The following is a 137,954-nucleotide window of genomic DNA, read 5'->3' as shown; positions in this document are numbered from 1 at the left end:
TCTCCTTCTCCAGCCGGGTCTTGATGTCCAGCAGTAGCTTGTACTCCATGGCCTGGCGTTCTGTGTCCAGTCTGACCTGGTTCAGCTCAGCCTCCAACATGTTGATGGTGTTCTGGTAACCTTGCAGTGTGCAGCTGTAGCGAGCCTCTGTCTCTGCCAGCGTGTTCTCCAGGGCTTGTCTCTACAAAGAAAAGTTACAAGATAACTCAGTAACTCTGCAGGGACTGTAAGGTTGCCATGAGTCTGTTCAGGCTTTTCAACTCACACAACGCAATGTATTCTGGTATTGTTTTTGCTGTCTCAGGCAGCTTATCTTAAGAGAATCAGGACTACAGTTACCAGAATGCATTGGGGTATGAGTTAAAAAACAGAGCGCTTCCAGGTTTGCAGGTCCCGTTTCCACCCTTCTGTCTAAGCCCCTTGCCTGGCCGTCAGACTTACCATACTGAGCACCGACTGCAGTTCGATTTCCAGCCCCTGGACTGTGCGTCTGAGGTCGTTGATTTGAGTCCTGCTGGTCTCTATGGCTTGAGTGCTGGTGGTCACCTGATGGCTCAGCATGTCGAACTGGAAAACAAATGAATGCAATCAGTGCTAAAAAAGATGCCTTTGATTCAAATGTCTGTGGTGTTCCATAGGACTATGATGCTGCTCTGTAATTGAATCCAGGCTTAAAGACGTACAAACACACACACACACACACACAACTCTCTATTTTAATAATTAGCTACAGCATTTATGCTTCCTCCATCTGGCCATGTAACCTGGCTATAGCAGCGCTGTCATTTTGAGTGAATGCATTGGGATTTGCTGCTTGCTTCTTGTTACCTTGTCTTTGTACCAGGCCTCCACTTCCCGGCGGTTCTTGTCGGCGATGCCCTCGTACTGCATGCGCATCTCCTCCAGGACTCTGGACGTGTCCTGCTGTGGGGCAGCGTCCACCTCCACATTGACCGTCCCGCCCACCTGAGAACGCAGAGCCCTCATCTCCTGAAGAGAAACACCAAGAGAAACCGTCACCAGAGTCAAGGAGTGTTCCGTAGCTGTCTCAATCAATCAATCAATCAATCAATCAATCAATCATGTATCCAGGTGAGTCAATTGAGTGCACATTCTCATTTACAATGACGACCTGGATGACATCATGTAGTCCAGTGGGGGTAGAGGACTTGTGCTCTTCCATTGCCTTCTGTTGCAATGCTTGGTTGAGACTCTTAATTATTTCATTGATCTTTAGCAGGGTCCATCAAATTATTAAGGAACTTAGCACTGAACCAAATCGTTTTTTGAAAGCCGTAGAAATGTGATTTGTTTTCCGTAGTACAGCATGTGTTAATACGTGCTTGTCTTGTCTTGTTTCATTTTCGTCTTTTGATTTGATATTATTAAACATCACGAGCTAAGCCTTACCTCCTCGTGGTTCTTCTTGAGGTAAGCCAGCTCATCACGCAGGTTCCCAATCTGCATCTCCAGGTCAGCCTTGGTGAGATTGGTATGTTCCAGGAGACGGCGCAGGTTGGCAATATCGTTCTCCACGGACTGCCTCATCATCAGCTCCTGCTCGTACCTGTGCATTGCAAAGAGGGCAGGGAGAAAGAGTCAGGTCCTTGCAGCCACTGTTGTAGACCCCTATGCAGCACCTGCCGAGATCCTACAGTAGTTTATTTAAAAATACTGGGTTCCTGCAAGTCGTGATAGTGATATGGGGGTGCGGTATATAAAATATTATACACTGTAAGTGTATATTGAGAGAAATTAAGATAAAGGCTGATAAAGTGTCATTTTAAAGAGGGTCGACTGTGCAGTATGTTTTTGATCACACTTCACATTGTGTCTCTAATTACTGTGTATTTACATAGCAGTTACTTAGTAAATACATGTGTACTTACACATAATTACAATGTTATTATGTATAGTTACAATGTACTTAACATGTAAATCATTTGGCACAAGATATGTAAGTACACAATTGTATCAGAAAAGGGTTAGGGTTAGGTTTAGGGTTAAGGTTATATCAAGCAAAAATATGTACATATTAAGTACGTTGTAACTGCATAATAACATTGTAAACATATATTTACTGAGCAACTACTATGTAAATACACAGTAATTACAGACTCTTGATGCAAAGTGTTGCCAGGTTTTTTTTAACAGCACAAAATCTTACTTGGTTACGAAGTCATCAGCGGCCAGTTTAGCGTTATCGATCTGCAGCAGAATCCTGGAGTTGTCAACGGTGGCGCGGTTGATCTGTGAAGTTAAAAAAAGAAAGAAAGGTTTATTAACTATTGCGTGAGAATGGATTCGTTCAGCTCTGAGGGAGAGAAAGACACGGGTTAGTGGTTAAGGTCTCAGCGTTTGTGATTCAGCATTATTGTGTAACATATAGAAACGACAGACGGCAAGAAAACTTTTGTCTGGGAATCTAATCTGCTTTTGAGTTCCTCAATCCAAACAGGGTTTTAATCTAATAGGAAACCTTTCTAAATCTGTACCAAAAAAAAAAGACATTTAACATTTTGTCTGGTGGCTTTTGAGTCTGTTTACCTGTGATTTTAACACTGCTGTTACAAAAGGCTTTCTAGATCTGTTTATACTAATGATAGATTTAGGAACAGTGAAACCCAGGCCTGTTACTGTCTGTACTGTTCCTAGATTGGTTGTATTAAGTATGTTTAAAGCTGAGGGAACATGAAGACACTTTGCGGATTGGAACTTGGTTTCTGGAGACTAGGTTTCAGTCCACTGCAGGGCACACTGCAGGGGAGACTTGGGGTTTGATACAGCAAAGTTGCCTCCCAGTCTCCTGTTGCTGTTAGAAAATAGCACTGTTAAATGAACCCTGATGTATTGTATCAATATGTAAGCATACAATTGTATCAGAAAAAGGGTTAGGGTTAGGCTTTCCACACGAGAGATGCATACGCTACCTTATCCTTCAGCTCCTCGATGGTCTTCCAGTATGCACTGTAGTCCCGCTGGACGACGGGATGGCTGTGCTCATAATACTGCCGGATCTGGAGCTCCAGCTTGGAGTTGGCTGCCTCCAGGGAGCGCACTTTCTCCAAGTAGGAAGCCAGACGGTCGTTGAGGTTCTGCATGGTGGCCTTCTCGTTGAGGTTGGTCATGCTGTCTTGGCTGTAGCAACCTCCGGGTAAGATGCCCCATCCAGATCCGTAGCCACCTCCGGAACCGAAGCCGCCTCCGGAACCGAAGCCGCCTCCAGAACCGAAGCCGCCTCCAGAACCGAAGCCGCCTCCGGAACTGAAGCCGCCTCCGGAACCATGGCCCCATGTAGAACCATATCCGGACAAGATGCCAGTGGAGGGCCCGTAGACAGAAGTAGAGATGCGGCTCCCCCTTCCACCTGCACCCCCATAGACGCTGAGCGCCCTGGGTGCACAGGCCACTGAGCCGACCTTGCGTTGGATGATCACAGAGCCCTTGGAGGACCCCCCAGGAGGACACCTGCTGATGTGTACAGACATAGTGATGCAGAAGAAGTGACGGAGCAGATAGAGTGCGATAACAGTGTCTGGAGCTTCAGCAGGCTGCAAGGCTATCCTCTCGTCTCCTCGTCTCCTCTTAATATAGCGAAAAGACTGGGTGTTGGCCAGATGTTGCCGGGCAACGCCTCCACTCCCATTGGTGGGTTTGAGCACTCTGGGTACTGGAGCATTCCAAAAGAATGTTTGCTTGTAGTTAATATGAACTGAATTGGAACACTGGAAAAGCATGCATGTATATGCCTGTCAGTAATGAGGGGTTATTTTATTTCTTTTTGTTTCATTGCTATCCAGCTGAGATTAAACTGGAGTCCCAGGTACAGTACCTGTGCAGGTCTGTGCCTTCACTGAATGTATTGAATTTCGAAATGTCACATTTTACAATTGTTGTCAGTTTTTTTTTTCATTCAGTATATGGAACACTACAAAGCAAGGGAAGATGTGTCAGTCTCCGGTTAAACCGATCAGAATTTCCTATAGCATAAAGTGATGTAAATAACAGCCTGCAGTACCAGAGAGATGGGCACTATTTTTGTAATTGCTATAAGAGCAATTACAAAAAAACGTGAATACGGTTACCTTTAAGAGTAAAATAAAGTAGAAGATACAGAAAGTATAATTATGACTGAGAGCAGTAGTAGAATACAGCAAAATGTTGAGCAGTTCAGTGCAAGTACAAGGTGATTATTATCTAAAAGGTGTGGGTATAAAATCGCCAGTTTAGAGAGAATGGGGGTTGGGGGAAGTCGTGGAGTGTAAAGTCTATTGGTCTGAACAGTTGTTTGGATAATTAAAACATGGTACACAGAAATGACATAGCTGCCCTGTTTATTTAGGGAACGACAAAGAAAAAAATGTAATTAGATCTCTGTGGGGAGATTGGGTTTTTTTGGAATTCTGCGGATTTTATTGAATTTCTTGAAGGAAAATTAGTTCATTATAATTTATTGCTTAGCAGACGCCCTTATCCAGGGCAACTTACAATTGTTACAAGATATCACATTATTTTTACATACAATTACCCATTTATACAGTTGGGTTTTTACTGGAGCAATCTAGGTAAAGTACCTTGCTTAAGGGTACAGCAGCAGTGTCCCCCCACCTGGGATTGAACCCACAACCCGCCGGTCAGGAGTTCAGAGCCCTAACCAGTACTCCACACTTATGCAGGGTGATGCGAAAGCTATGGCCATATATACTTGTGGTCACTCACTTGCCGATACAGTAGCTAGGTTGTAGAACGCAAAGTAAGGATGTGTAGATTTTATCATTAAAACTGGTAGAACATTTTAATTAAAAACAAGACACTTTGTTGTTTAAAAAATGGGGAGAAATCTCATGAGTAACTTTGCCTGCTCCACACTGTTGATATTTACATGTTAAAAACACATTAGTCTTCATGTATTTGTAAGTATATTACATTTGCAAATAAAATAGTTAGTAGTTTGGCAATAAAAAGAACAACGAGGCACTTCATAAATTACCTTTGTACTGTTTAAACAATACTTTTCAAACTGCAGTCATATGGATTGGTCATAATTGAGCCCCACCTAGCTATTCATTGCTTGGCTTGCTATCATGAGAGTAATACTTTGCTTGAAGACAAGGCAAGGCTGTATAATGATACGTTAGCCATGGTGGGAGAATTAGCAAGGGGGTTTGCATACAGGGCTGCAGGCAGTCCACAATACTTCTAATAATATACTGAGCTCCATTTCAAGACCACTGTGCAATATTTTATTTGGTACCACTTTCTGTTGAGTGTCTCTGATTACTATATATTTACATAGTAGTTACTTAGTAAATCCATGTGTGGTTACACATATTTTCAATGTTTTTGCATGATATATGTAAGTACACAATTGTATCAGAAAAGGGTTAGGGTTAAGGTTAGGATTAGGGTTATACAGTATCATGCAAAAAGATGTCCACATTAAGTACACTATAACTCTATACAATAACATTGCAGTTATGTGTAAGTACACATGTACAGTATTTACTAAGTAACTGCTATGTAAAGACACAGTAATTAGAAACACAATGTAAACTGTTACCATTTTTTTTCCCCCAAATCCACTGGGTTGCCATTGCTGAGACATCATTCTGTTCCAGGTGGGTAACCACACCTGTCTAATATGCTGGCACTGCAGACATCTGTTAAAGTGATGCTAGGTGTGATAGAGACATTCAGCAGTTCTGTGCTCATGCACGTTAGTGAGCAATGCAGTGCCGGTGTAACAGGGAGGAGGCTGGGCGTGAACCGGCAACCCTGTGCATCACAAAGCAATTTTCTTAAGAACATAAGAAAGGTTACAAATGGGCCATTTTGCTTGTTTGGTTGTTAGTAGCTTATTGATCCCAGAATCTCATCAAGCAGCTTCTTGAAGGATCTCAGGATGTCAGCTTCAACAACATTACTGAGGAGTTGGTTCCAGGCTCCCACAATTCTCTGTGTAAAAAAGTGCCTCCTATTTGCTGTTCTGAATGCCCCTTTATCTAATCTCCATTTGTGATCCCTGGTCCTTGTTTCTTTTTTCAGGTCGAAAAAGTCCCCTGTGTCGACATTGTCAATAACTTTTAGAATTTTGAATGCTTGAATCAGATCGCCGTGTAGTCTTCTTTGTTCAAGACTTAATAGATTCAATTATTTTAGCCTGTGTGCATACGACATGCCTTTTAAACCCGGAATAATATCTTGTCCCACTGGTTTTGTTCTTACACCATAGATAGCTCATATCTGTCTCTATTCAACATGATAATTGCTTCAAACAAAACTCAATATTACTAAGAGCGATAACAAAACAAGATCAACACATTTTGCTCACTGTATGAAAAAAATATGAAGAAAAGGTGGTAACTCTCATACAGAACAGCATAGAGATGAAACTCCAGGATGGTGGACTTCTGGAAAACTAAACACACATCTTAAGCCCCTTTCAAACTGGCATGCTCTACCCAGGTCAGGACCTGTTGTCATGCAGGTCAGCTACATGATTTCACACTGCTTTTGATAAAGTACACAATACACGTATCAATGCCCTGGAAGCAGCTTGCAAATGTTTCTTCATCCCTGCTGCGATCTGGCTCATGCTGTGTCTCAAGCAACAGAAATATGGCTAAACTGAATAAACAAAAACATTCCTTGAGGAAGTGAAACCTTCACGCAGGCGTGGCTGTTTGTTATTTTGCGTCGGCTCACGAATGGCCGTCAAGCATTTTGGGTGCGTTCACGGAGATCAATCTGCACAGATTCTGGGCAGAATCTGACCAATTTAACCAATGGGTGCGTTCACGGAGAGCATTCTTAGAAGTTCATTTGGCTAAATTGGTCAGATTCTGCACAGAATCTGTGCAGAGTGATCTCCGTGACGCACCCTTTGTCTCACTCAACCCGAGGCAAAGCGTGTCAACCCACATCTTGAGGTGGGTCGCTGGGACCCGGGTACAACTCAGGTACATGGTTTCACACTACGCGGGATTGTGACCTGGGTAGCCAGAACCCAGGTCCGGACCCGGGTGGGAGTGCCAGTGTGAAAGGGGCTTTAGTGTTAGCATCATGCGCTAGTGTCATATAGTGTGAAAATGATAAGCACAGTGACAACCAACCTCGGTCTCCCCTGTGCCACAGTCAATTCTTACCACTTTACTGGCAATGGCAGCTGCAAAGAATATTAATGTTATTACAGATCAGACTTGTGTTTTAGCATGTAAAGGCATGTTTGAAATGTGAGTTTATTTGATGTCATTCTTTAGTACATCAAATCAAAACGAACTTTTAAAAAACATTGCGATCAGAGTCCTAAAATATGTTGTAGTTTTTTGTAAAAAAATAAAATAAAATAAAGATTCTTTATTCTTTTGTGGTGTACATTATTTCATTTTATTTCTTCTAAAACTACAAATTGCAGGTCATTCATGTTCTGTTCATTTGTTGTATTGAACTATTGGTTCATTTACATGTTTATTTCTCGTGTTTGATAGGTGATTCTGTGTTATTTTATTTAATGCTGTACCTGCCTACATTTTTATTTTACAATTTTGTGAAAATATACCCTAAACAAGGTTGCTAGTTTTTCATGACGGGTTTCTTAAGACTGAACATGTATTTTCTCTATTTGAGATTGCACTTTTATCTTTACAGATATATTTGCAAACTTTACACGCGTTCTTACAGGTTTCAATGTCCTTTAATGTATCGATGATCCGTTACCAAAAATGTCAGCTAAAACATTTTTGATTCCATTTATCTGAATTCTGAAGTATGTCAATGCTTCTATTTTTGAAATGTTGGGTAATCATTTAGAATGTCTAGTATAAGCGAGGTACTCTAAAACAATAATGCAGGTTCTCATACTGTCTACCCATGTGTGTTTCAGAGCAGTGTCTAGTCTGTGTTATTAATACACTTGTCAGCACCTGTTACTTTAAGTATTTGTTCTGCGTTGCCATCAAAACTGCATCTGGCTGAAAACCAGAGAACTGTTCCCATTACAAAGATGCCAAATAATACTGAGCAATATGTATTACTCATAATTATGGGTTATTTTGTCAGGTACAGAATGGTCCAGATTGTTTCTGTCTCAAATTTTGAGTCACCCCTTTCAGAAAGGCATCAAGCTGTGCCTTTCCGTGCAAGATCCTGCTGTCAACTTACTGAGCACACTGCTACAGTTTTGTGAATACAAAATAGCAAAATATCACTCTTTCTGACCAGGCCAAAAGATGAAGGCTGAAAACGGGGACAATCCCAGTATTCTTGGGACGTCTGGTAACCGTGACAATAATTGCTATAGTATTCTACAGTATTCTATAGGTTATTTTGTATGTGGGTAACCAGCCAACCCACCTTTAAGTACGAATAGAAACATCTTGGTATATTCTGGGCAGCAGTGTGGAGTAGTGGTTAGGGCTTTGGACTCTTGACCAGAGGGTTGTGGGTTCGATCCCAGGTGGGGGACATTGCTGCTGTACCCTTGAGCAAGGTACTTTACCTAGATTGCTCCAATAAAAACCCAACTGTATAAATGGGTAATTGTATGTAAAAATAAAGTGAGCTCTTGTAACAATTGTAAGTCGCCCTGGATAAGGGCATCTGATAAGTAGTACTGTATAAATATTGTATATTTAGATAGATATGTGTGTGTCAGCTTACTTCAGTGACTTCTAAAAATGTTCTAACCTGTTATGTAATAATGATGCGTTTTGGGTTTTAGATTTATACATGCATGAAAGTTAAAGTTATATATTTGAGAATATGTTTCTATTATAAGATTGCATGCATGTTATTTAAAAATGTAATCCACATATTTATAAAAAAGAATAAATAAAGAACAATACATGCACAGTGAAGCGTGGTGAATCACTGGGAGGAGGAAGCAGAGGAGTCATCTAGGGCTGTGAATGTAAATATATAATCCTTTAAACACGTAATCCATTTCCTACTTTTACTGGGCAGTTTCACACAGTTTAAAAAGCCTTGTTTCAAAGGTTGTCTTTGTTTTAACTTTATCTCAGGTTTGAACTGGGCCACACCCTTTTGTTATAGCCTGTGGAGAGTGTTTTTGTATTTAATTTTATTTATTTTCTGGGAGTGGAGCTAAACAATTGCTGAAGTATTCTTCTAGTTAGTGATAACTACAATAACTGTAAATGCCACCATTTGCATCGTATTATGTTTCTAGACAGGGACTCGGGTGGGCATGAAGCCACCCCAAAGTTTACAGATATTCAACATGAACTCACGGACTGGGCGCTTGCTGTGTGAGCTTCGACACATACTACTCGATTTTGTGCTGCTGAGGGGGGAACTGCGTTACCACTAAACATTCCCTCCAGGAAATGCTCTCTCACAAACTCTTGTGTTGATTCCATTTCAGTACCTTGCTTCCATTTCAGTAAAAAGTTCCTGCTAGTTATAAAGAACACATTTAGCAGCTCTTACTGAAGCCATCCCAAAGTTTACTTTAGCCCATGTTTGGGCAATTCCGGTCCTGGAGGGCCGGTGTCCCTCCTGGCTTTTGTTCCAACTGTGCACTAATGACTTAATTAGACCAATAATTGGTAATAATTGGTCCAATTAAGTCATTTAGGGACCGGAATTGCCCACCCCTGCTTTAGCCCCCACCGTAGCCCCGCCACTAAAAAATTTAAAAGGGATATCTCAAATTTCTGAATTATCGATGTGACTTAAAGTTGTGTAATACTTCTCGGAGACTTCATGTGGGTTTCAACAATCGAAAACCAATCCAGGTCTTAATGCTTTACTTTTAAATGTTATATTTAGTTTAACTTTCAGTTGTTAACGATCAATGTTATTTAAAGTTTCTAATTCTAATAATAATAATATTAACAGGCACTTAATCGCATCAGATTCAACAAGTTTTGCCAGATATATCGAAACATTGACACTATACGTGCCCACACACGGTCGAGTGTAGCCCTCTCAAATTTTTGCCTGTAGCCCTCCCCAGTTCAGGGGAGAGCCTAGCGCCACCACAGTTTCTACTGTATTTTATTCTTAATAGAGGCTTGGTTCACCTGACCACCTGATGGAAAAATCCTACCTAGAGCATACCGTATACAGAGATGATCCTGCTACGCCATCAAGTTGTAGTTCACTGAACTGCAATCCAATTTTACGCATGCTTTTTTTTATGAATTACTGTATTGTAAAATAAAAAAAAATCTGATCTCTTAGCCTTTGAATTTTAGGTACTCAGCTTGTGAAATTTCTTAAACCAGCATTGCCATATTTTTAACCAGTATGACCACCAGTATGCTGTTTGCATGATGACTGATGAGACCCACAGCATTTGCTGTGGTGCATTTTGTAAATTAGATTTTTTGTTCTTAAGGAAGCTACACTTACTTGTATATTTTGTGACCTACAGTATGGAAAGTGATCTAGTTTTGTATCGGCTGTAGTAAAATAATCAGAATATGTGGTAAAGTTTCATTTTGAGCAGCATAAATAAATGTGTTTAAAGAAAGGGGCTTGTTACCAGGAGGTTCAGGTGTAAAAACATCATTTGTATAATTAACATATAGGTTTCTCATTTAAATACTGAAAAGTTATTCCGCCACTTTTATGTAAATTGAACCCATTCTACCTGTCGGAAAACAGCAGAAAAATGTTTAATTTAATAATGGAAACAGCGTCCTGGATAAGGGTTGGGTTAAAACAGATGGAGACAGCGAGTTTCGGACTGTCTTAAGGCACTTTTGATATTCAGGGTCACTGTGCGTGGCCCTGAACAAGTCACTGTACCTCTTTGTGCTCCGTCCTTCTGATGAGACGTAAAACCAAGGTCCTATTGTAAGTGACTCTGCAGCAGCAGTTGTGATGTATAGTTCACCTACAAGTCTCTGGAAGTCGCTTTGGAGAAAGAATTATGCTAAAGGTCTAATGAATAATAATAAGTATTTTAATTAATATGCAAACCATTTGATGAAGTTTTTAGTTGTGTGTGTAAATGGCTGCAAAGTCATATGCATAGCTGCTATTCCTCTAGTGTTTACAAAAAATATTTGTTATTCAGATACAATCCAATTGCACCTTTTGAAATTCAAATGAATTTGTGTCTCTTGGTGTTATCAAAAGTTTAAAAGAAACTGATAAATGTGGGAGCTTTTACTTTCATTTACACCTAAGGTGTGTCCTCGCCCTGCTTATATAATCATTTGAAAAATGTTTGGAAGGTTTTTATACATTGGCTATGAATACATCTTATTGATAGATCCACAAGAGGGAGCCATGTTACTTAAAATAGTTAAACAGGGTTTCATTTGATTTTCACAATCTCATATTAACGCCTGCAACATTATCACAAGCACACATTTCTTTGTGTTAAAGGTCTTTTGATTTTTTTGGAGGCAAACCCAGAAGGGACTGTTTCTCCTCATCACGCTACAGCGGACCCTACCGGCCATGCGACCAGCGAGCTCAGAGCGGATACCTGCAGGGCTGGCCTTGGTCCTCACTGACGTCCACTCTCAAGCTCCTGAGTGTAGAAGAGGAAGCTGGCTTGGCTTGGTTATGGGATCGGAGGACACCCACTGAACCTTGAGTTCAGTTCGGTTCAGCGGGGAATTTCTGCGGGTGGGAGGGGTGGGGGGGGGATGAGGTTGGACATTCTAAATTGGGGAGAAAATCAGGGGTGAAATAATTGAGAAAAAGACTAAAGATACTCAACATAGGAAAAGTGGTGGTCAAAATTGCTTCTGAAAAGACTAATTGTGTGGAGATAAAGTGCACAATTTTGCAGTGAAGCCTGTCCAATGGTAAGGTGTTTGATTCTTTTATAATCTGCGTTGCTGTCACTCTGAGAAGTTCCTACTGCAATTATTCAAACTTTTTTTTAAGTCTTTCTTGAAGGCTGTGCTGAGTTGCTATGACTATGTCTTCTAGTTCCCTTTCATAGACACCAGTCATGTAGGCTAGTCTCAATATTAATATAAGCGCCTGCAAAACTAAAGGATTCTTGCTTCCAGTGTGGCAAGAGAACCAGATGGCACTAACTTACTTCTAAAAAAAAACAAAAAGCCAACTTTATAATTTGCCCTTGAGCAACCATTGCTTTCGTGTAGAACTGTAATCTGGGTGAGTGCATACCTATCCTCAGATGCAATGCAACTGTAGGAGGCTGTGTGGTCCAGAGGTTAAGAAAAAGGGCTTGTAACCAGGAGGTCTTTATCGTCCTGTTGTGAATTAATTTACATTCTGTCGAAACTGTACCTGAAGCATACTTCACACTCCTAATTGAAGCACTTTCTTCAAATGCTTCCAGGACTAAACCAGTGCATAAAGAACTTATTTTATCATCATTTACGAGGTACTGGATATGTAGTAAGGTGATACTTAAGAAGGTTTTGAATTCTTCTGAAAGGAATTTGAAAAACCTCTGCATATTTTTTGGACAATCTGTCAGTGAGGGATTAACAAAGCATTTATTGAAAGTGTACAGAAGGTGGTACATTCCCATGACCTTTCTCATTCCAGTTTGGTGAGAACAGGCAGTAAAAAAACATGGAACCAGTTCAAGAAACCTCAATCTCACTTCATTACATTGTGAGAATCTGGGTGCAGTCGGTGCTATCTGCAGCTTACAATCTTGCCTGTACCCAGCGGTAAAATGTCATGTGAGTGTGTAGAAAATGAATTTACCAACCATACAATATATTCCCAGCCTGTTTATTCTGCCTACATTTTAAATTCTGCATTTGGGGATTCAAAACCCACCCTCTGCATCCTTCACATTGGACACTCATTGGTAGGACTGCATTTTTCTGACTGCAAAAAAAAAAAAAAAAAGCTTATTTCACTGCATTTCAAGATATTTCACCATTAAAACATTTTATTAAAGCAGAAAATAATAGCATTGTCACATTCAAAATTGCTTTTTATCTAGAAATGTTCCTACATATTGAAATTCTTATCTGCAAAACAGTAAATGCTAAATTGTAGAATTTTTTTTTTATACCCATCTTTTTAAAGACATTCTGTTTTTACCATCAGTGAATTTTCAAACAAAATAAGAAAAACATAAATAAGTGTAAATAATAAAAACAAGCACCAGAAATGATAAAATATAACACTATTCTTTCAACAGATGGAAATGTAGTCACACACAGCGATACTTTCACATAGGATTACAGTGCATCCTGCTTTAGATTGTATCCCATTTGAGGTCAAGTTTTGTTTAATGAAGAAGAGAGCCCCTTTTTTAGAAGGTAGCCCAGTTTTTGGAAATTAGCTCAGTTTTTGGAATCGGCAGCCCTTTTTTTTTGGAAAGTAGCACCGAGATGACACATGTGTACACAGGAAAAGGGGTGCTGGGATTTTTGACAAATACTTCGCTGTGATTGGTTGATTTCTGATACGTGATTTATAATGTGGATTGCAATCGTGAACCAACAATTTTCACTTCTGGCCTGAGCTGGATTTCAGTACAGAGGTGCATTTCTAAACCACCTGAACCATCGACCAGTTTTACGAGATGTCAATCTGGGGAGAGGTCGCCCTGCAACCAGAGTTAAAGCCACTGACATGAACTGTTGCTACAGTGCATTAAAAACAACTATTTTACCATGGACTGTAGAACCAGGTAATGAATCTAAGCCGGTCTAACAAGAAACATGCTTCAGTAGATGTTACAAAGAGCCTTCTCCATGGTCATATAGCTGCTGGCTTTGCCCACAGCAGATTTTCTTTAGAGGTGGCAGTTGTCCACTGAAAGGTAAGGTTCAAGCAGCTACACCCACTAGGTTCAATAAATGTGGGGTAGAGGGGCATCAGTGTGCATTCCTGAGCTCCAGTGTAAAGTCCCTGCTTATTATCCTGCTTAGCTGAAACCATGACCTGCTTCTCCAGCCACAGCAGCAGCTACTCCAGCAGAGCACCCTACAGAATTACCACCCACGGCAGGATGGGTGCAGTGCGAGAGCTCAGAGCATGAATAGAGGAGCCGGAAAGAGGGGCAACCACGTCATCATCATCATCATCATCCTCGTCACCTATGAAACATAAGAAATAAAAAAGTAAATGAACCAATAGAACACAAAGAAATTAACAGAACATGAATGACCTACAATCTGTAGTTCTAGAGATCATGTACAATACAGAAGAAAAATGGCTAAATAGACCCAATACCACGATGTTGGGAGGTTTCAATAGAATGGAATAGTAGATCGTTATCTCATAAACTATGAAGTAAATGACATCACAAGCACGTTAATAGATTTAAATAGAAATAAGTGAGTTTAGTGCTTGTTTTCAAACACACTTTGCCTTGACAAAGGCATGTTACCGAAGCACTTCAGAGTTTCAACTTATTTGTATCTGTGTTATACAGATCTTAGCTGCAGCCAAAGTCAATGAAGAGACTGGACTTCAGATTGGCAATGCAAATCTGGTAGCTGAGGACTTCCGAATCAAGTATGTTTTTTTTAATTTTTTTTTTTTTTTCTAAAACTAGATATAACTAACCAATAATAATTAAAAAAAACATAAGACCGCACCTAGAATATTGTGTTCAGTTCTGGTCACCTCGTTACAAAAAGGATATTGCTGCTCTAGAAAGAGTGCAAAGAAGAGCAACCAGAATTATCCCGGGTTTAAAAGGCATGTTGTATGCAGACAGGCTAAAAGAATTGAATCTATTCAGTCTTGAACAAAGAAGATTACGCGGCAATCTGATTCAAACATTCAAAATCCTAAAAGGTATAGACAATGTCGACCCAGGGGACTTTTTTGACCTGAAAAAAGAAACAAGGACCAGGGATCACAAATGGAGATTAGATAAAGGGGCATTCAGAACAGCAAATAGGAGGCACTTTTTTACACAGGTAATTGTGAGGGTCTGGAACCAACTCCCCAGTAATGTTGTTGAAGCTGACACCCTGGGATCCTTCAAGAAGCTGCTTGATGAGATTCTGGGATCAATAAGCTACTAACAACCAAACGAGCAAGATGGGCTGAATGCCCTCCTCTCGTTTGTAAACTTTCTTATGTTCTTATGTTCTTACATTGCTTAAGAAAAGTTCTCAGGATCACTCCCTCCAGAATTCCAAACATCCCTTTGAAATCCTTAAGACTTTAGGAGTGGCCGTTCAAGAAAGTGACAGATCATGCGTTATGATGTGAGGATTTACAATGTATTAGCTGATTGGTAGTCAGTTCACAGCCCCTGCTGGTTTTAAATTATTTCTTCAATTGGACAAGTTTTAATATTTTTTAAGGTCTTTTACAGTTGATTTTTTTTTTTTACTTGATTCTAGCTACAACACTTATGACACATTTTTGAGGCCTGGAGAGAAGTTTTCAATTTGTAAAATCAATTCAATAATTAGACCAATTAAGCAATTGAGAGCTCAGGTTGAACGAAAGCCAGAAGACACTGCAGCCCTCCAGGAACAGAGTTTGACACATCTGCCTGTATAACAGTTGCTAATAACATTATAAAAAACTAGCAATAAAGGCTAAGCAAAAAAATACATGTTACACACTCTTGTTATACTGCTATCTGACTTACACATCCAAACAACAGTGAGGTCTATGAAGGGTCCTTATAAAGTAAAGTACAGGACATGTACAAATCAGCATCAACTATCAAACCATAAAGCTGAAGGAACATGAAGCCACTTTTTCAGGAACAGTGGCTTGAAACCTGGTTCCAGGAGACCACTGGGAGACATGGTGCAAACAGAATGTCTTTAAAAGGTTCAGTCCTGTTAATTCATGTGGATTTAATTACCCATATTTATTCCATGTTCTTTTGTAACAAATGGTGCTGATCACACATATAAGGCATGAATTCCTGCATAAACAGGGGATTGTGAGAAGTGTTAATTTATGCATGAATGCATGCCTTATACATGTGATCAACCTTATTTCTTACAAAGGAACATGGAATAAATATGGGTAATTAAATCCACATTGGGCTAGATGCTAAATTAATTACTTCAGAACTTACCCTGATAGCATTAGCACTCCTACCCCTACCAAAGAGGAGGACAAATATGTTTTTCTTTCTATTTTGCAAAGACTAAATGAAATACCATTTATAAATAACGAGAAAATGAACAGCATTTGTGTTAGTAAACTGGTTGATAACTAAGGGCAATGCAGTACAAAGACAGTCTCCTGTTAAATGACTTGGCTTTACAGTATATATTTAAGCTTTCAAATGTATGAAAGTTATTGCATGCGGCTATACCAGTTTTACTAAAACCAACCTTTTTGCATAGAGTGCTATTGCTCAAGTACCTCCATGACAGTGACAGTGATTGACTGATAACCGAAACTTTTGAAATGGCCGGGAGCAGTCTGACTCATCCTGGCAGCAACTTATTATTAAAGGGTGTTTTGCTGCAAATGTCACTTGATTTATTTTTCACCTTTCTTTTACGACTGCCATTCAGTACTTCTGAATTATGTGATATAGAAACAATAGGCACTTGTGTGTGAAAATGTCACACCGCTTTGCGCTTTAATTAGGTCTCTTAAAGTTTCTAAAAAGGCTCCTGTATTTTACCATGTGTGGCTATTTGTTCCTCTTCTCTTACTGTTTTTAATTACTTGCATGCGTGGCCTATTAAAGTCATCAATTACATTAGACAGTCACTAATTTGCCAATTTTGACAGCTTTCCAAGATTTTCAATTACAGTGGTTTGATTTCATATGCACAACCAAACTACAGAAGCATTGGGGTGTTCTAATCCGTTTGCACACTAACCTATTGACAAAAAGAAGGACAGGGGATACCTTGGTATGGCTTTATATTGTGTGGCATAAATTAATATTAAATAGATATGCAATTGCATATTAAATTAATGTTAAATGAATATTTAATACATATGCAATAGCTGGTTTCTTGCTAAATGTTAACCAAATGTCAATTGAAAATATAATTGCATATCATGTCCATTTATATTACGTATGTAATAATTTCCCATTGTTTACATGTTTTTATTTGAATATACAGTTAATCTGACTTAAATGTTAATGGAAAGTAACAAGGAATAATTGAATGTAAATTTAATATAAATTGCATATTTAATTGTTAGGGTGACCAGATGTCCCGGTTTCCCATCAAAGGTCCCAGTGTCCCGACATTTTGCTCAAAATCTTTAAAAAGTCCTGGTTTGCAGCCACTACATGTAGCCGACACACTCTAAATAAATGTTGTCAAAATAACTTAAACAACCACTTTTAGTTTATGGCATCTGCAGTGAAAACAAAATATAATATAAAAACAAGGTCTAGGGTATTCAAGACCATTATTTTTATAAAGCGATTAACACAGGCATACATGCGTATTCCTCAGTGCACCATGTGTTTTCATTCACTTTATATTCAATACGAATCTACAATTGTGTGTCATTTTGTAGCTGTTCAGTTCTGACAGGATTTAGCCCAGACAGAGCAGCGAGAGGTTGCAATCATCCGAATCCACCAGGCTAAACCACATCAACAACCTCAATATATAGAACCTGAAGCAGTGACAAAACAAAGAAAGAAATGCCAATACTTACATGTATTTATTATTATTATTATTATTATTATTATTATTATTATTATTATTATTATTAATCAACTAAATATAAAAGACTGCAATACTTATAACACAATATGGCTACTTATTACTAATTAGCCACACATTATACACATTATATGTACTGAAATTAGCTAGCTGCTTAAAAGATAATACTAAGAGTGAGAGGATGGCTATTTAAATAACCATTAGACAGCCTATATTTAACAGGTTTGATTAGTCTTATCAATTATTTAACAATGTGTCCCGGTTTTGAGCTTTGAAAATCTGGTCACCCTAGCTATTGGACTAACTCATCACTAATTAATAATTAATACTTTATTGGGATTAATTATTGTTTAGTTAGTCCAATGAAAAGCATCACTTCTCCTTCTCTTTGTGTATCATCTCTGGACTGACATGGCTCCCATTTAACCTGCCACACTTCTGTATATCATTTTTATAATTTCTGTATATTTCAATAAAAAAAAAAAAACATCTTGCAACATGGAACTTCTCTTTCTAAAGCGCCCTTCCCTTTCACTATCATGCAATATCAACTGCAATGTGTTTTTTTAAACAACAAAACATCCCACTCATTCAGAATCAAGTTTAACAAGAAAACTCATACACAACTCATATTCTTCTCAACCTGCATATAGCTGCAAGCAAATTCTTTTATAAACAAACAGTATTTAAGGAGTGCATCTCAATCTCAGCCAATGAGAACTGACTGCCTGAGACTACACCCCCACAAGACTCAGTATATCTGTAGGGTAGTTTGGGGTCGATGTGCATCCTGACTTGAGACTCCAGAAACTCCAGAACAGCAGTTCCTGAATCTCCTTCATTGTCTCCATCGCCTCTTCCTTGCTCAGCTGAAACCATGACCTCCTTCTCCAGCCAGAACAGCAGCTACTCCAGCAGGGGTCCTTCCAGGATCTCCTCAGGCTCTGGGGCTTACGGCTCATCTTCATTCTCCCTAAGTGGTGGGGGTATGAGCGGTGGTCAGAAAGCCATGAGCATGTACGGAGGTTCCAGTAACGTGCATTCCCGAATCTCCAGCTCTTCTAGCTCCAGGTCCTACTCCAGCGCTGGGGGCTTCCAACTTGGAGATGCCATGGGCGGTGGCTTTCAGGCCGATGGCAAGCAGACCATGATAAACCTCAATGACCGCTTGGCCATCTACCTGGAGAAGGTGCGCACCCTGGAGGCCTCCAATGCCACCCTGGAGAAGCAGATCCGCGAGTGGAGCCAGAACCGCTCCGTTGTCTCCAGTGACTATAGTGCCTACAATGCCACCATTGACGATCTCCGCGCTAAGGTAGGAACTGTTTAGTTTTCAAATGATGATCAGTATGATAAAAAAAGACCTGAAGATTATGTTAAAACATGGCAAGGTAAAGGTGGGCATGCAGCTACTGACTGGCACAAAACCCAGAAGCAGATGAGAACTTGAGCATTCATGGGAGCTACGCTAATTCAAGATCAGTATATTAGGTCTAGAAACATAAATGCTTATTCCTTAATTATAAGATCTTGTACTTTTTATGTTTACAAATTTAGCCCTGTCTATATCTGATATCTGGTAAAAACTGATGAATAATAATGTAAACTAAACTTAATGCTATGTCTCAATTGCTTTTTTCTATATAGATTGCGGCTGCACTTAATGTCAATTCTGGGATCATTCTTCACATTGATAATGCCAAGCTGGCAGCTGATGACTTCAGAGTCAAGTGAGTTTGACAATAGAAAACTATTCAAATGTACATGAGCCTGTGCCTCTTCACAACAAATTCATGTTAGGGTGTAACATAATGTCTATTTCATATGTATCAAACTGTTATCCCATTGTGATCCAACAGATCCCTGGTTGTAGAAAATGGAGGGAGAGCAATCGTGGCGATATAAAAAATGCTATCATTTTAATTCCCGAATGACACCCGGTTATTCAATAGATATACTTCTTTGCAGGTATGAGAATGAGCTGACGATGAGGATGTCAGTCGAGGCTGACATCGCCGGACTGAAGAAGCTCCTAGACGAGCTGACTCTGTCTAGGTCTGATCTGGAGATGCAGCTTGAGGGTCTGAAGGAGGAGCTGATCTACCTCAAGAAGAACCACGAGGAGGTGAGAGACACAGGTTCCTACTCGTGTACAGAGCCCTCATTTAATGGGCCACACATTCAGTGAACCAATTTATGGAGGTAGTTGAGTATGTAGTCTAGGCTCTAGGGTAAGGTGCATAGTCTCTTCCTTATGGAAACCAGATGTTTGCACCTTTGGGGTGTTTTAGTCTGCTGTCCTTATTTGCACGACATAGTTAGAGAAGACTAATTCATCCCATCATCTGGAACCTTGTGAAATTGATTCCAGAATTACTTTGAAGCAGGATTAGAATTCAGCCAAGACAACATGGTTCTTTTTGACCCCATCAGGTCGAAGAAACAGGTCAAAACAGACTCTCACAATTGCAGGCTTTCTCTGTCTGCACCGTCTCATCCAGCTAACTTTCTCCCGTCTTGTTCCAGGAACTGGCCTCCTGCCGCTCCCAGCTGAGTGGGCAGGTTCAAGTGGAGGTAGACGCAGCTCCAGGAGTGGATCTGGCCAAGATTATTGCGGAGATCAGAGAACAGTACGAAAACATGGCCGCCAAGAGCCGCAGAGATGTCGAGGCCTGGTACCAGGGCAAGGTAACAGAAATATTCTACAAACCTTCCTGATTTACTTCTGCATACTTGGTCTGCGCTTTGGTGCTTAACCACACTTTACGATATCACTGTTATGGGGGTAGACATGGGCTGTGGTCTTTAAACAGATCCAGCATATCAGTATTTCTGTATTGTTTGGCCTTAAAGTACAGGAGGGCGTTTATATATTTATCAAACAAGTCCACCGGTCGAAATCTGACCATCCTGTTCTCCCCCCGCAGGTTGAGGTCGTGCAGCAACAGGTGACCGAACACACCGAATCCCTGCAAAGCAGTAAGACGGAGATCAAAGACCTGAATCGTACCTTGCAAGGCTTGCAGATCGAGCTTCAGTCGCTCCACACCATGGTAAGTACTAGGCGCATAAGAACATTAAAAAAAACATGAGAAAAATCCATTCGGCCCACCTATGCTCGCTTACTTTGGTGCCAGAAGTTTCTAAAAGCCATCTCTTGTCCCGGTGGCCCCCTTGCAGAAGCAGAGCCTGGAAGCCAACCTCGCAGACACCAACGCTCGCTACTCCGCCCAGCTCAGCCACCTGCAGAGTGTTGTTACCAGTCTGGAGGCCCAACTGACACAGCTGAGAGCTGACACAGAGCACAGCGCTGAGGAATACCGGATCCTTCTGGACATCAAGACCCGCCTGGAGTTGGAGATCGCTGAGTACAGGCGTCTGCTGGACGGAGAGGATGGCAGGTGAGAACAGTTTCCTGTTACGCTCCCTCTCCCTTGCTGTGTCAACAACATCTAATAGCTAGTGTTTTCCCTGATATCTACGAAAATGTATTTAAGATTTCAAAGATGTTCTAGAAAGGATTTCCCGGGTGGCTCACGCGGTAAAAGCACAGCCACATGGTGTGCAAGGTTAAGTCGTACAGTCAGGGGAGCACAGGTTTGCTTCCTGGCTGTGCAAAGTTGCCAGTCTTCGCTGGGGAATCGGGAGGGAGCGTCGCATTGACTCTGGCACTCCTGTGGGTTAGGGAGGCAAAAACAGCAGGGACTGTTTCTCCTCATCGCTCTGCAGCGGAGCCTACCGACCAGCAAGCTCAGGCGGACACCTGCAGGGCTGTCCTTTGTCCTCCAGAAGCCGGTAGCTCACTGACATCCGCTCTAGAGTTTCTGGGTGTAGAAGAGGAAGCTGGCATGGTCATGGGATCGGGGGACTGTGTAGGGCTCGGATGCGATGAGGGGAACAAATAATAATTGCTTAGGTGGCCCAAGCCACACAAACACCAGCTATACCATGTTATGCTAAAATCTCCTCTGTCCCCAATTACCCAATTACACAACATTAAGCTGTATTATTTCCAGGTTTTCATAGACACTAATAACGTCCTTTCTTGTGTTTTCAGATCCTCTGGCCAGATGCAATCCTCTACTTCGGTTAAAAGTAAGTTTTCTTGTCCAATACGAACAACACAACATTTTACATCCTATTGAATCCTCAAAGAAACCATATGCATTGCACAAGCCAAAAGAAGACAAATGATGAACGACACAGCAATTTACAATAGCTGTTTGTTTATAACCTGGAAGCCATGCTGTTTGTGTGTAAAATGATCATTAAAAAAAATCTATGATGCAATTAGTGTTGCCTTAACAGTAGTTTCAAGATACTATGTAGCTAATGTTTATGATTTATTTCCTTGAAGTTCCAGTTTTGTCAGTTTTGCAAAATTGCAATCATTGCTCACCCAGGGGCCGCTCAATATAATACAAAAGAAACAAAAGACTTTATGGAGTGTTAGTAAAATATCCTACATCCTCTGTTAAAAATATTCCAATCTGGACCTGCAAAAAATTAAGCATATATTGAGAAAATATATTCAAACATATATCCACCATTTTAGGTGTTTCTTTAACTGAATAGGTCTTACAGAACAACCACAACTTAAATAGAATTCAAACCTAACGAGTCTTAAGCATGTACTTGCTGCTAAAAAGGCTATAATAATGCTTTGGAAAGAAAAGGAACCACCGCCACTTACAATGTGGAAAAAGATCACACTGCGTGTCATTGCATTAGACAAACCACACTATAGTTAGCAGTGAATTTAAAGAAAACATACAATACACTGGCCAGGTGCAATTAAATACTAATGCACAAGAGACTTTAAGAGGCTGTAGGCTATTGTTTTCATTTTAAATTGGATTGTAAAGATGTTGCAGTTTCTTCAGAGTTTTAAGATATTTTTTATTCCAAAAAAAAAGAATAAAAAATCTTGTCTTTTCAGCTTCCACCGGTACTACTTCTTCAAGCACTACGAAAGTGGTGACCATCGTGGAAGAGGTGGTTGGCGGGAAAGTCGTATCCTCTTCTTCTACTTCGAAATCCTTGAGCAAGCCATACTGAGACCCAAAGAAAGAAAGAAAGAAAGAAAGAAAAATGTGTAATCCTGATCGGATTCACTCCGATTCAGAGATATTTGGGGATTTCTTTCAATAAAATAAAATTTGGGTGATGCAAACAATATCAACTGTGTGATTGTTTTTTTTTTTTTGCTTTTTTTTTACTCGAAAATGTGCGTGTGTGTTCCCTGTTAAGAAAAATCTCTAGCACTGCTCTTAACTTGGAGTTAGAGGCACCATCTTAGCTTAATCTAAAGCATTTAGCCTGGCTATCGTGGAACAATTCAGGTGCCTTAGCAGTTAAATGAAAATGACCCTCTTCAAACTAGCAATGCATTAACTACATTTATTAATATTTAGAGCACGCCCACATGATTGTGTGGATTCACATATTTTAAGATATTTCACGATTAAACATTTATTAAAGCAGAAAACAACAGCGTTGTCACATTCAAAATGGATCATTTTTTCTAGAGTTATTGTACAAGAAATGTTCTTAAATATTCAAATGCTTACCTGAAAAACAGTGAATGCTAAATTGTAGAATATTTGTTTTTTTTTTTTAATGTCCAACTTTTAAACACATTCTATTTTCATAATCAGTAAACTATGCAAATTTGCAGACGACACAAAACTGGGAGGGGTAGCCAACTCCCAATCAGCAACTTTAATAATACAAAGAGATTTAGACAAGATTCAAGCTTGGGCTGACACATGGCAGATGAAATTTTATCTGAATAAATGCAAAGTCTTGCACATAGGGCACAAAAACATTACGGGCAAGTACAGCACGAATAGTAATGAAATAGAGGAGGGTATGTATGAAAAAGACTTGGGGTTAGTAGTGGATGAATATCTTAAGCCAACTAGACAGTGTGGAGAAGCTATAAAAAGGCAAATAGACTGTTAGGTTATATAGCCAAGACAATTGAATTTAAATCAAGAGAAGTTATATTCAAATTTTACAATGCACTTGTTTATTTAGCAGACGCCTTTATCCATGGCGACTTGTACGACCACACCTAGAATAGTGTGTCCAGTTCTGATCCCCATATCATAAGAAAGACATTGAGGCATTGGAGAGAGTACAGAAGAGAGCAACACGATTAATTCCAGGATTGAAAGGTGTGTCATGTGAAGATAGACTGAAAGAGCTGAATCTGTACAGCCTAGAAAGAAGGAGAGCCAGAGGTGACTTAATAGAGGTATTTAAAATTGTCAAGGGGTTTAACAAAGTAGCTGCTGAGAATTATTTTTCATAGGTCACAGAGAACAGAACCAGGGTCCACAGGTGGAAGCTGAAGAAGGGCATATTCAGAACCAAGGGGAGAAGGAGCTTTTTCAAGGGTGGTGAACCACTGAAACAAGCAGCCAGACAGAGTTGTTGAAGCAAAGACTATTGGATCCTTCAAGAATAGACTGGGTGCTGTCATGAACAATACTGTATAACCCTGTGAACATAATAAGACCTTTAGCTAGCCATCTGGAGGAAGGGCAGTCCGTTTAGCCACAGATTCCCAGTAGTTTTATTTCCCCAACTACCTAAATGGTTAGAGGTGCTATATTAGTGTTAACGGACCACACTTGCATTAAGCGAACGAGCCTAAGTGGGCCCAGTGGCCTTTTCTAGTTCTAGAATCTCTTGTGTTCTTATGTTCTTATTTCACGCAAATCAGAGCCAAGAAAGAAATACGGCCTTAAGCATGTATTTACCAAAGTCATTTTCCCTATCATATAATTTGGTTGCACGTAAATGTATTAAATAATGTAAGAAAGGTTACCTGAGTAAACTCTATTCATTGCTCTGCTTCACCTGAATTGAGTGTATTTATTTAAGCATGGCTTATCACGCTCAATCAATCCATTAGTCATTTCTTTCAGGAATAAATTGTTTGACATTTACAAGACTGGAGTGGAAACACGCCCAGGCATATTCTTCATACTTTCCACTGTCTATTTTTAAATGGCATCTACACAGAAACTGTTTCAACAGCTAAACATAGTTGGAAGGCTTTGCTGACTGAGAAGAAGTTACATTATTTATTTATTTTTTTAAATTCCGCAGCTGACTTACGAAGAACAGACAGTATATCACTGATTTATGACATCTGTACCCTTGCAAAAGTTTACAAAAAAGTTTACTTTTTCCCATGGCTATACTGTATATTTGCAATAGTTTACCATGGTTTGACGTGGGTTTTTTTTTTATATGCTTTATCACACCTCTTTACAATGTTCTTTACAATGTTAACCAGTGCTTCCTCTATGCTAGTATTATTACACTTTGCTATGATTTTTACTGTGGGACACTTTTCTAAGGGTAGGGATAGATGCTTAAAGATATTTACACAAAAAGCTATTTTTACAAATAAAGTTACCTATTAGTTTTAGAATTAGCAAATGGTGTTTTTTTTGTTTTGTTTTGTTTTTTTGCAGAAAAAGAATTATTAAAATACGCTGAGAAAACTGGCCCATACTGTTACTGGTGTGCAAGGGGTCATTTATTTAACTTCTTTTGAATGTCTGTCATGCATTGTGAAGGCAAAGAAGAGTGACTGTGTATTAACTGGGCTCTACAATGCTTATCTATTCTTTACTGTGTGTTCACTATGCTTTATTACGGTAAACTTTTATAAGATTATCGTCTGTCTTTTTTTTTTTTAGGTATGATTCAGAACTTTAATATTGGTTTGCCTTCAATTTTAAAGGACGTTTAATTTTCTTTCTTTTTTTGGGGGGGTGGGGGGGGGTCAGGAATGTGTTAGAATATTAGAACAGCATTGCCATGGTATGTCCATTATCTGAGCATATGCTAGATGTCTCTTTATCTATTTCATATATTGACATTGACATGGTGATGTCTCCGTCGCTCTAGGGACAAATGGGAGGGGAGGTAGTAAGTTCAAGACATAAACAAAAAGGAGAAAGACAAAGGTAGAGGAGACAAATAAATAAATACAAAATCACACACTATAAATTGTTTGCAAAGCCCAAATGTATTTTATTAAACCCCAGTCATCTGTGAATTTTTTTTAAAAACGAGGTCTCTTGTTAGGTTGCACGTCTCTCTTTCTTGGGCGTCTCTCAGAATTTCTGCTTCACCTCCTTGGACGAGGAGCTCACAACCTTCCCATCGACCATCTCTTCCACGATGGTCACCACTTTCCTGGAGGTGCTGGTTGAGGATCCGGAGGAGGTCTGGATGCTGCTGCAAAAACAAGAAAAAAAGGCAATCATTCATTTTGTTAACAATCCACTTCCAGGCCAAAAGAAAAAAAATCATTAGGCTGGTTATGTTTATTCCTACTGTACGACCAATGAACTGCTCAATGTTAAGGATGTGTCTGTGTTTTGGATGTGGCGCTCTTAAAGAGACATAGATAGTGGTATTACAGAGAATTTATGCAATCAAATTGTGTTTCCACATTCATACTTTTTTTTTGCCTTACGCTATTCACAGACCTCCCCCCCAACCAGTCAATAAAAAAAGGGGTATCATTCTTACTGGCTATCCTCTCCGTCCAGCAGGCGCCTGTACTCCGCGATCTCCATCTCCAGACGGGTCTTGATGTCCAGGAGCATCTTGTATTCCTGGGACTGGTGTTCCATGTTTGACCTCAACTGCATTAGCTGCTCCTCCAAGCTGCTGACCGTAGACTGCAAGCTTTGCAGCTGAGCGCCGTAGCGAGCCTCGGTTTCCGCGATGGTCGCCTCCAGGGACTGTTTCTGGAAGACAGTGAGGAGAAGAACCAGGTTTTAGAGGTATATAAATAAAATAGATATTCTATAAGAAGTTGTGCTGGTCATTCGTTCTGCCCAGTTGAAATGTCTCCAGGTTTCCTTTGGAACTTACCATGCTCAGCAGGGACTGCAGCTCAATCTCCAAGCCTTGGACTGAGCGTCTCAGCTCGGTCACCTCGCTCTTGCTGGTCTGAAGGCTCTCTGTATTGATGGTTATCTCCTTGGTCAGGGTCTCGGACTTTATAGGAAAGTGGGGGGAAAAAACATTGTCGTTATAATTGAGAATAAAAGCATTTCATCTTTAAAAGCCTACAACAAAATTACAGTCACCTTTCAAAAATTTAATTTGAATTACCTCTGTATTGAAAATGTTTGCAGTGCTATCACAGTAGCGCTGAAGTTTTTTTTAATACGTTTATTTGAAGACGACTTGACTTCCATGGTGAGCCGAATGATTATCTCTACTAGAAGACTACCAGAACATTATTTGTAAAGACTGATGTGATAAGGAACTTTGGTTCCTTACCTTGGATTGGAACCAGGCCTCAACATCTCTCTGGTTCTTGACAGCCATGGCTTCGTACTGCTCTCTGATTTCAGCCATGACCCTTGCCAAGTCCTGCTGTGGGGCAGCGTCCACCTCAACGTTGACTTGTCCACTCAGCTGGGAACGCATACTGTTGAGCTCCTATAACACACATTAAGCAAGGACATTGGTCACGGATCCTAATAAGGGGAGGAAATTTCCAAAAATAAATTGTTCTTCAGAAGCATGCATGTTGATAACCACCTCCTCCCCCCCCCGCCCACCACACACACACACACACACACACACACACACACACACACACACACGCACACACACACACGCACACACACACTCACACTTTGTCCATCCTCATTTCTTGGTTGTAGGAATTGTAAGAGAGCAGAATTAGCAAACACTTTTGAGTAAGCAGGTAAATCCCTCTCAAACAAGAGTTCGGCGTTGAACTGGGCTCTGTGTCTCTCACCTCCTCGTGGTTCTTCCTGAGGTAGATCAGCTCCTCCTTCAGCCCCTCGATCTCCATCTCCAGGTTGGATCTGGCCAGAGTCAGCTCATCCAGGACCTTCCTCAGACCGTGGATATCAGACTCAACGGAAGTCCTCATAGCCAGCTCGTTCTCATACCTGCAAGGTAAAAGGAGGAAAGAATAAGAGATAGGATCCATCAACGGGAAGGGGGTTCTTATTGTGAAATGACATTGTCATGGCAGAAAATGTGTCTTTAGATCTGCATTTCTCTGCAATTACAAAAGTCACCAACTTTCATTCAGTTGTATGCTATTTACCGCCTGACCAACAATTGACTTGATGAGGCAGTTTGACCCTGTCTGTTTTAATATAATAATAATATCTTTATATAGCACCTTTCACAGTGGACCACCATCACAAAGCGCTTTACAGAGGCAGGCTGTGAACTGTGCATGATATGCAGAGTCACTTACAATAGGACATTGATTTAACATCTCATCCACAGGACAGAGCACAAGTGACTTGCTCAGGGTCAAACAGTGAGTCAGTTAGTGGCAGAGGTTGGATTTGAACCAGTGACCTTCTGGTTGCAAGCCCTGGACTTTAACCACGGGACCACGCTGCCTTCAGTAGTTTACAATTATAACAGGTTGCTCTGCAAAACAAACCTTGCTGAAGTGCGCCATCGTATGGGAAGATTTCTGAATGACATCCTCACTCAGTTAATGAAAAAGATCATCAGCTGTTTTTTTTTATTTCAGTAAAGGTTTTTCAGCATCACCCTGAAAATCCTAAAAATGCTGTTGCCTCAAATAAAAGCAAGCGCTTTTATTTGAGGCAACAGCATTTTCTGTAGATTTGTAACCATCTGTTTCCCTTTAGAACAAATATGTGAACTTTATGCAGGAGCAAAAGGTCTGTATGTTACTTGACTAAGATGTACGACTTTTTACTAAGAACTGATAATTGCGTGTTTTCTGGTCTATGATTTAGAAGAGAAAGGAAAATTTGAACGTACTTGACTCTGAAATCATCAGCAGCCAGCTTAGCGTTGTCAATGCTCAGGTAGATACCGGCGTTCACCCGGGTAGCATCCTGGATCTTAAAGGAAAAAAACAATGATGGTTATTTATTTATTAAAGCACTGGCATATTAAAAAAAGGCACTGCAAAAGATAGCTGGAGACTAGTGGCAAGTGTTGTGTTACTGGATAAATAGGCCTGCTGATGTTTAACTACAGTGACAAATGGCAATGCAAGGATGACAATGTGCATTGTATTACTTCTGATAATATTAATAGCCTTTTGTTTACCCTCTTAGAAAGCAGGCCCGCTATCTTAAATACTTGTAATGCAAAGAGTTGAATGTCTCTTAAATTGAAGAAATTATAATTTAATGTAACAAAAGAATTATGTCAGGCCTTTCTCCTAAAAAAGCTGGCTTGTCAGCAGTATTTTAGCAGTATGTGTCTTTGTGTTTCAGCTGTTGTTATCTTAAGAGTGAATGAGGAATGCAGATGAGATGACAATAGGAGTGTGTGTGTAAAATCACACACATTTTATACACACACAGAGCGTAAAAACAGACGCTACAATTTGTTCCAGTGCTAACTTTTCAGCATCACAAAAAGCTTACTGCAACATTCATTTGGTTAAAGCACAGCGGGGAACAATAAAGCCTCGCTAAAAATGCTAAATCACACACAGATGGGTAATCATATTTTCAATTCGTCATGCGTTTCTAATTCTTAAACTGCTTTCTCATGATTCTTTGACTATCTATTTCATCTCTGACTGTACCACAGCATACAGTTATCTCGTATACCTCAGGGAAGATACAAGCTTAGTGGATTAAAAAAAAAAAAAAAATTAAAACTGGTCGAGCCCAAAGTGGATTAACAGGATTGCCTTAAGCTGTTCTGAAATACCTTGGTGTTCTGTGACCGTACAAGGCACTCCTTTGTGTTACAGGGCTGCCACACCCTCAAATTGTAGGAGAAAGGTTATTTGTGTGTAAATAATAACAGGCTGCCTAGAAGCTGTAGGATTAGCCTTTGTTTCCCCTTGGAAACCGTTTAATATCTGTAGAGAGATTAACAATGCAGACACTTGGCATATCCGTAGGTTTTATTTATTCTTATAAGCAAAACATGCACTTGTTAAAACCCTTGAAATAGTTTTTTTTTCTTTTTACAGTTTTACAGTTTGCAGTTTAACATAATGCTTTCCCATGCTGTGTCTGTGATGTTTTACTGCAAAGGTTTGATCATGGTATGCTGCTGTAAACATTTTTAGAAAGGACAAACAACATTTGTCATTTCTGTCCTTTAATTACCTACCTGCACGAAAACCTCTGGGTGTGAGAATTTCAGACCACAGTCAGCAATCAGTGATATAGAAATAGCCACTCATGTGAAAATGTCAGACCCCTTTGTGCTTTAATTAGGCATCTTAAACAACTTCTAGAAAGTCTCCTGCATTTCACCATGTGTTGCTTTTCTCTTTTAAATTAATTGCACAGGTGGCCTATAAAAGTCATCAATTAAATTAGACAGTCACTAATTTGCCTATTCTTACAATTTTCCACAATTTTCAGTTACAGTAATTTGATTTCATGTGCACAATAAATCACAATGCTAACAGTACCTTGGCTTGCAGATCGGCGATGGTGGCTTCATAGCCGCTCACGTCCCGGTGGACTGGGGACTGCTTCTCCAGGAACTGCCGGATCTTCACTTCCAGGTCTCCGTTGGCTTGCTCCAGGCTGCGCACCTTCTCCAGGTAGATGGCCAGGCGGTCGTTGAGATTTATCATGGTCTGCTTGCCATCGAGATGGACGCCTCCTTCCAAAGCATCTGACAGCTGGAAGCCCCCGCCCGAACCTGAGCCCGAGCCATAGCCGTACCCTGAGCCGTACCCCGAGCCCAAGCCAGCGCTGGCCATGGACATGGAGCCTGAGGAGCTAGAGATGCGGATTCCACTGCCTCCTGCACCGCCATAGACGCTCGGGGACCTGGCAGAGCCTAGTCTGGACATGCTGGACATGGAAACGCGCTGGGAGCCCATGGAGGGGATCATGTTGCTGCCAGAGGTAACGTAGCTGCGGCTGGAATAGTTTGCCATCGTGAGTGATTGAAGCAGGCAGGATCAGTTCAGGAGTCTTGCTGGAAGGCTCTGGAGCATGGAATGGCTTCTAAGGGGTCTCTGCAGCCTTTTTATGCAGCTGTTCCAGGAAGTTTGCTCAGTGGTGTTGGCATCTAGAAATGAGGAAGGGATCATATTTCCACGACCCCCTCCTATCACCCCCCACCCCGCCCACTCCTCCTGCCCCCATAAGCAAAACAGCAGCTGTGGTAGGAATGACCTGTACCTGCCAATGTAGGGCTAGCCCTGACTGGAATCTTATCAGATAATGGTGCATAAGCAAGCAGGACCCTGCCTTGGAATGTCAACCTTTGATTTTGCAACAAAGGTTTGCATTGCTTCAGCTAAGCAAACAAACTGCACAATGCAAAAGAAAAAAAAGGGAACAGTTGAACAATAAGGGGGGGTGGAGGTTATAACTGCATAGCTACCTTCATGAAAAAAAGAGTGAAAACCCTGTATAAAAGTTTGAAGTTGTATGACATGTTAAAGGTGCAGTAAGGGACAGTAAAAGTCGTGGTCTGCACAATACAACACACGAAACTATGGCAATGCAATTTACTCAGAAAGTTTTGCTTTGGGTGACTGGTAAACAGCTTTGCCGACCGGTTGTAGTTAAAACTTGGGGAAAGTTTAGTTAGTGCTCCTGGGTGGGGTTAGGCTTTTGTTTTGCTTGTTTTGTGAAAATAAATATACAGGCACCACCCTGTTTTAAAACCATCTGCTGTTTGAGTTCCTATTTTAGTGAAAAGTAGCATGCAAACAAACCACATTGATTTGGCTGCTAAGTAAATTTTACGTGCAGCAGTGAAATACAGGACAGCAAGAATAAAGTGATCCTGGTGTACAAAATGTTCAATAGTTTGGGATCATAGTGCTGGATCAATAAACAGGCCCTTAGCTATTTCATGGTGTGGTTAAACCTGCAGTCAGTTCCACAGGGGAGCCCAACCCAGGCCACAAAACAGCCAATACTGATTCATTGAGACATGTAACACCAAGAAGTGAGTGTTTTACCTTTTATCTTTTAGTACCCAATTAACAGCAATAGGTAGCAATCTAAGATCATTTGGAGCAACCAGAAAAGTAAGGTTTTTTTTTTTTTGTTTTTTTCTTACATGAAACTCAGGGTTTAATGTCTGATCGCACTTTATCCCAGATCCAATTTTTGTCTCACAGGCAAGAATTACACTGCTTGCAAATGATGAAGAGTATGAAAAAAATATTAAATAAAGTATTTTTGATGCAAAAAAAATACAACTATGTACAGAACATATATATAAAAAAAAGATAAAACGGTTTTGTGTTCCAAGAATAAATGACTAAAGTGTTTTGTAACAAAAACCTGTATTTTAGGGTGTGTCATCTATGAGTAAAAATATTACTAGGCCTAGTTCCTTTTTTTACAACCCCGACGGCGAAACGCCAAAAAACTAGCGCTTCCTGCGGCCGGTGTTCTTAAAACGTAAAAATTATTAAAACGTGTCTAGGCAAGGGTTTTTCAAAATGTTTAATCTGGATAACAGTGATCCGGATTTTGTAATCCTATATTTTGTGATCGAGATTATCTGGATCATTTTGATCCGGGTTTTTTCAGAAAATGTCACTGCTGGATTACAATAATCACGATTAGGAAATCCAGGGTTTTTTTAAGTAGTCAAAATAGTTTATAGGTTTTTATTTTTATTTTTTAAAAGTCAGTTATTTGTGATATAACAAAATAAATAAGATCGTGGTAATAAAGATTAATACACTTTTTTTTATTTTATTTTTTTATAAAAACCACATGAATCACTTTTAATGTTAGTGCACATAATGGGTTAAGAGGCGATTCGCTTGTTTGAATTATCTGCGTGTGGAACCGCCACCACGGGAATGCGATATAATTCTTGCCTGTACTGTTTTGCACAATATCGCTATCAATCGCAATTTACCAGCCATTGAAGGGGAGGATTTGGGTGTCGACCTGTCGGAGCCTCAAGGACACCATGAATGATGCATAGCTGTACCACAAAAGGCTCGTCTTGCTGGATTGATAGTGAGGAATGCCATTGTAAACGATTACTTCTAGAATGATCCTCCGTTAAATACTTGACCATTTATCTTGACGTACACATTAATACATGAAATATGTAATTTCCCACCACATCTTTATATGTACATAGCACACAAACACGCATTTAAAAAGAAATACATTGTTGATACAAATATATATATACAGGATCACAATAATCCTGGTGTTTTGGATCAAAGTAATCCTTCTCAATTTACATTCTGAAAAAAAAAATTGTTGAAAAAAATGACAACATTTAATCGTGATTAAAAATGCGATCGGATTACCATAAACGAAATCCGGATCACAGTAATCCCGATTGAATTTTTGATATTTTGAAAAACCCAATTTCATAATCCAGATCAAACGCGAAAATCCTATTACCAAAATTTTGAAAAACCGGGCTTCAGTACATAAGGTCTATGAAAAAAAAATGCTGTCCCTTCTATAATTATATGATCCGGTACCTTTTTGTTTACAAATTAAACCCTGCATATATTGTATAATGCTTTATTTTAGCCTCAGGACCATTTAATTGTCGTCTTTTGGCTCGCTGACACAGCTTCATTGTACATACTATTTTTCACATTAATAGTTCTGTACTCATTTCCAGTGCTGCACGTTTACCGTCACATAGTGAATGAGCCTTCCACTTTAACTAGACAGTAGACAGTCCATAGCTATGCAACTGGCGTGCTTGTGCTATCCTGCCATTACACTGCCACTGCAGTTTCACACTCCTATCCATGTGTATGTTGAGCATGTCTGTAGTCATATTGGTTAGATTTATAGGAGGCTGTGTGGTCCAGTGGTTAAAGAACATGGTTTGTAACCAGGAGGTCCCTGGTTCAAATCCCACCTCAGCCACTGACTCATTGTGTGACCTTGAGCAAGTCACTTAACCTCCTTGTGCTCGGTCTTTCGGGTGAGATGTAATTGTAAGTGACTCTGCAGCTGATGCATAGTACACACACCCTAGTCTCTGTAAGTCACCTTAGATAAAGGCGTCTGCTAAATACACTAATATATGGTTGCATGTTTTACCTGTGTTCATTGGCTGTTTTTTAACAGGTGACTGGATGTCTGCAGATGGGTAATATGCATATTAAATGCTGTGCTAATACAAGGCTTTACCTTCTTAAGGTTTTCTTTAAACTGCTCAAAATCACCTTTACAGAAACCATCATACTATAATTACCCAGGAAGAACTTAAAAGATGCATTAGTATTGCCAGCAATGACTATTCCATTGCAGGTAAATCATTTGCATATGAGAAATCACCCCAGGTTTTAACCTGCCTAAACAAGACACTGTTTAACCACAACCTATGCTGCATATGTGAGCAAAATAGCTGAGATAACATTAAGTTGAATGTTTTTTTCTAAAACACTCATTCAGCATTAATGTGTTCTTGTTAGATCATGTATAATGTAGTGAAGAAAAATTTATTGTGTATGCAAATTCTGTGTCGTTGCCAATTGCATTATCATCTTATCTGTACCCTGTCAGGTCTTATTGAGAAGGTTTGTTTACAGTTAGCCCTAACAGTTAGATTTTGGGAGAAATTAGAATGAGTTTTTTTTTTCTTTTTTTGCCAACGTGTAGGGTGTACTGTAGAAAAATACTGTATTAACGATGAGAGTCTTTTTTCACACATTTTACAAGGTATGAAAATGTACCCTTAAACTGCAATGAAATACAATACAGCAAATGATTTTGCTCATAGTAATCTGTATCGAATGTTTGCTGTGTTCCAGCTTGCATGCTTTTGAAATGAGTCTCACATATTTTATGCAAGCCGTTACTGGTGCCGTATTCTTTTGTGGCTATTTGATCGACAGTCAATATGAATATAAATGTAATTTGGGAGTAAACTGAAAATATGAACCAAGCGCAGAAGCGGTTATAACATCATTCTTTTTTGCCTTTCTGCATTTTAAAATGTCAAGTTTTATCATGGCAGCACAGTGGAAAACAAGAGCTACTTAAAGAAAAAGTTCTGTGGCCAAAAGTTTTGCAATACCTAGAATTTTAGGTAATGGAAAACGACAAAGCAGTAATTAATTCAATATTATTATTTATTTCTTAGCAGATGCCCTTATCCAGGGCGACTTACAATTGTTACAAGACATCACATTATTTTCACATACAATTACCCATTTATACAGTTGGTTTTTTACTAGAGCAATCTAGGTAAAGTACCTTGCTCAAGGGTACAGTAGCAGTGTCCCCCACCTGGGATTGAACCCACGACTCTCTGTTCAAGTGTCCAGAGCCCTAACCACTACTCCACACTGCTTCCCAACGTTAACATATCATTAATCCGCAGGTTTCATTCAACTTTATGAAGCAAAATCAGTTAATTCTATAAGGCCAAGCTTTTGGGCCATAGCTGTACATTAAATAGATTATTCTTATGTCTGCTTTCATAAAAGACGCAGATATTTAGCTGGCTCTGTGGTACACTGCCTTGTTTAAACAAGTTAAAACACATGTTATCTGAGATTATGCTGCTCCTTTCACCTGGCAGGTATGTCATGTGGAGGGGGGTTGTGTACCTGAAGGAACCTGCAGAGGAATTTTCTTCTCAAGCAGATTTTGTGCCGCTCCCTGTTAGCCAAAGGCATAGCTTTCCACCCAATGAGATCATACCAAACGGAGAGAAATGTAACGACAGAGTGGGTTTGGGAGGGGGCGGGAGAGCAGGTAAGAGAAGTGATGATTACTCAACCTCACTCATAACTAAAAACGCTTTTAGCTTCAAAGGTTACCCTTTGTCAGAAACGAAGGGATTTGTTTGATCAATCTTCACACCCATATTGATCTTTACCAGAGCACTGTTGTAATAAACCCCACAGTTGCAATTTAACAATGGCGTTGATGTCTCGGATCTGTGATGACCGGTTTCCTAAAGCTCTTTCTCCACACCCTTTTTTTCTCACAAGAAACTAAACGAATGATTGAGTCTGGTGCTCAATGCAGTATTGGCTCTTTTAAAAGTTTATAAAAGTTTAACACAGTCAAGCTTTCCCCATTTGTTGTACTATTTGTTGATCCTAGTTGACCATGCTTATTAATATGCTTTACCATACCTCGTTATTCTTTGCAAAGCTTCCCTGTGCTTTTACCCTGCTTTACTACGCCTTTATTACACTTGCTGTGTTTTTTTTAATATGGGATTAATATTTTTTTAATAAGGGACCTGCAGTCCCACAGACACCTGGGTTTTATTAGAGTGTGTTACTTTCCCCTAGGAAATAACGTGTTTAATAATCAAAATGATTTTGTATGCATTTGTTACAAGACATAACGTCTCCCTGAAGTTGTGAGGCCATGGGGGTATCACATTGCTGTTTTATTTTATTGTAATTTAGCAGGAATGTGTGTGTGTGGGGGGGGGGGGGGGGGTCCCTACTGTATTCGTTCATAATTCATTTAATTCACAATTGTTCTCACTGATAGAGAGACAAGAACAGCTCAGTAAACAAGCCAGCTGAACTGCTGCTCTTTGTACAAAGGAGCTGGGTGTGATTGTTTTGGATCGTTTTTACTGCTTTATTTAGTGTTAAATGATAACTTAGAATTCAACAATAACCTTTTTATGTGAGTTTTATTGAATTGCAGAAAAGATATAGCTTAGGAACCACCCTGACAAACAAGGAAACCAGTTCTTGTGAAAGAAGTGCCACACCCAAAAGGAATTTTCCACAGCAAAAGCAGAATAATGCATACAGCTATGGTCAAACGTTTTGCATCCCCCTATAACTCATTTTGCTCCATAAAGTCGAATTAAACCCGTTGAATAATGTTACGTTAACATATTGAATTGCATACCGCTTTGACCAACAAAATGTGGCATTTTGAAATCCAACACTACTGTACTACTATTATGGCTTCCGGTAGACTTTTGCAATATCATTTTGTAGTTTCTTTGATGACATGATGTTAAATAAAAGATCTAAATTGAGTTAATAAAGTTGCTTTTTTTAATAACGATGTCTCAATCCTAAAATTATAGATGATGCAAAACTTTTGGCCAGAGCTGTAGTTAGATAAACAGACATTTACAAAACTATTTGCAAAATGATTATTACAGAGAAGCTCAACACTATAAACTGCACCTAAGTAAACTTCTATAAGACATAATTTAGCAGTTGACAACAGCAAATGGCAAATGTTACCATTGATCATGTTTTCCCTATGCTTACTTTGTATTTCTCCTGAAAGATTAGAGACAATTAAGGGTTCAAGTCTGGTGTACATGCTTTTTATATGCATTGAACAAACAGGATGTCATGCAATAAATAAACAACAATAATCCTTCTTAGAGCTTGCCAAATATGAGATCAAACGAGATCGTTGCCCAGGAAACGTGTGTTTTGCATGCAAACAAAAAAGTACTTCTGCATTATCAAACAGAGTATGGAAGTACATAGATTAACTGTTGGATTGCCTATATTTTTAATTGTGTCAAACTTTGTATGTCTATGCTTGGCCATTGAAATGCATTTTAACTAATTAAGAATGCTACAGTATTTCGCTTTGTGTAAGCGTGAAAGTGTATTTGCAAATTATTAGAACAGCTCATTGCTTCTGTAGTTTTGATTTGTCGTGCGTATGAAATCAAACCACTGGAACTGAAAATCTTGCAAAAATGTCAAATTAGCCAGTAAGTGATTTTAATTTTAATTTTAAAAAAAGCAAGAGAAAAGGAACACAGAGCCACACATGATAAAATGCGTGAGATTTCAGAAGTTGTTTAAGATGCCTCATCAAAGCACAAAGTGATCTAACATTTTCACACGAGAGGCTACGGTTTCTATATCACTGATTACTGACCAAAAATTGAAATTCTCACACCCTGAGGTTTTCATACAGGTAGGTATATAAAGGATATAAACGATAAATCTTGAGGTTTGTTCTAATACATTTGCACACTATCATATGTAAGAAAATAACATTTTAAAAAAGGCAATTCTCCTGTTCCAAACTAATAACATTTTTTAACACCCAAGAGCTAAGTGGCTCCAGGTGTCTGGAGGTAATGATGGTGTCACTCCCACCCAACCCCCACCCCCACCCCCACTCCTGAAAGTACAGGTTCTCTGGAATGTTCCTAACTCAGGGCCTCATTGCAGACTCAAAGGTCAGGGGCTGATAAATCTAAACAGGACACCAGGAATGTGTTCTAAATCTGGATACTTTCAACAACCATGGGGCCCACTTTACGCATATAAAAAAAGGCCTATGTTCATATAATATACTACAGTATGTACGAATAAAAGCTATTTTAAAATATATATAGAGTGGTAAGAGGTGTGCCTGGCTAATTCACTCACTTCTCTGTGGCTTTCACCTCTACAGCTAGCCAAAAGTTTTGCATCCCCCTATAGAATAAACTGATTTTGCTTCATGAAGCCGAATGAAACCTGCTGAGTAATGTCAACATACTCAATTACACACTGCTTTGTAGTTTTTCCATATACTTAACGAAAAAAATGGACAAAACAGCAATGGTGACATTTCAAAATCTAACGTGAAACACTATGTACTATTACCATGGCTTCCGCTAGACTTTCTGCGATATCACGTTGTAGTTTCTTTGATTGCTTTTTTTCGTAAAATTCTAGGTTATGCAAAACTTTTGTCCGTAGCTGTAGGGCCAGGGTTCAAACATCACGCAAATCTCGACAGCCATGAGTCAAGCTTGGCTCTGACTGAACATAAGGGAATTAGACAAGAGACAGGCATGCAGAGGAGAGGAAGACAATAAAGGAATCTGTTCTTTAATACTGCGAGATCAGAGACTGAGGTGTAAAACCGAGGTCCTGTTGTAAGTGACTCTGCAGCAGCAGTTGTGATGCATAGTTGACCCCCTAGGCTCTGCAAACTGCTTTGGATAAAAGCGCCTGCTAAATGACTAATTAATAATAATAATAATAATAATAATAATAATAATAATAATAATAATAATAGTTTACATGCACCACTCAACCCAGGTTGGAAACCCTGCTGCCCCTGATACTGCGTTTCCATGTTCATTTAGCTGACCCGCATTGGTTACTAATGCGAGCAGTCTCTTGACCTTCCCAAAGCAGGTCAAGGTGGGAAGGGCGTAAACATTGAATCCACATCAATAATATTCTTGTATAGTTCTTTTTCTAGTAACAAAAAAAAACTCTCAAGAATTGCTCGGATTATCAGAACCAAAGCAAATAGCGTGCATCCTTTCGGTTTTGTAAACCAATGAATGCGACCTTAGCCGCAAGGCCTTCTGGGAAAGAACCGTCAACATCCGGCGAAAACTCACAATGTACGGAAATTTAGTCTATCACTCAACTCGGATCAATGGGGGTTGAGGAGGAATGAGGGAGTATCTGGATCAGCTAGGCTTGGCTGTCAATCCGCGCTCATGGAAATGAGGCATTTAAGTCCTGCATGTACATGCTTTTCACTCCCACCCCTCTGGAAAAAATGCATCCAAGAACCAGGCAGGCACTTCAAAGCACAGAAAAACAGCCCATGTGTGCACTGAAAGGTGATGCTATTCCCCCAAATCACCTGGATATCCGACACACTTTGTTAAGATCAACTGACAAAAAGTAAAACTCTTCTTTTCTTTGCTCACTTTTGATCCTAGAGTTGTAATTCACTGCTTGACTTGTCAATACACAATCACTCTCCCTTGCTTTCACAATGCATGACACAGACATTCAAAAGAAATCGAACAATAAACCCAATGCACGCAAGTAACCATAAGGGGCAGATCTCAACGGTTTGTTTTACTCAAATCAGCATTTATTTTTCAAAAAGAAAAAGAAAAAAATTCTAACTAAAACCAATAGGACCTATATAGGGTATGCAATTGTTAGTATGTAATGTTAATTATCTTGGAGACTTTGAGACAGATTTACAAAACATTCACTTAACTTTATATAACCTAATAAGCATATATATATATATATATATATATATATATATATATATACAAAAATACATTTCAAGAATCACAGTAAGATAAAATACAATGCATATATATATATATATATATATATATATATATATATATATATATATATATATATATATATCAAGCTGATTAACTGTCCCTTTGTCAGTAGTCCTTTCCACTCTGGGTGTGTCTGTATCAAATTATACACCTTTTGTTAGCACAACAACAGCCCCTTTGACAAGCCTTGTATTTATGATATCTTTCAAATTAAACCTGACAGTTGCAATTGAACGACATTGTCAAGTCATTAATCTATTGAAAACAGTGCTTTCTTGGAGCTCTTTCAAGGACGTTGGGATAGGCTGGGGCAAGTGGCCATTGCTCCTCGCAACACCCTTTTTTCTTACAAGAAAAATTTAAACGTGAAAATGAATGAGTGATTCCGGTGCTCAATGCAGTCTTGGCCCTTTTAAAAATGTATAAAAGTTGACCATGGTACATTTGTAGTTTTCCCATGTTTATACAACGCATTTACAATACTTTATCATGGCTTGCCGTTTTAAATATGCTTCATCTCTTGGCTTTACAGTACTAACTATTATTTACCATCATTAAGTGTCTCTAATTACTGTGTATTTACATAGTAGTTAATTAGTAAACCCATGTACATAATTGCAATGTTATTATGTATAGTTACAATGTACTTAATTTGTAAATCTTTTTGAACAATATAACCCTAACCCTAAACTCTTTTCTGATGCAACTGTGTATTTACATATATTGTGCAAACAGATCTACACATCAAGTAATTCATAATAAAATTGTAAATATGTGTACTTACACATGTATTTACTAAGTAACTTAACACAGTAATTAGAGAGGCCTAATGAAAAGTATTAAGAGCTATTCACAACGGACGTGATGCGTTAAAAAAAGCTAATTTATAAATATGGGTTTTTAATCTATATATTGTGACATGAGACGGTCAAAGGGACAAGCACAGAGAGCACTGGGGGACCCTCATAACTGCAGACCAACATGGGAGACAGGGTTCAGACAACTGAAGCTACATTGGGTAGAAAGAAGCAGCCTTGCTATTTGAAAACCCCATTAATAATGTCTTATCTAGGTGCATAATAATTGCAGATCTGTGTGTGTGGGAGGCGTGGGTGTGTTGGTATTGCAGGTTCTTGTACTGTGTAAGTTTTTTTACAGGTGGATACTGGAATCAATATGTTGCCTTTGGTTTATAGCCCCATCTGGTGGAAATAGAAAGTCAGTGAAAGCTGCGTGTCAAAACCGAGTTTGGTCCACTTGACGATGGATACTAAATACTGAAAGAAAATTAATTGAGTGTTTAATTTTTATGAATGATATATATTCACTTGATGCGGTGCAATAAAGTTTACATTTAAGTTATCCCGGTTATTAAATATATGATCAGGGGAAACATATTGATATTTGGATACGATATTTTGATATGACATTTTGATACGAGAGGTAAATGAATAATAATAATAATAATAATAATAATAATAATAATAATAATAATAATAATAATAATAATAATAATAATAATCACATCATGCCATTCACAAATTTATTTCTGCAATAAACTGCCATAAATGTAATAGTAGGGATTAGGGCAGCAGTGTGGAGTAGTGGTTAGGGCTCTGGACTCTTGACCGGAGGGGTGTGGGTTCAATCCCAGGTGGGGGACACTGCTGCTGTACCCTTGAGCAAGGTACTTTACCTAGATTGCTCCAGTAAAAACCCATCTGTTTAAATGGGTAATTGTATGTAAAAATAATGTGATATCTGTGTAGTGTGAAATAATGTATAATGTGATATCTTGTAACAATTGTAAGTCGCCCTGGATAAGGGCGTCTGCTAAGAAATTAATAATAATAATAATAATAATAATAATAACCTGTAGTACCTTGTATTTAATCACATCCTGATGTAACTATCACTATTTAATCATATCCTGATGTAACTATCACTATTACCTGCTGTATTATTGAATTGTGGTTTGTCAAACTTGTACTTTACTTGAACAAAAGTTATTGTATTTCTTGCTCTTATTGTATTACTTGTATTGTAATGCTTGAAATGTTTTTGCTTACGATTGTAAGTCGCCCTGGATAAGGGCGTCTGCTAAGAAATAAATAATAATACTAATAATAAATAATAAATGGGTAATTATGTGTAAAATAATAATGTAATTCTATGTAAAAATAATGTGATATCTTGTAATAATTGTAAGTCGCCCTGGATAAGGGCATCTGCTAAGAAATAAAATAATAATTGTAGTAATAATCTGCCCCCAAATACCTCTTAATTGAACTCATAATTAGCTTAATGGGGCCTTTTTAATTGTTCCCAGCTGCTAAAAAAGTTGAAGATTTCAAGTTATTTATAACATTTTATAGTTAAGTTGAAATCTCTATGGCAGAGGTGGGCAACCCTGGTCCTGGAGGGCCGGTGTCCCTCCTGGTTTTTTTTCCAGCTGTACCCTAAATTAATTCATTGGACCATGAATCATAATGTGAAGGATAAAATTACTTACAAGATGTGGCCACTAGGGTTTTAGCATGCACCGTATAAAATCACCCATTTGCCAGTTAATAGGCTTGTGGCTCCTCCTTGTGGCTGCATTAGGGATAACGTGGAATTTTAATTTTAATGGTATAGGGCTAGGGATCTTTGATGCTTTGGAAGCAGCTGCTCAAATCATATGGGCATTTTAAACTGGGGAGAAACGTGATATATTAACTATATTGCCTTTTTTTATGCATGCATTGACCAGAAACATCTTTTATGTTTTTTACTTCTGACATAAGCGACCATGAGCCCCCCCAAAAAAACCCAAATATGTGCTAAAAGCGACGAAGGAAATTTGTAAGCGACTGCCTGCAAATACAAGCCCAATTCCGCTAGTTTTTAAGCGGAACTGGCAACTGATTGAGCGTGCGTCAAAATGACGCTATGACGTTGCGTGGGAGGCGATATAAAATGAGGTTTCTGCGTCAACCTCTCACAGACGCCATTTTGTAAGGAGACGGTCAGAGAAAAGGAAGAAGTCACGCAGACCAGCAAATTATATTTAAAAAGTAAACCAGAAAAAAAACCCCCGTTCTTCGAAACCCAATTATCATCCTTGAGGAAAGAGAATCATATCGTATGTCCGCTATTCAGAACCTCCAAAGCTTCGGTAATTTTTGTTTGTTTTTATTTAAGGATTTTCATATATTTACGAACAAGGGAGTGGTGGGGGGGGGGGAGGGGGAGAGTAAGTAATATAAAATGGTTTCGTAATTAAAGGTAACAGGGATATAATAGATTGAAATACATTTATTTATTAGCACGTTGAAGAAATGAAGTCAAATTAGGTGTTTAATTATTTATTTATACCAGGCGACCGATTACCGTACTGGTGTCTGTGTAGACTGCGTAAAAAGGGGCCTTTATTACATAGAGCAACCGGTTCGTGTTGTTTAATGTACCTGAGGTAATGTGGCTTGTTAGATAAATTATATAAATCAATTTCGGTATGTTTCGACTCGATGCTCGGGTTTCAGGCCTAGTTTATATTAAAACTCTCGAGCAAGGTTAAATCGATATAGTAGTATCTCGTTGACTTTAGGTAACATGTTTTATGAAATCGTAAGCCGTTCTGGTAAGTGTGTTTGTATCTATCTTGACGACGGCGTTTTATTGTCGTAATTTATTTGTGTAGTTAAGGGATTGTGTCGAAACCGGATCCGTCTAGAAAATGGCGTCATCGCAATGATTGATATAGGCAGCTTTTGCAGTTGTGGGGGAGAACCAATCGGCATCTGCTTGTGAGCTTTTCGACTTGGGCTGGAGATTTTTCAATTGGTTTTATGTGGCGCTTTGCACGGCTGCGCAATGTAACACGGGGCTTACGCAACCCACTTATCCCTTGTAGTACGGATGTTTCATTTGCTTGAAAGTGCATAATCATGTTCAATGTAATTAAAGCTTTTTAATTCAGAAGTATATACCATGCAGCTCCTCGAACCCAAGTCCGCCCAAGACATGTTACAAACATATCCATATCGCTTTAATCATGAATTCTTTTTATTTATTTTTTTTGTTTTCCTATTGAAGACCCCTTTGCGGATGCAACTAAGGGTGATGATCTGCTCCCGGCAGGGACTGAGGACTATATCCACATAAGAATTCAGCAGAGAAACGGCAGGAAGACTCTGACCACTGTCCAGGGAATTGCAGAAGAGTATGATAAAAAGAAACTAGTCAAAGCTTTCAAGAAGGTAAATAGGCATTTCTACTAATTCAGGTCTGATTTATACAATCCAACTGACAAAGAACACATTATTTCACATTATACAGATATTTTTACCTACATTTACCCATTTATACAGTTTGGGTTTTTACTAGAGCAATCTAGGTAAAGTACCTTGCTCAAGGGTACAGCAGCAGTGTCCCCCACCTGGGATTGAACCCACTACCCTCCAGTTGAGAGTCCAGAGCCCACTACTCCACACTGCAGCCCTATTTTAAAAAATAATTCTTCCTGGTTTTCTCTGAATGTGTCCAGCACCAAAAGGTCTCTTTCACCGTTGTGTAGTTGCCGCTGGCTTCAGATTGACTATAAATTGTCTAATTATGCTTTTTTTTCTTTTTTTTGTATGTAAATATAGAAGTTTGCCTGCAATGGGACTGTGATTGAGCATCCAGAATATGGTGAAGTGGTTCAGCTGCAGGGTGATCAGCGCAAGAATATCTGCCAGTTCCTTACTGAGGTACAGCGATATTTCTAACAGGGTTATACTTTCTAAAGAATAAATTGGATGGTGTATACCCTGCCTCTTTATGATCTCACATGTATAAAGAGCACATTCCTCCAACTGCAATACTGCATTTTTGTCTTTCTAGTCCAAGACCTGTTCTACGTTTTTATTTACTGTCTTAAAGGCTTTTTGTAATGGCAGTTTGAGCCAGATTATCCATGGCATAAGATTCTGGATTTATTCCAGCTTTGTCGTTTTGGGATTTTGTTATTAGTAACCTTTATTTATAATTGCAGTGTGTGTAATCGTTTTGTCTGTTTTACAGATTGGCTTGGCTAAGGAGGAGCAGCTGAAGGTTCATGGATTTTAAGTGATGCCCAGCCAGATCCCAACAATAAAGCTAGACATTTCTGTTACAGCCCTTGCAGGTTCCATTTAGATAATGACAGCTCCTGATTTACGACCACGTTTTCCAGCCATTGGAAAAGGGGACGATCCAATGCAATTAAGGACACCGGCAGATAGCTTACAATGTGATCAGTATACAATGTTAAACGGCTGCAAGAGGAAACCGCTGTGGAAATGAAACACTGGCTTTTTTTTTTTCTATTTTTTTTGTGTTTTAATGCTTTATTTTTTTTTTTACGTGCTTTTAAAAAGCACTTATTCCATGTTTAAGTTTTTGTACAACGTTTCAAAATAAAATCTGCAGACGTCACTATGAATTGGTTGTTTTTTATGGTTTGTGGCAGTTTACACTTTGCTCTGAAGACTCATTCTAATTTTGGTAAAAGATGCTTGCCTGTTCAGTGAATTTAGTTTAAACACAATTGTCCCTTTTGGAAAGGGAGGGGGAGGTAGTAACTATTGCCCCTTCACACCTCCTTAATGCATAAAAGCTTTTTTTTTTTTCAAACTCCTTTTGTCCAGTATTAATTGCGAAAAGCTAGTTAATTGGTACTTCAGATGCCTAACGTTCCTGCTTGGATACTGTTTGCAAATGCATGTTCAAACCTCGAAGTACTGGTTGCCCTTGATTTTAGCCTAGCTGTTGGTACAGAAAGGGTGCATGTAACTACTGAAATCAAGTGCCTTACTTAACCTTGGTGCTTGACCATTTCTTGTTGGGAGTATTTTCATTTCAAGCTGTTGCGCAGTTTGCATTAAAGTGTTCCTCGTTAACATTTACCACGATGTAGGCAAAGATGGCAGTAGAGGAAAATTCATTTACTGTAAAGTTTGCATTCATTTACCTCAAATCATGTGTTTACTCCATCAAAAGCTTAATTGTACAATACTCCTGAATTTATACTATTGCTTGTAAAACAAAGAATGTATTAATTCAGCTGTATAATAGCAAAATTAACAACTTTGAAAATATAAATGGACCACAATACTACACATTTCTCATTCACAGCAGCAGCACTGTGCTGATTTTGTGAAGCTTTATAATTGTTTTTATTTTGTTTGCGTAAGTGCTAAGCAACTTGTTCAATTCAGAACAGAGCCTTAAATCTCATTTAATCCAGAGTTATTGGCAAGAACTTTGAATTTGAAGACAGGTTTATTCAAGAGACACGTGACATTGCTGTATTCCATAAACACTTTACCAAAATGTTTAGATGTAGGGTAACATGAGGCAGTTCAGTGTTACTGATAATAAATTACGCACCACACACGAAACCTTTAGTGTGAAAGGATTAATATACGTTTCCAATACAGGCAAAAGGAACAGATGCGTTGCTTATTTTTCCAATGCACAATTCCATTAAGTGACTCAATCCACAATAAAATTGTGTGTTAAAAGCATTTGTCTGCCTAAAAATTGACAACTGGGAAAAATCCATTATCCACTGATGCAAAGTGTTCCTCCTCTGTTAGTATAGCATTAAGGCAAACTGCAAGCAGTTACTGTAACATTATTTCATTCTTTGCCAAATTACTTTCAGTAGTTTTGTAGGCAAAGACAATGGTAGAGCAGGGGTTACGTTTTCATATTTTGATATACCAGTGGTATTAACTAATACACATTGGTAATTCATTGTTGTACCTTTGCACTACATAAGGACCACAGTGCAAAATTGATGTGTGTGTTTCTTCAGTGCAAAACAAAATCTGGTATTAAGATGGTACTCATATAATACTTTCCTGTGTGTGCAGGCGATAAGGCATTTAAAAAGACAGAAGCCCCATTCTAGCATACATGATTTATAAGTAATTGAAATCTCAACATAAAGGCTTTGAAAGAAACTAAGACCTGACGACTTTCACGTTGTTTGTGATACAAATATTGTTGTTGCACCACTGTTGAATTTAACTTTGCAACCATTTTTGGCCAAGGACCAGATAGACAATTTGAATGCAGGATTTGGTTAGCTTGACCATGCATGCTTGAATGATCCGAGGACAAAGCACTGAGACATCGATTTACTACCATATACAGTAAACTGTAATAATAATAGCAGGGTTGGTGGTCCAGTGGTTAAAGAGCTTGACACCAAGAGGTTACCTGTTTAAATCCTGGCTCAGACACTGACATGCTGTGTGTGACCCTGAGCAGCAGCAGTCTCTGTAAATCGCTTTGGATAAAAGCGTCTGCTAAATGACTAATTAATAATAATAATTAGACATATAGTATGTTCCTTCTGCTGTTGCCCGTAAGTTCTGTTCAAGAATACTGATGTTTTCCAGCGTCCTGTAACTTTCTCAAATCAAATAACATCTCACTGTGCAACACAATACAATGAACTGCACCCACATGAACATGCTAAACGAACACAAAACAAGTCTGTAGTCTTCTTCCAGTGGTTTCATGACAAACACTGATTTATTTTTTTTAAGTTTCAGGGCGGTTTCATGCGTGGGTATCAGTTAAAAACTAAAATCAGAAACCCTCAAATACATACATATTGGTCTAAGGGCTTATGAATTGGACATACGTTTGAGAGGCACATCGCCCTTATCCCTCTCAGTGTGGCCATAAAGTTTAATTAACCTGCCCTTGCAGATTTACAAAGACGCCTTATTGATCTCAGGCAGCTCTATCAGATACCTGGCACATTTACAACCGTCACAGAAAGTCTATTATACTGATAAGTTAATCAGGCATTGGTTTGCTATCAAGAATCTCTTATTGATTTCCATATGATGGCAGATTAAGCTGTGAATCGTTAACTGTAGTTTCCCTTCTGAATGAAATGTATTTGTCAATTTTTTTTTTTTTTTTTTTTTTTTATGTTACCTTTAACACATAATATTAACTTTCGGCCTGTCAACAATCAATCGATAAATAATAATTGAAAATACTTGCAAGTTATTATTGAACTGCTCCTTTAGCTGTAGTCCTCAGGGCTCTAAAGTAGGACCATCCTGATGCTGTTGTCCCCACTTTTATTATCATTATTAATGGGTCATTTAGAAAATGCTTTGATCCAAAGCAACTTACAGGACTAGGGGGTGAACTATGCATCAGCAACTGCTGCTGCTGCTGCTGCAGAGTCACTTACAACAGGACCTTGGTTTTACATCTCATCCGAAGGACAGAGCACAGGAAGGTTAAGTGATTTGCTCAGGATCACACAGAGTCAGTGACTGAGTCTGGATTTGAACTAGGGATTTCCTGGCATCAAGCCCCTTTTCTTTAACCACTGGACCACCAGGCCTCCTTGATTAGCTTTAGTAGCATTTTCACTGATCCCCTTTCTCTCCCTCCCTCTCTGTTCAAAAGCTCTGGAAGGCATAAGACCATGAGCCCATCACAACACACTTCTAGTAGCTTTCTAGAAGCCTTCTTAACACAAAGTGGTCCATATTTTCAAAGCGTTTACGCCAGTCTTTAATTAAGTCTTATTTTTTTTAAAACCCCTGTTCATTTTTACAAAATTTGAACCCAACAACTAAATTATATTTCGAGTTGTCTTCAGCACTCTCCACGTGTTTCGTGTCTCTTTTTATAACATTAACATAATTAACTTTTTTTCTCCTTTAAAAAAATAGGAGTTAATTAAAGAATGGAGGAAACGCTTTTCAAAATAAGGCCTGTTCTGTTTTACTGAAACCGGGAAGAAAAAGGGACAGCCCAGAGAGCTCTAATTGTTCAACATTAACATGTAATGTTTTATTTATTTATTTATTTTTATTTTATTTATTTTTTAAGCCGGAGTTAATTGGTTAATCAGAGCGCGTGTGGGTTCAGCAATGATGACGCTGTACCTTTTTGTGATCAAATTTTTACTGGAAAAAGAAAAATGCAACAGTTCAGTACAGCTCGAACATTCCCCATGTTTCCCATTCCTTCCCCCTCCCCAGGTGGCAACCCCCCTCCTACTCCACCCCCAAAAGGACCCTGAAATCCCATATCGGATAGTGGTAGCTGAGGAACAGGCTTATCAGCAATTTAACGGTGTCTGTACAGCACAGTCCCCAGGGTGCAGAACAGCAAAATGCCCGATCACCCATAGAACGAAGTTTAGTTTTGAGAATTCTTAACAACCACCATTCAGACCAGAGGCTATCGACTCCGAGTCAAATGACAGAACAAAAAATCTGGTCCACTCTGCCTGTGGAGCCATGAAAATTTGCAGATCCGTACGAAAAAACAAAAAACGTATGAATATTGCTGATTGTGTTGTACTTCCTTGGTCATTTAACCTGACATAACATGCTTCGGTCAACTCCTGCGGTGAAATGATCTAGGATGTGTAACGGATTTCGTGAGAGTACGGCATGGAAATTGAGAACGTGCTTTAACTTAATGTAGTACCAAATATCATATTTTAAATTAAAATGGACTTTTTGTTTTCAAAGCTCCGCATTTGAGACATACTTAGCCAATAGAAGCGCAAAACATACCAGAATTGCTGAATTATTATGTTAGCTACATCTGCAGCGTGCATCTGCTCCGTATAAACAGCCGCAGAAGGGGTGAAAATGATATTTCTGTGCACATTGTCCATGTTTAAAAAAAAAAAACCTAAGATTCAAGGTGAAAGACTATTGCATTACTCTGAAATATAAAAACTATTTGAAAAGCCTCATTCCCGTGCATTTGAAAAGGCGATAGCATTCAAACTATTCTGAGCACTGAAATGAATACTGAATTTATCATCAACCTGCCCCGCAGATGTGCAGATGCTTGATTTAAATTCCTATTTGCGAAGCTCATAAGCATCCCTTTGAAGCTGGAAGATTTTTTTTTTTTTCTGGCATCGCGGCAAAGCACTTTGAAAAGACAATGCTAAAAATGCCCCGTACTTATGTTGTTCCAGTGAGACTCAAATTGTTTGACGTATTTCATCTAAAGACAATGCGCATTACCCCCAAATCGGCAAACCATCAAAAACAACAGACCTACACACTTGCGCAAGTGGAGTTGGTCCTTTGTAATTCAATTGCTTTGGATACTATACTAAAAGCCTGCTGAATATAACCCTACCCCCTCATTGAAGTCTGTGCCGTGCCATTGAGTTTATCTCACTCTGCCCGCAACATCTACCGAATTTTCTGCCTAGCGGGGGGGGGGGGGGGGGGGGGGGTCCCCTATCTGTCTCTCAGTGTCCGGACCAAGCAAGTCAAAATGCTGTAATACCTTCTTATGTCAGCTGCCAACATGTTCTAATAACTCACTTATCCTGTATCTGTATAAAAAAAGCATCCTTCATTTAATGTTCTAGTCAGTGTTTATTCATGTACTGGGTGCCCTTTGAATAAATCGGCAGGTGAGGGGTTCATGTATTGTCATTTTTTTTTTTTTTTTTTAATCAGACATTGCAATAAAGATGTCTGCACTAAACATGAAGAATTAAAAACGCATATTTTCAAAGCCTTTACTCAAGTGTTCAATTAACTCCAGTATTGTTTGATAGCTGAAAATGCAACTGAGACACAAACCACTTGAGAATGCTTAAGAGACCCAATAAGTGTATCTCTGTCAATAAAGCTTAAAAGTCCCGTCCCCCCCCCCCCCCCCCCAACCTATATAGTTTTTCACCAGCTGTGCTTGATAACCAGATCTCTTTGCCTGCTGCTTGATCATTGCTGCTTATGCTATTATTTTATACTGAAATGCTTGTCATTGTTTTAGCAAAGTAAGCCATTCGATTGAAACCCTGGGTTTTGGACAGATCAAACCAAGTGGCACTCATCCTAATTGCTGCAGAAATGCATTCTGCATTCATATTCAAACTAGACTTCAGTCTGCAATTAGCTCAGGGGGAGGACCGAAACTATAGGAGTCACAGCTGTCATTCTTCACCATGATGTAACGAACCAAACCTGATTTCATGTGGTGCTGCTGCAGGTTTTGCGATTTTGTTTTTTGTGTTTCATACAAACTGAAATCCTTCAGTGTCATGTTATTTTGATGTAATGGTCCTGAACTAAGAGGCAGTGGTCACTCAAGAGCAGCTGCAAAGATGTTATTATAGGGCAGCAGTGTGGAGTAGTGGTTAGGGCTCTGGACTCCTGACCAGAGGGGCGTGGGTTCAATCCCAGATGGGGGACACTGCTGCTGTACCCTTGAGCAAGGTACTTTACCTAGATTGCTCCAGTAAAAACCCAACTGTATAAATGGGTAATTGTATGTAAAAATAATGTGATATCTTGTAACAATTGTATATCGCCCTGGATAAGGGCGTCTGCTAAGAGCTTAAAAAATAATAATATTATCATGGCATCATGATGTTTACAACTAATCCATTGAAGTAACAAGGCACCATAGCCATCCGTCCACATTAACTAATAGATGCAAGTAAGGGTCTATTTATTGTTTTCCAGCTCCCCCTTTTAAACTAAGCCTCGGTCTCAATAGGCAAATCGCTTGGTTAAATAAATAAATAAATAAATAAATAAATAAACAAACAATCATACAGTCCCAATGGATGGTGCTAGATAAGGTGGTAATTCTGCTCACAAGTCTTGACCAAAAATGAAATATTAACTATGAAAGTTGTGTCACCTTTAATGGAACTATACCAGTGGGTATACATGTGTAGAAATGTGTCTATTTGTCACATTTTTTTCCACGTGAATCAAATTCATTCAGTTTTGATCATTTCAAGGTTTATTTTCCAAATCTGCAAACTAAAAAACACACTGAGACTCTTCTTCAAAGTTAGCACAGAGTGTGGAAAAATATGGCATACATGGAAGCTGATTAAAGTTTAGAACAGAAGGTAAGAAGCACTTTTTTACACCTGGTTAGAAATGCATGGATTAGCCTATCAGGTGAGGTAGTAGGATCTAAAACACTGGGAACATTTTAAAAAGACTGTGCTTTCAAATTCGATCCCTCCAGTAGGGGGGAATGGTGTGCTATCAGGGGGACAAGCCTTGATGGACCGAATGGCCTTTTCTCGTTCCCAAACTTTCCTTATGTCTTAATATCTAATGGTCTCCCCAACCAGACGGTTAATTTGTTAGCTTTCCATTTCTGGAGCGTAAGCTTAAATTCCTTGGTGGACATCAGTCCAAATCACAAAACCACTATCTAATTTGGCTCCATTTTATCTGAGTTACTATGGATGTTTACGTGTCGACTGTATTATTCCCTTAACAAAGTCAAATGCAATCTGTCGTCCGGGAGTACTGACTGATTCATCACGGCAATTAAATATACTATATATACTGTATATATATAAATATATGAGTTGAAAGCGGTAGTCTTCCTCTTGTCATCATCGCTCCATTCCCGTCCCCGTTCATTAGGGACTGATGAAAGAAAAAATGCTCTTTTAATCTCTTAAATAATGAGTCTTCGCTTTTGTCTTTGGAGAGCCCTTTTCATCCGGATAGCAGAACAGCGCAGAACAGCTGCCTCATGCACAAGACAGATCGCAGGGCTGGGACAAATAAACGAATCTTCAAACAAACATTTGTTTATATTTTGAAAGAATATTAAAGCTTGAAAAAATAATAATAATAATAATAATAAAAAAAAACGTTCATCCAAGCACTAGCCACAGCATGCTTTCCATTTATCAAGTGCGCTGTTTGCTGGTCCAACGTGTTTTATAGTCATAGCCTACTATCTTTTTATTTGGGATCTTTAAACAGTTTTTTTTTTTGCTGTTTAAACACTTTTTCTAAAAAAAAAAAAAATTAAATTAGATTGGTAAGGGAGCTGTTCAGTCTCTGTGCTCCAAGCCAGCCCTGGACTAGACAGATGACCCTTTATCTAAATAGCGTTCTCGTCATGTTACATCTTTTTATTGCCGGGGATCACAAAACACCCAAGGTGAGGGCCTCTTGCTGAAAAGGTCAGACCAGACAGAGGATACTGCAGAGCTGGCCGAGGAAGGGTCTCTGGAGATTGCTTTCTTATGACGGCGGTTATTGAATGGAGCAAAGATAAACAGGGCAGAGCGCTCGCTCTGTGCAGACACTGAACCGCAGAGATTAAAGCACAAGCCAAAACGGTTTTATAAATGGCAGCGTAAAGGTCGGTTATGGCAAGGTCACACTTTTTAAACAACAACAAAAAAGTTTTTTTAAAAAATCGTATACATAGATTATTATGTTAACGGGTATATATATATATATATATATATATATATATATATATATATATATATATATATATATATATATATATATATATATATATATATATATATATAGATCTGTCAGTATGTGTATTATATATACACCACCCCACCAATATAAAGTGGTGTTTAGTTCCATACAAATCTTTTTTTTAACCCGACAGATCCCTTAACTGTGGTACACATCATGTGGTGCACATTTTAAACACAGAACATTTACAAACTGCCTGAATTCAGCTGGAATAAAGGCTTAAAAAACCATACTATAGCTAAAACCCTAATATACAATATGTTGCATTCTCCCAAAACAGCAAATGTATGAATACCCCACAATTGCTTATTTGAGAAACGTTTTCTGCTCAAAAACAGCCCGGAGAAGCTGTTTTGAGTCACAGTGATACAATGCAACATTTTAAGAGCGTTTGAATAAGGATGTATAGAAGTTTCAAGCAATGATACAGCGGGCCGTTCCCATTTATTGTGAAAATGATTCATAGAGTCTTTGTCAGAAAGCATCCCTCCCAGATAATGCGAACATCACGCCCTCCCTGATCTTTGCAAATGGTTTTAGTAGTCGTATTATATTAAGAGAACGTGTGCTAACTTTTTTTTTTTGCAGCAAAGCGAATGCAAAATAAGTATTTCAGAATGTGAAGAATCCGACTGGAATGATAAAAAAGCCCTCGAGACCTTGAAAACACACTCGAGAGCTGCTTGATCAAAACATGTTTTCATCCCTTTTGTATTTTTAAAAACGTCACGAGGCGTTTATTCGTTGTATGTCAATGGTGTAGTTTTTGTACCTGAAGGACAAACGGACTTCAAAAGAGACAGCGTTGTTAAGAAACAGTGGAAAACAGGATAGGTCGCTTCTCAGTGGGATATTTTTTTTAACGATTTTAATATATTCTTCTGGCATCCGCTTCTGCCTAACTTTTGTAAAAACAGATATTTAAAAGCTCTCTGTCCCCCCCCCCCCTGCCCCCCCCCCAAAGTAGTCCGAGCGTATTGATCATCATGCCCTTTTTAAAGTTTAAAGTTGCATGTGTAATGTTAAACGATTCTGTAGTTAGTTCACTCAATTCAGTATTCTAAACAGGCTTTATCTGGTGTATTGCAAATAAAACCGTGACTTAAGACTGTTGCTACAGATGCTGTCGCTGACGTAGTTGTGGATCTCTGTATTGAGTTTTTAATTGGCACTGAAATGATTGATTAGTTTTAGGTTATACGATGGACTCGTTTAAAATATCAATATTTTCTCTGAAAGAAAAGTTCAATTTCTGTGTTTTATTGGTCGGGTGTATTATACAGGTTTATGTCTTTAAATACAAGGAAATACCCGAATCATACAATAACGATCCCTTATAATACATCTCTATTAATCAGATGAAATTATATATATATATATATATATATATATATATATATATATATATATATATATATATATATATAAATTATTATTCAAACAGAAAATAACATGCAATATATAAAATATCTTAAAAGCTTCTATAGTTAAGACATTAACATTTCTAACAATCACGTTAAATTGTAAACTCAAATACACATGGTGCCTGCATACAGCATTCATCTGTAGTCTTGCCTTCTTAAACTCCATTTGTTCAGAAAGCAGTCCTATTCAGAAATATTCCTGATTATTAAGCTGAGGGAGCATGAAGACACTTTGAGGCTTGGAACTTGGTTTTGGGAGACTAGGTTTCAGGCCACTGCACAGCACACCAGGGGAGACTTGGGGTTTGATACAGCAACCTCAAACTAGGTCTCCTGGAACCAGATTTCAAGCCACTGCTCCTGAAAAGGGGGGCTTTGTGTTTCTTCATCTTAAGGTACTATCACCCTGTAATCCTAAAAAGCCATGCACCTGTTACACCTGTGTTTTAAAATTACATTTTTCAAATTCTGCTAAGGAACCAAAACAAAAGCTTAAAAAGTGTGAATATAACAATGATAAAATTGAAGATAACAAAGGGGGATATAACTTATATAACGTATCCTATCCACAAATATTAACACAATGCTAAACAATTACGCATGACTTGGAAGAATAAGCGTAACTTGATGAATATGAAGCCTTTCATCATACTGCTAGTCTAGTCAGTGGGTTCAGGTGAAGTGAGCATACATGTAGGCTATACAAGGGTCTAAAGAGATGTTTACAGGACTGAGTAATGTATAAGCTATTATCGGAGATAGGAGACAGCGTGCGTGTAAATTCGATTAATTACGCAAAGGAAAGATTATTATTATGATATTATTATTGGTTGAGTATCGCTGGCGTTGAATATACACCGGAGATGAACACAGATAATATTAGACATGGAGGAGGGGCTTTTGCACAGAATGCATGGTCCTTGACAGTGCAACGCCAGATGTATAAAAAGGATGGCTTCGACAGACTGGGAGCGCAGGGAAGGAGTGAGCAAGCATCCAAGCAACAGAAACCCGAGACTGTGCAGGTAGGACGCCGCGTGCGCGATTAGAACACTTTGGACAGAGTTAGACCAAGGCTGTGCGCAAACGCATTGCTTTTTAAAATCAACGCGTGTTTTAAATTGGATTCACTTTCATTTAGATTTCTACTCTGGTTAATTGATTTATTGTATTTGTATTTTATTGCGGTATAGAATACGCGACTGTTCTTTTAGTTCTGTTAGGTTTTGCTTTGTTGTTTTTGTTTAGTTTTTTTTTTTTTTGCAACCAGGTTAAAGTAATTTTACCTCCTATAATCATGGCTGGAGGAGGATAGCTGCTTGTTATAAAAAAAACTGCTTAGGCTCTAAAAAATCATTTAGGACGCCCTTATGTTATCGTGTAGTACTTTTGTGAATTACTTAGAAAACTTTACATCCTTTCAAAATCCTGTACGAGATTAGCATGACAGTAGGTCTTATACAATGCGTTATAATATTCTGTTATTCATATTTACTGTAGAAGCCAGACACCAAATAACACACAGTCTTATGAGTACCGTTTGCAAATATATCACATTTTAGTGGATATACTGTCAAATAATAATCTATTATGAATGACAGAATGATAAAACGTTCATCCCCAGTAATATAATATGCAACTATCATTTAGATTGATTGGGTGAGATACAAGGTTAAAATGTTTGTTTTTTTCATAAAACTCAAATGTACTGAATCGGGTATTTTTACATGGAGTTTCCAAGGGGAACTTGATACGCCAATATGCCACCATAACTAGGCCTACATTCCCTGTGGTTCATGACATACCTTCACCGGTTTTCCACAGCTTTAACATTTTCCAGATATGAGTTGCGTCAAGGTGTCCGTTCTAGTCACCGTGCTGGCACTGGCGGTGTGCGTGGCCCGGCCGCTGTCGGAGTCCAGGAGCGAGGCGGGCGCTGCGCTGGCACAGAGGAACCCCCAGCGGGAAAAGGCACTGGCTGCGCGCATTGTCCGGAGGGACTGGATGGGATCGCTCACTGCAGACCAGCGGCAGTTCATGTCAAAATACATCCCACATGTACTTGCAGGTAAGAGGCGGACCACCTCGCCCCTTCATTCGTTTCTGTAACTCATGTCATATTGCGATTATCAGTATATGTCCTAATAGTGTGTGTGTGTATATATGTGTATATGTATATGTATGTATATATATATATATATATATATATATATATATATATATATATATATATATATATATTGCCCTTGATAAAGTTATGGATGAAACTCTTCTGTATCTGGCAGAGCTGTCCAACCAGGAAGGCTACGGGCCGGCGGACTCCGTGCACCCGATAATTGACCGAGACTACGCCGGCTGGATGGATTTTGGCAGACGAAACACGGAAGACGTGGAGTTCGACCCCTGAGCGCACAATGCGAACAGAAGCCGCCTGCATTCGACTCGCAAAAAGCACCCATAACTTAGAATACTAAAACGAATCATAGTAATACAAAATCAATCCAACTTTACACTTTGAAATGTACCGTTTTGCAATATACAGTATATATTTATTTATTTTCCATTTCTTTTGATCAGATATATTATGATGATAATAAAGATATGTATATCTTCTATAATACCTATCCTTGCTTTTTTATATAAAACAAAATGTACTTAAAAAACAAACTGCCAAGGGCTGCTGGGAAAACCTGGGTTTCCAAGCAAGAGACTTCACCTGTGCTTCAAAAGTAATAACATGACATGTCATAACCAGGAGTTATGACATGTCATGTTATTACCCCAACCAGACAGCAGGGGTCAGCACAACCTAAAACAAGGTAGTCCAAAATAGGCGCAAAAGACAAAAGTTTCACTTTTAGTGGAACGATCGTCTGTCTATAAGGTGTATTTGCAGAAATTATCTTGTCTGTTGCCACATTCTTAGGAGTATCTTATGTCTACGTGTCTCGAATCCAACGTAAGGTCACGCACTGTTCCTGCTTTGCATCAATTTTTCAAAGCCAGCGACATCTTTTAAACAAGATCGTGTTTTAACCCATTCAGTGCCACTATCCTCATTTGAAAAAAAAAACCAAACAAACAAGTTGAAACATTTTTTTCATATCCCTGTTATTTAAATGGGCTCTTTAACTATATTGTTAAGATAAATTACTCTAATTTTGTTAACCCTCAAAAAAAAAGCTAAATGTAATGGATCACGTTACATAAATGCAGCTTGTGTTCTGATTTTTTTTCAAAGGAAAAAAAAAATTGGTGCTTAAAGGGTTCATATTTATCGCATCCCATAATATTAAACAACATACCGAACACTGACGTTGAAGATTGCACAAGTGGGCCTACACAGGATTAGATAAAACTTGCAGGGTTTGAGGGGGAGGAAGGGAGGATTTGAAAATAGTTCATTTCTGCACATACACCCTACGGTAGTCCCATTTATCCATTAAGTACCAAATACATTTTTCTTTGAAAACATCAGAACACAAGCTGTATTTATGCAATTTGATACATTCTGAATCAGTATTTTCTTCACAGAACAAAACAATGTAAACCCTTTGTTTTGGCTACAAACTGCTGCATCCTATTTTGAGGACAGTGAAGTTAGACACGCCTGTAATCAGACCAGTGAAATTTTACGCCATCTATGAAGCTCAACACATAGAAAATGGAGCTTTATCATCACTGTGGGGAGGAAAACACCAAGAAAAGCAACATTTTTAGCCTTCCATTTCTTATTTCATATTGAGGCATCATGAAAAGCATCTGAAGGGCTGGATTTGCAGAATGAACAGTTACATTTAGATAACTTTTGCGGTTAACAAGATTAGAGTAGGCTATCATACCAATATAGTTAAAGAGAACCTTAAAACAACAGGTAAACAAAAGTACCATCAACCAGCTCCCAGTAAGACAAGTATCTAAGACACACTACAGCAACTTAAAGAACTAAAGCAAAAGACATCTTTCAGCAGCAGTACATGTTTGTATGCGTAACCTTTATTGATTTGTACAAATGTTTACAGTGTACATGACAAACAAAAATATTTCTCCCTTTCTTTACATTAGGTTACTGTTTGTCTGCAACTCTGTTCCAACACACTGTAGATGGTTTGAAATCTTGCTGACCATTTAAAATAATTTGAATACAGATCTTTATAAAAAAAAAAAAATTGTCATGCATTCATGCATGAGTTAACACGTCTGACAATCTCCTGGTGGGGGAGTAAGAGGGTATGAACACATGCCTTATACATGTGAGCAACCTTTGTTACAAAGAAGGATGGAATGAATTCTGGTCATTCAATCCATATGAACTAACAGGGGGCTGAATGCAAAACGAATGACTTCAGAACTCTGAGGAAGTGTAGAAGATATTCAGGTGTTAACCTTGTGGGATTGAGACAGGATTTAATTATAAAAAAGGTACAGATTGCTTGTTTTTTTCGGTAGCGCTAATGAAATATCTAAGGTGCGGTGTTTGAATAAAATCCCAGGTTCATTTTCCACATTAATTAATCTTTCACAGCCCTTCTCTTCAATTTGTTTTTGTTTTAACACATGCAGACTAACAGGGTTGTGGCTTAAACAATATATATATATATATATATATATATATATATATATATATATATATATATATACACACACACACACACACAAGAAAACACTTTATACTGTATGATATACACGTTATTGAAATATCAAAAAAACTTAGGAATGATACAGATTTCATAAAACAGCCTCTGATTTTTAAAAAAAATGTGATTTTGAACAATTGACAGTATTGCACACGTCTGCTACCATCCTCTTCTTTATACAGTTGTTAAAGAAGTGGGTTTAATAAATAAAATGCCAAATAATGCCTTCCTAAATTGAAATGTGCAATTGTCGATTAAGTAGTGAAACACAGCAGGACCCAGTGTGTCAAAGAGCTCCCCTTTATATAAAAAAGACCATCTTTCTAGTTTAATCCTCCTACACCTCCCGTATGTTTTAATATAAAACAATGCTCTGCATGCTTCCGTGTTCCTGTTTTGACACAGGAGCCTCCTACTGGAACCAAAAGGTAATGCAGTCTAAGTGCTTTTTCCACACTCTCCCTGATTCTCCACTGGCTAACAAACTTGAAGCCCCCTGAGCCAAATGAGAGGATTGCAGTGCATTAGTCCGTCCTGATTTTTGGTGAACAGAGGAATCAGTTCGAAAATGAAGTGTGTTTTTCTTGGCAACTGGGTAAAAAAATAAAAACACAAAACACGCTACATATTAAATGCTGATCTGCAGATTTGAAACAGGTATCGCTGCTTTCTTTCTTTTTTTTTTAAGCGTAGGGAGAGTTCAAGGCTCTCGCAAGGTTAATTCCGATCCGATCCTCTTGAAGCATTTGCTCAGGGAAATGTCTCTTTTCTTTTCTTTTGGTGGGGAAAATTCAAGAGCAACATTTAAAGGGTGCACTAGCAATCTGGTACAATCTGCAAGCTGCAAATCAACCAGGATGCTTCCTTTATATACATGCCCATACCACCAACCTGTCCCCTACTTACCCTTGATAGACTGTTCAGCACAATAAGGCACAAACACAAGAAGAGTTTTAGGATTTGGGGGCTGCTGCAGAGCCATTGCTGTTGAGTGGCTTAGCAATATTAAAATTACATTGCTTTAAAAACTAGTTATTATTTCCCATGCTTACTTTTCCATGACCTCTGATAATATCTTTAGAAACAGAGATCTGTAACCCTGAAATATTACCGTTTCTTTTCTATTTTCCTCCATTCGGATAGTTTCTGACTCCAGTACCACTGTGATGCCTCGATTTAGCATTTATAATATTACATTACACGGACATTCAAATGACATGAGGACTGAAATGTGTGGCTTGCAATTCATTTATAGTCTCTGAAACTTCTGTGTTTTTTTCTATTTAACAATACAATAATATACGCTAACGTGTAAAAGATCCATATGTACAATTTAATTGTATTATTAAAAATAAAGTTAATTGGAGAAGACTAACATACATTACAGTATTTTAAAAGTGCCTCTTTAAATATTGCTCAGTCCGTGCGTTTATTACGACGCCATCCCCCGGAGGACAAAATATCAACAGAAATATTCAGCCTGTTGCCTGAGTTTGACACCCTGCGTTCAGCGGCTTGGATGAAATCACTCCTCTCGCCACCACCTTGTCCAATCCCAGGCCCTGCAACTTCTCCACTAAGTTGAAACTGAAAATATTCTCTTTTCTTGCAATTCCCAAGTCCTGGTGCACAGACTCTAGAACAGACCTAGCCAGCCGTGAGCCTGGGAAAATCTTAACGAGCGGACTGTTACACTTCAGTGTGAAGGGGGAGGTAGCTGGTCTCAGTGTCTCATCTGATTGTCTCTTGCCAGGACAGGTTCCTCCGAAGTGGGCACCACTTAGCTCTTCCCCGGCGGCTGGTGTGTAGATGGCAGCTGAGATCCCGCAGTCCTGCAGCAGCCGAACGAGCCCCAGGGAAGTGCTGAGCGTCTTGGTGTGCTCCCGCAGGTTAGTGGAGGACTCCGAGCGGAAAATCCTGGGCTGGGGGCCAGCCTGGGCAGCGTTTAGCTTCCCAAAGCTGCCACAAGAGGGCAGACCTCTATTAAGAAGGCTAGAGGGGAAAAAGAAGACCAACCTCACTACTAAACACTGACCACAATGTGTTTGTTAAATCTTCAGAGCTGCATGCAAACACATTTTAGAGATTACAAAGCTATTAAAATCCTTGCAGTGGTATTTTAAAATTATTGTTTTATTGGGTTTCCCCCTTTTGTTATTCATTTTAGGACTATTTTCAGTCCACGTAACTCAGTGGAAGGATTACATATGTCCAACGTTATCGTTGTTTCATTCACTGTGTTAAAGTCAAAGCCCCATTAAGAGTAAGTCTGGTTGCCTGTTAGAGGTTAAGATTAGCAAGAGGTTGGTTATGTTATTCTGTAATTGTTTTGTTGTGCTGAATTTCAGTGCTAGAAGGGAAAACCACGCTGGAAGGCAGTGCCACGCTGGAGTGGAGAGAAAAGCCAGCCTTGCTCCCCCGCCCTGCTTACCTCGGAGTGACAGAAGTGTGCTCCACTGAGGGATGCATGATCCGACAGGTGGTGATGGTGTTGGTGGGCGGGGTCTGGGGCAGGTTGTTACTGGACTGAGACACTGGAATGGAGGAGAGGGGGAGAAGGTGGGGTTAACACACAATGGTCACCGTGGAAACAAATAGCAGTGGGAGGGGAGTGGAGTGAGTACAGAAGATGATTGGACGATCAGTAGAAATAAAGTTATGAATGGGGATGATGGACATTGAAGACCATGGGTTAGTTCTAGGTTCCCAGTAACACTGTTTTGGTTTAAAAGCTTACGAATACAGTACAGCTTTGACAAAAAGTTTTGCATCACATAGAATTTTAGGATTGAGACATTATAAAAATAAAAAAAAACATATGAACACAATTTAGATTTTTTATTTCATGTTGTCAAAGAAACTAAAAAATGATATCGCTAAAAGTCTACCAGAAACCATAATAATAGTACAGTAGTATTTCATCTTAGATTTCAAAGTGTCACCATTTTTAATTTTTTTGTCAGTTTTTCATTAAGTACACAGGATAAACGACAAAGCGGTAAGCAATTCAATATGTTAACGTAACATTATTCAGCAGGTTTCATTAGACTTTACTGAAGCAAAATGTGTTAATTCTATAGGGTGATGCAAAGGTTTTGTCCGTACCTGTAATTCTTCCAAAATTGACTTCCAACAACGAAAAGCTGTACTGAAGTACTGGGAATGTGAGAGTGGCTTACCTGTGCTGGAGTGGCGGCCGGACAGTGGGGAGGAGCTGGCCAGTGCCCTGAACGAGCCCAGGTCCACCTCGTCCTCTTCCAGGTCATTGAGGCTGTACACCTCCTGCAGATCGACGTCCAGCTGACGGAAGTCCTTGGTCAGCACTCCGGGCCGAGGGTCCAGGATGACGCCCAGGTTGGGCTGGGCCAGCTGCTGCCAGTGGTGTAGGGTCATCGAACCTGCGAGGGGGCAATCGAGTCATTAAGGGGAATTTAGATAATCCGTGCATTGGGGGAATGGATGCACCCTGGTTGTTTGGGTTTTTTTTATATAGAGAAAAGGTGGTCATTTAATCCTGTTCATTCATCTTAGGGATTTTTTGAAATCGAAGGTTCTGGGCAGTCAGGTTCTTGCTCTGACTGTGTACCATGAATAGTGCTACTAGGAGAGGTCTGACAAGCTAACTACTATTTAAGCCACTTACAAGAGAACATACTGTAAATGTACTGATGGGGTCACTTGCTAGGGCTTAAGCTTCAGATCTTAATAGAAACGTACCTTTATGATCTGGCTTATTCTTACACGTTCAGCGCTTTGTCATAACTCTGCTATGAAAGGCGCTACATAAAAAACTATTGTATTGTATTGTATGAAGACAAGGGAGGGGGGAAGAAGTCAAAACGAGAGATAGTCAACACCTCCATAAAGGACAGACAGACAGACGGAGACCCGCAGCGTACCTTCCAGTGGCTTGATGATCTGCAGCCGGTCCGGGAGGTAGGATCGGGAGCCAGTGGAGAAGCCGGAGCCCCCTGTGTGGCCGGAGCTGCCCGAGTAGTTGGTGCCAGTGGACAGGACGCTCTCATTGGGGGTGAGGAAGCCGCTAGAGGCGTCCGTGTCGGCCGGCAGGGCCCTCAGCTTAAGCTCGCGCTCCACGTCAAAGAAAGACCGCTCGGAGGCATGACTCTCCTGCCGCACGGACAGCCGACGCAGGGCCACTTCCAGGTCGTGACCCCCCGGAGTACCAGGCTGCCCCAGCCTCTTATCCTGCCCCTCGGAGCTGACAACAAACAACAAAAAACAATCAATCACCTGGCCAGTTGTCATTTCCAGGGCCATTTTAAAGGCATATTAGCAAGGAACTACTTTCAAGCAATATTTTACAGCTACAATATTTTTAGACGATTCTTCATTCTAATTGGGGTGTCCCCAGTCTAAAAGGTCTATAACTGGGGTTTAGTGCGGAATACTTTTTTTCTGGAGTTAGCAGGGGAAAAACACAGGAACTGAAAATAAGCATGGGACAGGGAACACTAGCCACCATCGTCATTAATATATTAAAATAAGACCAAACCTAGAAGATCAAACTATACTTCAGAGATTCACACACACACACACCCACCCTACTTTTGACAATTTAGAACACAGCGTTGCTTAATTCTGCTACCGTTTCCTTTAACTGAACTGGCCCCAGTGCACGCATGAACACGCACACTCCCCTAGGTGGTACTATGTTAACATGTGTGGCTGCTGTGTATTTATTAACAGGGGTACTCACTGTTTGGCGTTGGGCGCTGGCTGGTTGCTCGGTGGCTTGACATCCAGGAACACGCTGGCGTTGTCCGAGCCGTAGCAGCTGGTCCGAGGTGTGCTGAGCCGGCTGGACTGGGTGGAGGGGACAGCAGAGGACTGACTGGAACCAGGGGACTGACAGTGGGAGCGCAGCCTGGCCATCTGGTTCACAGCCTTGACCGTCTCAAACACGCGCTTGTGGTGATTCCTGCAGAGAGAGAGATTCCATTCAGTTTAGGACAGCGGGTGTCAGGGAAGCAGAATGCTCCTTCACTTGCTGTTGTGCAATAGCCCAGTATCTGGTGTGGCTGAAGAAAGCCACTGAAGGCATATTAGTTTGCCCTAGTGAGACGGGTTAGCTCATTAGCCAGACTGTTTAAAAAGTGCTTCAAAAGAAAGACATTAGACTAGATTCTCAAAGATATTATCTCCAAATTGTCATTTGCGCAATGCATACTGTTGTAAAAGCACATATAGTAAAGCAAACCTGGAACGGGTGAAACTGATATGCAGTAGAAGTCTTATTTATCATCCCTGAAGAACCGAACAAACTTGGTAAAATGCAAATGAAAAATATATGAAGGCTGCCAGTGTTGGTATAAAGTTAGTGGGTGTGCTCCAAGTAAAGGCATGACGGTGTGGTTCCCAGACGGGTGCTTACTTGAACTCGGGGGGCGCAGGGCTGTCCAGCCCCTTGCGCATGGTGCCCTCGATCTCCGCAGCCAGGGAGTCCATGGGGAAGATGTTGAGTGTGCTGTAGTGGTTGATGGTGCTGTTGGGCAGGCTTTTGTTCCGCAGGTTCTTAATATCCTCCTGCGCTTCATGGAGCATGCTCTCACACTCTGAATACTTCTCCTGGAGATCGCTGAGCTGGGCGAGGCAAAGGAGAATCCATTTAGACACAGCGTACAGGCGGGGAATCCAATTCAATCTTATTATTATTATTATTAATTAGTCATTGAGCAGACGCTGTTATCCAAACGCCACTTACAGAGACTAGAGGATTTACAATAGGACCTCGGTTCTGAAGGATGGAGCTCAAGGAGGTTAAGTGACTTCCTCAGGGTCACACACACACAGTGAGTCAGTGGCTGAGCTGGGATTGAACCCGGGAACCTGGTAACAAACCCCTTTCTCTAACCACTGGACCACCAAGCCTCCTTAAAGCACAGCGTTGTGGTAGCATACCCGAAATGCCTCTAAAATTAAGAGATCATCAAACACTAGATTTTGTTATAGCAGGAATATATTTGGGACACCTTTTAGGTCCTGAATTGTGCCATTGGATAGGGAATTATAGTAGGCTGATCCACTTAAGGTAATACATTTACAGCTCTTCCATGATACAGACTCCCACACACTTGGGAGGAGGTTGACACTAACAGTGCTAACTGCTATTAGGAGGCTATGAAATAAACCAATACTGTCTGAAAGGGGTGTCAGTTTCAAAGACTTTGAAAACACACTTAAATGCCTTCCAATAATGTATTATAATAATCTTCTTGTGTTCTCTTATGGGTGCCATTAATAAATACCTCCGATTTCAGTTGGCCTTGGACTTCTTTGGCGGCGCACAAATGCTGATTCATCTCTTCGTTTTCTGTCGACAGCTGCAAAACCGAATGAGACTTCACTTTACCATTTACCCTGAAACACCTGACTCCCTAAACAGGTGAAACTGAAAACGCACTGAGGAGATGAGGCAGGAGGACGCGTGCGATCGACTTGACCATGAACCCTGCCTTGGAATCCTTACTTCAGGTGGAATTTTTAGAACCACTGCCTAATCCCAACCCTGTCTTTACACATGTGCTGTAATCATTTAATGGGCAATGATTACCAGGAGACCAGGCTTTGAGATGAGTCCTTATTAATCAGGTACTTAACTGTCCACATAGAGAGAAGCTGAGTAACACAATGTTAAATATTTGTTACGGTCAAATACTGTTTCTGAGACCGGTTTCAGGTGTGAGCATTGATTACAATGTATTCGCTAAAGTATTAGCTAAAGTACCAAAGTATGATCAGCATGTACAATAAAATAAGTGTACAAGTCTGTAAACTGGAATTAAATTAACTAACCAAAGCTAAATGATTTAGCTAGCAAATGGCCAAAAACATCAGACTCTATCTAAAGGCCTGAATAACCTAATTACTAGGTGAACAATGACCATTGCAATGCCCCGTAGTGTGTGTGTGTGTGTGTGTGTGTGTGTGTGTGTGTGTGTGTGTGTGTGTGTGTGTGTGTGTGTGTGTGTGTGTGTGTGTGTGTGCATGTGTGTTGAGTGGCACTCACCATCTTGGCCCTATGCTGGAGGTCCACAATCTGGGCCAGCAGCTGACTGATCTCCTCCTGCTGCCTCACTGTGTCCTCCACCTTGCAGGACAGCTCCTCCGACAGCACTGCCATCTGCTTGCTGGTCAACGCTGGGGACCCAAGGGGTGTGAACCGTCAGAACCTTTCACACTACAACATGCTCTTATAGAGACCTGGATTCCACTGTGGGCAAATCGCAAGCAATCTGCACCACCCCATAGTAAATGCAAGATCACTACTACATCTAGCTGTATAGCCTACACTGCACAGTAATCAATATGTAAAGCCTGCTGCATCTACACCCCCCCACTCCTCCCCCCCTCTCCCAACCAAGTTGTTAAACAGATCAGGGCTTTCAAATGTATTGCTTCAGCATAATACACAGAGGTAGCAAACTATGAAGCAGGCACAAGATTGCGGTACGACATATTGAATACTGGTTTGAATTTGAATCCTTATGCATTATACAGGGTGATTAGAAAGTAAGTTTACCACATGAGTTACGGTGCGTTGATGTGGTAAACTTACTTTCTAATCACCCTGTGTATAGATATATCACCGTGGTTTAAATGTATACTTTCTGTATTAAAAACGAGATGTACTTTTTAGACATCATGTTTCGTTAATAAATATACCAGAATTCACTATATGTATATATTGCAATTGTGTGATTACATTTTTCTTAGTTTTGGAAGACTTTATTGATATCGATATCGAAATACATGCATGATATTGATATGAAATGTTCATATCGTTGCCCACCACTAATATATATATATATATATATATATATATATATATATATATATATATATATATATATATATATATATATATATATATTGAAAAGAAAACACATACTCAGTTCCTGTATGCAGTCGATCACTAACTGCTGCTCCTGCTCTTCATAGTTTGTCGTTTCAGCTTCCAAGTCGGTAGCCTGGACAAAGGGAAAAAAAACAAAAAATAAAGAAGAGAATTGCATCACTCGTGAAGGGTTTGTAAAGGTGGTATACTGTACTGTACAGGTCTCAGGGTTCTATAGACGTTAGATCCAGTTTGTTACCTCTGTGCGGAGTTTCACGTTCTCTTTCTCCAGCCCGCTGACTTTCTGCTGCAGGAAGTCGAAGTGGAAGTAGTTCTGGAGCGAGGCGGTCGATTCGTTGTGTATCAGTCTGCATCCGGAGACAAACACACACACACACACACACACACACACACACACACCTGTAAGCGTATTGCTCAGCTTTAACCCTATCTTAGCGCCGTATGTTAACATATTCTCCGGGTATGAATTAGTGTATAAATACATGTGAAATGCTTTGTCCTGTTCTCCTGTATACTCGATAAAGGAGTTTATTCTTCATCTCAATAAAAATAATTCCGAACTGAAAAGGATTAAAAGGAGGTAAACTAACTAGAATTGAAATACAGAAATGATCTAATCATTATTAGTGATGTCCCCACTGGAACCTTTAGCATGGAGTAGTTCAGGGCACACTGTACTATCCCGCCACTGCGCTAACCCCATGTGGAAAATTCACTACCCTAAATTCTCTTTATTGAACAGGGTTGGGGTCTCGCTTTTTATCAATTCCCAATTCCCCTTCCCATTCCCTTTTAATCAATTCCAACACATCATTGATCAAAATTGCCATTGGCAGTGTTATGTTAGAACGAGCTTCGCACAGTGGAAACACATGACTTGAATTGAAGCCGCGCTGTCTTGTTTGTCAATTAAATCGGATATTCAAAGGAAAGCTGTTGTTATAGCTCTAAAATATCCTTCAAAAGGAATTGCAATGGGGCATCAATTTTAAAAAGGAACTTCACCCCCCCCCCCACCAACCCTGTTACTGATGACGCAATATGGAGCTTAACATCTTTAATAAGGGTCCCTGGAAGACAGATGGACACTCACGGTGTGGATGTCTCAGAGCAGGTCTCGCTGTCCTCCGCACTGTTGGTGTACAGCTGCAGGAGGTCCTCTCTCATCTGGACTTCATGCCGCAACTGAGAATTCTGGAGGAGGGAAGTGTCGTCATGAGCATCGATTCAGAAATCAAGCATTCGAACGCGTTCGTTCACCGCGAACCCAACACTCCCTCAACTTTAGAATCGGTCAAGCAGCCAACCCAGACGCAATGAAGCCAACACACCTCCAAAACTGCGGCCATCGACACTTAGAGTAAGAGTTTTAAAACCATCAGTGTCGACGTTTAAATAGACACAATACAGAAATAGTACTTTTTAGCATTTCCAATTTTACATTAATTTAGATGTACAAAATTTAAATACAGTAGCATTATATCCAGATGCTATAAAATCACAACTCTTACCTGAAACAATAAAATATATATATACTGATCAATGCCAAATCCTCATAAAACGAGGCCAGTTGTTAACGAATAGCGTTTAGGATTTTTCTATACATTTTAAAATTCTGCGGCTTACCTCCTCTTTGGTCAGGCCAAGCTGTTCTTCCAGACACTCGTTCCTCTCAGACAGGGAGCGGTTCTGTTTCAGGAGAGACTGACCGATACGGGCCGCCAATTCCAGATCACGCTCTTTCTTCGGGGGGGGGAGGGGGGGGGGGGGGGTGGTATGAGAGAGAGAGAGAGAGAGAGAGAGAAAATTAACAGTTGGTTCCTAGTTCAATCCCAGCTCAGCCACTGACTCACTGTGTGTGTGACCCTGAGCAAGTCACTTAACCTCCTTGTGCTCCGTCCTTCCGATGAGACGTAAAACCGAGGTCCTATTGGAAGCGACTCTGCAGCAGCAGATGTTGATGCACAGTTCACCCCCTGGTCTCTAAGTCGCTTTGGCTAAATGACCAATTAACAATACCGCGCAATAACCGTACCTCATCCAACAGCTGCGTCACTGCGTCGATGTCATGGTATGTTTTCGTCACTTGGCCAACCCTCTCGGAACACAAAACTGAAAACATAAAATAAATCAGTGACAGATTTGCGATCAAGGAAGCCGTTAAAACAAGTTTGAATCGGAATTCTGGCTAAAGTCACACTGCCTTTTATTTGGCAATGAAGGAATGCATCAACCGACTGTTCACCCTCTCTATGTGAAGCACATAATCCCACTCCCCCCCACACCTTCGAGTCTTGTTTCAGTTAAATATTTTGGTTCTAAAATGTTTAAACAATGCACTATGAGGTCTCCTAACCATATGCAAAAGTTATGCATGCATAAAGCTAACAATTCCCTTGCTTCTAGTTCCCATCCACATGCTATACCAAGCTTACCCACAGGTTTGCTATGCTTATGCTTATGGAGCTGAATGCATAAGGAATTATTTTAGAGGAGGAAGTGCAATTATTCCAGTGTTATTCCTGCAGGATTCAGACGGAATTCATTAGGAATTTGCGGCCATTCTTTTTTTTTTGGTTTTTTACCAAAGAAGCTAAAACCACAACAGGCTTTCTTCAACTGAGGATTTTACACTCAAATTCTATTCTGTCCATCTGTGCTAATTCAAAATTCAGATTTAGTAGACCTGTGCAATACTGCCAGGTTTATTGCCAATTCCGATTCTGCTAGGATTTCTTCAGGATAAGGTTTCATGTGGTTACTATCAAGATAAATAAATATCCACGCTTGTAATCTACTTTGGGTAATGTATGTCAGTGTATATTTTGACTTTACAACCAACCATAGTATGTGACGGACAGCACCTTGTCGGATTGTGGGTTGACATTTTCATTCTGAGGAAAGTCCTTACAAAGTTTGAATCGCACTCTTGACCGGAGGGTCGTGGGTTCAATCCCAGGTGGGGGACATTGTTGCTGTACCCTTGAGCAAGGTACTTTACCTAGATTGCTCCAGTAAAAACCCAACTGTATAAATGGGTAATTTATATGTAAAAAATAATGTAATTGTATGTAAAAATAATATGATATCTTGAAACAATTGTAAGTCGCCCTGGATAAGGGCGTCTGCTAAGAAATAAATAATAATAATAATAATAATAATAATAATAATAATAATAATAATAATAATAATAATAACAGTATGCTATGCTATGGTACGGTACAGTCTAGATTGATACGGTATACTATGCTATGGTACGGTACGGTCAGGGGTCCTTCACTCACGGAAGTATTTGAGGGTCTCCTCGATCTGCTCTGCGGTGAGCTGCAGTCCTGCCTCTGGGGGCAGCAGGGGGCTGTGCAGCCAGTCATCATGCTCATAGCCGAACAGGCAGTCTGCCCGCAGAGTGTAGCTCGGAAGCCTCTCCTCCAGCAAGCTGATAATCTCCACCTCTGGGACGTTCTCACTGTTACACACGTCTGAGGAGAAGCAGGGAGAGACAAGGAGCTGCTGTTAGAATCGTTTATCCCTTTATCTACAGGGATGGAAATAAGACTCCTATTGCATAGCCGTCACACCCATTCCAGGTTTTAATACAAGCTTGATTAGCCACGGTGTGTATAGGTAATAAGAAGCTCAGGTGTGTCTTATTAAAGTCATAGTGAAACCAGGAATGGATCAAACTGCTGTGCAATGGGAGTCTTATTTCCATCCCTGATCTATCAGATTGTTATGTACATCGACTAGTTATTTTAAATGTTAAAAAAAAACTCTGCAAAAAACTCAGAGAAGCTCCTTCTTGCAATGGAGTATGATGCTATAGTTATTGAACTGAGAGAGAGATACAAAACCTTTCCACACACCGGACTGGAAAATATCTAGCATGACGGTGTCAACGCAATGAAAAAAAAAAGCCAATACTGACATCTAATGGATGGTATTATATTTTCTCAATGTACAGAATGGCAGTGAGCAAGGCATCTCTTGCACTTTGCAGTACTTTGTTTCCCTCACCTGTGAGGGTGGAGACATCGTGGAAGGCCCTGCCTTCCTCGTTGCTGGTTACAGTGAAGAACAGGGGTCCCTCATCCTCCTCAACCTGGCTGGCATGGCTCGAGTGGAGCTCTTGGGGGTCTGAGTGCTGAGGGGGGTCCAGGCCTGGGCTGGGGGGAGCAGGCAGTGGCGGCTGGCTGTGTGGTAGCCCGGGGGAGGCCAGTTTGACGGGGATTACTGGGAAGTGTAGGGGTCCATGCACAGGGCTGTCACCTACCACCTGATCAGGGAGTCAGTACAGGAGACCAGGGCAGCAGTCGGATTCTTCAGTATTTCTGTTGAGAAAATAATCCACATCAGTACACGTGTGACGCAGCCTGGTTTTTGCAGCAGCAAAACTGTGTTTTTCCGCTCCCCTTAATTAAATTGGAAAAAAGCCAACACAATTACAGAAAGCGTTCTAACTAAAAAGGCGATAAATTTGTCCCAGCGTCCTGTGAAGTCAGAATAGGATTTATGAGCTGTAATTCCAAGTGCGTCCACCAGAGGTCACTGCTAACCAACAATTGTGAGGGGAAACTTCCAAAATTCTTTACCAGCTCCAATAACGTTTTGAAGAAACTAAAATGAGATGACTCTAACACCCACCTCAGCACTCAAATCCCTTTAGTTTTATGTTTAGACATATCAATACAAAAAAATGTTTGAATATGTGATGGAGACTAGAGGATATTGTAATTGACTTAATCTACCCCCTCACAGCTTAGGTTAATGGATTTAGAAATGATTTTTAAAGGATTTTAAAACAAGAAATCTGAAACCTGGTAAGGCTGTGTGGGTAGGCAGGATATTTATTTAACAAAGTTAACAGAACACTAAAAGTTTGCTTGTGTAATTGGCTGTATACATAGTCATTAAATGGGAAGGGGTGATAGCAAACTGTTTTATTATAGCAATACTACAATTTAACTAAGTAATGTATTTAGTAATAGATCCGATAATGCCTGATGAAACACAATGCAAAAAAAAGGGCTGTCTTTCTGAAGCGCACTGGAAAACAATGCAAACTTAAAACAGCAAGATATGTAACCGATCTGTTTAGGCCTCCCTCGTCCCTAATTAATTAACTCCAAGGCCCGACAACAATCACAGAGCAAAAACTCATTTCCAATTAGAGTGCTCCCCAGAATATGATGCAGAGACGGGCAGGTTTAAGTGATGCGGCTGGCTCCTGCCCACACAGTAGATTGTGTTACTCTGCGATACACTGTGCAGCCAGCCAGCACAGTGCCCCATTCATCCCTTCATCAGGGTAAGTGGCCTTCTGGTCCACTGGCTCCAGCTGGGATGAGTAAGGAGAGGGATATATTATTACTGTACATAAAGAGGGCTGTTGATAGAATCCCAGCCTGGATTGGGGAAGGGGGTTCTCCACTAGAGGGCACTGTTGCTGTAGTGATCCACAGTGCAAAAGACAACTGGCTACATTTTCTGCATTTCGTCATGCCATGACAGTTTCATTTTTATAGTGTACTTTATGTGCAAGCATTCCAAAAAAATAAACAGCAAGCCAAAAGAGATCCAAACTGCTCGCTAGCAAAAGGCCAAATCAAAGTGTGTTTTGAGGCTAGATTTAAAAATACTGACAAACTCAGCATTCCGGATAAAATTTAGAAGCGAGTTCCAAAGCGAAGGGGCGGGGGGTTATAGACGAACTAGACTGTCAACAAGGCCTGCCTAATGAAAATTGCCACGAAACTCCTCATTTTTTCCCCCTTTGCATCAGATATCCTGGAGGGCTCTAGGGTATATTGGCAGCGTGGGTTGTGTTTTTTCAGCAGCAGTGAAGGCAGGGGGGAGCCACTTCCAGCAGTCTGGCTTCAGTTCCGACTCTGCAGAGATGTCTCTGCCAAGAGCCAGGCAAACCGGGAGATCACTCGAGAATGCAACTGCAGGAACATTTTCAATTACAAGATGACTTGACATCTCCCAGGAAACACATATTCTCGTTTTAAAAATGGGAATCGGTCCAAACATTAGCCCAGTAATAACTGAAGTACAATGGACTGCAAGCCTTCTTTAAAGACATTGATCTGCAGCTTCAAACACTAATTCGTAAATACGTAAAAAAATATATATTATATATATATATATATATATATATATATATATATATATATAGAGGTCAAGCAAGCATCCACAAAATGCAAGGCTTGCAATAAAAACAAAAAAGTCTTGTTGAAACATTTGTTTTCTTCTCATAGTATCAAACGTTCTCTTTACTGGCCCTGAATGCTAAGTAGTAAAGATTATTCAAAGGTAAGTAATAACACCTTAAACTGCATTTTTTTTATCCTAGTTGAAAGGTTACACATTTCACTTGCAGGTAGGAAACATATTCAGTGCAGCAAATGTTCTCTTGGGGACCGTAATAACTGCGGACCAATGTGGAGAGGAGGGCCGCTCTACGGTGCTGTACCTTCAGAGGTGTTTCAAAGTGAACAAAACTCAAACAGGAAATTGGAATTTAAAACATAAAAACAGTCAGAATATGAATACATCCAGCAGCTCAAAAATACATACATCTTAAAAGCCACCACCTACAAAATTCTAGACACTTTGTGTGACTTTGCAGTCTACTCTTTCTAGCCAAGGCTGAGAGGGATATTCCAACAAGCACACAGACACTGTTAATATGATTAACTGGCCATGCTGGGTTACTGTGCCTTAGCAACAAAGTACAATCAAAAGTGAAGCCAGAGAACACTGGTGGAAAAGTCAACACTGCACAAAGCAAACATCGATTCTCTGACAACGAGTGTCTGACGTGCAAATGTCTCTGTAAACAATGGTTCAAAGACACTACTCTATGTGTGTGGGGGTGTGGGGGTGTGTGAGTATGTGTGTGTCAGTGTGTGTGTGTGTGTGTGCGTGTGTGTGAGTCTGCGTGTGTCTGTGTGTGTGTCTATGTGTGTGTGTGTGCGTCTGCGTGTGTCTGTGTGTGTGTGTGTGTGTGTGCACGCGTCTGTGTGTGTGCGTCTGTGTCTGTGTGTGTGTGTGTGTGTGTGTCTGTGTGTGTTTCTCCTTTTTCTTAGTATATTAGGAAAATCAATTCTTAATTTAAAAAGTACAGCTTAGTAAGCTGCAAATACATATTTATGAATATTATATATATATATAATCAAGCACTGCTGCACCCAAACAATTTTAAAGTATGGATTTTCATGTATAAAACCTATGACATAACTAAAATGTTAAACAGCTGCTTCCGTAGACAGCGAGGCTAATTTTATTGCACTTTTATTATCCATGCTCTCTCTGTCATTTTCCACCAGCACCAGGCTGGCTGCACGTAGACACATACTGAACACATCTTGTGACTGAATGCTGGAACTAAAGAAAACCAGGTTCCCACTTCTAGGGAGTTAATGGTTAACCTCCTACGAGTTTATCCTTTCATCAAAAGATTAAAACAGATCCAGGACAAACCTCAGGGATGGTAATACGACTCCTATTGCATAGCAGTGTCATCCATTCCAGGTTTTACTACCAGCTTGATTAGCCACAGTGTGTCTAGGTAACAAGCTCAGGTGTGTCATAGTAAAAACAGGAATGGATCAAACCGCTATGCAATGGGAGTCTTATTTTCATTCCTCAACCTGTATCAAAGACCATCTGAGAGCAGAAACACAAAATGACAATGGGGATCGTATGATGTATTTAAACACTTTACATATAGTGGCTAATAACCACTCCTGAACTCTACTCCACTCCTACTCTACTCCACTCCTAAACTCTACTCCACTCCTACTCTACTCCACTCCTAAACTCTACTCCACTCCTGAACTCTACTCCACTCCTAAACTCTACTCCACTCCTGAACTCTACTCCACTCCTAGACTCTACTCCACTCCTAGACTCTACTCCACTCCTGAACTCTACTCCACTCCTAAACTCTACTCCACTCCTGAACTCTACTCCACTCCTGAACTCTACTCCACTCCTGAACTCTACTCCACTCCTAAACTCTACTCCACTCCTGAACTCTACTCCACTCCTAAACTCTACTCCACTCCTGAACTCTACTCCACTCCTGAACTCTACTCCACTCCTAAACTCTACTCCACTCCTAAACTCTACTCCACTCCTAAACTCTACTCCACTCCTAAACTCTACTCCACTCCTAAACTCTACTCCACTCCTAGACTCTACTCCACTCCTAAACTCTACTCCACTCCTAGACTACTCCACTCCTAGACTCTACTACACTCCTAAACTCTACTCCACTCCTAAACTCTACTCCACTCCTAGACTACTCCACTCCTAGACTCTACTCCATTCCTAAACTCTACTCCACTCCTAAACTCTACTCCACCCAGTGGCAAACAACAAACTGCTAAAAAGTTCAATAGTCATACATTCACATCTAATAGTTATGTTATTTGCACTCAACTTTAACCACTCAACAAAACAATGCTGTCAACGATATTGACATACGAGCTAATCAATATGACGTAGTCAGCAATACTAAAAAAAGGAACTTTCTTCTATGGTTAAATAAAATGCTTCAAGCACGAGAGAGAGAGAGAGAGAGAGAGAGAGAGAGAGAGAGAGAGAGAGAGAGAGAGAGAGAGAGAGAGAAAGAGATACACAGATAGATAGATCCAGGTATATATTTAGTATTACTGGGTATTTAAAGTTTGGTTAAAGTTATTAAAAACTGTTTGTGAAGATGTAATTTTCTCTTAAGCATAACCCAACAAATAAAATGAATATAGCTGACAAAGAGAATGGAAATACAGACAGACAGAGAGAGCAGCAGAGCTTCAGAGAGACTGACCGTGGAATCATATAATGCATGCCGTAAAGTACTGTGCATGCAAGAATCGTGTGTTCCTTTCTCCTGGCTTGTCCTTAGATATCCTTTACAGCTATAGGTTCCCAAGCCACTGTCACTTGCACGCTGTGTGCCAACAATCAACGCATTAGGATTCCTGCCACCTGCCAGGGATTAGAGACTGTGAACCCTGCAGTCACGTGACCAGAGGGGGCGGGGCCACCAGCTTGCCCATGTCTTGGTTACCATGGCGGTGACAAATCAAACGGCAGTGTTTGTACTGTTGTTCCGTACTGAAAGGTCGACCAAGCACCAAGAAAGAAGTCAAATGTTGTTCTGGCCCTGGTCTTGCATTGTGATTGAACTGAGGTGTTCTGCGTGGTGTTCTATGCACGGAATGACATCAGCACACAGGATACGAGGTACTGGAATTTTGCCAAATACTGCACTGTGATTGGTGGGCTTCTTGTATGTGATTTATAATTGCTAAACTGGTTTATTCCAGCTTCTGCTGAGAACTGTGCCTGGGATCCAATGAAGTAGTCTTTAGCAACAAACAGTTACTAAAGTACTGAAGAAGGTAATGATGCAAGACTAGAAGAAAACTGGCAAGTGAAACTGTGACTGAGCCAGGATCCAGTCTTCAACTTTCCACCTCACTGACCTTAAACAACAAACTAACGCAGAATTAAACCACGACCCTGAAGAAGAAATAAATGAGAGATACTCCGACGTTCCCTTTAAGAAACGTTCCCTTTAAGAGCAGCCACTGTTCATACGTGTGAGGACACACCCAGAACTTGGCCTCCTCCCTCTACTCCTGTACCTGCGCTCTGACAGGCTCACACTGCACCTGGAGGTCATCTGTCCCCAGTTTCCATGGCGACTGGAGAACTTTGGTCAGGGTTTTCTTCCAGCACTGCCTGGGCGACTAAAGAGCTGCAAGCTTCAAAACACAAGAAGCAATAAGATAACACTGCTCCACACAGGGACTTTCAATTCCCTCCCAATCCTATACACACCCAGATGCACCCGCTACTGTGCCTTCCCTGAACCCAAAACCACATCCTTTCAATTTGAATCCCTGCTTTGCATCGGAGCGAGCAAGTTCAAATCAGCATAATAACTTGCAAATGAGCTGAAATGAATTTGCCACAGCGGGCTACAGTGCAACCCTGGGGTGCAACGGTTATCCTTAGTTACTTTCCATGTCATTTCTTAATGAATTCATGCTGCATTCCATGGAAAAGGTGTACTGTAGGCAGTTTAATTGCTGTGTACAGTGTCCTTTCACCCTGCTGCTATTGAGAAACCATTAACCATAATGCAATGGCATTATGCCTGAACCCTGGCCCCCAAAATCTCATCCTTATTTTAACACTAAATACGAAATAATGCAATATATAAGACAGAATGCTATACAGCTAAATATACACCTTTTTTAAACATGCCTGTACAGCTACAACGTGCATTGACAGTGCTGTTGCTGTGCGCTCATGTAAAATGCCTGTACAGAAGGGAAAACTTGGAAGAATAAGAGAAGGGAGCATCAATCAGTCCCAAGAATTGTATTTTACTGTATGGGGATTTTAAAGTGTTGTTTCAATGAGATAATTTGCCAGTACTTGCCAGTACTTGCCAGTGCGTTTGTCTCATAGGATAGCTGATGTCTTTATGTGAAATAGCTGGGAGGGGGTCCAGCTGGCACAAGAGGCTCTCAAGAGAAGGGCTGCTGTTGATGTAGAATTTGCTTGCATGATCGGGCAGGCAGGACCCCAGTTCCACCATGCAGCATGTGCAGCTTTGCTCCGTGTGCTAGGCTGGTGGGTGGCCTCTGAGTGCTATTAATGCCTCTCTGCGTGGCTGCCAAGCTCTGTGGCTGAGAGGCAAGTACAGGTCTTATGCTGATGTCAGTGTTATTAACTCATCAGCTGCGAGGAGGAGAGTCATTATGATTTAGCATTTATTGTCATCTTTATATTTCACTTCTAAATGTATTTCAAGGTTTACATCATACTCAATTAGAGTTAACACCTGCCAAAACCTGGCTTTCCTATGTCATTTAGGCTGTGCTGTATATCCCAATATAACTACTTCAACTGCTGCATGCGTTATAACTTCCCTGCATCAAATTCTCCCCCCAAAAATGATGCAAGCCACACGGTAAAAAGTATTTCAGTATTTGAGAAGGACATACGTGCCAGTGTGCTTGCAGGCAGCCCTGCACTGAGATAGGACACAGGTAATTAAGCTATTAAAATGCATTACCAATAGATCAAGGAAACAGACAAACACGGGTCTATTATCACTGCTAGATTAATATGGTCATGAGATTCTGCAGTGTAAAAGTAGGTCAATGACCAGGAATAGTTTCTTGTCATGTCCACCGTTCATCACACTGTCTCTGAATACAGCCCAACATAAGGACCTTTTTATTTTAGGTGTGTGTATTGTTTTACATTTTGACCACTTTTTTAAACTTTTCAATTGCATTCCCTGCCTCAAGATGGCTTCACGTGTACCCGCATGGACCTCTCAGAACTACATTTCCCATCATCCTCCTGCTCACATATGTAACTGAGATGGATTTACCAGCGAGCAGGAGGATGATGGGAAATGTAGTTCTGAGAAGTCCATGCGGGTACATGGGAAGCCATCTTGAGGCAGGGAATGCAATTTAAAAATTAAAAAAAGTGGTCAAATTGTAAAAAAAAAAAAAAAAAAATTAAAAAAATTAAAACAATAGACAAATCTTACATAAGCAGTTGTAGCAACACATGGGAACATGTAACACAATAAAATAAAAAGGTCCTTATGTACCCTTTAAGCGATCACATCACAAAAACATTGAAATATCAAAAGCAGCAAACTACAGGGATGGAAATAAGACTCTTATTCCATAGCCGTTTCAGATTTTGCTACGCGTTTGATTAGCTCCAGTAACGAGCTCTGGTGTGTCTTATTAAAGTCATAGTAAAATCAGGACTGGATCAGACTGCTATGCAATGGGAGTCTTACTGTATTTCCGTTCCTGAATTAGTGACGGGCCCTGACACTGTCAACATTGAACATTTTTACAGTGAATCAACAAAATGAGTTAATTACCAAACGGCAAGATATGCAGATGAATCCAGAGTACAAGGGTCACCATTTATTGAACGAGCGCTGTAAAAAGAAGGTCATTACCTCAATCAGGAAACCACCGCCACTCAAAGAGTTGCCCACTTCCTTGAAGCCAGCTGGGTTTGACTGGAATATTTTACAGTTGAAAGAGGCCTGTCATGTTCAATATGAAGCAGTAATTGCTGATAAAGTTCAGTACCTACGCCCTTGTATAAATAAAGCAGTTCCACCATCTCTGGTAGAACAAGGAAGTCACCGCCTTCAGTCCGGTCGATAATTGCCTCAAACTGATACCGTTGTTTTTTAACTACAGTACTGAATGCAAGTGAAAAACAGCTGAAGAATGATTACCTTAGTGGCAGCGGATTTAATTATAGATATATGTTTCGTAGCCTAGTTCATTTTCTCCTTCTCTGGAAAAGGATACCAGTCAGCACAGCTCTTGCTAAAGCAAACACAGAACTTCCAACACCGTACACTCTGAATCAATTCCAGACAGTGCTGGTCCTTCTAACATATTCCAAGGGTTTTCCTGTGTGTTTGCTATGAGATTCCTGGGCATGTGATAAGGATTAATTGCTTGGGGTCTGGGTAGAGTACCTGACCCCTCTCTCTCTCTCTCTCTCCTCTCTCTCCTCGCCTGGTAATACTGTAATGGAATCGGGTCGATTCTGCTTCTTGCTACGCTGAGAAACACAATCCCCCAGGCTAACACAAGGGCACAGCTCTGCAAAGCAGGAAGACAGAGTTACCTGGTCGTTTGTATGCACTGCTGGTTCTTAAAGGGGCAGGGACATAATAAAGCAGGGATGGAAAATTAGCTGTTTGTTGCTGGGTTTTACGACGAGATTAATTAGCCATATTGTTCAGGTCACAATGCTATGAGAAGGAGTCTTGTTTCCCTCCAATGGTGCGATTTACACGGGTCACATTGTAGCAGTATTAAACCTTTTATTTCTCAATAATTTATTCCAATAATCACTAGCCAGTATAGCAGTCTCCACTGTGGTCCAACGGAGACACCAATCAACTGAGGCAGCATTGGCACGCAATGCATAATCTCAAGCAGAGAATTTTCCATTTGAACATCTTACGTGACATACATACAGTACATACATACGGTCACCTCTACCATATTACTGCAGCAGCTGATAATAAACACTGAAAGCCCTACAGTGTTTGTAGGTCAGTGAGTTCTGATATACATTACAGTCTATTAAACTTGGCTCCCCAACTCGGCCCAATACCCCCCACATGGTCCTCACTGCTTAAGGACACACTTATTTCCGTTTTGACTTCTCCAGGGACACTGTTTACACCCCTTGGGCAAAAGGAGGGGACCAGATTATCAAATGAAAAATATCTATACACCAAATGTTTCTATCGAAGACACAGGAGGTGCAAAACACAGTGTGTACATTATTCTATACATTCCCTTTAATGTATCGCTGTGCAGTTTTCAAGTTCTTGGTCAAAGCTGTGGCACGGTCTATTTAAAGCACAGTTCTGTCACTAGATTCCTTGTCTATTTTTATTTGCAGAAGACTCCCCGCCACCCCTCCAGCACTCAGAATGACTACATGTATGCTTTTTTTTGTGCTAATGGTGCTAGAATGAACCTGAATGCTTTTCCAAACACAGCCCCCATGAATCTTTTTTGCATCGTTTGTTTTAAGGTCTTATATATATATATATATATATATATATATATATCAGACTGACACTGATCTAAATTAGTAAAGCCAGGTATGAACTGTACTGCATTTAGGGATAAGGTTGTCCATCAGTATATTATAAAACACTCACCAAGAAGGAAGTAGTATTGAAATACATGAAACATGTACTTTTGAACCCATGTTGCTCATTGTAAACTGTTAGCAAGATAATATGCATGCTAACCGCATTCAAATAAGTTTTTACAGCTCCTGCACTAAGCTCATACCAGCCTGTAAAGCCTGTAACAGATCTTCCCAGTACAGTTAGACACACACCAATGGTCTTTCCTGTTCCACTCTGTAAAGCGGTGCAGTGCCGTTTAGTCCTGCCATTGCTCTGTGAAAGTAGTTTATTTCGACTTACAGTTACGAAGCTCTGCAGCGATTGCGCCCCTTTCGTTCTGTGCAGAGCAACAACAGCTCTCCTGCAGCCTCTCTGCGCTGGCCCTGCTTCCCTCTCTCTGTCTTCTCAGCTCTGACTGCGCGAGAGCGAGCAGGCAGCAGAGTCTGTGAGTCAGCAGAACGTGAGGGGAATCTGGCAGCAGAGATCCTCAGTGCTTTTCAATCTCACCTTCACTCTCTCCCTCCTCTTAATGAATAGGGATGCAATCAGTCCATGTATTACTGCTTTGTCCATTTCTTTAAGTGTTAGAGTGCTATAGTCTATTCAAAGAGGGGAAAGTCTATTTGTGAAAACTGTAAGCTGACCAAAAAAAACAAAAATGAATGCAGAACTATATTGCATAAACTCCTTATAATACTATAATTCCCTATAATAAACGTGAGCAAACTATAGGGATACAGTATATGTTCAAGCTGTTAGTGCTGCCTAAGAAGATGCGAGTCAAGCACACAAAAGTTTTGATGAAATGTGTCTATTCAAAACCGCTGGAGGGGCCTCGCAAAACCACAGAAGCTGGATCTTCAAAAAGTCTTGCTCTCGTCGGGAGTTTGATATTAATAACTTACCCACTGTAACAAAACATTTTGCTGGAAAAAAAAAACCTGAAAGCCTGCAAATAATCATGAGTCTGTTTATATCTGTTATATCCGGTACAGTTTGCATGCCTTGATTGTTTACATCATCCCCATAGAAACCAGTGTGCTTCCACAGCTTGGAACTTTACCTGAGGTCAAAGGTATTTCATTAAAAAAAACACACAATGGCTCTGAATAAAAGTGTCTTCCGACAGGCCAAACTCGCGCGCTCCTTCAGTTTTAACGCGACTCTTATCCTGAACGTTATTTCAGGAGATACGGAGAAAGGTGCATTTAAATAGACCATAATAATAAAGCACGGACAAAGAGAAAAAAAAAACTAAAGTTATATAATGTAGCCTAATTTTTTGTTTTTAATGTATACTGTATTAAATTACAGTCTCATGTACCCGGTTAGACATGTATTTATTTATTTATGTATGTGTTTATTTATTAATGTATGCATTGGTTATTAATTTTTTTTTTGTTTTTTGCTACTGTTCTTATCCTTCTTGGCCATTTTTGAGTTTTACTCGAAACACGAAAAACAGTTGGAAAGTTAAAACCCCGCCACAAAAGCGCCCCCAGACGGTAAGAAAAGCTTTCAGGGACAATGAGTCAAATTACTCTGAGTCCACTGTAGACTAAAAAGGGCGAAACAGTACTCTCTAGTGGTACGTTTCTGCAATAACAGCAGCGCGGTTTAAACTTTAGGATTGGAGGACGACTGCTGAATGGCTGAAGGGAAAAAATACCCCCGTGTTCCTCTCATGGTCGATCTGATTAATTAAATGTGTCTATTCAGAATCACTGTGATTAATGAACCTCCTAAATGCCAATAAAACGTTCATTAAAAAGGTAGAATTAGGTCTCCACTATAGAAGTGCAGCTCTTGGTACGTCTATTTCCCCACATGTCTTCAAATAACACTTCCTTAAGGCAAGCTGAGATGGATGAAGCAGGCACATGCACGTTTCCTAATCAGATACACTGCTACACCCAGGATACAAGTGTGTTTTAAATTCCCATAGCGTTTTGTGATTGCCTTGTTTAGCCGTTGAATTACTCATTGTCTTCCTAATGATACAGAACGGTAGACTTGCGGTTCTGAGGCTCTGTAGTTTTGTGTAATTAGAGAGAACAGCATATCCCGTGCCGGGGCTGTAGACTTGGGTAAATTAATTACATCAGTTTTAATAGAACACGATATATATTTAACACCACCAGGTTAAACACCTCAAATCCAATAACATTGGGCTGTGACGCTTTACGCTTTGATCTCTGCTGCAAAACACAGCTGTCGTTTCTACTCTTTCGATGACAGGTCCACGTTTTGTCATTGATGCTTGTGAACTTGAGTTTTTACTTGGACGTTCACACCACATACCTTAGGTTTGTTTGTTTTTTTTAACATAATGAAATGTATCTAATAATAATTATAAAACGTTGCAAAAAATATATATATATCCAGATTAATAAACAAACTTACTTCATGGTTTCGATTCGCGTCACATCACATCTGTGAAGGTCTACCAACTTCGCAACTTACAAAAACTCCGGCTGTCAGAATTTAAGTTAGTTTCACTTGCAAGCAGTACACACAGTGGCGTTTTCTGGGACTTGTAGTCCACTAGGCCGATCACTTCCCATTGCTAAACGTATGATGATCTCAGTGTGTGTATATATATATATATATATATATATATATATATATATATCTATATATATATCTCGGAAGGCGGGGACGGAAGTGAGAATATTGTTGTATTGTTTACATATGCAGTATAGGGAACTTCCACTACAAAATATTGCAACCTTTTCATTGGCCGCTGGAGCTTCAGTCCAGAGTTCCAATCACGCGTTGCCTAAAACTTTGGACAATGATTAATCTGAGCTAAATTATTAAAATTACCGGTACATTTCGAATCAATAAAAAGAAAACAACGACGTTAATTTAAAAATGATGTAATTTGCAACTTGAATTAAGAACCGACCAATGAATGGAGTGTACTTCAAAAACAGTTCTAGCTTAAATGCCGGTACGTTTTACCTGTCTCAGGTACCTTTCACAGCAGAACTACACTTACCAGAATGCACTGCGGTGTGAGTTGAAAACTGTTTAAGGGTAACGGAGTCATATGGTAATCCCACCCGGAAAGGATATTATTATCAGTACACTGGTTTATAGAGCAGAGAAGGTTTGAAACTGATGCCATTACGGCTGTAATACGGAGTAAACATCCCATAGCAAGCTATAGAGTATTTTGAGCGCATATGGCAAACAGAGGGATACAGTTTCGTATCAGTGAATCAACGTGTGCTTTGTGGAAAAAACAATACCTATGTTCTACCACTAGGGGGCACTAAAATGTTATTGTTTTCTTATCCATGGTAGCCCAGCAACATACCTACAGGTAAAGAAGCCATTTCCTAAAAAGGAAAGTTAAAAAATAAATAAAAATAAAAAAGTGCATGTTTTGGATAGCTAGCTAATGGGTTTTGATGTACAGTAGACCCATTTTAACTTCTGAGATTTGAAGAGATCGCCATTCTGTATACACACATACATTTATAAATACAGTCTATTGAAAAGGTCTCTATCATGTTGTTGTTTTTTTTCTTTTTCTTTTTCAAACCTTTATGGTTTTGAGGCTACATCTGACCTTGTTGCTCACCGATAATACCGCCTCCGGTCAGCGCGCATTAAGAGATTTCAAAAGCATATCTTCTCCCTGGCCATTTTCAAAGCCGCAGGAGCGCCGGTCACGCTATTTTCCTAGCAAGAGATTCGTGGGCACGACTTATCTAGTGTGACTCGCATTATAAATCCTAATGCACAGCCTGTCTGCCTGCCCCTGTATCTCTGTTTCATTAACAGCATTATCTTTTACCAGCAGCGCTACCCTTTCGGCAAGCAGGATTGCAAATGAAAAAAAAAGACATTGAGCAGGCAGCTGTAGCGTGGAGAGTGGAGCAGACCACTGTCTGTCTGTTTGATTTTTCACAGTCAAGAAGGAGAAGCCTTGCTAATCTCCCCTGAGGTTCGGGTTCAAAGCTAGGAAGCGTTGCGAAGTTGGAAGACAAAAGTATAAACGATCCTTCAGAGTTTTAAGCCATGCATGTATATCTTAGATAGTTGTCTTGTCAATAAGTGGCCTGCTTGCACAGTTTCTGGTACTGCGTTTGTCTAATTGTCCTTTTTCCCTCCTCATGACATTTTATGACATTTTCCTAATGTTGTGTGATTGATATATTCATTTTCGGTTACACGTTTCATTTTTAGATTTTTTTTTAACTGTCTATTAATGTGTGCGTGTTATGAGAAGCTGTCTTAAGACTTGCTATATGCATGTTTAGCTCGAAGTGACGATAGGTCTAAGTACCAAATTAATTATTCTTTAAAAAAAAAAAAAAAAATCAGAACTCAAGCTGCGTTTATGTAATTTGATACATTCTAAATCAATATTTCTTCACAGAAAAAATAATGTAAATCTTTTGTTTTGGCTACAGACTGCTGCGTCCTATTCTGAGGACAGTAAAGTTAGACCCTGCCCACACTACATAACCGATCTCGAGAACCGTACTCAAAAACATTTTAATTAATCCAGATCAAAGCGTCCACACTGAAGTACCGTTTCATGTTGAGTCGGGCTTAATGCGTGCACACACTATTAAATAGTTTGGTTACAGTTCCTAGCAGCGCAATGGACAGTGGAGATTAATACGATTGTATCCCACCATGCACTGTATTTTATTTTAAATATGTTATGCCCAGGGCTTAAATTCTCATAGAATATTTCCAGGAGCCCAACCGATACGAATCTACCTTATTTCAAAGTGCAACCCTGGACTTCAACAGAGGTGGTCTCCGATTCCCTACACCTGAAGTCAATTGCATTGCAGTGTAATAATTGCCATGAGAAATTAATGGCTAAAGTTGTATTTTGTATTGCTTTCATTACAGAACAGCCTCAGGCTGAAGTCAAGGTGCAGAAGTATTTTCACACTGTCTGTCTGGAATGCCAGCGTGTTAATAACAACACTGTGCAGTATTTCGACCACCTCGAGTGTAGACAGTGGTATTTGAGCAAACCATCCGGGAATAATAAACGAAAGTATGAGGCTGTAAGCGACAGTGGGAGGAAGAGTTTACTCACACTGTAAACAGCTGTAAACCTGGGTCTCATCTGCAACAAATCGCTTGCACACTGTTGTCTATACAAGGCGAGCAACCTCAAACGTCATAATGAAACTAATCGCCACACATTTTCCTCTGAATATCCTCCTGGATCAGACTTGAGGAGAAACAAGCTGGCCTCTTTAAAAACACACATCAGCAGTCAGCAGATGCTCCTTCTGGCATTCAGTAAAGAAGCTGATGAAACTCTCAAGCGAGTTTCGTATGGCATGGATGGAATATATTAAAATTGATATTTACATGTTTTACGGCTTGTCGTGAGCAGACACTGTAATCCCTTCGAGAATGGTATTTTTATGTGGTGTTTTCTTTGTGAAATCAGGTCAGTTACCGTATTTTGCTTCGTAATAACCGCATATATTTTATTTAAAGTGCGGACTACATACAGTATAAACAGAAATAATGGGGGGGAAAACACCAGTGTGTTGCATTTAAAGATTAATACACTAGATCTACAGTACAATACGAATGACACGTAGACTGTGAGGATCTGCAATGCTCTCACTTGTTCTTGTGTATTCTCCTGCCTTTTAACAATGCTATTATTCAAAATATCTTGCTCTTAGATGTGCGCCATGCAGGGTCAGAAAGTTTGGCCACTCCTGGTCTAAACCATAGCTAGATATATACAGTAGATAGATAGATAGATCATTATGTAGGTGTGAAGTAGTGTGAAAACAAAACACAACAGATAACGATCTACAGCAGATACACAAACAGAAATATACCTGTATAGAGAGATATATGGTTGTACTTATGTTCTCACACATAATTTGTTTTAACTATCGGAGTGCTTCTTGGTTATCTGAGCGTTGCCAACTTCCCAAATCTGTTCAAGTTTAAACATTTAGGAACTTAAACGAACTCTATCTTCCCCTAATAGAAACTCAATAATCATCCAGATGGTTATACCGGCTTACTCAGTGGCACCAATATTATTATTATTTATTTATTAGCAGGGCGACTTACAATTGTTACAAGATATCATATTATTTTTACATACAATAATCTTTTTTACATACAATTACCCACTTACAGTTGTGTTTTTACTGGAGCAATCTAGGTAAAGTACCTTGCTCAAGGGTACAGCAGCAGTGTCCCCCACCTGGGATTGGACCCACGACCCTCCAGTCAAGTCCAGAGTCCTAACCACTACTCCACACTGCTGCCCCTATATGAGCAACTCATCATTGTTCTGGGGTCGTGGTGAGCTACAACGTTCCCATCTGTGGAGCGCCAATTGCCTGCAAACAGTGGCCTGTGACAGGTCATGCAGACAGAACAGCCCATACCAAAATAAGATGCTTGGCTTGGCTAATAAAAATCTGGATTGTTATCGGCAGTGCTCCAGGACTGAACCTGAATTTGAAATCACAGAGGAGTAGTGGGGTTGGCAGAACATGCATCAACTCCAGTGGAGGTGATAAAACAGTTGAGCAGGAATTACACATTCATTTTAAAATCTGTGTTTCTTTCCACTGTGCTCCAGAGCTTCAGTTGAACCAATGAAACCTCCACCCAGAGCCTGAAGTAATTCATTATCTCATTTTAGCTGTTAAAACTGGAGTGGAATGGCCCTCCAGGACCATCATTGATTGCTCCCTCCCCAAAAAGTTAAACAGATGGTCCTAATAATTTTACTTGAGTTAGTTAGATGTTGATTGTGTAATCCAATGTTAATTATGAATAGCTACAGTTAAAAACATCCTGGAACCAATAAAACCGGTTTTGCGTGACTGTAAAACTGAATGGGCTGCTGCTAATTATTAAAACACTACATCTCCCTCCCTTCCTATTCACGCCATATTAAAAGGTTTATTTTTTGCGGCGATCATTTTTGTTAATTTAATCCTTAAGGAAGATAAATCCGTGACCGAGCAGCAAGGATGACAGTCCAGTTCCCCAGACGAGAGCTTCGTCTTGCAACTATGACAGCTGCACAGCATCTGCCATTATTTTTAATGTGTTTAACAATCGCTTGTTTCCCTGTTGTCGTCCCATTCGTGTCCAAATGTTGCAATCATGGAAAAAAAGTAATATTTGGATTTAAGTTTGGAGAAATGCTCTCCTGCTTCAGGGTGCCATTAACACGTGACAAGCGAAGCAGAAACAGGAGTCTGGAAGCGGTACTGGCACTTTTGTGATTCAGAGCATGGTAGCAAAAATGCAGAAGTCAGCTTCCGAGCACAATGTTGTCTTCTTTTTGCAAGCACTGCTAAATACTTATCTGCATTCAGACTGACAAAAGAGAATGAAGGCCATTATCTTTCCCATACCCCTCCCTCCCCTGCAAGTTTTTAAAATGTGTCCATTTCAGATTCAATCCCGTTGAGGCAATTGGCTTCAAATGCCACTTAGAATTTACCTTGCTGATGGTGGTTCCATGTTTTGTTCCACCAATACCAAAATGTATGAAATCCTCCTTTTGCTCTCCAGCTAAACCCTGTGCTACTGCCATACCACCGACTTTAATTTTCTGGAATGAGGAAATCAAAGCCTTACCAAAAGGCCATGACCCTTTAAAAATGCACGGTGCGCTACAGAGCAGATGGCGCAAAACTTAAGTCATAGCCTTACACTGCTTTGTGAAACAGACAAAATACAACATGCATGTTTTCCAAAGCAGCACTGAAATGTGTCTGAAAAACAGTATTAAAAAAAAAAAAAAAAGTTTCAGTGTAGCGCATTAGAACCCCATATTGATTATATAGAAGTTAAATACAGGGTTTGTCTAGAGCAATCTATGACGTTACAGCAGTTTAAAATGGTACAGCATACAGTATCAGAAATAGAATTTGGCAAGTGCAATTTAATACCCACTGAATGCATACAGTAGTGGTTTAGAAAAATAGCAAGTCAAAGCGTCACACAGAGCCATTGTTTTTCAAAAATTTATTTATAGGTTATGGTCTATACAAAAAAAAAAAAAAAAAATTGAAGTATGAAACATTCAACTTCATACCTCACTTATTCATGTTCTGCATCACTACATTATATGGTTTACAAATTGCCTTGACGGAATTAGTGCCCTCCCCTGGCCTCTTTCAAATAAAAAAGCAAAAAGTGAAAAACACCACTCACCAGGATAAAGCAAGTTACAAAAAAAAAAAAAAAGGCAGAAAGATTACATTTGACACTCATGTTTAGCTTTGCAAAATGTTAATTATCCTCCCCCCCTGTGCTTTTAAAGTAACCAGTTCAAATTAGGTGTAAATGGCAAAATCAAATGTACATGATTCACAAAAGTCAATTCTTTTTGCATGTAGCAAAACCCAGAATTTTAGACGAGAGATACAAAGTGGGACAATATGTGGGTTACAAGTAGGATATGCTGCTAAGCTATTCCAAGGAGAGGGACGGGAAGTTTGATTAAATCATTAAGCCATAGTGGTTATTAAGTATAAGTGAAGGCTAGTTTCACAGACCAATATAAAAATCGCTAAATCTTGAAATACAAAAAGTAACGATGGGTAGACCTGCAAAACCAGCCAAAGACAAAAGGAAACATAACTGAAAGAAAGGGAATATGGGTTATACTTGGAGGCCAGTGTTTAATATATGAAGAAGAAAGTGGATTATTTAATTACACTTCTGTATTACAGTAAAATTACACATCAGCTAAAAACAGAAGGAATGGTAACTGAATGCTCTAAAAACTAAATCTTTGGCAGAAACTTGCCAAAATTTAAAAAAAAAAAAAAAAAAAAATCCTATGAGCAACCATAAATCTTATTTTACAAGTATTATAGTTTCTCATTTGCCTGGGAGGAATATATAAAAGAAAATCTAAGATATAATCATTTGATAGATAGCTTCCATTTCGACCCCCACCCTCCCCACCCCCCAAAAAAATACAAAATTGACAAAGCAGACTGCATTAAAAAAAAAAAAAGCCCACAATTGTTATATCTGAAAAAGGAAAGGCTGCGTACCTTTAAAAAGTTTTAAATATGAAAGGAAAAAAAAAAAAAAAAAAAACTTGAATGGAGTACCAGTCTTTTACAAAACCAAAACAATCCACAGTACTTTTTAAAAAAAAAAAAAACACTGTTTAAAGCCTTTATAATACAAGACGGCATAACATTGTTTAAAAATATCTTGTTTTGACCATTGCCATAAAAAGTTTGTCCCAGGCACTTCAGTTTCTCTCTCTAGTACGGTCCATCCCACAGTCCTTTGCTCTGAAGTTCACTGTCTGCAAAGAAAAAATAAATAAATAAGTGACATGGGTCAGCAGGACAAACAAGATCATGCTCAAAGTTAGTCACTTGCAAAATAGATATCCGTTAGGTCCAGATCGGAAACAGAGGGATTTCCATTGTACTTCGGAAACTGATCCTTCAGTCCTGTGATTAGTAGTTAGGATCTCTCTATAGTAGGGTATCAAACTCCAGTCCAAGGGCCGTAAGCTCTCAATTAAAACTTAATTGATCTAAATATTTGTTCAATTGGACACATCTAATTTTTTTTTTTTTTTACAGTTGACGATTTCAAAAATGCACTTCACTCAAGGTACACTATCTATAAAAACAGGTTTGTGGCCTGGAAAGAATAAGGGTTACATTTTTTCCAATTAATCAATTAAATTAAAGTAATGGAGAGCTTGGGTGGAATGAAAGCCACAGAAGACACAGCGGCCCTCCAGGAACAGAGTTTGACACCTCTACTCTTTTGGTGATCAGTCCACTGTATAAATACCGTACAAAAACGGGAGATTTTGGCTGGTATTGAATTCGCCGGATTTGCTTCCTTGGTAGATTGACGGTTTTTGAATTGGCGTTTTTCACTTCGCACGTTCAAAAGAAACGCCACACACTTGTATTTCTACTTTTTAAAATTAAAAAAAAAACATTCAAATGCATGTTTACTTAATGAAATATGTCTGCTAAAAAACTAGCGCATTTATTATTAGTTATAGCATCTACAATGTCACTGCAGCACCTTGAAGAACAAAAGGCAGCCTTCTAAAAATGAGTTGCAGCATTATCGTTATATAGTCCTTAATTTTAGGATACCAGTAACTGGAAAGGATTAGTAGCTGCTGTACACTAATGATAGGCATTTGTTAACTCTGTTTTAAAACTAAGATCTGGTTCACTAACGTAACACAGTGGAATGATCACAATATCGTTTACTAATTGTAGGACAGTATTGCCATGTGTGAAAACTTTAACAATAAAAGCCAAAGCAGAAATGCTTTAAGATTTAAAACTAGTTAATAGACTAGCAAGCACTGGCAAAATCAACTCATTTTATACAGTGCAGAACTCAATTTATTTTAACATATTGTTTAGGGATGTTGTGATACCTGCACGGTGGGTGTCTTAAAAGTAGCATCTACAATGAATTGACAGTAACAATCCAAAGCAAATTTGCTTTTCTTACAGACTTTCTAACAAGTCTGGAATAAACTATTTTGACTCATAGTACTTAATTAACCCCTTGTAAAAAAAAAAACGAACAAAACTGCTTAACATAAAGAACAGTCGTACAGGTACCACAGGCACAGTTTACCCTGCCTCAGAGTTCCTGATCGCATCAAATTCCAGATTTTCTAAATCCATTGACGGAAATGTCCGGTTTGCTTTTAATTCTTTAACCTGTTGCTGCATACCAGGTCTGTCAGAGGCCGGGATCGCTCACTGTATGCCACACCCTGATTGGTGGAAGAATTATTGGCGATCCAATCAAAACCGCCAATAAAGCCAAAATAAATTCCCCGCCAAAATGTCCCTGTTATTACGGTAAATCTCTTGCTTTCCGCTGTGGTGCCGAAGCTCTATGCATGGGTATACCGGTACTGCTGTCTCATCATGGGATCATAGGCATCAGGGAGGTAGTCTCCATCGACCATATCATGCATGTCAGTCTCCATCATGCCGTCCATGTCTGGATTATAGGTTCTGTACTGCTGAAAGCCAGGGTCCATGTCTGCAGGAGAAAAAAACATAAATAAAAATAAATAAAAAGGGAGTTCCTTACCATGAAGGCTGCAATCAAACTCTGTCCTGGTGCTTGTTTCCAGCTCTCAAGCTTTACGATCCCAAAAAGTGGTCAAAAACTTTAGCAGTAAAGATGAGGTGTTCACCCAAGTACAGGAATCAAAATGGAGAACGACTAGAGCCTAAAACAGAATACTACAAATGTGTTGAGCGGGTGAACAGACACTTAAGTTTTAGAACTTGGGGGGGGGGGGGGGTGGGGGGGGGGGGGGGGGGGGGGGGGAAGCACAGTACATCTCTCTCCAATCAATTGATAATCAATTTTCTAAACATGTGCACGCAGGAGGAGAATGCATTTAACTACGAAACAGACCACAAAAATCGATTCGGCCTTGTGGCCACAATTGAATCAGCCCAGCAGTGATCACGATTGATCAGCCACAAGTCAAGAAATTAGCATCCACTGTAGCAGCCGAGGGAAACTGAACTCTCCGGCACAAACATCAAGCTTGCATCAGCTTATGAGGTCAGAATTCAATGGATGTTTCTATAACCTTGCAAATTTAGTGTGTCAAATGGGAGGAAAAGGGAGCTCGAGTGACAATGATTCTGAAATGAATGCAGTGACCACGATATAAACCCAGCGTCATTTCTTTTAGCACGTTTCTACTCACCCTCTACATACATCTGTCCGTCCATACTCATGTTTTGGGCCTGCAAAACAAAAAATGAGCTTTACTGAAAAAGACACACATTTATCAACTAGCAAAGCCAAAACAGCGTTTACACATTTTTCACTGGTCTTCCCAAACCATGTAGGTTTATTTTGGGGGAGTGCAGCTTTTTCATATGAGCAAACATAAAACCAGTTTCTCCAAGGCGATCATGTACCCACATGGGAGTCTATGGGTTATACAAATGTTAAAGTACTATTCTATTGGGAATGACAGAATACCATGTTTCTAGTAACTTCAGGACTGCTCTGTCTCTCACTGCCTTCTGCCCCCTCAAGACCCCCCTGCTTGTAGATCTCCTGATCTATCCCTCCCTACTCTGCACTGGACTTGCCTGACCTCAGCACCACATTACTGGATCCTCCGCTAATGTATTATTGCACTACTAATGTCACTGGCGTTAGAACTTGCTGCAATCCTAAAATGTTGCATCCTATTTCATATTGTATTATTGCACTTATTGTAAACTCTACCGTATTTAAATATGAATCTTGCATTGTAACCCTGTAATACCTACAAGTCACCTTGGATAAAGGCATCTGCCAAATATAATATTTGTACAGCGTGTGTTTTCAAATCGACTTAGCATTTCACTTACAGCTTCCCAGGCACCAGGGTCATGCTTAAAGAGAGAGTGGGTTAGCTCCACTGACACCCTTTTCTTGTAGTCTGCATTCTTATCTTCGGAAATACGGAACAGCACAGCAGCGGCGTAGGTGGCTGTTAAGAGGGACAAAAAAAAATAAATGCAATACATTTTTAAAACAATGCATTAGCTATACCTTTGGCAATCCTCAATTTACAGCTTCACAAACTTTATGATTAGGAATTTCAAAAGTTACAGAAAGTGCTTCACAAAGCTTGCTCTTGGTTTGGTGCCATTTGTAAATGTTAATATTAGGCGTAAAGGAGCGATTGCGGAGTGTTTAATAAGCTTATCCAGGGGGTTGCTGGCACAAGCAAGCCGAAAATCTGGAGATCACAGATTTAACTACATGTTTACAGCCCTTCTTCATGTACAGTAAAAGCTAAAAATGCAACTACAAAAGCCCAAGTGAAATGACAAGAGCAAAGAGCAGCGATTGCTCAAGCATATATTCATTATAGAGACAGCTAGGACCTTTTTATTTATAAAAAAATTCCAACATTACATTATTCATTCAGTATCTCCACAATTACCATGTGGTGCTATTGGTTATGCAGGACAGGACACATTGTGGAAGGAAGCAATGGGATTCAGGGTTTCACCCTGACTAGACAGGGCCCAGAGGGGGTTAGATCAAGGGTGGGTCAAACTCAAGTCCTCCGGGGGGGGGGGTGGTAGCGCAGGGTCTCCTGGTTTTCATTCAACTTAAGCTCTCAATTAAACTTAATTGATCCAATCACTTATTCAAATGGGACATGTTTAATATTTAAGGTCTTTTAAAGTGGATTTAAGATTAAAAAAAAAAAAGAAGAACTGCATTCAATTTAAGGTACACTACCTATAAAGCCTGCACAGAAGTGTTAAAATGCGTCCAATTAAACCCATTAAATCGAGAGCTGGGGTGGAACGAAAGCCAGGAATGGAGTTTGACACCCCTGGTTTAGATACAATTGCAGTCCACACACACACACACACACACACACACACACACACACACACACACACACACACTCACCAATGCCTTCATTGTTAGAGTGCAGCAGCTCCATCAGAGGGGCGGAGGCTCCTTCTGCGTCGATCATTTCCGCAGCCTGCTTGTCCAGAGCAAGCTCGCACAGCACACCGGCTGCCACTCTCTTCACATTCTCAATCGGGGAGTACAGGAGCTGCAGGAAGAGGAGGGGTTGGAAAATCAATCCTCAAGGCATTCGAGCCGACAGGAGGCTCCGTGGCACAGTGGTTAAAAGAAAGGGATTTGTTACCAGAAGGTTGCAGGTTCAATCCCAGCTCAGCCACTGACTTGCTGTGTGTGACCCTGAGCAAGTCACTGAACCTCCTTGTGCTCCGTCCTTGTGAAACACCGATCCTATTGTAAGTAATTCTGCAGCAGCAGTTGCGATTCACAGTTCAACCCCTAGTCTCTGTAAATCGCTTTAGATTAAAAAGCGTAGGCTAAAATGAGCAATAAATGTTTATACTTCTCAGACACTCTGGGATTTATGTGGCATTTGGGGGGTGGGGGGTGGGGGGGGGGCAGTTGACATCCTGAGGAGATATAGTTTGACATCTTACCTGCACCAGCAAAGGGATGGTCTGGAGGCTGATTATCTCAGATCTGTTGATGGGGTCGCGAGCCAGAATGTGGAGGGCTCCTGTGGTCCCCTCAACGATCTCCTCCATTCTCACACCATCCTACACAAAAAAGCAAGAGAGAGAGAAAGAGAGACCAAGTGTTACAAGACTTGCATACAATTAAAAAAAAAAAAAAAAAAAAAAATGCATTAAAAAAATTTACAAGAGATTGCTGGGTAATGGGCAACACAGACAGACAGGTCATCTTTACCTGGTATGTCTGAGAGCTGGCAGTGGTTTGGCGCTGGGCATCTTGATGAGATTTCACCAGCAGACGGACTAGGCTGGAAATGGCACCCGCTTCTCTGATGGGAGCTTGGTTAGCCGGGCAGAGGGCAAGGTTGCGGATCAATCCAACTGTAGCCTGGAAAAACCCCCCACAAAAAAAAGGAAGTTAACCATACAATACTACTGTATACCTTTATGCAAGTAACTTAAAATAGGAGTGTGTATGTTATCCAAGGAGGAAGGTATCAGGCATTAGCAAGGGTGGGCAAGGTCTTTGTATCCACTACGTCTTAACTATTACAGATTGTGGTAAACACTAGCAGTATAAATTTTGTAGTTTCTTTAATTACATGAGGTTAAATATACTTCTTAAACCTAGAATTCTAGGACGATGAAAACCTTTTGGCCGTAGCTGTAATTCAATACGTTAAAGTAACATTATTTCAGCAGGTTTCATTCGACTTCATGAAGCAGGAGGAGCTGTTTCTATAAGGCGATGCAAAACATCTGACCCTAGCTGTAGCTCCTGGGAGTACATCACTCCAGCAGGACTGGAGATGAGATCTCAAGCTGGGAGTGTTGCTGCAGCCACCTCTTACCTTGATGACAGGCCAGTAGTGAGGCTGATTGAGCAGCTTGACGATGGTGGGGATGCCATAGTGCATGCGCACGGCATTCTGGGCCAGCTCTGCGTCTGGGTGCCGGCTGGTGAGATGGCGCAGGGCGCAGACAGCAGGCTCTGTGATGTCCTCCTTGTTGTTGGAACGCAGGATGGCTTGGATCAGGGACTCCACCCCGTTGTCCTGGGTAACCAGGGTCTTGTTGCGTCCGTTGTTGCAGGTCAGGTTGGACAGGATGCCCGTGGAGCAGGTGAGGACGTTCTGGTCGGTAGAGCTCAGCTGGGTCACCAGCACCTGCAGCAGCCCATCCAGGCCGTCCTACAGCAGAGGCAGAGAGAAATGCACAAATTGAGGTTTTTTTTTTTCTTACCAAAAGATAAAAAAAACGACAACACTGCAAATTTTTGCATAAACTCCCTGAAGACATGGAACGGTTTCCATCACAGTATGTTTGATCTTTCTTTCTCTGGTTGGGAATTGCTCAGAACCTCCTGCCAATGTTTCTCCTTCAGTCCACATTAATAAATAGGATATTTTATTTGATCTCCATGTGCGGATTAAGTTCGAATCACACATGTTTCGATTGTGTCATCTGTACTTTGCAATTGTCCTTTTACTGGTTTTCCAGGACTCCCTTTTGTAAATGAGGCCTCAATGATTCAATAAAGAAGAGACACACGTTGCCACCCTTTGCATTCAATGGGCTATTAAAACTAGACAACTTGTAGACTGAGCTCCCTTTACAGCCTTTCCAATGGCTGTGCTTTCTGATCTCAAAACAGGTTATATCTCTGTATCACAGCAACCTGAACAGACAGCCATCCTTGGCAAGTCTTAAATATAAAAGACTGCTGTACATTTGAAGCCCATCAAAAGACTTACCTGTTACAACGTGCCTCAACCTGCCCAATTCACTTGACACTCCTCCAGTAACAAAGAGTTCAGCAGTATCTCTCCCAGTTTGGTTTCCCACACCTCCCTACACTCACCTGTTTGGTGGCAGCATCAGAAAGGTTTCTCAGAGTCCACAAACAGTTCTGGACAAGTCTTGGGCTAGATCCGTTCAAATGTTTACCCAAGGCTTGCATGCCACCTGGCAGACAAAAACAACAACAACAACAACAACACACTAAGTATTAAAGCTTTCCATTATTATCCACCCTGACAGGTAGAACTATGAAAGAACCGGTTTTGTTTGAAGCAGGCACACAGGTTTTGCTTTTATGATAAACATCCCAGCAATAATTCTTGCAGAGATTATTTGGCGGGAGGCTGCAGTAAAATACATTGCAGGTTTTATCGTTAAGTGCATTTGGTTTAAAGAAAAAGGCATAACCTCACCAGCTTCGACAATAGCGGGCTTGTTGCTGGGACAGACCGACAGGACCTTGAGCACGCGGCTGGTGGTCCACAGCAGCTTCTCATAGTTGTGGTGCTGCATGATGTATACCAGGCCTTCCGGTCCTCCATTGGCTAGGATAATCAGCTGACAATTTAGAAGAAAAAAAAAAAATCATTTTACTAGCCATCAATTTGACCTACCTTTATTGGTAGGTGGAATAAACTTCAAGAAATTCTGAAAACAAATACGCTTTCCAAAGCATTACTGTTGAGGAGGTTGCACTTTTTTTTTTAGCTATAGGAGATTGCTTTGGTATTAAAGCTCCCTAAAAAATTGTTTGTCTGACCTTGCTTTCCTGGTTTCCATACGACAGGAGCTGCAAGCAGTCGGTGGTGATAGCCAGGAACTTGGGGTTGCTCTTCTGCAGCAAGGGGACCATCTTCTGTAACCCGTCAGCCAGACGCACAGCCATCTTGGCCCCTTCCTGATGCAGAAGCAGGTTGTGTAGAGTAGTGATGGCATAGAAGAGGACAGATTCCATCGGAGAGCTGAAGGGGGGGGGGGGGGGGGAAGGACAGCGCTGTGAGCAATGTAGCATGGACATCGGATAAACATCTCAGGATCATCGTGGATTAGACACAGTCTCGCTCCTGGAAGAGCTGCCATTAACCCCTTAAGGTACACAAGGATTTGAGCAGTTGTTCAAAGCGGTTTCCTCTTCATGCATTTGAGAGAGCGACTTGAGTATCACGAGGAGGAAACTGACCCGATCCAACCCGTCAGCAAATGTGAAACCCTGTTTGGTACACCTCATTGCAAAAATAAATAAGTGGGCCATACATGACCTTTGTACCTTAAAAGGAAACGTCACAACACGGGACGGTGAATATCAAAAACCTGTTGCTCCAGGTTGCCTTATTAAAAATGAACATGCACAGGTTTGATAAGGGAGGTTGCAGTGTGTGATCTGTATTTATTTTTTTTGGTTAACAGAAACGCCTGCCTGCTTGTCTTCGGTTCCACCCCCTCCGCGTGTCTTACCTGAGCATGCGGACGAGCGCGGGGATGCCCCCAGACTTGAAGATGGCGAGCAGCCCCTCCCGGTGGTGGGACAGGTTATGCAGGATGCTGGTAGTGCAGCGGGCGGTCTCCATGTCGCTGGTGTTCTGCATGGTCCTCACCACCGCCGCCACCATCTGGGGAGACTGCATGAGAGCGCGGCGAGAGGCGTCCTTGCGCGCCAGCTGGCTCACGATCATCGCGGCCTTGTTCACCACAACCTGCCGAGGGAGAGGTCTGCAGTTTGGAACGATCCTTTGCTAATTGGTTACTGCACCTTTAAGTAAGGTATATAGGTTTAGGAGGCTTGGTGGTCCAGTGGTTAAAGAAGTTCCAGGTTCAATCCCAGCCAAATGACTAAATAGCAATGGTTTATTTGCAGCACTGGTTTGTATTCTGTGTAGCACTGGGTGTATATGGAGTAACGTGCGTGCTTTGTGGTTGTACAGCTTACACTGCCTCGACACCAGCCTGGACATCGTTACGATTGCCATTTACAACCAATACCACCAGTTAATTGCAAGGTGAATACAAAATTTCGGTTCAATTTATTATTCAGCCAACTTAAATTTACTTCAAATGAAGAAATCAATGTATTTTAAATTATTTTAAAGTTAAAACCAACCACCAAACAAAAAATAAAACAAACAATCCCATGTACTATGAAAATATACATTTGGCAATAGTTTGACCTTCAAAATGGAAACCACCAGCAGGAGAGTTGGTGAGACTAGCATAAAAAAAGCACTATGCTGGACTGATCTAGTATCATACCGGGTCCTCATCATTGAGCAGTTTGGTGAGCTCCGGCACGGCACGGATAGCCAGCTCGGCATCGTCCTGGTAGTTAATCAGGTGCACGATAGCCGTTTTCAGCATCTGGGAGGGTTCGGACAAGTTCTGGATGTTGGTCTGCTGGCCGAGGTCAACCTGAGTGGACAGGATTTGGGTCCCTTCCATCATGGTATCCGGGAACATAGCAGCCTGAACACGCTGGCCACGAGTCATCGCAAACTGGGACTCCATATCTGAAGAAAGAGGAGGTTTTAATATTACTATGTCTGCCGATAACTCCTCTCTTAATTACCTGCAATTAGCGTTTGTCAGCATGTACTAAATAAATCAATTCAAAACAAGCATTTACAGCTTTGGCACGACAGTATAAAAATGTCAGCACCCTGGGCGAGAGGAAAATCCGCTAACAAAATCAAAGAAACACAGATGTTATTTGTCACTGATGGGAATTTGGTTGTAAATGTGAGGGAAGGACAGCTTTTCTTCTTTTGAAATCCCACACTAATGAATGGATTTATTGATTACACTTAAGAGTTCTTAAAAAGGCAATTACGAGTACAACAGTATCAGCGCAGCGCTAGTTATTACAAAAGATTAAAACAGCTCTGGAGTTTCTTAAACAGATTGGCAGGCCACTGTTGAGGCTGGACTGAGATTTCTGACCAGGACTTCCAATGCTCAGTATGGCTCACAAAATAAATTAAATACTGGAAGTACCATTTGCCTTTGGAAGCACAGGTGATGCATTAAAAAGGCAACAGAGATTATGCATCAGCATTGAAATAGGAAGCGGCAGACAGACTAGTGAAAGAAAGCTTGTTTAAAAATTTTAGGGAAGGAAAGCAAAAGGTCCCCGATGTAAATTCTGAAATGGGCAATTTCAGCCTTTGTACAGTACAGAGAGCAAAAGAAATAAAAAAGACCAGCACGAAAATGGACGGGACTGCGGCATGCTGATCACAGTGTACCACAATTTAGAACAGAAACGCTTTCGTTAGGAAGAGAACACCACACACGAATAAACACTCTCATTAATATTAAAAATCAGAAAAAAAGGGGTGTTGGCACATTTAGCAGTGATAAAACCGCAGCTTTCGTAAAAATTATAGGGAGGTATCGCTAGTGCATTTGAGTGGAAAGATGAATTCTTACCAATAAGAAAATTTACTAGTAAAGCTTTGTTTTAGACCAGGTTTTGGAAGATCACAAAAGGTGCAACAAAACCTGGAACTGTGGGTTTACAAGGTGGGCAATTCAGTGACCACATCTGTGCAAGACCAGACCGGTCTTGCTTGGGCGCTCGCGTTTTGTACCTGGAATGGACCCCTGTGTGTAGGTGGTGGTTGTGGTGGTTGTGGTGTACTTCTTGCTGTATTCCGGATCGCTCTCTTCTGCTGTGCCCCGGAGAGAGTGGGCAGTGGTGGCAGCGCCCGACTGGATGCCAGAGTCGTACCTGTAAGACTGCCAATCCGACACCTTTGTGACTGGATCCCGAGCCAGATTCAGCTCGGAAGTATTTACTGCAGCAAAGGAACGAAAAAAAAAAAAAAAAAAAAAAAAAAAAAAAAAGAGAGATCGCTGACTAACATGCAGATTATACAGAACTGACATTCACATTGCAAGAACTGATCTACAGGTTATTTAGCATCTGTCCTTTCTAGTCACGCGTTGAACAGTATACAAGAAAACCATTTCCACTAAAAGCAAGTATAAAATATATTGCATAAAAGTATATTGTGGCTACATGCCGTGTTCTGTGCCTGGATAACCCACTGAATCGTTTCATTTCACATTGCATGCTTAAAGGTACTATGTTGTTTTCAGGCATTCTTTCACTGTCAGATTTGCTTGAAAATCCTGAACTCCCAGTAGATTTAAATGCACACCCAAGCTGCCTGCACCACAGTGGATTGTATTGCAGTCCGCATGAACTAGAATTACTTTCTTCAGGGTACAATGGATATAAAACACTACAGTATGAAGAGTTAGCCTTACGTAGCACTGCCATCGTAGCCTTCTGCTCTCACAACCGCCAATCTGGGTGAGAATTATCCTGCAAGAAAAGAAAAAAAAAGTTATTTCAGCAATAGGGAAATACATTTTAGATAAAAAGCACCAGAATTGCAAAGCTTCCGTTTTTGCATTTCAGTTCTGGAAAGCAGCTAGAGAAGAATTAACACTGGATTTGCCTGACCTAAGCACCACGTTACTGGACACTCAGCCAGTGCACTACTATATCATTCTAGATATACCTTCTTGTAATCCTAACTTGCTGCATCCTAATACATATTGTATTGTAGTAGTATTATTCGCTGTAAAATTACACTATTTAAATATTAAGCTTGCATTGCAACCCAATACTGCCTTGTTACACCTGTAAGTCACCTTGGATAAAGGCATCTGCCAAATAAATAATTAACTATGTAAATTATAGTTAACACCAGCACCATTACGAAACATTAAAAATTGGCCTATTTCAGCAAGACTCTGAATTATATAATCAGCATGACATTCCATTACAGGTGAGAAGGGGTTAACAGGAAGCTGTTTGGTTTCTACATCTCCCGGACTGGAGTTTGTAAGTGCGTACACCGAGGGACGCACAGTACTGTGCAAACAGGACAACAAAGCCAGTTAAACTGGCTCGTCCAGGAGCCCACTGCACTCCCTCCACTGGAAAAAAAAAAAAAAAACACTCAAGAGTTTGGGGTAATAGCATGGAGCAGGCTTTGAAAGCAGATAACCGTGCACACAACGCACTGGAGGATTAAATATTTAATCTCGTCCAACAAGCTTATGCAGCCCGACAGCAGGAAAAATCCCACGCCCTCCCCATAAAAATACAATATTACACAACATGAAGTTAAATACTGTATCAAAACAGTTTTTTGCAAAAAAAGTCATACCGATTAGTTTACCCAATAGTAGTGATCCCATGACTTGCCAGTCAATACTGACCCATCCAACTGCACAAATTGCAACAGTGATCGTGCATCTGGGTCAAATTAAGAGAACGCCTCTATACAAAACATGACCTGTTGAATTTGTATTCACTGCCACCATAAAACCAGTCTGACAGATACCCATGCTTAGTGGCCTGACATTGGCCCACAGTCCAATTACAGATCATGCAAAGCTCTTTCACTTCAGAAAATAACCCAAGCCACCCTTATGATGCATTCCTTACATAAGCAGATGGTGCTTCTTTCTATGGCAGTTCATTTCAGCCCCATAATCCTACTGCACCAAAAGCAGTGACTAGGATGTCCTTAGATGTTAATCTGTGAGTAAACCGCACACTGTAGCACAAATTCTTAAATATATTGACTAATTCAGTTATAATTGGTAGGACTACACCAACATACCCGAATGTTTTAACCCTGCCTCTACGACACCACTAGAAATCGTTCATATATGAATGATGATGTAATGGTGACGTTAGACGCCCATTTTAAAAGTCCATTGGCTGCTTACCAAATGACAGACATCTCCAAAAGGCTCCAACAACCAATCAGGGATGGTTTTATATACTTTCAAAACAAAAGTAAAAGTTAGGATAGACAGAAAGCTAGATGGGGGGGGGGGGGGGGGGGGGGGGGGGAGACAAAAACACACAATTCACTCTGTCGGGAGATTCGCTGATCACAACAAATCTTACCAGAAATCATACTCGTCCAAAAGGTTTATAAACTTGCAGCGAAATATTCATGGGATAAACATCACGGATGACTCTCCAATCAAAATGCATGTCACTAAAGCCCTAGGCCAATACAAATACCTTATTATGAGTTGCAGCATTTCAGGATCTTCGGTTTTGGTTTCCATATGAACCATGATTTTAAAGCACAGCATTGCCAGAGTGCATATTAAATTGCTTTACATAAACCAAGAATGCTTACCGACCCGGAAAAAAAAAATATTTTGATGTTGAGGAGTTGACAGATCTATCTGATGGCGAACTTCTTCAAATTACGCACCCATCAAACAATTTGGTGTAAAATCAAAACCAGACACAGAATTTATAAAAATTCTTTCTGATACTAATTCCCGAGGGTTGCGGCTACCACCAATACTATTACAGTTTTTGGTTAGGAGATCACTAAAATTACACTTATGGAGACATTTGTAAAGAAATGAATGGAGTACATTTTACAACTTATTTTTTACATTCAAACGTTATTCTCTTAATCTTCTGACTCTCAGCTGTTTAGAAAGGTATAATATGGTATACTTTCGGTATATATTTGTCCCGATACACAAGCCGAAAGTCACGTTATGGTCAGTCAAACCTCAAACAGGTAGATTGTTCACTGGAGTGGAAGGGTTAAAACCAGGGATTGGGAATACAACTCCTATTGCACAGCAGTGTCACCCATTCCAGGTTTTACTACAAGCTTGATCAGCCACAGCGTAAAAAGCAACAAGCTCAGGTGGGTCTTATTAGACATAATAAAAACCAGGAATGGATCAAACTGCTGTGCAGGGGAATCATTTCCAAATCGCTGAAAACTGTTAGGAAAACACTCTTCCCTTTGCAAGTACATTCAAGTTTTTTTTTTTTCTATTATGCCACCCTACCAAATGGATGGCACACCAGCTAGCTTATAAACGCATACCCAAGCGGTATTACTGCAGCACGTTGACTTGAATCAGAATTTTAAAATAAACGGAAGTCTGTTATCAACTTCTTACCCTCCCCACTACTGTGATTCATCACATCTGTGCAGACCAGCATTCCACTGCTAATTCACACCAGTCAGGGTGGTTAATCAAACTGGAAGCAGAGACCACGATGAAGCCTGCAGTGTTATCGGAATGGATTCAGCAACTTGGTTCTCAAACAGTGTGAAATCTAACATGAGAAAGGTAACCATTGATAAACCACCACTGTTAAAATCCACCAACTGCAGGTAAAACATATTTCTAGTAAAAGGTATGCCGTTGTTTTTAATTATTGAATCAAGTAGTGTGCGCCACCCATTGCTGGTTTTACTACAAGCTTGATCAGCCACAGTGTATAGCTAAGAGGTTTAGGTGCATGTCTTATGAAAAACTCCCAGTAAAACCGGGAATGGGTCAAACTGCTATGCGATGGGAGTCTTATTTCCATCCCTGGTGTATTCCAAAAATCAATTGAATTATAAAAGGAAATACAGGTAGAGTAGTTTGCTTCTTATCAGGTAGAGTAGGGCGTGTTCCCAGGAGAGAGAAATCATGCAGAGTGTACATTGCCTCCAAGCATGGACAGGTTCTTACCAGCCAGACAAGTTGGGTTTCGCATGACTTCTATACCAGACGTGCACGTGATCCTTCAACTCAACAGTATCGCTTGCATCAGGCTACAAATCAAAAACCTGAGAGAAATGCTACACTGATAAAAATAGGAAAAGCCAAGGCTACAAAATAAACATGCGTGTGTGTGCAGACAGGTTGCAACTAGTCCAAGGGCAGGACCAGAAGCAAGAAATAATGTCTTGCCTTTCATCTCCTACAAAAATGATACCAAGCAGTACATCAGTCTTGCTTCACGGTTACTTAAAGACCAGCATAAAAAATAAAATGAAATCTACGATCCATATGAATGGATTAACGCGAGTCTGACCGGAGTATATTTGACAATTGTTTGTGAAGCAGGAGCCATGTATTGGTGGCATAATGGAATTGTTTAAAAAAAAAAAAAGGACCATTTATTTATTTAAGTGTTCATGTATTTTTTCTTTACCCTATACTTTCAGTGCTTCCAGACTCCCCCTTTCACAACACTGCTATAACCCATTGGCAGTTTACAGTACCCATAGCCAGGCAGCCAAGGTCAGACCAAGTCAAATCCAACGTGTTTTTGTTAAATGTTTGTTAATTACTCTACACCTCTCCTAGTAGTTTGTAATGAGACAGGGCTTTGATGCACTGTAAAAGATACGGTACTGTAATTAAGTCCCTCGTTTTGCATTGTTTCGTTTGACCAGAGCGGGAAGGAGATGTGCAGTTCTGAGTTCTGCTCCAACGGCTCGTACGATTTCGATTTCCCCCCTAAAAAAAAAAAAAAAGGTACGACCACTCCTTTCTGGGCGCATTTCAGTGCTCCGGGAGAGAACGGGTCTTTCACCACCGGACAGCTTGATCAGAAAAATCTGTTTGTGCAGCACTAGCGTGAGACATTTTTTTGCACGCCCAGTTATTTCATTGCAGCATGTTAAATGCACATGGAAAACAACATGAAGTCACTGATAATCAATGCCAGAGACTGGCTGGGATTTATCTAATCCCTGCGAGACATTTCACACTCTCTCATTAACTCTTCAGACCACACCTGGGGTCTGAATACAACTGAATTACGGCACACCTGCGTAATTGCAAGATAAAACTGATGAATTACAGTTCAATTATGCATTGGTCATACAGCATTTCTTGTAACCACTTTTGGGGACCCCATTTGTTTGAAAAAAGTTGGCACTGGGATCTCTCTCTGTCACAGCTTTTAAACCAAGGGAGTCGGCATTGCTTGAATGCAAAAGTAAGACTTCTTGCTGACAGAGTGAAACCCTACATAGTGCTGAGAGTCCGATGGGGAATGCAGTCACCACACCCCTACCTTGCAATTTGAATTGTTCCTGATCACAGTAGCTTTGTGCCACACCCTTACCTTAGGGAGAGGAGGTTATCACATTTGCGTACACACCTAGACTGAGCTGGAGCATAACAGCACAATTCTTTTTTTTTTTTTGGTTTTTTCACTTCACTAAAAATTGGGCTTGCTCAAAATGAATCATGAAGAACAATCTTCAATAGCCCATTCAGGAATATACAAGGGCTATAATTTCTATGTATGAATTTCTTTAGAGCCATTTTTTTTTTTTAAATCTCATTATTTTACGTCCTTGAACTTAAATACAAAAGAATAAAAAAAATTAAAAAAACGCTAAGCTTAAGATTTACGTAATTATTTTTTTTGTATTAAAAAAAATGGGAGTACTGCTCATTCTCTAAATACTGCAAATATTTATTTATTTAATGAGAAGCTACAAATTTACTGGACTACACTTTGCACGCCAGGATTGACAAATCAAAGCCAATAGAATTTGGATCTACAAATTAATCCAAACCGCTTAAGAACATGAACAGAGAAAGCTTTCATCCAGCAATCAAAACCATAGCGATCACTGAAATCAAACTACAGTAACAGTGGAAGTCATTCGCCAGCATTACTGCAACAACCTTCAGCAAGACTTTTAGGAACAGTAATTTCATTGGTCGGCTTCACTTCTTTCATCTGAATTTGAAGAACGCTCCAAAACCATTGGTTTTCTTTAAACCTGTAGGGTAGTTCTACACTGCTAGGTAATGTACTTTAACCTTAACACCTTAGGTATCAAATTAATTTATCTGAAAAAAAAGCCACCTCATACCCAAGCTGTATTTATGCAATAACCGTAATATTGGGTTTAAATTAAAATTGCAGGACAACGCACGTTTAGCAACGTTTCGTTTACAGTATTTCGCCAATCAAAACATCTGAGATGCAAACTGTGTCCTGCTAAATATTTTGCAGAGGGCTGGTAGTGCCGTCTCCTGGAATGCAGTAAAAAGGTCATGCTGTACATGAATACAAATATTATTATTATTATTTATTTCTTAGCAGACGCCTTTATCCAGGGCGACTTACAATTGTTACAAGAAAGTCCCCCAAGTTTGATCACAACTGTAAAAGCAGTTCTTTGACATGCAGCATCCTTTTGCCAGGGTATACATACTACAGTACGCAAGACCCTTTAAAAGGGTTAAGCTCAGTATCTGACAACATTTTCTGGACCCGTCGAAAGTAAACATTACATACAGAAGCCGGATACTTGAAATACAGAATGTAGCACTGAAGAGATTGATCAATACTGCACTGTAGCAAGGATAATGGAATTCAATTCAATTCAATTCAAGGACACTTTTGTACTCTTAAGACTAAAGCTTTTTTTTTTTTAACATATAAATGCAGTTCAGTTCTTAAAGGCAGAAACACCTTTTAGGACATAAAAGGTTTGTTTTAAAACAAAGCTGTTTTGATTCAGTACAGTAATTGCCATGGTGTTTGGGGGAGGCAGTAGAACATGCAGACATATTCTCTGCCAAACAAACCCTGATGCAAATATCCCCCAAGCCGACAGACCACTTTAAAACAACACTGCCGCTATGTAAAGCAGAGCCACTGGTGTCGACTTCAATGGCATGTTCCTCCCCCTCCCCTCTGAGTTTTTACAGAAACAGCACAATGCATTATGAACCACTTATTGCAGCCAAGGACAGACTTAAAGGGGGGGGTATATTAAATTCAGCAATGGCAGTTCCTGCAATTACTTAAACTGGGAAGCTTCAAGCAACAGACCGTGTTTGCAGTCATTTGAACAAGGCAGAAGCAATTGACAAATGCAAACATATTTCAAAATGCACAAGGACCCCCCCCCCCCCCCCCCAGAATGTCTTTCAGCAGGCAATGCTTTACATTCAGAATACAAAAGAAAATAAGATAAAAGAAAAAGAAAAAAAAAAAAAACAGCAAATGTACAGAAATAGGAGGAAATAAACAGGCAGTTCACAGGACAGCAGCAGGACTGGCTGCCTGAAATGACTCCATTTGCATTTCATTCAAATTAGCCCACGCAAGTCCAAACTCACCAGGAATTCTGGTGGAACACTGCATCGCAGGCCCGCGGTGTCACGACGCGTTAATGATTCACCAGCTCTGCCCTCGAGTGTGTGTCAATAATTATGACAACATTTCCTAATGTGGCCAAAGGTCCTTAACTACCAACGGGGAAGAGGTGGGAAAACAAATAGATCTGAAAAGACAAGTCTGTTCAGCACTTATCTGAAATTCCACTGCCCACGAGACACAAGAGCTAGGAAAGGCCGTTCCTGAAATAGCTAGCTAGGATCATGCAGGACCACATACACAAAATACCCACCCCCTTCCAAAATCTACACCCCTTTGCATTTCCACAGCTGAACGCAACTCTGTTTTGCAAGGCTGCATTTATTAAAACGCCACAACGAACTATGCACTTTGCCCATACAAGACGAACTATTCATTTTATATCTGGTGCAAGTTGCTTTTTGTGTTGATTGGAAGTTCTATAGCCCTTTACAAAGAACACGACAGATTCTGATGCACTTCGCTCATTGTGTTAAAGTGGGTGCCACTTGTCTGGTTTAAAATTGCTTGAGGTGTACTTGTTAGAAAATAAAATTGCCTATTACAGTACAGCATACCAATTGGGAGTAGACTCAATTTAAGAGGATGATGCCAACAAACCGATCAATAACTATAGACCCAGGTTCCTGCATTTAAAATGCACATGCTGAAAACGATCATTAAGATTCTCTACAACCGTCAAATTCCACATTTGGCTGTCAAGTTTATACAATTCAAAATGGCCATTTAAAATAATTCAAAATTGCACCTTTATCTTCAGCAGAGGGTGCTGTCTGAACAGTTTTCTATTCAACAGCATGTCTGGTTTACAACGGCTATGTTCCCCTCTCGTTAGACGAGTCCCGTACTTCACAAAAGGCAAGAGCAGTGGGACTGACTCACTTGATACAGAGCCAAAACGCGCCCTGAAGGGTGGCGATGGGGCATAAGCACAGATACAGTACCACGCGATGTTTCTAAAAGGGTAGTGCACAGGGGCCCAGCTTGAGCGAGAGTGTGGAAGACACAAATGCATTGCGCCTATAAATCACATCTGCTTTTCCAGAACCCTTTGAGTATCAGGACTTAACATCCAATGGGTTCAAGTCACTCCTTTCAATCCCGCCGTGCCAGACACAGATGTGATGCAACCAAAGAGAAGCAGCTGAAAAGCAACACTGGAACGAGATTAAACGAGGGGGAGAGAGAGAGAGAGAGAGAGAGAGAGAGAGAGAGAGAGAGAGAGAGAGAGAGAGAGAGAGAGAGAGAGAGACTCCCACACTCCCACCATCCCCAGAGACCAGCTAATCATGAGACATAACTCATTTCAGCCTCAATAAAAAAAGGACACTGATACTTTGTAAAGAATGAAGCCGTGAATCTCTACTCCTCTTTCACCCCTTGAGCAGCGACGACAATCCTGGAATATGTATTTCTGGCAGCTACTGCAAACACAGTTTAAGATGCAATGGCAAAAAAAAAAATGCTCAAAATGAAGGGCTGAAGACATGTAGTGGGGAATGCAGTGTTAGTCCAGACATTCAGTACAGGGCTTTGCCCTATGTGTATTGAACCCAATGCTGTTTCACTATACCTGCAAAACAGAAAAAAAACATAATAATCTCAATATACTGCACCTGGATACATGGTCATGCTCCACACAGGTCGATTCAGTTATACTTCAGTTCAATTCTGCAATTAGACACCGATGGCAACAGAGGAATCTTGCTGGTGTGCTGCTGAAATCCAGCTGTTTTTCCTCTGATTTCTTGGCTTTATGAATCTGTGACCTACTGATGCCCAAAGCAGCTCACAGGCAGAGATTGCAGCGATCAGCAACAGGCAGCAGCATCCTTACTTTTGGCAATATTTGTAGGCTTAATTATGGCAAGTATTAGGGCCGCGCATGCATGCAGCAATCTACAGGCTACCAAATCAGACAGTCAATTTAAGCTTAGGCTGGCAACTGCTACTGTGCTTGTAACGGTATACCTCAGCACTTTTAATACTGCAATAGGTGTGTTTGAAATCATGTACAGGTAGTGAATGACAGTCATTGACTATTTAAACAGAAGGAAAATGTTGATATTTGTGGAGACGGGAATGGTGGCACACTCAAAATAAACTTCTATAAATCTTAGGACATAAATGATGCAGCAATGCTTGCATTTTATTTATACAGCACACCTTCATCAGGTGGGTGTGTATAATTTTATATATATAAAATATGACAACGAGTCAAATTTCTTCTTACAAGGAATATTTTAAAATGTTTCATTTATTATTTCTGTAAGTTCATTTAGATACTACTCTAAAAGCAACTAATAATAAATCTACCATGTGGAACTTTGCACAGTACAAGACAAAGGCTTTCTTAATTGCCCACTGCAGGTTTGTCAATCAGAAACAAGATTCCTATTCAAAAAGGTAAAAGATTCCAATGTGTCTGCAAGAACGGAAGGGTAGCGCTGCACTGCCAGCAAGCAAGGTCTGGGCAAGTTCAACTGGACTGTGGGATAGCAGAGCTAAGCCTGGTCCTTGCAGTTCTGCAGCACAGATCGACAGCCCATTGCAAACTACCAATGGTCAAAACGGAAAGTTACAGAAATGTCAATACCCTGACAAAAAGCATCAAGACAGTGGAGTCGATTTGGAGAGCATCTGGCAAACGGATTTGAAAAAGGGAGCCGACAGCCACTGGCTAGTACAAATCACAAACAGGCCTTTTTTTTTTGTTTTATTTATTTATTTATTTTTTTTTTAAACACGAGCCCCACTGTCTACAGTAGCAGAAACTACACTAAGGGGGTCTAAGACTGACTGATTTTAATATAGATGTTTCAACTTATTTGACCCTAACATTATTATTTGTTTATTTAGCAGACGCCTTTATCCAAGGCGACTTACAGAGACTAGGGTGTGTGAACTATGCATCAGCTGCAGAGTCACTTACAACTACATCTCACCCGAAAGACAGAGCACGAGGAGGTTAAGTGACTTGCTCAGGGTCACACAATGAGTCAGTGGCTGAGGTGGAATTTAAACCAGGGATCTCCTGGTTACAAGCCCTTTTCTTTAACCACTGGACCATATGCCTTTATTGCATTGCTATCAAAACAAGAATATGGACTTTTTCTGCAGAATAAGCTGCAAGCAAACCATCATGTTTAAAATGTGCCAAAGGAGGCAAAGTGGAGACACTGACCTCGTCTGCAGCGCTGCCAAGGACTGAACAATGGGACACACACACACAGAGGAAGGTCATCTAAAGATCAGCAAAGAACTGTGTGCAAAAAAATCATAGCCAGCATAGTACTGATAAGGGAGCTAGAACAGTGATCAGAGGCAATTCAAGTAAATAGCCAATTTTCATTGACATGGCATGATGACTAATTAAGAGCCTCAAAATCACAGAGGTATGTGCAAGGAGGTCAAGTGACCTGCAGACGGCTGACCAGTGGCTCATATGTTCTGTAATCACTGGACCACAGCATCACCTGTTCGTGGGCTTTCTTGCATGCAAGACAACTTTGATGCTTAAAAGGAATTCTGATTTAAATACATTGTTGAAACAGTTAAATCTTAAAGTTTCCTTTATTACTAGAAACAGAATATACAGTTGTAATACTATATGGAATTTCTGGACTTTGTGCATCTCCAGATTTATAGAGGAAAAAAACAATTAATAAATGTTAAAAAAAAGGCAGTGGGTAGTTGGTTCAGTTTTGCAGCCAGGCAGTTTGTCGGCAGATTAAATGCTCAGAAGAAACTGAACTCCTCCCCACCCTCATACTTTAAAGCTTAAAAAAGGGGGGTAGGATTTGCCAGCAGTTTCGTGTTTCTCTTTGAAGAGATTAGCTAGAGTTTAAAAAAAAGTTAACCTAAAAAGTGATCGCTAGAGTGCTTTAAAAACCTCAAACGCTCTACAGTATTGATCATTTTTTGTGCTTAGAATTCATTCTGTACAAATGAAAGCAAACCAATTTCAATTTAAAAAAAAAACATGTGTACTGTATGTACTTGCAAGCAAATCAGATTTAAAAAAAGGTGTGGAAGGGGCAGGATTACAGAAATTCTAATGCAGCTTTCTTGGACACTGGGTAGTCTCGAGGCTAGTGTAATCTCAATGGATACATGCAGCGATTAAGCAAGTACACAAACAAAAAAAAAATTCAGGGAAGACTGTGGTAGTATACAGGCTACACAAGTCCCTGGGCAGAGGCGGAACAGGAGAGGTTACTAGAGAGGAATGTGGATCAGCCAACCAAGGTCAACAACCAGCTGTGCTTACAGCAGCTCCAATCTAGTGCAGTCTTATCCGTGCAGCCCAGCTGTCTGGTGCCACAGAGAAGCAGATCTATACAAAAAAAGGCAAAAATCAGACCGAATGTGTGTCAAATGACCAAGCGCAAACCAATGCAAGAACATTCGCTTTTGTGTTTAGGGACAATGCTACTGTATACTGTTGACGGTTTATTTGTTTAGTTTGTATTTTTTTTATGGCCTTAAACATCTGGATTATCAAGGAGAATTCTCTTTAACCTGCAGTGAGAGGACTGATGCTTTCTGATGAGAAGAGTCTTCTTGATTAGGTGACATGGTCATCGGCTATTTAATCTTAGCTCTGGAGCTACAGCAGGGTTGCGTGATTTCAAAAACATTACGACATCACAGGTACCAGCTAACGCAGCATTAGAAATAACGTGCCACTGCATTACAAAACCCAAAGCATCCTACATGCGAAGATACAACGCTTACTTAGAGGCACGGATCAATGGCTTTGTTTTTACACGACACAGACACGTCTCAAGTGCTTGCAGCACCTATACTGCAAGAGATAATCTGATTTAACATTGAGATTCGCATGTCTTTGACTGTATTAACAAGCTCCATAAAAGCAGTCATTTCATTTATAATAAAAAAAGATTTGTACACAATGTTGCATTAAGCAGCTTTGACTTTTTAAACAGAGACAAGAGAAAATAGGTTATTAAAGCAGAAAGCTAAGTTAAAGAATAAAGGAATGCATTTAATAGCCTGGGTATTTATGATGTAGGACACTGCTAGGTCATACATACAAGGGGGATTAAATATAATTTGACCCAGAGCAAACAGTTGGGGTTTTAGAGTGGTAAGGATGGCAGCTTCATAAACACAAGTTTTTAAGATGGGTCATGTCAGACTCCCATTCCTATAGAAAACGGATTTAACTACATGCATTAAATCTAGATGAATGGCACTTATTCATATCGAGAAGCATTTCAGGATGCAGAACTAGGCGATACTGTCTACGTACCCATTTATCTGGAATACATATTAAAACATCAATCTACAGACACTGTAAACCACGGTTAAATTGAGTGCAAACCGATAAATTTAAAAAAAAAAACTTAACACCAAAATTGTCTGCTTTCTAATAAAAAAAAAAAGTGTGATGGTTTAAATGGTAAAGTGTAAACACAAAGTTTAAATCCGTTAAACAGATTTACAGTACAGCATCACCCGTGCTCCTCAATTCAATTAGCAAAACAAGAGAAAAGACTGGGGAAATGCTGCTGTCCATTAGTAGGCTAATAATTGTTAGTAGGGCAGCAACAATTACACGTGTCTGCCATGACTTTGTAACCCTAGTTCAGTGATCTGCAGTATTTGGCCCTTTTAAAATATCGCTTTGTCCTGGTTTCACTGTATTGTAAAGAATATTTTTTCCCCAGTTCCCAAGCCAGGAGAGGGCATTGAAAAGGACTTGTTCACTTTGAAAACTTAACAAGCTTGCTGTGCTGCAGTAGTAACCAGTCCATTCAGCCGCTGCCAATGTTACAAATTCATAAAAGGGTCGTCGCCCATTGATTAAACATTAAATACAACAAGGTTAAAAAAACACCGATGGAGGATTTCAACACTGTTGCTGCCAACGTTTCGTCTTTTCATTTATATATATATATATATATATATATATATATATATATATATATATATATATATATATATATATATATATATATATATATATATATATAAACTTTGCTGTTTCAAACTCTTGCTATTAAAACGACAACGCCCCAACGCACGCAAGAACTGAGGCTGGCGGAAGAAACAGACAAACAAAATAAATATAAGATCAACAGATGCGAGGAGATCTGGACGCATCTGCTATGCAAATTTCACATGGTTTCAAAGTACATATATATCAGCGTGCAAAAAAAAAAGTGTCACGTGTTCGCTTTTTTTTTTGTGGGGGTGCTTGGTTTGAATTGGATATGCCGTGCCCAATATGCGTCACCCCTTAAGAATTTGACTAATAATTTAGAATGTTACCTTACCTCAGGTTAATTGTATAGTTACGTAACCCGATTCTTTCTTCCCAGCAGGCACTCACTGGATTTACCCTGAAACAGCTTACCGGACAACTCAGGTAATAACAGTTCGCGACTACCAATCGTTCCCAAATGCGGTGTATGTGCGAAGATTTGGTTTGCCTTGAACGATACCCCACTCAGTGCCTACCCCCTAAGGGTGTTAATTAAAACTTTTGTTTTAAAAAGAAACTTGAGTTGGTTCAGTATATACATTTTTATATTAATGATAAGCACCATTTATATGCCATTAATCGATATTAAATAAATATATATACAAACAAGCAGTTGAACAAGTTTTCCAAGTAGGGGGTGCTGAAAGCCATAGAACAAAACTGTAACCCCTGTATATAACAGAAGCCATGAGGGGTCCTGACACACCCCCAGGTCCAGCGCCCCTACAAACAAGTGAAAATGAATCCCCAATTTCGATGTAAACTAGTCTATTCACACCAGTAAGGGGTGGACACTAATACTGAACACAAATGCTGGTTCCGATTAACCCAGCTGCATAACACACTCCTAATTCGAATTATTACAGCGTAATTACAGCAAATGGGTCGTCTGACTATTTCATTCAAGTTAATGACACACACAACGCTAAACTAATACCACTGTCTGTATATACTACAACTAAACGGAACATTAAAAACGTATTATATAAAAACACGACAATACTCACGATGTTAACGGTGTTGACATTTACAGTTTTATTTTTGAAATAATTTAGGATTTATATATTTAAGGGAAACAAAAACATTTAAACAAACATGTTGTATAACTTTAGAAATTCTTAACACTGAAAGGTATTTGAAAAAAAAAAAAAAAAAAGTTATACAGTGCCAGTTATACAGTGTTGCGTCAATTCCCCCCAACCTGTGTTACATACGAACAAAACACCCTACTTAAAATACACCTGCGTGTAAATAAGAAAAACATTAGCACTGGCACCCGTTTCTGTATCAGGGGTGTCGTTTTCAGTTACTACAGAGCGAGAAGAAGCATCCCTTATCCAAACCAAAAAAGAAAACCCCGATCTAGAATAGCTGCAATTGTTTTATCAAGTAAAAGAAGGCGTGGGTGCAGTAAAAGCAATACAAACGCTGCAACTGAAGCTACTATTACAGAAAATGACATTTTTTTTTAGCACAGTGTCCTAACACTAGAGATACCATTGAATGCACTCTCCATACAAGCTGCTAACGCGAAAAGTCTTAATAAATGACTCTCGCGTTTGGTTTAAACTGGTAAAACAAATTAAGAGTCAAAACGGACAGTACCTTGTAGAAAAGAACAGCCGCTAGTTCTTGACGTCCACAGTCACAATAATGCAACCTTTACTTCAGCGTTGTCCAAGGCAGGGAAACAAGCCGCAAGCTACAAGCACCAAAAACTCGCCACTCTCGAATGAACAAATAATTGAGTGACAGCAAACACTCCCTAAAAAAAAAGGATCCGCCCTGGAACACTGCGCCACGCCCACGACCCGAGTATTGTGTTCTGATTGGCTCGCAGTTGATAATTAAGGCGTGGGCACAAGGGCAGTTTGGCGAACGGTTTTCCACCAATCCCCTGTGCAGAACAGCCGACAGACTCGATTTTATTGCACAGCCTACCTGTCAATCCCAGCTGAAAATTCAACAAGACGCCCTCCATCCCGAACGATTGGTTTTCTAAAGGTATTTAAAGTGACGTTAATTGGTTAACCAGTTGTCAGTTACCGACGCTGCCCTGTTTTGGTTGGGCGTGGTTGGAAAGGTGAGGCTTGCTCGAAAGCGGCCGCACCTGTCTATGACGTTATGCTTTGACTTTACTCATGCAAGTGAGTCATGCAGCCTTGCTAAAGTTTCACAGGTAGATAGTCATTTTTCGGCGCCATGTTTTTCAAAGTAAATCTTTAACTATTTTTGCGTTCAAATGAGAAACTTAGTCTTCCTCACCGACACGTTGTTTCAAAGCCCTCTTGTTCAGTTCTGTTTAACCCTAAAGGCTGTGCAGGAATCGTGTAACGTAATTAGAGTTCTGTTTAATGATTGTAACAGACATGTCTAGGTATCATTTTAATTGTTTGCAAGTTACAGTGATGTTCTCTGGCTAAATGACATTTGAAAACACCACATTGATGTATTAATAAATACACCACGATTTTAATGAACTTGCTATTGTGAGTGGTTTATATTTAACCGCGACAACGTTGTACAGTGAATGCCGATCCGATATCAAATTTAATAAGGTACTACAGCTGGCCATTTACTACATGTAATGTGTATTTTTTTTAAAAACTCAATTATGTTTAAAAGGTATCTTATTTTTGTTTTAAACCCTGACTACCACATACACGTAGACAAAACATGACTTGTTGACGTTTCTGTTTGTTCGTGTTATCCACATTTTATTAATCTTCCAGTAAACCTATGACAAGTATACCCATCCCCCACACACTCACTGACACTTTCTTTGGAGGGAGGAGTGTTTGTGGGAAGAATACTTCTCGTTAAGGATTTTATGAGGGGGAAGGAGATCCCAGCCCTTCTTAAAAACGAACCCAACTGAGTTCACTTGGAAACCAACTCCGGAGTTAAAGAACTCGGTCCCCCTTGTCTTCGCGTGCGCACCGAAGTGCAAAATAACTTCAAAGGGACTCGGTTCTTTCTGCTGCGTCACTGCACCATGTTTTCTGACGACTTCTGTTTTCACATTGCGCTGCAACACACAAACCAAACTCAGCCCTTTAACCCAAATGGACCGAGACATGCTCTTGACAAGGACTCAGTTCTGTTAGATTAAAATAACTGAAAAAGGTTCTTTTGCAGCGTTCACATATGCATCCAAAACGAACCGAACCGCACTCAGTTCGAAAACAATAATCCAGCCCAAACGAACCAAGTATGGCCCTTACAGCTGTAAGGAAAATGTTCTTCCTTTTTTTTAATTCACTGCTTGGTTAACATTGCATGCGGCGGTGTGTTGTGTTTCAGTCCAAAGTTGTTAATATATACATTACGATGACAAAGTGACAAAAACCGTTTTCGCTTGCATGTGCATTCTGCTAATTACACGTTTTCAAGCTAAACACCTGCAGAGTTTCAGCGCGGGCTTGCAAATTAACCTTCTTTAATGCTGTATGTAAAACCTATTTTTAAAACCACGCACTCGGTCTTGTTTGGGCACTGCTGGCTTGAACACTGCGGGAGACTGCAGTGTTCAAGCAAGCAGCAGCATTGAGCTCTTCAAGGAGAATAAGCTTGGCATTGACAGGGTGTGCTGCTAGAACAGTGATGCACTTTTTATTTTAAAGAATAATAGGTTAGGTGATACAGTATTAACAAAGCCTGCGGTATAGCTGAGCGTCACTATTGGAAACACCCTGCAGACCAGACCGGCCAGCTCAGCTATACCTGGAGAGAGGCAATGAAAACGAGGCATAACATGATATATACTCCTTGACACTGTTGTGACACTGATAGGCAGCATCAGTAAATTGATCTGTAGGATCCCCACAACTTTACCAGCAATGTTAACACACAGGCTATTGATTCAGTAGCCCAGTAGTTGCCAGCATATGCTTCTGACCAATTAAGTATGCCGCCTGAATATGTTTCTTTCTCAATTCTATGAAAGTCCTGAAGTTTTGCAAATGTCCTATAACACAGGTAAACATGTCACTTATAACCGCCTACTGCTGCAAGTGCATGCCACTTGAATGCAATTCTTATATTTAAAAAAAAAAAAAAATCTGTAAACAAACCGGACTGTCAAAAGGGTCTGCTTTATTTCTTTCCTTCTTTTACAGTCCTAAAAACACTGCAGAAAATACTGACGACAGACACTATTTTGGTGTAAAATTGAACAATGCATTACTAGTATTGTGTGTCTCCAACCACAGGATTTTAATATCCTGCCACAAACCCCCAAATTGATTATTACTACAGTCAGTCTCTTTTTTCATCAGAAGGCAACACTGATGAATAACGGAAAATACTGGTTTTGCAAAGTATATCCTCTCTAGAGCCTGGTCACAATGATACTTAAAACCTTCTACTTTTACAGTAGCAAACAGATTCAATTATCTTCCACTCACCCTGGGATGCAGGACATGTATACAGTATTTACACAAGCAATCCCAATGTACACATGTTCCAGAGCTTTCCTTTTTGTTAAAAAAAACAGCTGTCATCAGGTGACTGGTAGATACACTACAGTAGCCAGCGATCAAATTCAGTCAACATAGTATGGCATGCCAGAATCCCCTATACTAAATGTAGTAACCAAGGCTTCTGTGACCCTGAACCACTCATGTATATATATATTTTTTGCATCCAAGTCTTTCAGCTATGCCAATGGTGCTGTATCAGACAGCGGCTCCTTTATTTTTTTTTCCATTACTGATATAAAATCAGCATCTGTTTTTTGGGTTTTTTTGGTAGACTCTTCAAAGCAGTTTAGCGTACCTAAATGAAAAAAAAAGAAAGAAATCAATAGTGGGTGTGGGCCCTCCGTTTTATAATTGGATCCACAGCAAAGTGGTTACAAGCATTTGTACAGTACTTTACAGTCCTGAAATAAACACAACGAGGTGGTACCTGAAGTAAAAGCAAAAGGCAGCCTGCCTAAATGATCCAAAAGGCTTTCTGGGGTTGCCTAGGCAACACACTTCTTTCTTGTACTGCTAAAAGGATCCAGGACCTGTAGAGAGCATGTGTGTGTCAGAGAGCATGCTGGGAGAGTTACATTTACTATAGGTAGTCCACGATTCTTGCTATCCGGGTCTGTGAAACTTCACTGAAAAGAGCACAGTAGTAAAAAGTATTATCCAACTTTCCTTTCCCTTTGGCTATTATTATTATTTGTTTACTTAGCAGATGCCTTTATCCAAGGCAACTTACAGAGACTAGGGTGTGTGAACTGTCTATCAGCTGCAGAGCTGAGATTTGAACAGGGGACCTCCTGGTTACAAGGCCTTTTCTTTAACCACTGGACCACGCCTATCAGAATCAGAGCTCTGTAATAATTGTGAAGGATTGCAAAAGATTATTGTCTAATAGTAAGGAGCTCCCTTTTATTCATCCTACTCTACCAGACGCCTCCTAGTGTCTCCCAGATCGGTGATAATGTTAATAAAGCTAAAATCTGGGTAGAATATTGAAAGTTAATTACTTTTAAATAAATACAGTACATTCCCCCCAAAAAATAAAAAAATAATCAACCATAAAAATGCCTGTGACAACGAGGAACCCCATGAAACCCAATTCCTATTCCTACAGTGGTGGACACTAAACGCATTACACTAATATAAAACTGCCGGCATTCTATATTTATCTTTGCCACCTGCAGGACAATAAAATCATTGCATGTTATTTTCAGGGTTTTTAAGACTACTGTGGCCTTCAAATCCCCCCATCGGCTATTTATGGTATAAATGGAAGCAAGCAGCCATAGCCTTAAAGCTAAAAATTAAAACTTACAGAGTTAACAATAAAATGTACTTAAAGGAGGGACAGAACTCTCATTTTAGCTAGAAATAAAAAGCAGTGTTCTTTCAAGGTTTCGTCCTAATTCAAAGTGACAAGTATCCTTTAGTGAGAGCTTTGAATTTGAATTCAGGAAGGAAAAGGCTGGTCTGCTATCAGACTGTCTTCAGTAAATAAAAAGAAACATGGACACTGTCTTTGTGCATTCAGCGAGAAGACTTAAATAGGTCATATCTGGGGCTGGAAAAACCACCTAGGGCAATAACTTTGCTGCACCACTGTATACTGTAACTGGCATAGTTTTTTTAAACCTTTCCCTGATGTTTTTTTCCTATAACATTGTTTTTAAAGATGACCCAGTTTAATGATATATTGCAGCACTGATTATATGACTTCTTCAGGTCCATTCAGTAGAGTATTTTGTTATTTATTTATTTAACCAGGAGATTTGCCCATTGAGACCAAGGCCTCGTTTACAAGGGGGTCCTGGAAAACAATTTAAAAAAAGACAATTGCAATGCATAAAAAGACCATTACAATGTACGAACCACACAATAAAAACAGGTGCGGTTCAAGCTTAATCAGCAGCACACGGAGATCAAATAATAGAATAAATGAGACCTATACCTATTTATTAATGTGGACTGAAGGAGAAACATTGGCAGGAGGTTCTGAGCAACTCCCAAATACGATCTTTCAAACCAGAGAAAAAAAGATGATCAAATTCCATTTTCATACTAGCAAGGGAGCTGGTAGGCAAAAGCTAATTCTCCGGTACGCATTCAAACCCACGCAACAGCCAAATGAACCGAATCCTGAGAGCGTAAGCTAGAGCCAATGCTTGTGCTTTCTACCAGAGCACTCAAACAAGGACGCACCAAACCTTTATAAAAATCCCAAACCTTTGCTGTAGGTTTCTACACTAAGACAACAGTTACTGATGAATGGCCATTTATCCCTCCAGAACAATTAAAAAAATGTAATCACCCTGGTTTCAAATGTAATCACCCTGGTTTCAGATGTAATCACCCTGGTTTCAAATGTAATCACCCTGGTTTCAGATGTAATCACTCTGGTTTCAGATGTAATCACCCTGGTTTCAGATGTAATCACCCTGGTTTCAAATGTAATCACCCTGGTTTCAGATGTAATCACCCTGGTTTCAGATGTAATCACCCTGGTTTCAAATGTAATCACCCTGGTTTCAGATGTAATCACTCTGGTTTCAGATGTAATCACCCTGGTTTCAAATGTAATCACCCTGGTTTCAGATGTAATCACCCTGGTTTCAAATGTAATCACCCTGGTTTCAGATGTAATCACCCTGGTTTCAAATGTAATCACCCTGGTTTCAGATGTAATCACCCTGGTTTCAGATGTAATCACCCTGGTTTCAAATGTAATCACCCTGGTTTCAGATGTAATCACCCTGGTTTCAAATGTAATCACCCTGGTTTCAGATGTAATCACCCTGGTTTCAGATGTAATCACCCTGGTTTCAAATGTAATCACCCTGGTTTCAGATGTAATCACCCTGGTTTCAAATGTAATCACCCTGGCTTCAGATGTAATCACCCTGGTTTCAAATGTAATCACCCTGGTTTCAGATGTAATCACCCTGGTTTCAAATGTAATCACCCTGGTTTCAGATGTAATCACCCTGGTTTCAAATGTAATCACCCTGGTTTCAGATGGCGGCTGCCCACCCTATTAATAGTGTTATGGCAGGTAACTCCTTTAACACTTTCATGCATGGCGATCTCATAAGTCGCCCCTTCAGCTGATACTGCCGGGAACAAAAGAGATCTAGCCAGTGCCCTTGGGAAGAAGATAAAATGCTTGCAGTTGCATTGCGTGACAGTAAAAGAGCTACCCTGAGCTGTCCTCTCTGGCTGGCTGGTTGATGTGGGCTGTCGGGAGTCACCGTTGCCTGAAGCCTCTTGACTGTAGGGTCAGAAGCTGGCAGCTTGTGACGGTACAGACAAGGTCAGGGGCAGGGTGCAGTGTCGGAGGACAGCATGACTTCATCTTCGCCGGGGTAAAATCAATTGCCGATTACTAAATAAATTTAAAAAAAAGAATTAGGCCTATTTAATGTACTGGATTCTGGGGATGTGACAAGCAGTCAGATATATTAAAATTAAATAGATATATTTCTTTATTGCTGTGGGATTCATCTTCTGCATTGTCATCTCTTGTTACTAAGGTTCCTCGGGGAGCCCAAGCAAGCAAATACGCTTGAAAAAGGCTTTGTATGAAAATCTATTTTTGTATACAAACAGAGAAAGAAAGCTTCAGCCGTTTCCATGGAAGGCAACAGAAAACTGTCCTTTTCTGTGTGTGTGTGTGTGGGGGGGGGGCACCTATGGTCTGAAATCAACCGATAAGTCCCACTGCCAGCTTGGTATGTCTGTGAATATCAATAAGCACTTAATAATCATGACGGACACTTTACAGATCACAGTAATTCGCTATTTTATGACACAGAAGCCAACCCAAAAGCTGTTACACCATCTCAAGTGCCCTTTGCATAACCCCACCTCATTCAACCAGATTCACTCCCTGAAAGAACGTTCATGACTATTTTCATTATGGCACTACACATGATTTTCCTTTTAGCTTTCAGTTTGTGTGTTCTCTTTTAAAACTGAAGGCTTCACACTGCTAACCCTAAAACAATAATACACAGTAAAAAAAAATGCCTTCATAACCGTGGCAACTACTGGCATGTAGGAAAAAACACATTTTTTGGGGAGGGTTAACGTTGTTTAGTTTTTATATATCAAGTTCCATCAAGTGATGACGCACTTCCTTCGTAGGCAGTTTGGCTACATTGAGTTTGAGATACAAAACCTGACCAGATAGCCAAGCTCAGCCACATTATTATTATTTGTTTATTTAGCAGACGCCTTTATCCAAAGCGACTTACAGAGACTAGGGTGTGTGAACTATGCATCAGCTGCAGAGTCACTTACAACTACGTCTCACCCGAAAGACGGAGCACAAGGAGGTTAAGTGACTTGCTCAGGGTCACACACAGTGAGTCAGTGGCTGAGGTGGGATTTGAACCAGGGACCGCCAGGTTACAAGCCCTTTTCTTCAACCACTGGACCACACAGCCTCCAACTGCGCTGGGAGCAGTTGGATCCCCTGGCTTTCCTACCCCCAGGCAATTGAAACAGCCACAGGAACAGTCATCTGTATCAGAAAGGACCATACCAAACCGTTTACAAAAATGTTTAACGAGGTAGCCACCAGGTGGCGCTACATGCTATGCAAAATTTAAGGTCAATAAAAACAACATCAAAGGGGTAGTGATTTCACAACCCAATTTTCCTCACTCTTTTCTCATGACGATAGTATGCATTGACCATAGCTTGCTATGTTTTTACTGTGGGAAACTTTCAAATCGGGAAACCACAACACAGCATCCATACCTATCAAACACCGAACAGTGGTATATATAGTAACATTAAAAGAGATTAAATAAGTTTCGACTCTTTCTCAGCTACAATGTTTGGAGGATTCCAAGCCACTAAAATGTGGCCACACGTGTGGGTTAGCAACCCTGACTGTACATTTAAAAAAAAAAAAAAAAAGAGGCTGTTTTAAATCTAGTCGGGAGACGGAAAACGGGGGCTGGCTGTTTGAGGGTTAAGTCTCAATCCAGTATTTATTTTCCCTGCCAAATCTTCCTATTCTGCTTCTCCAAACAGCATTCGGTGAGGTGCCTGCTCCTGCGGCTCTTCCCTCTTCCCTGACTCTCCAATCAGCAATCCCAGCCGCTGACTGTGCGCGGCGATTATCCAAACCTGACCTTGAGACTACGCCGTTGTCTCCTTTTTTTTGTGGCAATCCGCCTCGAGCAATCATAATACCTGCAGTAAATAAAGAGCTGCATCCATTTCGTTCTCCCTGATTGTGAGCACACTGTGGCACAGGTGCAGGACACAAATGCAGGGACAGCGTGCTGCTGGAAAGACAAACGATGCTGGTTGCTTCACGGTTGCAATCGCTAGAATGAAAAGACCCTGGTTCGTCCTTGGATCATGCAGAACAATGATTGCACTGGTTTCAATGTACTTGTATTTTTCTCCTCTGAAGTGTTCCCCTTGCTTGCTGGTCTTGCAATTCGCTGTTTCAATTTAGATCAATTGAATTAAAAAAGTTGAGTATTTAATGTACAAGTATTGCATACCATCTGCTGATTCAGAGTCAAGCAGAGCACACAGGAGGAACACTGATTCTAAATGGTTCAGCAGCATCTTTGCCTTTGATTCAGGAAAGGCTTTAGACATCAATCAGGGATAACTAGCCCCCTCCTGTCAGTAAGGTATGTGGTTATTATAGTACTTAGCAAGAAAGCAATGCTATGTTCTTCATATTAGCTTCGGCAATATTCTCACTGCTCTCCTTCTGCTGAAATTCAGTATTAGGAAAATGTGGTTGAGACGAAGTAAAGCAGCAGAAAGCAAGGAAATAAAAGCGAGCACATGATATGAATATGTGATGATATGAAAGTATGAACACACTGCAGTGCATTGAGCAGCACAGCACAGTACTTTTAAAACAATCTCCACAACTCTCTGGGCTCCAGTAAGAATCACTTTTTATGTGTGATTTACTCGAGACCAGATGCAGAACTACGTCCACTAGATTGCAAAAAGAATATTCTTATTTGTTACTTTTAGCAGACACCTTTATTCAAGGCGGCTTACAGAGACTAGGGTGTGTGAACTATGCATCAGCTGCAGAGTCACTTACAATTACGTCTCACCCAAAAGACGGAGCACAAGGAGGTTAAGTGACTTGCTCAAGGTCACACAGTGAGTGAGCCAGGATTTGAACCGGGGGCCTCCTGGTTGCAAGCCTTTTTGTAAAGGAAAACTGCCTTCTGTAAAGGAAAACATCACCTAGGCTTGATTGAGAGGTCAATCTCAGGCCAGAGCGTGGTCTTTCCTCTGGCCCATTCAGAAAAGGCTGTCATGCGACAAGTTATACCAGCTGCCATGCTCCCCCGAGAATGTTGGCTTGACAGATGAACAGTTTTGGCTGTATTCATGCAGTAAAGCTATATTCATGCACGTTCAACAGTATAAGGAATAGAGGAGTAATAATAATAGGCACAGATAAATACGGATTAATAAATAAATTATTATACGCCTCAGACAAATAAGTGATATTTATTGTCCAGGCATTAAATTAACCAGGCAATACCTATGTTTAATGTTTGCAAACTTTTTTTTTTTTTGTAATGCTTTACCATACCTCTCTGGGCTTTACAATTGTTACCTGTGTCAAACCATTATTCCTTATTACATTTTGCTGTGCTTTAACAACAGTTGGGCTACAGTGATACAAAATACAAATACAAAATTACTGTAAAAAAAAAAAAAAAAAAAAAATCTTATAACAATAGCAAGTACTATTGCCTGCCCGATTAGCCATTGTTGTTTTACAAAAGTAGCACAGACCTATTAGTTTCACTGATTTATTTTACATGTCACTGATACAGACTGTGCCTCTGGCTCAATGCAATTACAAGCCAGCACTGCAATGCCCATTGTCCGGGCGCTCTCTGATTCATGACGTCAGATCCTGTTGACAGTAGGTTGGTGGTAGAACTGTGGAAAAGTCCCGGGCCGGATAATGATAGAATCCATTGTCTGCCGTATGGATGGCGATGGGGGAACCTTGTACTTTTCAGATTAATGGAGAATGCAGTAAATGATTAGTGCAAAACAGGCACTGTCCCTGTCAGGTGTCTTTTTCGCGGCACCAAAACAATGCATTCTAATTGTAATCAAGTCGCATTGTAACGATTGTCATTTTAAATCTGCAGCTGTCATAATGCGTCTGTTTAAATGTGTAAAACGTTTTGTTTTGCAGATAGATCCCCTGCGTGTATTCGGGGTACATGTGCTGCATCGCCCTGTTAAAGATCAATTTTCAGATTTTAACTGCACTTGGTTTAGGGTTAGCACATTTCCTTCAATTCGTTAGCAACTTCGAAGTGTTAAAATAAGCGTTATAGAATAATATTTTAAAAGTAAAAAAAAAATCGGAGGTATTTATTGCAGATCGTAACTTTCTTTCTATTGTCAAAACATGTTAAACGTTCAAAAGGCCATGTTTGAAAAATTAGATCAGCTATTACCATTTATATCTGGTTATATTTCAAATCAGTTACAAAAATGGCTGTTAATCAAGACACAGTTAGCTAACTTGGCTGACAGCACCACCAAGATAAAAAAAAAAAAAAAAAAAAAAAAAAAACTACATATGATCCATTAAGTTAGACTATTTATAAACACAATCTGAATTATTAAACATGTAATGCACACGTTGTTTATTTTAAACGCCCATGCATAACTCTGCTGTTGAACTAACTGAGCACACTGATACAATTGTTTGTCTCTGTTTCCAAGACTCGAATATCGAACAATTTAAACACCCCGTAGACTCGCCCCGGCCAGCCACACTGCCATACACCTTACTGAGTCTGGTATGGGAGGTCTAGCACCCTGTCCAAGTAATATGGCACTATAGAGAAAAGGTGATTGCTTTTGTCGAGCGGATCTCTGAATGCATGCCAAAAATAACTCCTTGCTTTGACAGCGTTTCACAAAATGATAAGAAGATTGGCCCCTCTAACTATAGAGACCTGATATATCCATCTCTTCCAATGGCTTTGATTGGCAGGCTTGGCGGTGCCTCATAGCTGCTCGCTCAAACACAAAGCCCTGCTGCGCGACAGACTGACAGCGGAGATTATTTGCCTACCAGGAAAGCTCCCGATAAATCTACAAGATTGTCTTGTTTTCTGTAAGTTATTTATAAAAGGGGCATGATGGGGAGAGAAAATTCAAGAGGATGGCATGGGAAAGATGTTGCTGGGATGGCAAAGGTCAACTTAGTATGGTAAATGGGCGAATAATAAACTACCTGTCTATCTAAACAGTCCTGGAGTTCAGCTGTCTTTATTCCTCAAGAAATGTCGGTGATATTAAACATTTCAAAATACCAACAGTGAGAAGTACTATTGGAATAGACTGGAATAAACTAGCCTCAGAACTTGATCATTTGAACTAGCCTTGTGATTGTACGTGGTATGAAGCTAATAATAATATCCTTGTTTTTTTTTTTTTTTATTTTACTTTCAATATCGTTTCAGTCATCCCATCCTGGTGGCTTTTTATATGGTGTTCTGAATGTTACATAGTGTCCAGTTCAAATCTATGGTTACCGATGCAGTATATAAGACCGTGATCACTCATCCCTCATGCACCTGTGAGTGTGCATAACACATGAAAGCCACATAGCTGATCTGAAAAGCTTCCCATTAGTCTTATTGCTACAGCGAAGCCTGAAGCCTTTAAACACATCCCTAAAACACTACAAAATGACTGTGGCAAGCGCTGACGCTAGAAACCTGGTATCTGATATGCAGTGGGTTGTTTTTATAAGTTCAGGCATGGATGGAAAATGCAAAGGAAAACATGCTACCAGAATGCAGGGTGTTTTTGACTTATAATAAAGCATCGAAGCTTGCTTATTATTACATGTATTAACCAAAACTAAGAAACTGCTATACAGTAATATCTAGCTTATATTCAGTGTCGCTTAGTGTTATAAGAGGTTTGGGATATATATATATATATATATACAACCCCCTTGATTGCTCAATTTCTCGTGCTCTACTACAAAATGCTAACTTTTACAAGTATTGTACAGTATTAGACAGTGGGGTGGTGTTTATGTTTGTAAAGGGATACAAAAGACAGCCAACCGCCCCACACTTTCTCCATAGTTTGTCAAAGGCGTTCTTCAGAAAAACACATTAGACCCGGGGAAGGGGGGGGGGGGTGCTGGAATCAAACACATTCTTTCTGGTTCACATTGTCGGTAATTGATGGTATTCCGTCTCAGAGGGAATGGGGTGCAGTGGAGGGGTGGGGGGGTGGACTGCTCTGATTGGGTGGCTGTGAGAAGCCTGTTGGATGCCTTGGTGATCTAGTCTCTGTGATTCAGAGAGAGAGAGAGAAAGACAATAGCTTCCTGATGAATGGAGCACAGGAGAGAGAGAGAGAGAGAACACAGTTGTTTGTTTGTTTGTGGGGTTTTTTAATGGTCGTTGAAAGAAATGCCTGTTCAAGACACATTACTGTTAAAGTGTGATGTGAAAAGGCTTTAAGTCGGTATGGAAAATGAATCTGAAATCATGTTATTAGTGTTCCCCAATATCTGACTCTTGAACCCTCTCTGGTTCATATTGCAGTAAAGTTATAAGTTACAGAGGAGGTTTCGAACAGTGTGGACTAACTGGGAAAGGGCTGTACCTTCAGCGTACAAAGCGCAGAAAAATGAGAGGTTCAACTACTCAAAGATGAGGGGAGCCCGTGAAAATGACACCAACGCTAATGAAAGGCATTGGCGAACTTTTTGATTTTAGGAATTTCTTTATTGTTTAGATAATATTTTCTGTACGGCTGACATTTCTTTCATACTAATAAAAAATGAATGATCTGTATGCACGGTCATTGTGTCCCTTATTGAATAAGCAGGTTCTCTCTCCTCTCTCTGATGTGTATCAGTCCACCATGGGTAAAGCAATTGTCCTTCTAATGTGGGCCCTTGTTACAAAGTGACCCGCCTCCTGCTGTCTTGAATAACACAAGACACCCAGAGAGCAGATGAAAACAAACAGCAAGGATGACAGGAATAGAAAAACAAACAGACCACTGTCTATATACGACTGCTAGATACTGTAGACTGACCGGCTTTACTGAGTTGTGCTATTGCAATGCAATATGTAGCATTTGAAAAACCTTGAGAGATTTCTACATGAATATAAGAATCGAGAGTCCGTCTATGCAAAAGTTTATCACAGTATTTTTGATGGGTGATTTTCCTATGCATTTACCATAGTTTACCCTGGTTTGCCATGTTTATTAAGAGCTTTACCATACCTCGCTATTCTTAACAATTTTTACCTGCGCTTTACCATGCCTTCACTGTGGGATCTTTAATAAGGGCAGTGCTGCTGTGTTTCTGTGAAAGTCCTGTGCTGTCTTTCATGTGCTCCTGTCACAGTCTGCCCGCTTGAGTTCCATTAAACTGAAGAGCTGAAGACAGAACTGCATACTGTCACGTGGATTTATTTCAACAAGATTTATGCCCTGATGCTTCTGACTAATCTGATTAAATCAGAGACCAAAGAACCCCCCCTTCGCCCCCCCCCCCCTCAAAACCAGGAATGGATGCAAAGGGAGTCTTATTTCTATCACAGTTACTACTGCAGAATCCGCTCTAATACTGACTAGTACAGATTTAAGTAGTAAGGTGTTTTGAAGTCCAATACAACTACAACTGACATTTGCACATGGTCACAGAATCAGAGCCCGGAGAATGATCAGAAAATTAGAAACATCATGTAGCACACACTTCTACGTAAATGGCCCGTCCCCTCACGTGACTGATTAATTTGATATGTAAATGTGATCCCCGGTATGAATTCTGTAATATATAAATGATGCATCTCCCTGTCGCAAAACAGACGAGAGAAGGGTGCTTGGTTGACAGGTGCTTCCGACCATTAAGGAGCTCCTGCTTCAAAATGAAGCCAACTGACTGTGTTACTGCCTTATTGGCTATTAAATAAACTCACTCACTGCCAGTAGCCCCCTCAGAAGATACACGATTTTCTTGTATCCAATAACAACGTAATTACTTGTAGGGAAAATCCAAAACTAATGCCTGGAGAACTCATTTATGTTGGAGCAGATAGGAGCCAAGAGAAACGATTAACGATGGAAGAGGACTGGAGGTTTGGAATAATGACAGACCTTCAGGACCAAGAGTTAATGCTGCTGTTGTTGAAAGTGCTTGTGTAAGGAACGAAATCAGAAAAGAAAAACTCTGCAGCTAAATAATTGATTAAAATGCATCAAGCCTAGCCTTCCCCCATCTATTATTCAGCATTTGCATACAGCCAGTGCAAAAACTCGTTTGAACTTCAATCTGGCTGGTGTTTGTAGTGTATAACAAAACCGGCGATGGATAATTAATTTGCAGAACTCGTACAGTGCAGAAAGGGAATGCCTCAGGCTTGTGATAACATAATTAAGTCCTCAATGAGCATTTGATTCTGGAGGTGCTTCCTACAGCTTCTTTTAGGGGGGTAAATTAAAGGAAGTAACCGTTAGTTTTACCATGCTTTTCCCATAAATGTACTGTGCATTTACCACAGTTTACCGTGTTTTGCCATAGCTTGCTTACCCAGTGGTGCTGGAACCATTTTTAGCACCCCTAGTTCCAGCGCCTCTGTGTTTATCTATGCTTTACCATGCTTACACACTTTGCTGAGCTTTTTACTCAGGTAAAATGGTGTATAAAAAGTTACCCCAAAGGTGTATTCTTTGTAGTATAACTCTGTGTGAGTATTTGTGGGCGTCATGTTTCTTTTAAAGAGAGAAGTAATGCTTTATTCGCCACAGCCTTGGGGGCTTTTCTATTAAGCAAAGCTGCTGATGAGAGGCTCTGCTGAACACTCTGACCTGAATTAAATAAGCACAGAGGGAGAAGGGAGAGTTCGGCTTCAAATTAAGGGTCGCTCAACACAACAGCCCTTGAATACCGCACTCAAATAGCAGTCAAGACCAGCAGCCTTGCTAATAGGAGTTTAACATCCCACTGGAATCTGTGCTATCTGTACTCAAACCCACAAAAACGTATTATATTAACTTTATGACACCAGTGCAGTGTAATACGACTTTACATAACCAGACAGACAGACAATCAATCAGATCAAAACGATCAAAAGCGGAATGACATCAGCAACAGGACCTGCTTATGCAACTGTCCTTTGAACAGGACAGCGCGCCTGACGGGGCTTGGAATTATCTGGCATACAAAAGCACAGCTAATTAAGCCACGCTTTTCTGCATCCTATTTTTGTTCCTCCTGTTTCTTTGGGGATTTCGCTCAGCTACAGATGAGCAATATCATCATTCAACCCACCTTCACTGGACCTGTGATGCTTAGAAATGCAGTCCTGTGAAAATGATCTTTTTTTTACAGCACAAAACAAACAAAAAACAACAACAACAAAAAAACACGGTTAAATTATTTCTAGGTTAATATATCTCCTTCAGTCACTGTGTGCATAATTGTACCATGTTAAGTTTCCTATATATGTATCTGTTTTATAATGCATGTTGTTTTTTTCAAAGTCATGTCAGGGCAACTTTTCGAACTCCACAGAGTTTACACAAAGTGTTTCAGAATTTCTAAACATTTCACACGTGATCGAAGGGGATATTCAGCGAACTGTTTTTTCTTAATGTATTAATTAACTGTATGTGAGAGTTTTTAATTATTTACTAGGCTGTGCCCGTTATCTGTTAGAAAACAGACCTTGAAAGCTTCTTTCCTGTTTAAAAAGCGTGTAGAAATTCAAGCAACAAGCTCAGTAAATTCTGATGGGCCACCGAGACCCAACAGAAAGCTGCACAGCCGGAAACCTCCGAAAATTGCTTTGCTGTGCAAGCGAGAAGGATGCAATCATCCCCCGCTACAAGCCTGATAATTAAAAATGTGTATCACATGTGACATTGTCAGAGCGGAACAGTGTGAATACCCAGCAAGGTACCTAGCAACCCGTTCTCTACTAAAGACCATTACAGGGTGCTTCCTTCGATTTAGTTCCTCACACGGGTTTAGTGTCTTGCACAAGTAACAGAGTGACTTGCTTGGATTATTAGTCTCACCGTCTACCCCTGTGTGAGCTTCCCTGCTGTGATGTGTTGGTCTTGTTTATTGCTGCTGCTGCTAAAAAGTTTTTTTTATTTTTTTTATTTATTTAATTTATTTATTTATATTTAATGGTTTGTTTATCAGAGAATGATCCATTAGCACAACTGAGAAATAAAATCTTCCTCCAAAACTAAAATACAAGGCCCTTGGTTTCCTCCTGGGTGCTGTTGGAGACACAGGTGTCCAAACTAGTTGGGGAAACCGTCCTTTTCAAAAGCTTATTAAATCTTTAAAACACTTACCTTCCACACGCTAACTAACTTGCTTTGTTTCTTAATGTTCCTGTATTTGTTTCCCCTGCTCTCTCTCTCTCTCTCTCTCTCTCTCTCTCTCTCTATATATATATATATATATATATATATATATATATATATATATATAGTGCCTATAGAAAGTCTACACCCCCTTGAAATTTTTTCACATTTTGTTGTGTCAGTGCCTCAGAGTTTCATGCATTTAAATGAGGATTTTTTCCACTTCTCTACACACCATACTCCACACCGTTAAGGGGAAAAAAGTTTTTATTGAGAAAAAGATTATATATTAAAAATACAAAACTGAAAGATCATAATTGGATAAGTCTCCACCCCCCTGAGTTAATACTTGGTGGAAGCACCTTTAGCAGCAATTACAGCTGTGAGTCTGTTGGGATAGGTCTCTACCAACTTTGCACACCTAGATTTGGCAATATCTGACCATTCTTCTTTACAAAACTGTTCAAGCTCTGTCAACTTCCTTGGGGAGCATTGATGGACAGCAATCTTCAAGTAATGCCACAAATTTTTGATTGGATTTAGGTCGGGGCTCTGACTGGGCCACCCAAGGACATTTACCTTTTTGTTCCTTAGCCACTCCAGTGTAGTTTTGGCTGTGTGCTTTGGGTTGTTGTCATGCTGAAAGGTGAACTTCCATCCCAGTTTCAGCTTTCTTGCAGAGGGCAGCAGGTTTTCCTCAAGGACTTCTCTGTACTTTGCTCCATTCATTTTCCCTTCTATCCTGACAAGTACCCCAGTCCCTGCCGATGAGAAACATCCCCATAACATGATGCTGCCACCACCATGCTTCAGTGTAGGGATGGTGTTCTTTGGGTGATGTGCTGTGTTGGGTTTGTGCCAAACATAACGCTTTGAATTTAGCCCAAAAGGTTTCATTTTAGTTTCGTCAGACCACAAAACTTTTTGCCACATGGTTACAGAATCTCCTGAGTGTTTTTTTGCATACTTCAAACAGGATTCAAGGTGGTCTTTCTTGAGTAAAATACAGGCCAGATTTGTGAAGTGCTTGGGATATTGTTGTCACATGCACACTTTGACCAGTCTTGGCCATAAAAGTCTGTAGCTCTTGCAAAGTTGCCATTGACCTCTTGGTAGCCTCTCTGATCAGTCCCCTTCTTGCTCGGTCATCCAGTTTGGAGGGACGGCCTGATCTAGGCAGGGTCTTTGTGGTGCCATACACCTTCCACTTCTTAATAATCGTCTTGACTGTGCTCCAAGGGATATTCAAGGCCTTTGATATTTTTTTTTTTATACCCATCCCCTGATCTGTGCCTTTCAACAACTTTGTCCCGGAGTTCCTTGGTGCTCATGGTTGAGTCTTTGCTTTGAAATGCACTACCCAGCAGAGGAAACCTACAAGAACTGCTGAATTTATCCTGAAATCATGTGAATCACTTTAATTTAACACAGGTAGAGGCCACTTAACTTGGTCTCTGATTTTGAAGGCGACTGGTTACATCTGAGCTCATTTAGGATTGCTATTACAAGGGGGGTGGACACTTATCCAACCAAGCTATTTCAGTTTTTATTTTTAATTAATTTTCTAAAAATTTCTAGAATATTTTTTTCACTTGGAAGTTGTGGGGCAGGATGTGTAGATCAATGAAAAAAAACTATTTTAATGCATTTTAATTCCAGGCTATAAGGCAACAAAAGTCTTTGATGTACGATTCCCCGTTCCCAGTTAAGTCGTCACTTTGCTTTTCGGAACGAGAAATCAAATACCATAGAGCAGCTAGGATTTGAATTAGTCATTTAGCAGATGCTTTTATCCAAAACGACTTACACAGACTTGGGGGTAAACTATGCATCAACAACTTGCTGCAGAGTCACTTACAAAAGGACCTCGTTTTAGGTCTCATCTGAAGGACAGAGCACAAGTAACTTGCTCAGGATCACACGCAGTGAATCAGTGCCTGAGTTGGGATTTGAACTGGGAATCTCCTGGTATCAAGCCCTTTTCTTTAACCACTGGACCACCAAGCCTTAAATTTAGCTGAAAGCCTGTGCCAACAATATGGGAGAACAGAGATTGTGACCCCTAAATAACCCTTGGAGGTCGATCATCCAAAGCTCAGTCTTGCTTCAGGCTCTGCAGTGATTCGTGCTGGATGAAAGATGCAAGCCAACGCCCTGCCTTGGCATGAAAAGAGAATTGAACCTGCTGAACAGGTCTAGCTGTCAGATACACCTGCCACTGCACTGTTCCCAGATTGATCGGTTTGATGATGCGAGACATGTCTCTGCAATGGGATTATGAACACCCGTCGTTCGGTTAGGCAAGGGTGTGTCTCTCTGCTGGGGTGAACACACCCAGCTTTGAAAACAAAGGATCTTTCATCCCCCCCCCCCCTCCCGCCAGCAACAGCAACAAAAGTTTATACAAAAAAAGCTTTGAGTCTTTATTCACAATTCATGCTGAAATATCAGTACAAATATACAAAGGAACTCACATGAATGCATTATGACTGCATTCTGAATGCACAAGGCTTTATCAATTTCGGTTTACGGAAAAGGAATTCCAGAAGAATCTACTTGGAATTAATTCAATTATTTTATTTGAATGCCAAACTTTTCATCAGGTACACAGCGACTGAAAGTGGACAACAGTGAGATTCCTGAAATGATTTAATTGTGTTGAACCCAGCGGTGTAGTCTGCGGTATAGTTGGCAGCAACAGCAACAGTACATCGACTATTACTGTGGACACAGACACAAATAAAGCCTTCTGACAAGATGGAGAAAGACACTTGTGGAAATGAGATAAATGCATTACCTATTATAGGTGTTGCTAGAAGTTCAGCATACAAATAAAACCTTCAGATTTAGGACTATGCTTGAACCTCTTTGAAAACCTCACTCCCCTCTACTAGCATGCAACCACCACGCTCTGAGGCGAATTAATCTGGAAAGGAGGGCGAATGAGAAGTGTGAGAATAAAGAACATGGGCGAGGTCACGCCACCCTTGGATGCAATTCACTTCAAATTAAATGTGACACACTCTGCTGCAGGTACGCTACCCAAACTGCAAGATCGCGCATGTTTGGTGATTAAATACATATTGGAGCAGAAGGAGGAATTATATAAGGGAAAGTGAGCAGATTTGTCACTTCCCAAAGGGCGGAGGCTCAGGTCAAGACAGTTCATACCTCACAGCTGGGCAAATGCACCACTATATATATATATCACTATATATACAGTATATATATATATCACTATATATACAGTATATATATATATATATATATATATATATATATATATATATATATAGTGAATATTGAAAAGACTCCATATTATAGAAGGACAAGCAGGCTCTCCCGGGGCCCTGCTTGTGAATGTGTTTGAGCCCACAAACAGGTGTTAAATATTAGTTGCATTTGTAAGCCAGCCTGCTCCATTTAGCACGGTAACTGTACTGAAATGCCGTAGCCAGATATACAAACGAAACTAAATGCCCCTTAGAGCAAGGGTTTAGACTCAGAAACCCACCGTTTCATTTTCCTTTATCTGTCTGGTAGAGCCTCTCCAGCTGTAATATACATAACATTAAATGCTTCTATTCTGTGAAAGTTGGATCATTTCTCTCCTTTCTAGTATTTAATGATTTAGTATCAAAGAACACTAGCTTAAGACAATATTAACATCATTTCTATTAAAGGGTGCCCTCCAAAATGCAGATTTCTAAATGAACTACAAAAATACACAAGGAGTATGATTTTATATATATATATATATATATATATATATACTGTATATATTGCTGTCGTCTTACCACAGTGACTTAAAAAAATTTGTAGCATTTGTTATCATGCTATTTCTCTTATGTAATAATTTATCACTGAAGGTATGATCATGGGTTGTGGGTTAGGTTTAGACATGCATAAGTGTTAAAGTTCTACAATGTGTTTTGTGTTATACGATTACATGTATGTTATTTCAAAATGCCGCGATTCCACTCCAGCCTTTGCAGACTGAGCCCAGTATACAGCACTTGCGTGTTCTGATTAGAAGGTTTTATTTTGACAACCAGCCAAGCCATTGATATACAGTATCGCCATCAGATTCCATTTGATGTCTTAGAACCGATAAAAAGAAAATCATAGCCCTGGGCTGCTCAATTTCATCTGCTGTCCAGGTGGCTCCTCAGTTCCTATCCAGGTACCGTAATGGACCAATCAAATCACTATGGGTCACAAGCTCCAGCTAATAAAAAAAACCCATAAAAACCAGAGTGCTGATGGTTAGTTATTGCATTGTTATTTTATGTTAGAGAGCAGAGGCGAGCCAAGGCTCTCAATGGGGGGAAAAAAAGAGACAATCCTGACATAAAGCATGCAGATGGTGGAGAAAGTAATTACTTGCTCCAGTGGGTCCCTTACGCTGCAAATGCGAAACTTATTAATGTTCTGGGAGGCAGCGTCCCATTGGTGTGCGTTCTGCGTCAGATTTATTAGGGCGCATGCAATCGTCAACTGAGAAAAACTAAAAAAAAAAATTATTCAGGAGGTGACCCAAAGGTGACCCCGAGAAAAATTTATTTTCAAATGGAACCTCTAGGAATAGTTGCAGAAATCAACTCGTCTGTTTGCCACATTCCACTCCACCCCACTCCACCCAAATCAAATCCCATGTCTGCTTTTTGTACTAATTTGAATCAATGTTTAATGTGAGCACCACCTTTAACTCAATTTTTAATGCGAGGGCCACCTTTTATAAATCACTTCAGTCTTTAGAATGTAGTTTTGCATTATAAGATGTGACAAAAATAAAGTTTATAAATATGATATTGTTTGAAGGTGCTGCTCACATAAGGTTGCCACCTGTCCCTGTTTTTCCTGGATCGTCCCGGTTTTGAGGAAGGAATGCCAGCACCATAAATTGAGCACAAATTAGGATCCAATATTACTGCAATAGATGTACACTATGAATTGTCAATGCTACATTAGTAATATCATTAGTGTTTCCTATTGGATGACGATAGGATTTCTAAAGAGTTTAAACTTTTAACAAACCCCCTTCTGTTCGGAGGTCACGTTTCTGTGTACCTCAGGGGTTGGCAACCCTACGCTGACATTAAAAAATAGTCCGAAAAATGACCCTTAAATAAGCAAAACTGAACAAGAGGGCTACATAAAAACTACAGGGGTGGGTACTGCTCTCTTTTCAGAGTTGAAAAGCCTGCTCAAATTGACCTCATAGAAATGATGTTAATATTGTCTTAAGCTAGTGTTATTTTATACTAAAACATTAAATACTAGAAAGGAGAGAAATGATCCAACTTTCACAGAATGGAAGCATCTAACTTGTGTAAATCTCTCGTTTCCAACCCCCTTTCCCCTCCTCTGTTCTTTTCATTTCCATGAAAGGTAACTAATGAAACATTTATAGAGATAACGCCTTGCAAAAATAAAATAAAAATAGCCTGCCACTTGGGCCCTGGATTGTCAACATCTTGAGATCAAGCCTTCCTTCACTTTTCCCTGCTTGTGAACAGCCAGAGACAGGAAGGCCAGGCAGGCAGGCAGCAGCACATGGAGACCTGTCTCTTATGGCACATCAAAGTCAAGAAGCTGCCCCAGCAACAGCGCAGGGAGGGAGGGGAAGGAGGCAGGCAGGACACTAGGCCTACTTAGTGAGCCCAGCTGGAGGACAGAGGGGACCTAATTACCTCCACGGGAGGTATTAGAGAGAGAGCTGGGATGACAGCTCTCTGAGCTCAAGCAGTGCTGAGGCATTATACTGCACACACACATTATTGCATAAGATAGAAGTACATTTATTTATTTATATAGCGCCTTTCATACTGCAGTATCTCAAAGCGCTTTACAAGTCAATAAAAACAAAAGTTACAAGACAATGAATGAAACAACAACAACAAAAAAAAATCAACATTAGTAGATATATTTTTTTAGCATGATTTAAAAATATGAAGTGGCTCCGCAGCTCAGATATCAGATGGTAGTTTAAGGGATATGTTATATAAAATTGAAATGTATTTTTCTTTTTGGAAGGACAATAAGATCAACAAGTGACAGAAAAAAAAAGTATTTACTTTCGAAGTGGTTTCACCTTTAATGAAACAACCGAGTAATTTGCAGAATTCTATTTTTTCTATTATTTCGCATCAGTTTTTTTTTTTTTTTTTTTAATGCAAGTGCTCTGTTTTTATTAGTGGCCCAGTGGTTAAAGAAAGGGGCTTGCTACCAGGAGGTTCCTGATTCAAATCCCGGCTCAGCCACTGACTCACTGGGTGACCCTGGGCAAGTCACTTAACCTCCTTGTGCTCCGTCCTTCGGATGAGACGTAAAACCAAGGTCTTATTGGAAGTGACTCTGCAGCAGCAGTTGTGATGCATAGTTCACCCCCTAGGCTCTGTAAGTCGCTTCGGATAAAAGTGTCTGCTAAATTACTAATTATTAATAATAATAATAATAATAATAATAATAATAACGCTTGCACTATTGAGATGTACCTGTGCTGGCCCTGTGGACACAAATCGAATAAACTAAACTAATGCGTGCGTCAACTTCAAACTAATATTATCTTTTAATGTTAATGACATCTCGTAATGCTAAGCAACACACTGAAGAATGGAGTTGTTTAAAAATATCATTCTCAATAAAATAAAATGGATGCATTTGGAAGTTGAAAAAATGACTTTACAATGAGCAAAACTGCACCAGCGGGACTTTTTAGGATTTAATAGATCTGGAAAAGTGGCAG

At 40.1% G+C, this 137,954-nt stretch overlaps 7 protein-coding genes across 9 annotated transcripts in view; 3 read left to right on the top strand and 4 right to left on the bottom strand.

Moving 5' to 3' along the window:
* The window catches only part of LOC117434982 (keratin, type I cytoskeletal 19-like), a 4,894-nt gene extending 1,318 nt beyond the window's left edge, over nucleotides 1-3,576 (bottom strand). The window contains exons 1-6 of the mRNA XM_034057754.3: nucleotides 2,931-3,576; nucleotides 2,168-2,250; nucleotides 1,411-1,567; nucleotides 829-990; nucleotides 442-567; nucleotides 1-181 (exon numbers count right to left, since the gene is read on the bottom strand). The exon at nucleotides 1-181 is cut by the window's left edge and continues 40 nt beyond it. Of these exons, the coding sequence (XP_033913645.1) occupies nucleotides 1-181; nucleotides 442-567; nucleotides 829-990; nucleotides 1,411-1,567; nucleotides 2,168-2,250; nucleotides 2,931-3,488 (1,267 nt within the window). The 5' untranslated portion in view covers nucleotides 3,489-3,576. The remainder of the gene's footprint in view (nucleotides 182-441; nucleotides 568-828; nucleotides 991-1,410; nucleotides 1,568-2,167; nucleotides 2,251-2,930) is intronic.
* Nucleotides 3,577-18,315: 14,739 nt separating this feature from the next.
* LOC117434986 (keratin, type I cytoskeletal 13-like) lies at nucleotides 18,316-22,722 on the top strand. Its single transcript, XM_034057757.3, has 8 exons — nucleotides 18,316-18,861; nucleotides 19,194-19,276; nucleotides 19,515-19,671; nucleotides 20,073-20,234; nucleotides 20,474-20,599; nucleotides 20,727-20,947; nucleotides 21,604-21,641; nucleotides 22,486-22,722. The coding sequence occupies exons 1-8, from the start codon at nucleotides 18,424-18,426 to the stop codon at nucleotides 22,602-22,604; spliced, it is 1,344 nt and encodes a 447-aa protein (XP_033913648.1). The 5' UTR covers nucleotides 18,316-18,423; the 3' UTR covers nucleotides 22,605-22,722.
* Nucleotides 22,723-25,577: 2,855 nt separating this feature from the next.
* LOC117434985 (keratin, type I cytoskeletal 50 kDa-like) lies at nucleotides 25,578-30,558 on the bottom strand. The gene is made up of 7 exons (XM_034057756.3): nucleotides 30,001-30,558; nucleotides 28,374-28,456; nucleotides 27,355-27,511; nucleotides 26,868-27,029; nucleotides 26,454-26,579; nucleotides 26,106-26,326; nucleotides 25,578-25,808 (listed from the first exon to the last, which is right to left on the bottom strand). The coding sequence occupies exons 1-7, from the start codon at nucleotides 30,475-30,477 to the stop codon at nucleotides 25,685-25,687; spliced, it is 1,350 nt and encodes a 449-aa protein (XP_033913647.2). The 5' UTR covers nucleotides 30,478-30,558; the 3' UTR covers nucleotides 25,578-25,684.
* Nucleotides 30,559-42,534: 11,976 nt separating this feature from the next.
* LOC117434746 (eukaryotic translation initiation factor 1b-like) lies at nucleotides 42,535-45,006 on the top strand. Its single transcript, XM_034057383.3, has 4 exons — nucleotides 42,535-42,717; nucleotides 43,638-43,801; nucleotides 44,192-44,293; nucleotides 44,607-45,006. Exons 1-4 carry the CDS (start codon nucleotides 42,687-42,689, stop codon nucleotides 44,649-44,651), a joined length of 342 nt encoding a protein of 113 aa, XP_033913274.1. The 5' UTR covers nucleotides 42,535-42,686; the 3' UTR covers nucleotides 44,652-45,006.
* A 10,216-nt stretch (nucleotides 45,007-55,222) lies between these two features.
* On the top strand, nucleotides 55,223-56,849 carry LOC117434605 (gastrin/cholecystokinin-like peptide). Its single transcript, XM_034057190.2, has 3 exons — nucleotides 55,223-55,301; nucleotides 56,101-56,344; nucleotides 56,562-56,849. Exons 2-3 carry the CDS (start codon nucleotides 56,119-56,121, stop codon nucleotides 56,681-56,683), a joined length of 348 nt encoding a protein of 115 aa, XP_033913081.2. The 5' UTR covers nucleotides 55,223-55,301; nucleotides 56,101-56,118; the 3' UTR covers nucleotides 56,684-56,849.
* Nucleotides 56,850-58,252: 1,403 nt separating this feature from the next.
* On the bottom strand, nucleotides 58,253-71,071 carry LOC117434465 (trafficking kinesin-binding protein 1-like; the record flags this gene model as incomplete). The annotated part of the gene is made up of 15 exons (XM_034057026.3): nucleotides 58,253-60,905; nucleotides 61,345-61,447; nucleotides 62,093-62,311; nucleotides 62,813-63,132; nucleotides 63,631-63,852; nucleotides 64,306-64,514; nucleotides 65,180-65,254; nucleotides 65,941-66,071; nucleotides 66,823-66,901; nucleotides 67,028-67,136; nucleotides 67,883-67,983; nucleotides 68,416-68,532; nucleotides 68,825-68,901; nucleotides 70,074-70,268; nucleotides 70,804-71,071. Coding segments are annotated over 15 exons (2,742 nt in total), but the record flags the coding sequence as incomplete, so codon positions are not given.
* A 17,437-nt stretch (nucleotides 71,072-88,508) lies between these two features.
* On the bottom strand, nucleotides 88,509-115,093 carry LOC117435146 (junction plakoglobin-like). 3 transcript variants are annotated; one of them, XM_034058135.3, is made up of 16 exons: nucleotides 114,948-115,093; nucleotides 100,627-100,684; nucleotides 99,945-100,151; nucleotides 98,611-98,864; nucleotides 97,819-98,057; nucleotides 97,124-97,325; nucleotides 96,777-96,921; nucleotides 96,425-96,528; nucleotides 95,415-95,753; nucleotides 94,799-94,951; nucleotides 94,528-94,647; nucleotides 93,971-94,121; nucleotides 92,908-93,029; nucleotides 92,250-92,289; nucleotides 91,377-91,564; nucleotides 88,509-89,828 (listed from the first exon to the last, which is right to left on the bottom strand). In XM_034058135.3, the coding sequence occupies exons 2-15, from the start codon at nucleotides 100,637-100,639 to the stop codon at nucleotides 91,413-91,415; spliced, it is 2,241 nt and encodes a 746-aa protein (XP_033914026.1). In that variant the 5' UTR covers nucleotides 100,640-100,684; nucleotides 114,948-115,093; the 3' UTR covers nucleotides 88,509-89,828; nucleotides 91,377-91,412. The 3 variants fall into 3 exon arrangements, with proteins under 3 accessions (XP_033914026.1, XP_058858882.1, XP_033914027.1); XM_059002899.1 differs by having other exon boundaries at nucleotides 91,391-91,564; XM_034058136.3 differs by having other exon boundaries at nucleotides 91,429-91,564.
* Between the last annotated feature and the right edge of the window lie 22,861 nt (nucleotides 115,094-137,954).

Source organism: Acipenser ruthenus, chromosome 28 (assembly GCF_902713425.1).
Source record: "Acipenser ruthenus chromosome 28, fAciRut3.2 maternal haplotype, whole genome shotgun sequence".
NCBI lineage: Eukaryota > Metazoa > Chordata > Actinopteri > Acipenseriformes > Acipenseridae > Acipenser > Acipenser ruthenus.
This window is presented reverse-complemented; position numbering and strand designations above follow the sequence as displayed.

Bases quoted from the DNA above. Each gene is read 5' to 3' on its own strand.
- LOC117434746 (XM_034057383.3), top strand. From the start codon at position 42,687: ATGTCCGCTATTCAGAACCTCCAAAGCTTCG. The intron at 43,802-44,191 runs GTAAATAGGCAT...ATGTAAATATAG, and splicing joins TAGTCAAAGCTTTCAAGAAG to AAGTTTGCCTGCAATGGGAC. The intron at 44,294-44,606 runs GTACAGCGATAT...TCTGTTTTACAG, and splicing joins TCTGCCAGTTCCTTACTGAG to ATTGGCTTGGCTAAGGAGGA.
- LOC117435146 (XM_034058135.3), bottom strand. The intron at 94,952-95,414 runs GTAAGAGGTGGC...GGGTTTTTCCAG, and splicing joins ACTACTGGCCTGTCATCAAG to GCTACAGTTGGATTGATCCG. The intron at 93,030-93,970 runs GTGAGTGTGTGT...CCCTCTTAACAG, and splicing joins CTCTAACAATGAAGGCATTG to CCACCTACGCCGCTGCTGTG.
- LOC117434985 (XM_034057756.3), bottom strand. From the start codon at position 30,477: ATGGCAAACTATTCCAGCCGCAGCTACGTTACCTCTGGCAGCAACATG. The intron at 28,457-30,000 runs GTACTGTTAGCA...TTTTCCTTTAAG, and splicing joins TCGCCGATCTGCAAGCCAAG to ATCCAGGATGCTACCCGGGT. The intron at 27,030-27,354 runs GTGAGAGACACA...TGTGTGTTATAG, and splicing joins TCAGGAAGAACCACGAGGAG to GAGCTCAACAGTATGCGTTC.
- LOC117434605 (XM_034057190.2), top strand. From the start codon at position 56,119: ATGAGTTGCGTCAAGGTGTCCGTTCTAGTCACCGTGCTGGCACTGGCG. The intron at 56,345-56,561 runs GTAAGAGGCGGA...TGTATCTGGCAG, and splicing joins CATCCCACATGTACTTGCAG to AGCTGTCCAACCAGGAAGGC.
- LOC117434986 (XM_034057757.3), top strand. From the start codon at position 18,424: ATGACCTCCTTCTCCAGCCAGAACAGCAGCTACTCCAGCAGGGGTCCT. The intron at 20,235-20,473 runs GTAACAGAAATA...CTCCCCCCGCAG, and splicing joins AGGCCTGGTACCAGGGCAAG to GTTGAGGTCGTGCAGCAACA. The intron at 20,948-21,603 runs GTGAGAACAGTT...TTGTGTTTTCAG, and splicing joins CTGGACGGAGAGGATGGCAG to ATCCTCTGGCCAGATGCAAT.